The 139,554-nt window shown below is 49.9% G+C and overlaps 5 protein-coding genes and 3 long non-coding RNA genes across 15 annotated transcripts in view; 2 read left to right on the top strand and 6 right to left on the bottom strand.

Annotated features, from left to right (window-relative positions):
• The window catches only part of SARS1 (seryl-tRNA synthetase 1), a 20,949-nt gene extending 7,988 nt beyond the window's left edge, over window positions 1-12,961 (top strand). The window contains exons 2-11 of one of the 2 annotated variants that reach the window (XM_036109827.2): window positions 121-191; window positions 3,373-3,450; window positions 5,097-5,255; window positions 6,236-6,379; window positions 7,158-7,313; window positions 10,020-10,241; window positions 10,813-10,942; window positions 11,211-11,368; window positions 12,057-12,186; window positions 12,530-12,961. In XM_036109827.2, coding sequence (XP_035965720.1) covers window positions 121-191; window positions 3,373-3,450; window positions 5,097-5,255; window positions 6,236-6,379; window positions 7,158-7,313; window positions 10,020-10,241; window positions 10,813-10,942; window positions 11,211-11,368; window positions 12,057-12,186; window positions 12,530-12,687 — 1,406 coding nt within the window. In that variant the 3' untranslated portion in view covers window positions 12,688-12,961. The remainder of the gene's footprint in view (window positions 1-120; window positions 192-3,372; window positions 3,451-5,096; window positions 5,256-6,235; window positions 6,380-7,157; window positions 7,314-10,019; window positions 10,242-10,812; window positions 10,943-11,210; window positions 11,369-12,056; window positions 12,187-12,529) is intronic. The other variant, XM_078072645.1, reaches the window with a different exon arrangement.
• A 6,209-nt stretch (window positions 12,962-19,170) lies between these two features.
• LOC118546855 (uncharacterized) lies at window positions 19,171-23,128 on the bottom strand. The gene is made up of 3 exons (XR_004922809.2): window positions 22,872-23,128; window positions 22,644-22,746; window positions 19,171-19,383 (listed from the first exon to the last, which is right to left on the bottom strand). It is a non-coding gene; the product is annotated as an uncharacterized LOC118546855 (long non-coding RNA).
• Window positions 23,129-23,297: 169 nt separating this feature from the next.
• Window positions 23,298-48,396, top strand: CELSR2 (cadherin EGF LAG seven-pass G-type receptor 2). Of its 2 annotated transcripts, none has more exons than XM_036109809.2 (34): window positions 23,298-27,090; window positions 31,597-32,244; window positions 34,081-34,303; window positions 34,710-34,825; window positions 35,003-35,091; window positions 35,477-35,634; window positions 36,043-36,206; window positions 36,350-36,475; window positions 36,838-37,004; window positions 37,295-37,582; window positions 37,665-37,839; window positions 38,072-38,213; window positions 38,346-38,466; window positions 39,054-39,237; window positions 39,414-39,515; window positions 40,162-40,256; window positions 40,488-40,697; window positions 41,166-41,349; window positions 41,457-41,585; window positions 41,674-41,854; window positions 42,013-42,180; window positions 42,294-42,420; window positions 42,549-42,749; window positions 43,027-43,201; window positions 43,498-43,610; window positions 43,749-43,828; window positions 43,923-44,049; window positions 44,139-44,261; window positions 44,880-45,007; window positions 45,244-45,332; window positions 45,433-45,624; window positions 45,753-45,923; window positions 46,067-46,301; window positions 46,773-48,396. In XM_036109809.2, exons 1-34 carry the CDS (start codon window positions 23,790-23,792, stop codon window positions 46,792-46,794), a joined length of 8,754 nt encoding a protein of 2,917 aa, XP_035965702.2. In that variant the 5' UTR covers window positions 23,298-23,789; the 3' UTR covers window positions 46,795-48,396. The 2 variants fall into 2 exon arrangements, with proteins under 2 accessions (XP_035965702.2, XP_035965701.2); XM_036109808.2 differs by having other exon boundaries at window positions 46,630-48,396.
• Window positions 48,397-50,829: 2,433 nt separating this feature from the next.
• Window positions 50,830-54,615, bottom strand: PSRC1 (proline and serine rich coiled-coil 1). Of its 4 annotated transcripts, none has more exons than XM_036109838.2 (8): window positions 54,382-54,615; window positions 53,950-54,007; window positions 53,801-53,858; window positions 52,894-53,335; window positions 52,409-52,552; window positions 52,098-52,216; window positions 51,698-51,791; window positions 50,830-51,474 (listed from the first exon to the last, which is right to left on the bottom strand). In XM_036109838.2, exons 2-8 carry the CDS (start codon window positions 53,966-53,968, stop codon window positions 51,439-51,441), a joined length of 912 nt encoding a protein of 303 aa, XP_035965731.1. In that variant the 5' UTR covers window positions 53,969-54,007; window positions 54,382-54,615; the 3' UTR covers window positions 50,830-51,438. The 4 variants fall into 4 exon arrangements, with proteins under 4 accessions (XP_035965731.1, XP_035965727.1, XP_035965728.1 ...); XM_036109834.2 differs by having other exon boundaries at window positions 52,098-52,346; window positions 52,438-52,552; window positions 54,382-54,602; XM_036109835.2 differs by lacking the exon at window positions 54,382-54,615 and adding an exon at window positions 54,237-54,368 and having other exon boundaries at window positions 52,098-52,346; window positions 52,438-52,552.
• A 4,074-nt stretch (window positions 54,616-58,689) lies between these two features.
• On the bottom strand, window positions 58,690-74,376 carry MYBPHL (myosin binding protein H like). The gene is given in 8 exon segments (XM_078072640.1): window positions 58,690-60,978; window positions 61,983-62,119; window positions 62,209-62,377; window positions 62,526-62,665; window positions 62,895-63,047; window positions 63,050-63,089; window positions 63,646-63,734; window positions 71,850-74,376. Coding segments are annotated over 8 exon segments (1,329 nt in total). The 5' UTR covers window positions 72,133-74,376; the 3' UTR covers window positions 58,690-60,660.
• Window positions 74,377-74,431: 55 nt separating this feature from the next.
• Window positions 74,432-139,260, bottom strand: SORT1 (sortilin 1). Of its 3 annotated transcripts, none has more exons than XM_036109839.2 (20): window positions 138,905-139,260; window positions 118,301-118,360; window positions 116,770-116,843; window positions 107,004-107,106; window positions 106,314-106,478; window positions 102,014-102,087; window positions 99,223-99,272; window positions 98,013-98,143; window positions 95,214-95,358; window positions 94,082-94,237; window positions 92,303-92,409; window positions 88,763-88,865; window positions 88,268-88,436; window positions 87,500-87,690; window positions 85,364-85,553; window positions 81,843-81,959; window positions 81,130-81,238; window positions 79,617-79,723; window positions 79,199-79,331; window positions 74,432-78,981 (listed from the first exon to the last, which is right to left on the bottom strand). In XM_036109839.2, the coding sequence occupies exons 1-20, from the start codon at window positions 139,211-139,213 to the stop codon at window positions 78,967-78,969; spliced, it is 2,508 nt and encodes an 835-aa protein (XP_035965732.1). In that variant the 5' UTR covers window positions 139,214-139,260; the 3' UTR covers window positions 74,432-78,966. The 3 variants fall into 3 exon arrangements, with proteins under 3 accessions (XP_035965732.1, XP_035965733.1, XP_077928765.1); XM_036109840.2 differs by having other exon boundaries at window positions 98,013-98,140; XM_078072639.1 differs by lacking the exon at window positions 138,905-139,260 and adding an exon at window positions 120,530-120,548.
• LOC144381890 (uncharacterized) lies at window positions 113,604-116,763 on the bottom strand. Its single transcript, XR_013448005.1, has 2 exons — window positions 116,499-116,763; window positions 113,604-116,021 (listed from the first exon to the last, which is right to left on the bottom strand). It is a non-coding gene; the product is annotated as an uncharacterized LOC144381890 (long non-coding RNA).
• Window positions 132,549-135,838, bottom strand: LOC144381889 (uncharacterized). Its single transcript, XR_013448004.1, has 3 exons — window positions 135,805-135,838; window positions 134,619-134,882; window positions 132,549-132,908 (listed from the first exon to the last, which is right to left on the bottom strand). It is a non-coding gene; the product is annotated as an uncharacterized LOC144381889 (long non-coding RNA).
• Window positions 139,261-139,554: the final 294 nt, after the last annotated feature.

The following is a 139,554-nucleotide window of genomic DNA, read 5'->3' as shown; positions in this document are numbered from 1 at the left end:
CTGTGATTGGCAGGGGGCAGTTTTTTGTTTTTTGGTGTTTTTTTTGTGGGTGTTTTGGCGGGGGGCAGTTCTTAATTATGTGCGTATCTTTGGTATATTCTTGGATTCTTTATTCTTCAGGCAGATTTCGGGCAGACAACTTGAACAAGCTGAAGAACCTGTGCAGCAAGACAATTGGAGAGAAAATGAAGGTAAGAGAACTAGGTAACAGCCTTGAAAGCTTGAGCAGAGGTATTTAATTTTACTCTTAGTTAATACATAATTTCTAACCTAGTGTCTAATTCTGTGAGATACTGAATTTCTTACCAAAGGGACAAATATTTTAAAAAGAAAGGAAGAAAGTAGGAAAGAGAACTAAGAGGCACTTTCAGGGATTGGTGAGTCCACTTTGTGTCTTCAGATAAGTCTTAGTGCCTTCAAGCTGCTATAACAGAATACCATAGATTGGGCGGCTTATAAACAAGAGCAGTTTATTTCTCACAGTTCGGAAGACTGAGAAGTCCAAAATCAAGGTGCTGGCAGGTTCTGGGTTGGTGAGGGCCCACTTCCTGGTTCATAGACAGCTGTCTTCTTGTTGTGTCCTCACACTGATAGAAGGGAGCTCTCTGGGGTCTCTTAGAAGGGCACTCATCCCCTTTATGAGAGTTCTGCCCTAATGACCTAATCTCCTCTGAAAGACCCCACCTCCAAACACCATCACAGTGGGGATTAGGTTTCAACATACAAGTTTTGGGGGGGACACAAATATTCAGTCTGTAGCAAGAAAAGATTCTTGCCACATTGCTCATTCATTGTCTGTTTTGTTCTTATAATAACATAACTTCCACCAGTAATCTTACCCAATTATTTCTTAAGCTCAGTCTACAGTGCCAGAAAGGTTTTCTTAGGGTGGACTTGAGATTCTTTGTCTCAGTGTAGTCGTGCTCTTTAATGGAAAGAGCACAGATAAGGAGTCCAAATCCTGGATTGTTGGCTGTGTGACTTTAGGCAAGTTAACTTCGGAGCTTCAATTTTTTCATCTGTGAAATGACAATACTAACATTCACCTATAGAACACAATTGTAAGAACTAAATTTTTTAAATATAGAGAACCTGGCACAATGCCTAGAACATTGTAGTTATTCAGCAATTGCAAGTAACAGCAGAGGGCAAGTCATTACTGGCCTTCATCCAAAAAATCCTTCCTGTGCTTGAAGAATGTTAAGTTTTAGCTTGGCCTTGCTTTGCTCTCCAGAGTAGTTCATGCTTTTAATCTTTCCTCAAAAATATCCTTAGCCCCTTAATCATTTTTAAAAAACATATTAAATGCTCCCTCAAATCTGTCTCATTTTTAAGTTGTAAACCTCTAAACTAAACCAAAAAATTATAAAATTTTGTGACCTGAACCAGGAAAGAGCATAACAAAAAGACTCCCTCCAGATTCTAGTACCTCACACTTCAGGCAAGTCTGACTCCTTCTCTTTAACAGTATTTTGTTACACTTTCAGCTTGTGACTGGCTGTGGAAATTGATACCGACAATCATATAGTTTTCTTCCTTTGGGACTCATGACGCTTAATCATTTGCATGTCAGAGACCCCGTAATTATGTAAATTCCAGTGTGCACTCTGCCTGTGTATTCCTTGGGGCGCATACACAGGTAGTGCCAGCCTAGTGTTTTCCTAGCAAGATGGAAGTGTTTTCATTTGCAGTAGCATTCTTAGATCCCTTCACTGTAGCCCCACAAGGAGTGTTCTCCCTTCCTATCCATCAGAATGGTCTTAGCAGGGCTTTAATTTGTATAGCACTTGAAAGTATTCATTTTGGTTTTTCATCTTTGCTGCAAACCTGGAGTATAGGTAGTACCTTTGTCAACCTTATTAAAAGGGCAAAAGAATAGGCTTAGGAAATTAAGCAGCCTGCCTAAAATAACATCACTTGAATTTGCCGCCCTAAAGGATTATCAGATAGCAAAGGGGCCTCAGCTTTCTTGACTACTAAATGGAAAATCTTGAGATTTAGGCCATTTCTTTCTACCTCAGTAGTCTCTGCTTATTCTTTTTTTTTTTAATTTTTTATTGTTATGTTAATCACCATACATTACATCATTAGTTTTTGATGTAGTGTTCCATGATACATTGTTTGCGTATAACACCCAGTGCTCCACGCAGAACGTGCCCTCTTTAATACCCATCACCAGGCTGACCCATCCCCCCACCCCCCTCCCCTCTAGAACCCTCAGTTTGTTTCTGAGTCCATTGTCTCTCATGGTTTGTCTCCCCCTCCGATTTCCCCCCCTTCATTCTTCCCCTCCTGCTATCTTCTTTTTTTTTTTTAGTCTCTGCCTATTCTTAACAAGACTCATTCTGAGATTTTCAGACTTCCACAACTTTTTAAGATGGTTTTGCTTGAGTCACTGAAAGATGTGAGTTCGGTTATGGTTAGCATCCTGACTTCTCACTTTGGTATATGAGATTGTGTAATAAATTGAAAGGATTTCTGTGCTTTACCCTCAGAAGATTGAGTTCTTTCTTATGACTCAGTTTTGTGCAGTAGTATCTGAGGTTGTGTAAACGTAATCGCCTATTGTTAAGTATAGAATAAAAAAAATATCTTTAGGACATTGGACATGACTTATACTTGCAAAGCAGACCCTGAATCTCCTCAACTTGTTTTTATGCAAGTTTTGCTGAGGCCTTACATATCTTATTATAATGGCCTTTGATCATTTTCTTTAACTTCTTTTAATTTGGGAAGAATTTGACTCTTAAATTATCTTCTCCATGACTCTGGGCAAGGATTGGAAATGATTTGGCAGAATATCACAAAGAAGGGGTAGAAGAGAAACCAGAGGGGAGAAAATCTAGCCCTTCGTACATTCTGCAGTTTTGCCAATTACATTCATTGCTCTAAACTTAGTTCTAGATTTGGTGACTTTTTTCCTCAAAAATTTTGCTTTCCTTAGTGTCCTACTATTCTATCATCCCATCCATTTTTTCCTCTTAGCCTCAGTCCTGGGATTATTCTTAGGAAGTGGACAAGGATTCACAGATTCACATCCAGGCACCTGCCCCAGAGCTGGGCAGTGGTATGAGCGTTTTCACACCTTCTTGGTGCCCATAACTACTCTACGTCCAGGGCAGACATTCTTCTTACGTTCCTGTTGATGTCAGCCCTCTGACCCCGATGGATTAATTGATCTGTCCAGGATCAAAAAAGCCAGAAAGTGGCAGGATAAGGACTCGAAACTTTATCACTAATTTTTTCTCTCATATGTTGCAGCTTTTAGATAGTTATATAGAAAGTTATAAATAAGTTATACTTATAAAACTATGTCAGAAATTTTCTTTTATTTAATAGTATTGGGTTTTTTTTGTTTTGTTTCCCCTGCAGAAAAAAGAGCCAGTGGGAGATGAGTCCGTTCCGGAGGATGTGTTAAATCTCGATGACCTCACTGCAGACAATTTAGCTGTAAGTTTTTGTCCTTCCCTTTTCTTTTTTTTTTTTTTTTTTTAAAGATTTTGTTTATTTATTTGACAGAGAGAGCAAGAGAGAGAACACAAGCAGGGAAAGCAGGAGAGGGAGAAGCAGGCTCTCTGTCGAGCAGGGAGCCTGACGTGGGGCTCGATCCCAGGACCCTGGGATCATGACCTGAGCCGAAGGCAGATGCTTAACAGCTGAGCCACCCGGGCGCCCTGTCCTTCCCTTTTCTAGGCTGGATTTCTGTTCTTTCATCATAACTTTGTTCCTAACAAGCAAGTGCTGACACTCAGCTCCACGCAGCATTGTGGCATCCTTGAATGTGTGCAGCTGGGAAATGTCCCCCTCCGCTCTTGTTGGACTCGATACTTGAGTTTTTATTAGATCACAGAGACAGGGACGGTTGGAGTGGAAAAGTCAAGAGTAGGAAGCAGAGGAAAAAGGAGACGAACTACCTTTGGTTTATAGAACTCAGTTTTCACAAAGTCAAGGATCTTTTCAATTTACTGTAATTCAGTAAATATTCACAACAGTGAACCTAGAGAAGTAATTTTCAAGTTTTTTAGTCACCGAACCCTTTCTTAAAACCTGCAACACAAAAGCATAGCAAGAGCATAAATACACAAAAGCAAAGTTGCTGTGCTTGAAGGGCTAGGCTGGGGGAGCTATTCCTGTGCAGCCCCACTTGCCAAGGGCTCTCCCGTCCCCATGAAATCAGTAGTTTGAAACACTTGCAAAAAGGAATACAAAATAAGCTTAAGACAGGTTCTCTTTTTCCTAATAAATTTATAATCTTCCTAGAGAACAGTTAAATGTAGTACATAAGAGCGCTAAATTGATTTAATTAGGAATATCAGAAAATACAAGTTAAGGGAAAGAGCTCTTAAAAGAGCTACAGTAGGGGCGCCTGGGTGGCTCAGTCCTTAAGCCTCTGCCTTTGGCTCAGGTCACAATCCCAGAGTCCTGGGATCAAGCCCCTCATCGGGGCTCCTTGCTCAGCGGGAAGCCTGTTTCTCCCTCTCCCACTCCCCCTGCTTGTGTTCCCTCTTGCTGTGTCTCTCTGTCAAATAAATAAATAGAATCTTAAAAAAAAAAAAAAGTTCATAAACTCTATTAAAAAAAAAAGGGGCTCCTGGGTGGCTCAATCGGTTAAGCGTCTGCCTTCGGCTCAGGTCATGATCCCAGGGTCCTAGGATCGAGTCCCGCATTGGGCTCCTTGCTCGGGGGAAGCCTGCTTCTCCCTCTCCCTCTGCCTGCCTCTCTGCCTACTTGTGCTCTCTATCTGTCTGTCAAATAAATAAAATAAAATCTTTAAAAAAAAATTCTATTAAAAAAAAAAAGAGCTACAGTATTAAAACCCTTGAGATATATACGACTGAGAAGAATGGCCAGAATTGATCCATCTCTTCCTTAGGTACCCCAGAAGAAAATGCCAACGAATTTTAAGGGCAAAACTGAGTGCGTGCGTGCGTTTGAAATAAATCTCAGTTCTTCGAAAGCCTTCACTGTTGATTTTAACAGTGCTATCACAGGGCTTGTCATTAGAGCACAACAAGGTTAGGGCAACAGAATCTTATTCCTACTCTGTACCTTGACCTGCTGTGACTTGGGTACTGGCCTGGCCTGTTCATCTGCAGAACCTGAAAGTCTCACAAATCAAAAAAGTCCGACTCCTCATCGATGAGGCCATCCTAAAATGTGATGCCGAGAGGATAAAGCTGGAAGCAGAGCGGTTTGAGAACCTCCGAGAGATCGGGAACCTTCTGCATCCCTCTGTGCCCATCAGCAATGATGAGGTAGGTGTCGGCGCCACAGTGGGCGGCGGCCTGCCCGGGGCTCCCCTCTGCTGGGGAGGGGGCGGGCTGGGAGGAGGACTGGGAAACGCTGCCCCTCTCTGTATAATAGGCCTTGTGTCAGAAGCAGGCTCTTTGTATATTCGCTCTGCCCACCAATTGAGAATTGAAAGAGTCAGATCCTTGCCTGATTGGGAAGTAGCAGAGACAGCAGGTAGGAGGAGACCCCGGGCACAGAAATCTCTTCTGAATCGGCCGCTGTCCTCCACTGCGTGTTGCCCGTGGTAGCAGTGAGTCCTGTGGGAGGGATCTGCTAAATCACCCTCACCCCTCACCCACACCCTGCTGAGAAGCTGCAGGTTGAAGGGAAATCTGCATGATAAAAGTTTCCTGCTGAGTGGGAGCTTCCCCAGCACAAAGCTGCTCTGAGCCCAGCCTTTGTTCCCTGACACCCCAGCCGTGGCTGGGCCCATCTGTGCCTCTTTCATTCATTCCCTGGTGAACGAGCCTTAAATTCACTGCCGGCTGGGGTGGGAGACTCGGGAGGTCAGGGCCCTGAGCCCGCCCTCATACGGCCCCAGGACCAATGAGAGCCTGGAAAAAAAAAAATCTACATTCTCCTCTGCACCCCAGGCGATGCTGATGGGGGGGTGGGGAGGTTCGTCCTGTAGCAGGATTTTCAAGGAGTCTTTTAAAAGGGTAAAAAAAAAAGTGAGACTACGACAGATCTCTTAGAAATTCATGATTTCGGTTCCATGGCTAGAATCACTTCTAGGAATTTGTAAATTATTATTTCTCTATTGAACACACATCCTCTAGCAAATTCTCTTCCTTAGTCTCTGTACACAATGTCCAAAACCTAGTGTTTCAGTTACGCAGTAGTTTTGCAAAGCTCTAGGTTGTTTTTGGAATGGGGTTTAGAAAGCTGGAGGTTGTGAAATTCAGTGATCATGCATCTTTCTCTCCTGGTCTTGTTTCCTTAGGATGCCGACAACAAAGTAGAGAGGATCTGGGGCGATTGTACAGTCAGGAAGAAGTACTCTCACGTGGACCTGGTAGTGATGGTGGATGGCTTTGAGGGCGAAAAGGGGGCCGTGGTGGCTGGAAGTCGAGGTTACTTCCTGAAGGTAAGAGCCAGGAACCCCTGGCGATGGGATTCTAAAAAGGAGCTAAAAAAAAACTATGCAGAAAACATAACCTACTTAAAGAGGCCACACATCCACCACTTGTTCATGCCTTTATCCTGCAAACTTACTGCCAGTTGGATGCAGTTCTCTTTTTGAGACAGGAGAGTGCTTCTCTGGATTCCCTAGAACAAGAGCCCCTAAGTGATCCTCCATAATGAATATATGTTGTACTGACTGGATCAGAGCAGTCTGCCTTTTAAGGGGCTGAGTGGAATTGGACAGACAAGTAACAAAGAGTCAGAACCCACTGTGCTGAGTGCTGTGGGGTGAGTGGGCCCAGAGAGCTATGAGAACAGGTAGGCAGAGGCGGCAAACCCAGAGGAGTTGGGACAGAGGGCAGATGAATTTAGAGAAGACTTCGGAAGGGCATGGGAAAATCATTTTGGAGATACAGGACATGTATACGTATACATATACATATACGTAGTATGCTCTGCATACACACACGGATCTGGTGTTTTAAGATGTAGCGCAAGAAAGCTCTCCCGTGCACCCTGGGCAGATCATCCTATCTGCCTCGCTTTGCTTCTCCTGCCAGTGTGCCTAGATGATGTGCCGGGCATTGGTATCAAGAAAGAATCTCTTGAGTCAGGCACTGGGGTGCACAGTCTTTGCTGGCCTCCCGTGTGCCCCCAGTTGCCTCTGAGTGTAAATACTAGCAGATGAACATGGTAGTGGCAGAAGCCAATCACACAGTGCTGTGTCTCTGCTCCTTTAGGGTGTCCTGGTGTTCCTGGAACAGGCACTCATCCAGTATGCCCTTCGCACCTTGGGGAGTCGGGGCTACACCCCCATTTATACCCCCTTTTTCATGAGGAAGGAGGTCATGCAGGAAGTGGCACAGCTCAGCCAGTTTGATGAAGAACTTTATAAGGTGAGTGGCCTGGGGCAACATGGCAGAATGACTTAGTTACAGAGTTTACCCTCAAAGGTACCGAGCTGTGTTGTCCAGGAGAGTCTCCTGCGGCGTGGAGAGACTCTGTATCATGGCTGTTGAGCACTTAAAATGTAGCTAGTGCAACTGAGGCAGTAAAAATTTAATTTTTATTAATTCTAACTTAAGTAGTCACATGTGGCTAGTGGCTACCATACTGGGCAGTGCCGACATAGAGCCTATTTTATCTTTCCCCAGATAATCTATATGACTTATTCAAATTGAGCATACTTTAACACCATGAACTTTGGAAAAAAGCACATTTTTTGAGTGCTTGGACAAAACAAAATTATAGAAGCGGCTGATCTTCCCATGTCCTCCTCCTCCTAACCCCAGACTGGGAGCTAGAGAGCAAGACGTATTCTCCTTGGGATGGATGTGGCTTCCAGTTTGTGGCTCTTTCTCAACTGTGGAGCATCTCAGGGGAGGACCAGGGGATTCACGTGGAGAGTCAGAAGCTCATTCTGATGAGCTGGCTCCAACACCAGCTGTGGCACCCCCAGTCTATGCCTCGCACTCAGAATTTCTAGAGTGTCTCTGCTAACAGCATGGTCCACTGGTCCACTTTTTACTTGTCCTTCCCCTTCAAGACTGTTCTATCAGAAGGGGATGACTTGGCTCTTATTGGGGAGGAGTTAGACAATGCTTTTGGGCTCACCTGACTTATCTTAGAGAGGAGTTTAATAGAACTTCTTCCCATTGATGAGTTCTAGTTATGTTTTCATTCCTATTGATGAGTTCTAGTTATGTTTTCATTCAAATTGCAGTGGGAAGCAAAATGCTCTCTAAACCCTAAGGATTAGTCTAACCTTGGTGTTCTCCTTCTCTTCTTCCCTTTCTAAGATTTTATTTATTTATTTAGAGCAAGCGAGAGCGAGTGGGGGGAGGCGCAGAGAGAGAGAATCTCAAGCAGACTCTGCGTTGAGTGCGGAGCCTGACGCGGGGCTGGATCCCATGACCCTGAGGTCATGACCAGAACCAAAATCAAGAGTCGGACGCTTAACTGACTGAGCCACCCAGGCGTCCCTTCCCTTTCTTTTCTTTTCTTTTTTCTTTTTTTCCCCCTTTCTTTCTTTTAATGTGGAGGGGAATGTGTTCATGTATCAGCCGAAACCTGTTTTCTCTTTTCTTTTTTTCCTCATCTCAACCCCAACATTGGACAATCACAGAGCTTTAGAAGGATGCCCTGCATGTAACGTCAGAGAGAACCTTATATGGAGGATTATGAGAGAGACACTAGGTAGCAGGTGCCCCCTGTGTTTCCCGCATTCCCATCTCTTCTCCAGATGCTTCTTGCATCCACATGCAGGGAGACTCACATAGTGAGAGTCCCCGTAGTGAGAGTTTGGGCTGGCACTTCCTGCCTGATAACCTCAGTTTATGAGTTCTCTGGAGCAGCACTGTCCAGTGGGACTCTTTGCAGCGATGGAATGTTCTGTCTCTACTATGCGGTTTGACAGTACCGACCACATGTGGCTGCTGAGCACGTGAACTGTGGCTGGTGCAAGCCGAGGAACTGAATTTTAATTTAATTTAAATAGCCACATGTGGTTAGTGGCTGAGTTCCACTGTCAAGTAGCAACGTAGTCTTCCAGGTCCCCAAACGCTGACCCAGAGGAAGTTTCCACCTTCCTCTTTTTATTTTTATTTTTTTAAAAGATTTTATTTATTTATTTGACAGAGAGAGAGACAGCGAGAGAGGGAACACAAGCAGGGGGAGAGGGAGAAGCAGGCTTCCCGCTGAGCAGGGAGCCCGACTCGGGGCTCGATCCCAGGACCCTGGGACCATGACCTGAGCCGAAGGCAGACGCTTAACGACTGAGCCACCCAGGCGCCCCCACCCTCCTCTTTTTAAAATGAAAATAATACCACATGACAGAAAATTTGGAAATGATGGGGGGAAATCATCTTCTTTCTCATTACCTCATACAAATGACATTTTTAATATCCTTTTGGGGGCATTTTTCGTCGATATATCATTTTCTCATATTTCTAATCACAGTGTATATAGATTGCCTCAGCATTTTATCAGAAGCATTTTTCAGTGTTACATCGTGGTCTTCATCGCCAACATTTTTAAATGGTTCTGTAACAATACGTGGTCTGGATGTAGGATAGTCGACTCTTCCCTTGTGGAAATATTTAGGAGGCTTCCTTTTTTGCCATCAGAAGTAATGTTACAATGAACTTTGTCCTGTTTATACCTTTTTTTCTTCTGCATTACTTTCTTCAGCTGAACACCAAAGTGATTCTTTAAGGAGTATTATCCTACACTAACTCCTGAGCACCAGGAGAGCAGAGACCGTGTCGCCTTTTGCCCAGCATTGGCAAACTTGGCACTTAGAAACGCCTAACACACATCTGTTGGGGGGATTAATGTATATTGCTACCAGCTCAGGTTTTACTGCACTGCCGTCATTGGCCACTGTTCACTATTTATAAATGTCTTATTTATTAGATAAGTAAAAAAAATATTATCAGAATATTTTATCTCCTTTTAATTTGCATTTCTTTGATCTCTAGGAGGGATCCCATTCTGGAGGGACCCATTCCCTCCTTTGTCTTTTTAGCCTTGCCTGTGGTTTCTTGCTCTCGCTGAGGTCCTCATCCCTCACCCTTAACTAGTAGAGGTCCCTCCTCCTCCAGGTGATTGGCAAAGGCAGTGAAAAGTCTGATGACAACTCCTATGACGAGAAATACCTGATTGCCACCTCAGAGCAGCCCATTGCTGCCCTGCACCGGGACGAGTGGCTGCGGCCAGAGGATCTGCCCATCAAGTATGCCGGCCTGTCTACCTGCTTTCGCCAGGAGGTGGGCTCCCACGGCCGAGACACCCGCGGCATCTTTCGAGTCCATCAGTTTGAGAAGGTGAGTGGTCAGGTCAGGGGGAGGAGCAGCACCCTTCTGTCGACCTCTCCAGGGTGGTTAGAGAGAGGCAGGCTCTGTGTTGCTCAGACCCAGCCTGGCTCCGGTCTTCCCTCTCGCCGCCTACATCTGTTTCTGCCTAAGAAGCACATGCTGGAGTGGCCGTGGGCGCAAAGCCTGGAACCAGGCTGCCTGAGTCCCGGTGCCGGCTCTGCCACTTAGCAGCTGTGTGACCTTGAACAAGTTGCTTAACATCTCCGTGCTCAGTTTCCTCCTCTACAAAAGGAGGGTAGTAATAGTACCCACCTCATTAGGCCTGCTGTGAGGATTCTCCTGGTTGGCAGGGGCAAAGCACTTAGAACAGTACTTGGCATGTATGTGGTAGGAGCTCCATGGAGCATTCGTTCTCAGAGCCCCAGTCCAGTCCAGCACCGATCTCCCGCAGGGGCCCCAGCCTCCCCTGACTCCCAGTGGTGTAGGAATAGGTCTCCATTGCAAGGATATCTCCCACTTCAGTCCTTTCGTTTATTCTCCCTGTTCCATTTTCATGGTCTCGTTGGGTCCCCCTCTGCAGATTGAACAGTTTGTCTACTCGTCACCACACGACAACAAGTCATGGGAGATGTTTGAGGAGATGATTACTACCGCAGAAGACTTCTACCAGTCTTTGGGGATCCCTTACCACATTGTGAATATTGTCTCAGGTATCTGCCTCCCTTTCCCGCATCCCACAAACACCGCCCTCACCAGGTGAGCCGCCACACAAAAAAATAGCTCACAATCCAATTAATTGCCCACATTAATTGAAATATCACACTGTTCTCACTTGGGAGTATTTGGTGGTAAGAGTATCTGGGCATGATTTCACTTCCGGGGATAGGATGTGAATTAAAGAATTCTTCAGGTTTGCTAAAGGTCAGTCTCCTGAAATACCATCCCTCCTTCCTGAATTCTAGGGGTTTTCCCTTACAGGTTCTTTGAATCATGCTGCCAGTAAGAAGCTTGACCTGGAGGCCTGGTTTCCGGGCTCGGGAGCCTTCCGTGAGTTAGTCTCCTGCTCTAACTGCACAGACTACCAGGCTCGCCGGCTCCGGATCCGATACGGGCAAACCAAGAAGATGATGGACAAGGTGGGCAGCCCCTTGGGAGACAGGAAATAGGGCCTCGTGCGGAATAAGGCCATCTTATTTCTCAGTCCTTGGAGGATGTTATGTCCCAACATCAATGGGAAAATTTGAGCTTCTCAATCTAGACCAAAAAGGGAATCTGAAAATGACTTCTACTAAATCAGGACAGAGTCCTTTTAGATAGAAACCTGAGTCTAGCTCTATTCTACAAGGTATTTCTAGCTCTTCTCTTTTGGGCTTTGTTCTCTGTGACTCCAGTTAAAGAATAATCCCCATTTGTCTACAGGAGACACGTTAGAGGCAGTGTCTTCCCTCTCACCTAAGAAGGTCTAGGTTTGTAAGTTTATCTCTTCAAACCCAGTTTTCAGGCCCTAATCTTTTCCAAAGTCAGGGACTTGAAAGAGGTTAAAAGGAGAGGCCACCGTGGAAGTTTCCTCCTTCCCTCAAAGGGCCCAACTCTCCTCCATTTGCTGGGACCTCTCACTTGTCACTCATGGAGATCTGAGGAATCTTCCTGGAATTATTATTATAGGCAATAAATACGAAACAGAATTCTAGTCTAGCAAAAGATCAATGATGCTTTTGGATTTGGCTAGTTACAGTTGAGGAAGTCTGGCTAAGTGGGTGGTTCCTGGTCATGAGTAAGACTAGGCTGAGTTTCGTGCTCCCTCTGGGGACCCTGTCTTTGCAGGTGGAGTTTGTCCATATGCTCAACGCTACAATGTGTGCCACCACTCGCACCATCTGCGCCATCCTGGAGAACTACCAGACGGAGGAGGGCATCGTCGTGCCCGAGAAGCTGAAGGCGTTCATGCCGCCGGGTGAGACTCCCTGCCCGGCCCGTCTTCCTCGTCTTCTGTCTGCCCGCTCTTCTGAAGAGCAAACCCCCTTTCAGAATGGACCAACTGTTCTTGTTCAGAAACAGTCCCCAGAACTCCGTCTGTCCTGTCCCCAAAGTTGAGAGAGTAGCCACTACAGGTATCACTTCCTGTTTAAGCTCAGCTAAAATTCAGACCGGGGAAGAAAAGAATGAATGAAACCAGTTCCCATCGTGGGTGCCCTTTTGTTCATAGGGATCATCGTCTTGTGGAACTCTCCACAAGAAGTCCTTGGGCTTTGACTCCTGAGAAATGATAGGTTATTTGGTTGGCTCTCTCCCTCCAGGTCTCCAAGAACTGATCCCCTTTGTGAAGCCTGCACCCATTGACCAGGAGCCATCAAAGAAGCAGAAGAAGCAGCATGAGGGCAGCAAAAAGAAAGGGGCAGCCAGAGATGTCCCCCTGGAAAGCCGGCTGCAGAACATGGAGGTCACCGATTCCTGAACATTCCTTCCTCCCAGTTTGTCGGGCTTTCGTTTCTGTCAGCTGGGTTCTCAGAGCCTGCCCACGGGCAGGGAAGCCAAGCACCCACTCATCACCCGCCCCATCTGACTGCATTGCTAAAAGGGGAACAGTCTGCCATGTACAGTGCGACGTTCCCGTCTCCTTGCATGGGCATAGGATCCATTCACTGACGACTGATGAAACCATGTAATAAAGCATCTCTGGGGGAAGGCTAGGACTCTTCCACGGTCTTCTGCCCAGGGCTCGAACCCTGTCTCTGACAATTCTCCCTGGAACCACGCTCATTTCTGCTTTTCCTTCTAAAGAAGATTTAGATTAGATTTAGGAAAGGCTTAAGGGGAAAGTGAAAACTTCGAGTCTTAGACACACAAGCTTGCAGGACAGGGGCCAGACCCTCCTGTGTAAATTCACCCCTGCTTAAAAGCAGTGAGGAAGGGGCGCCTGGGTGGTTTAGTCAGTTGAGTGCCTTCGGCTCAGGTCATGATCCCGGGGTCCTGGGATTGAGATGCCCCATGTTGGGCTCCCTGCTCAGCGGGGAGTCTGCTTCTCCCTCTCCCTCTGACCCTCCCCCCTGCTTTTGCTCTCGCACTCTCTCTCTATCTTAAATGAATAAATGGAAAAATCTTTACAAAAAAAAAAAAAAAGGCAGGTAGGACTAGCTTAGAGGCCAGAGTTGACATAATAAGCCTCCTAGCGCTTCTGTTCCCTAGGAAGGGCTCCATGGGAAGGGCAGGAGGCTTGCAGGACCTCAAGAAAGATGAGACTGTGTTTAATCCTGCAGAGACCCCAGATTCAGGAGCGCAAGTTGGGGCCTTATTAACAGCTGCTTCTCTTGCCCAGTCATCCCCAAGTGGAAGACCAACCAACAGAGCAGAGGGGAGGGAGGAAAACTCTTTTCTCCTTTCTCTGGCGCTCCCCCTGTTGCCCTAATGGCCAGTTCACCCTTTCTCTGGGGAGGGTGATGGTTAGGCTCTTTGTTTACTTGCTGCCTTTCATCTGCAATCTACAAACACTTTACTTTAATAACACCTTATGTTAGTATAGTGCTTTACTCCTAGGAGCCTAAAATACTTCCTATAGCTGATCGCTTTTATCTTTGTGACAGTCCCAGATGAGAGGGTGGGGATGTGATTATACCTCTTCCATCACACAGAAGACAGGGTACAAGGCAGGTAAGGGAGATGAGACAGCAGGGCCAGGTGGGAGCCAGGAGTCCCCACTCCTCAGCAGTGCTCAGTGCTTGCATTTCTTTGGGAAATGAGGGCAGGGCTCCAAACTGGTCTTTCACTTAGGAGCTTCATCTCTGCTTCCTTAGTCCCTAAGCTGCAACTTCGCCAGGCCTGCCGGAGCTTGGCACCCACGAAGGAGGCTGTGTGCTTGGTCTTCAATGGGGACTTGAGGCTGATCCTGTTAATCTTGCTCGTGGAAACCCTGTCAAAACTGGGCCACCTGAAAGGGTGACCGCGGTGGCTCTCTTGCTACAGCTAGGCTCAACCAGCCTGCCTCTGCTGTAACCTGTTGCCCTCGGCTCTGGGATGACAAAGCCAGGACAAGAAGACACAAGAACAAGCTGCTCCCAGGTACTCAGAAGGACCAGAAGTGGACATTCCTATAGCCTTTGCTATTCGGTTTGAAGAAAAGCAGTTTATACAGTGTCGGGAGGGTGGTCTGGGTCACCACCACACACCCTTCTTCCCCCTCCGAAAAGCCCATTGGGCTTTAGGGTTAGAAACTTCCAAGTGGTTCTGAACACCCCCAGCTAGCCTTAGAGGTCCCTCTAGCTCCCTCCTCTGCTCCCTACTGCTACCCTCTTCTGCTCCTCGTGCCTGGGGCCTTTCTTCCACCAGGAGGCACTGCTTTTCTCTGTGGCCCTCAGCACTGTGGGAGGGCAGAAGCTGGGGCTCAGCCTGGAGGGGCCTGGCCCGGCTCCAGACCCCCCTGGCCCCCTCCCCCTCCCTGCACTGGCTGAAATACCTTCTCACCTGACCAGTTTTCTGGAGCCTTTGGCCCCTGGAACCTAGACTCCCTACTGCTTCATGCAGAGCCTCCTGCCCTGTGTTGCTGGCAGCCCAGCTCCCGTGCCAACCCTCCCCTACCTGCCCTGTGGCTGGGTGAGTGTGTGGACAGGCCTGGGAGCCTGCCTAGTGAAAAGGAATGAGTGGAGTCCTGGAAAGTAGCTGACTCTGTTAGCAGATCTGTACCCCTTTCTTACTGCTGGAGCCAGAGGAGAAAAAAACCGTTGTGAGGGAAAGGATGACCCTGTGGCTGAGGTTCTTCCTTACAGCTCACACAGGAACATGCCAGTAGGCAGGCATGATTAGGAGCAGGGCTTCCAGAAAGAATGGGACACAGTCCTTGCTCTCAAAGAACTCACAGTCATTGGGAAAGGTGTGGCTTTTCTTGCTCCCAGGGGAGCTGAAAACCAGACTCCTTCCCTCCCTGGAGCAGTGGGATGGGGCTGATGCAAGCCTTGTTTAGGATGGAAGGCTGGCCTAGACGCTAAGCACTTGGGAACAGTCCCAGATAACCTTGACTCCACCCTAGCAGTTGCCTCCGCAACCCACAGCTGATGCCCTCATCCCTGGCACCCTGAGCTGCCCCATCCCCAAACCTCAGCTACCCAGCTTACTACCTCGGTTAGCAAACAACCCCACGGGCCTGGTGGAGTGAGTCAGAGCCCTGGGTCCCTCACCAACCTTTAGTTCCCACACCCAGGAATTCCGGGCCCAAGAAGCAGGTCTGGGTGCTTCAGGCAAGAGAGGAGGCACCTGGCCTCTCTACCAAGAGATAGAGACAACTAGAAGCCAGACTTCCAGAAGGAAATTCTAAAGAGCCAGGGGACCAATGTGAGACCAAGGGGCCTGCATGAGCTCACAGACCGCTGAGAAGTTCAGTTTATCAGCCACCAAGGAGCCGAACACTGCAATGGTGAAGCCCCTCCTGGGATCGGACGCTTTCCCGGCGACTTGTCCTGCTTTTCCTTCGCTCGAGTTTTCCCGGGGTACCCAGGGTCCTAAGAACGCCTACTCTCCCCTCGACCTCCCCCATACCTCCCGCTGGGGGCCTGGGGCAGCCCTGGCTGCCCTCCCAGGATGAGTCTGACAGGCAGAGCTGGGATGGGCCCTAGAGAAATGTGCTGCATGTCAGAGCCTGTGCCAGAATGAGGGGCCTGTGCCACTCCCCCAATCACCTCCCAGCATGGGGTTCCCCAAAAGCTCCTCCCAGCTACACACAAAAGGGGGGTGCAACCCTGCATCGTGTCCGGGGGAGGTCCTGGTGGAGTGGACACCACTGCCTCTGACGTTGCCCTTTTAAGAGCACCCCCCGGGGGGGGCGGGGGTGCTGCAGGCAGGTTCTCCTTGCAGAAGCGGGTGCGGGGCTGCTCCCCACAGACCTGCCGGAAAGGAGACTGGGACGCCAACCTTGCGGGGTCCCAACCCCTAGGTCCCGGGGGTCCCAGCGACTGCCGATTGGGGGGAAGCCCCCTTTTCTGAGGGGAAGTTGCTCTCTTTCGCTGCTCTGATTGGTTGGCTGACAAGCCCTGCATTTTGGAGAGCAGTCTGGGTCCCTCCACAAGACTTCGACTTCCCTCCCCCCACTTAAACCTGCTGTTAGAACTGGTCTGGAAAATTATTTTCATTGAGGTGTAAATTGCTAATAAGATGGTGCGACCCTTCAGGGAGACTTGTTTTTTAAACCCTGAAGAAAGGGAAGAATTAAGCTTCCGTTTAGAGTAACGTTCATCCTTTCCTCCTTCCATCTTGTTTCAGAGCATAAAAAACCCATATATATTTTTTTTCTTTTTCTTTCTTTCTTTTTCTTTCTTTTTTCTTTTCTTTCTTTTTCTCTTTCTCTACTCTTCCTCCTTGTCTACTTGTTCCCTGGATCCCACGGCCATTTGGTATCCCCGAGTCCCTGCTCATCAGCTAGCTCTCTCTTGAACCTCCCTCTCCTCTCGTCTCTCCCCTCCTCACCCATTCCCCTCAGTACCGACCTGCTTAGTTTCCCCATCTTAAAACAGCCTTGCTGCCGCCCTGCCTCTGCTGTCAAATTCAGATCCCATCTGGTTCCTTTCCCTCAAAGATAAATAAGCAGCAGACACTTGTAGGCTCTGCTACCTCATCAGCATTCCCGGCCCTCCTAGTGCCCACCCCGTCAGAGAGAAGGTGGAATGTTCCAGACAGAGGGAACCACATGAAGGAGCAGGAAGAAGGCCTGAACAGCTGGAGTGCAGAGAACAAGGGGATGTTGAGTTGAGGGTAGAGGAGCAAGGAGGATCAGGAGATTGTACCTGCCCCTAAATGCTGGCTCCCCTGGGCTCTCTTCTGCTCTTTGTCTGCATGCTCTCCTAGTTCACATCCCAAATCTGCCATCTCCCACCATGCATCTCCAGCTCCACTCCCCTCCCCCCCAACACACACATCTCCAGCAGGATCTCAAAGTCTAACTCCCTAGCTGATCCTCTGCTCCCTCCCTCCTCTGGGTGTTCAGGCACCCAAAACAAACCCCTGGGACTCCCACCGGACCACCTCCTCCTCCTCATCCCCAGCGGCCTGCCTCACAGTCGCAGAGTCCCTTGGTCGCTCAGATCTACCCCCTCGGCAACGTGTCCCTCAGCCGCAACACTGGCTCTCCGCCTGGACTGTTGTGACAGGTGCCTCCTGCTGGGCTGCGCCCCCAGCCCCTCCTTCAGGGGGACTATTCGCCATGCCGCCGGCGGCCCTCCCCTGCCCACACGCTTCAGATGGCTCTCTCAACTCATCAGATAAAGCCCAGACTTCTCAGCCAGGGCCCACATTCTTCACAGTGTGGCCACAGTTCAGATTAGCAGGCTCTTCTCCCCTTCTTATCCTAACCATGAGCTCTGAGCTCCAGCCCCACCTAACTACGCACCTCTCCCAGCACTGACCACGCCTTGCACCCTTCTGTATTGGCCATGCTGTTCCCTCCGAGGGGATGTCCTCTCCTCCTGCCACTCTGTGAATTCCTCCTTCCCCACCTCTTTTCCAAAACCTTCCCTAACTCCTCCAGCCCCACACAGAAATATTAACAAATACAGCTCTACCACCGCATCTGTCTCTGTCCACATTAGACTGGTTGCTCCTGGAGGCCAGGGCTGGAGTCTTGTTCATTTGTGTACCTCTCACACGTAGCTTGGTGCCTGGAACATGGTTAGGGCCAGACAGGGCTCTCTCCTGGGCCTGCTCTGATACACTTAACAATTAACTTATTGTAGATGTTGCTTTGGGATATGCTGCTCATAGCTCAGCCCCAGGCTCCATCTCTTCCCCTCTGTGCTCAGGGCCAAAAATGATCTCAGCTGGATCTTTGATGGACTGTACCTCAGTCATATGGAATGCTGGGCCTACTGAGCCACCCTCAGCAAATAGTGTAGCACTGTGGGTTGAACCTATTGCTAGGTTAAGGCATCCAGTGCCATCTTTTAATGAGCCTCAAAGAAAGTCTATCTAACTTGGCTGGGACATCAGGCCTACAAATCCTGGCTGCACCTGGCATTGAGAAGACAGTTTTCTGGTTAAAGTGAATGAGTTCAGGGCTGTCCGCCGAGGAGCCCAGAGACCCGACTGGCCTCCCAGATGGTAGCTCCAGGAATGGACAAACACCTCGTTACTCCTGTACGCCATCCATCCATCCATTCATCTATCCATTCATTTAACCAGTATTTACTGTCTACTATGTGTCAGGTACCATGCTAGGTGGTAGTGTTCGAGACACACGTGTTCTCTCTGCTCCTCTGGAGCTTATTGCTAGTGGCAAAGACAGATGTCAACCAAATAAATTAACAAATAAATACTTCATGTAATTATAACTTGTAATATGTGCCATCAAAAAGGGGATATTTAAGACTACCATATTCAACAGCTGGAAGGAAGCCAGGGTGCCCAGAACAGAGTGAAGTGGGCGGAGGCTGGGCCCCTCGGGGCTTTGTGGGCCAATATGAGGAAGTTGGCTTTTATTCAAGTACATCCAAAAAGCCCCAGTGCAAGATTTTCAGGAAGGGAGCAACATGCTCAGATTCAGACTTTGCAGTATTACTCTGTGAAAGACACCATGAGGGGTCTTTCCATCGGATAAATCCAGCATATGGCACATCCAATAAGTAAACTGTCCTATGGGCGCCTGGGTGGCTCAGTCAGTTAAGCGTCTGCCTTCGGCTCAGGTCATGATCCCAGGGTTCTGGGATCGAGCCCCGTTTTGGGCTCCCTGCTCAGAGGGGAGCCTGCTTCTTCCTCTGCCCCTACCCCCTATGCTCGCTCACATGATCTCTCTCTAAATAAATAAATAAATAAATAAATAAATAAAATCTAAAAAAAGAAGAAGAAGAAAAGAAAACTGGCCTGGACTCCTTAAACAGTCACTATCACAAGGAAGGAAGGGAGGGAGGGAGGGAGGGAGGGAAAGTAAAATGACATATGACCAAAGGTAATGCATAAACCTCTGGTTTGAAAGAAGCAGCTATCAAAGACGTCCGAGAGACAGCAAGGAATTTGGATTAGACCGGATATTCGATGATACCAGGAATCACCATTCGTGTCCGGGGTGCGGCAGCCACCGTGTGGGGGTGTGGGAGAGGACTCTGATCCCAGGAGCTGCACGCTGAGGGCCAGAGGCTTGAGGCGCCATGACGTTTGCACCTCACTTTCACTTCGTTCTCTAAAAATTGTGAGAGAAAAACATAGTGTCAACAATTAGTGAATCTAGGTGGAGGGTATCTGGGGATGCATTGTACCATTCTGGCAATTTTTCTGAATACTTGCCATTTTCCAAAATAAAAAAATGGGGAGAGATTTTTTAAATCTAAAAAATGTTCATTGATTTAAAAACAATGACTTGGGCTGCTGAGTGGAGACTGGTTTGGAGGGGAAGCAACCACAGGAAGAATCCAAGTATCCTCAAAACTCTGACTGAGTGCCCCTCAGTGCCAGGCACGGAGTGGGGGGCCCAGAAAGGACAGTGTCCACACTCAGGAGAGCACAGCCTCAGCTGTGGAGAAAAGTGCAGGGAAGCGGACCGGGCACACGAGGCAAGCGTGGACAGGAGACACTCAGGTCTTGGCCTGCCCCAACTTTCGGCTCCCGGTCCCTTCCATCCTACCCCACCCTATAGTCCCAGAATGGCAGTGTCTGAAGCTCCACAGGGACAACCTCTCGCCTCCCATTTCTGTGACCTTTATAAGGCAGCACTGAGCCCAGAAACAGGATCAGGCCCCAGAGGAATCAGGATCTCCCCACCCCTCTCTCCAGCCAGAGAAACCCCCCTTCCTGCCCCGCAAAGGTCACGGGGACCCTTCCCTTCCACGGCCTCCAACCATACCCTGTTCAAGCAGGCCATTGGTCCTAGAGTTTCAGCCCACAAGCCCATGACAAGGGTCACCTGATTCTTCCCAAATGTGGCCTTGTCTGCCCCTCCGCTGTGCTGGGCCACAACACACCCACCCCGATCTTGGCTTCAGCCAAGGTGACACATCACATTCATTCATTAAGAGCAGAGACTCTGGAGCCAGATTGCCTGGGTTCAAATCCCAGGTCTGCCATTTCTGAGCTGTGTAACCTTGGGGAAGACCCTTGCCCTGCAGGTTAAATGAATTTGCTTATGAATTCCTCTTGCCAGGACTGCTGTTTCTGATTCAAGATGCAGCCCAAGTCCCACCTCCTCCAGGAAGACCTGGAGGATTTCCTCCACTCTCACTGCCCTCTCCTCTGAATTCCTTTAACCTTTTCTGTCTCAGTTGCTCCTGGATCACTTCACCCATGCTACCCTGTTCAGCTGAGAGCCAGGGCCAGGCCTTATGCAAAAATGTATTCTCCATCTGCCTGGGGGGCCCTCAGGAAGGAGCCTGGGTGAGGAAGCCCCAGGAGAGCTGGGGGAGAGCCTGGGGCTATCCCAGCAGGTCACTTTGCCTTCCCAGCCTCCATGGTAAAGCAGGAGCTTTGGCCTAGAAGAGCAGTAAATTCCCTTTGAACAGACTCCAGGATCTTGCTGCACCTTGATTTTCCCCCACATAGGAGGGAGGTCTGAAGGTTCCTTACAGCTGGAAAGTTCCATGAAGTAGGTGGCCCTTCTAGGGGTCAAGAAGGACACCACCAGGGCAAGCCCTAGACTGAGACACTGTGGTGCACAGAAGACTTGGAAGTTTCCTTCCAGCTTTTAGGAGGTGGAAGCAGCTGAGGAGGGGACAGTGCATGGACAGGCAGCTCTATCCTGTGCCCCTGGGGTCAGGGCAGGGAGAAGAGGAAAGACTATTTGCCAAACATGTTTGGAGATGAAAAGAGGGGGTTCCTTGCATCCCCCAACGTGTCTGCCCTCGGGTAGAAAGGCCACTGGGGACCGAGAAGGGGGGCTTCCTGTTCCTGTGCCTTCCATGGCAGCCCCTGCCTCAGTGCTAGGCTCCAGAACCATGATCCACACATGATCCAGAGCCAAGGCTGTGGCTCTCTCCCACCCAGAAAGCTTATTTTGGTACAAAGGGAGAGAGATGAATGGAGAGCTGCAGTTTCCCCATGTGCTGGTTTAGGCCTTCAGCAGAAATGAGAGTCTCATTACCCAACCCTGATTCAAAGGATAATTAACAGATGGTATAATTTCCGAGCATTCTCCGCGCCACATGGCTATTAGGTGAAGAGCAAAATGCCCACGCAGCCCCTAGATCCTCCCAAACCAGAGTCAAAGCAAGTCCACAGAGGCAGAGCCCTGCAGAGGCTGCTTAAGCCACTCTTCTGCTTCTGGAGCTGCCCTTGGCCTTGCCCAGAGGAAGAAAGCTCATCTTTAATCAAGGCAAGAGCATTCTCCTGAGCCATGGGTCCTCCTCCCACTTCCTTCTCCCCATCCTTTCCACCACCATTGCCAGAAATGCAAGCTAACACTAATCTCTCTTGCTGTGCCCAAGGCCCATCTCCTTTGCTTTCCCCTGGGGAAAAAGTGAAAAGCTGATATCTCATCCTAGGCATCACTCCGTGGTCACACTGTGACCCTGGGCCTGGGGTCCCTGAGACGGGACTCATGGCTCCTTCACTGTGACCAGAACGCAGTGTTGGAGGGAGCCTCTGTTTCAGTGCTTTTCAAATGGGGTTCCCCCAGAGCATAAGCCTCACAAGGCGGCCCAGGGATGTACTGGCTGGTGGAGCTGTGGGGACAGGGCAAGGCCCTGACCTGCACTTCTTCCCAGGAACACTACTGTTACCTGTTTTATTTCGGCTTTCTACTTCAAATTCCATTTGAAAAACAGATTCTCCTGCTAAATTAACTTTTGGAAACCATGTACCTTATTCAATCCCCTCATTTTCTAAACGGGAAATTGAGGAACCGGAATTTGACCAAGATCACACAACCAGAGGGTGGGGTGGGGAGCTGAGACTAAAGCCCCAGCCTCCTCCCCAGGCCAGGCCTTGCCTCTTACTGCCTGACCAGGCCCCTAGCACTGCATCCAGTTGGCCCTACTGTTCCTGGATGCGGGTCCCTGGGTGGGGTATGACAGAGGGCAACTCCTTCAGAATCACCCTCCACCAACACTGCCTGGCTCTTCTTCATGGTCCAGTCTCCATGCCTGGGCCACTCCAGGACTCCTGGAATCCTGCACACCCCGGTCAAGTGGAAGGTTCAGTCTGCAGGCCTATACCGGGCACTGGGCAGGACTGTTTGCTAATCACAAAGCTGTGAGTGTAGAAGCGGGGGAACAGCAGCTGGACACTGATAGGGAAGGCGGGAGGGGGCAAGAAGTCATCTCTCCAGCCAGGAGGCCCTAGGGGGCAGTGAAATCCATCCGTCTAGGATTCAGGAAACCTGGGTCCTAACGCTTGGCTCCATCCCTCCCCCGCCTTGTGACCATGTACAAGTTTCAGCCGTTCTGGCTTCAGAACCTGGTAATATTAGTGTGTTTATACCAGCTAGCTCTGGCTTTGACACTCCCAACTTACCTGCTCCTGAAAAGTCCAGGTGGTGTCCCAGATGAGCCTGTGGTCCTTCTGCCCAGCCGCTGGACCCCAAGGGGGGTGGGGGGGGTCCTAGTTAGACCACGACCTGGATTAGGGGTGGGGATGGGGGCCTTAGGACTTCACTAGGTGTTGCCAGGGAGGTGGGATACCTCTCTGGAATATGGGGAAGGCTTTATACTGTTGAGCAGGGCTCTTTTAGCTCAGTCTTACCCCGGACCGAGGGCTCTTATCAGCAGCCAACCATCGCAGGCGTAGGCGGTGTGAGGTGGGCCCTTGGCCTCCGAGACTCCTTCCAACTGTTTTTGAAAACCTCTAAGTATACTTAGGATACTACCACCATTATTATCATGCGTGGTCTGGCTTCTGACTGTTAATTCCTCTCGAACCTGTGGTAGGGATCTGTCACCGGCCCAGTGGCAGGCCAGGGGAGGGATTAGGCATGGAGGTCTGGCCCGCGGGAATGCTAGAACGGCGGTGCGGAGGAGGGCGCTGGGTGGGGCCCACCTCCTTCGGTGCGGCTGGCGTCGCCGCTTTAAGGCGGCGGCGGCGCGAGCAGGTCTATGGTAATGAGCCGCCGCCGCCGCGGCCGCCGCCGCCGCCGCTCTGCAGAGCTCGCCCGCCCGCCGGGGAGGCGAGGGATCGTGGGGCTGGGCCCTCGGCCGCGGCGACAGCAGCAGCCGCCGCGGCGGGGACGCGGGGCGCGAGCGGCCGGCGCGGGGCTGTCGAGGACGGCCGGGGTCCGGGTGCGTAGCTCTGCGGGCGCAGGTGGGCCATCCCGCGGGGGCGAAGGGGGCACCTCGGGGCTCGGGGAGTCGGCAGGGCCAGGGGCGCGCGGGGCCCGCGGGCGCAGGTGGCGAGAGCCGGGCGCGCAAGTGGAGGCGCAGCGCCAGCCCGCGGTGGTCGGGGTGACCCGGGCGCGGGCCGGGATCGGGGAGCAGTGCGAGCCCGGGTGCGTCGGAGGGCTCAGCGCCGGGCCCCGCCGAGGCAGCAAGGCGCAGGCCCCGAGGGGCGCACGAGTGGCCCCCGGGGACCGGCGCCCCGGCCCGGGCATGAGGCGCGGCGGGGCCGGCTGGAGCCGGAGGAGGAGCCGCCGCCGCAGTTGACCCGGCCGGCCGGGAGCAGGGAGAGATGCAGAGCCCGGCAGCCCGCGCCCCCCTTCCAGCGCCACCGCCGCCGCTGTTGCTGCTGCTGCTGCTGCCGCCACTGCTGGGAGACCAAGTGGGGCCCTGTCGTTCCCTGGGTCCCGGGGGACGTGGTTCCTCAGAGGCCTGCGCCCCCGCGGGCTGGCTCTGTCCAGCCTCAGCCTCCAACCTCTGGCTCTACAGCAGCCGCTGCAGGGATGCAGGGACAGAGCTGACTGGCCACCTGGTGCCCCACCACGACGGTCTGAGGGTCTGGTGTCCAGAATCCGGAGCCCACATCCCTCTGCCGCCAGCCCCCGAAGGCTGCCCGTGGAGCTGTCGCCTCCTGGGCATTGGAGGCCACCTCTCCCCACAGGGCAAGCTCACCCTGCCCCAGGAACACCCGTGCTTAAAGGCTCCCCGGCTGAGATGCCAGTCCTGCAAGCTGGTGCAGACCCCAGGGCTCAGGGCAGGGGAACGGTCAACAGAAGAGTCCATGGGCGGGCGTCGGAAAAGGAATGTGAATACAGCCCCCCAGTTCCAGCCCCCCAGCTACCAGGCCACTGTGCCTGAGAACCAGCCAGCGGGTACCCCTGTGGCATCCCTGCGGGCCATTGACCCAGATGAGGGTGAGGCAGGCCGGCTTGAGTACACCATGGATGCCCTCTTTGATAGCCGCTCCAAACATTTCTTCTCTCTGGACCCAATCACGGGCGCTGTAACCACAGCCGAGGAGCTGGATCGTGAGACCAAGAGCACCCATGTCTTCAGGGTCACGGCGCAGGATCATGGCATGCCCCGACGCAGTGCCCTGGCCACACTCACCATCTTGGTGACTGACACCAATGATCACGACCCTGTTTTCGAGCAACAGGAGTACAAGGAGAGCCTCAGGGAGAACCTGGAGGTTGGCTATGAGGTGCTCACTGTCAGAGCCACAGATGGTGATGCCCCTCCCAATGCCAATATTCTGTACCGCCTATTGGAGGGGCCTGGAGGCAGCCCCTCGGAAGTCTTTGAGATTGACCCTCGCTCTGGGGTGATCCGAACGCGTGGCCCTGTGGATAGGGAAGAAGTAGAATCCTACCAGTTGACGGTGGAGGCAAGTGACCAGGGTCGGGACCCTGGTCCACGGAGCGCCACAGCCGCTGTGTTCCTATCTGTGGAGGATGACAATGACAATGCCCCTCAGTTCAGCGAGAAGCGCTACGTGGTCCAGGTGCGCGAGGATGTGACCCCGGGGGCCCCGGTCCTCCGGGTCACAGCCTCGGATAGAGACAAGGGCAGTAACGCCCTGGTGCACTATAGCATCATGAGCGGTAATGCTCGGGGACAGTTTTACCTGGATGCCCAGACTGGGGCTCTGGACGTGGTGAGCCCTCTTGACTATGAGACGACCAAGGAGTATACCCTACGGGTCCGGGCACAGGATGGCGGCCGCCCCCCGCTCTCCAACGTCTCTGGCCTGGTGACAGTGCAGGTCCTGGATATCAATGACAATGCCCCCATCTTTGTCAGCACCCCCTTCCAGGCTACTGTGCTGGAGAGTGTCCCCTTAGGCTACCTGGTTCTCCACGTCCAGGCCATCGACGCCGATGCCGGTGACAACGCCCGCCTGGAATACCGCCTTGCTGGGGTTGGGCATGACTTCCCCTTTGCCATCAACAACGGCACAGGCTGGATCTCTGTGGCAGCCGAGCTGGACCGGGAAGAGGTTGATTTCTATAGCTTTGGGGTGGAAGCCCGAGACCATGGCACCCCAGTGCTCACTGCTTCAGCCAGTGTCAGCGTGACCATCCTGGACGTCAACGACAACAACCCCACCTTTACCCAACCAGAGTACACGGTGAGACTCAACGAGGATGCGGCCGTGGGCACCAGCGTGGTGACAGTGTCGGCTGTGGACCGCGACGCGCACAGCGTCATCACCTACCAGATTACCAGCGGCAACACCCGCAACCGCTTTTCCATCACCAGCCAGAGCGGTGGCGGGCTGGTGTCGCTCGCCCTGCCGCTGGACTACAAGCTCGAGCGGCAGTATGTGCTGGCAGTCACTGCTTCCGATGGCACGCGGCAGGACACGGCCCAGGTGGTCGTGAACGTCACTGACGCCAACACCCATCGTCCCGTCTTTCAGAGCTCCCACTATACGGTGAATGTGAATGAGGACCGGCCGGCAGGCACCACGGTGGTGCTGATCAGTGCCACGGACGAGGACACGGGCGAGAACGCCCGCATCACCTACTTTATGGAGGACAGCATCCCCCAGTTCCGCATTGATGCGGACACAGGGGCTGTCACCACCCAGGCTGAGCTAGACTATGAGGACCAGGTGTCCTATACCCTGGCCATCACCGCCCGTGACAATGGCATTCCCCAGAAGTCTGACACAACCTACCTGGAGATCCTGGTGAATGATGTGAATGACAATGCCCCTCAGTTCCTGCGTGAGTCCTATCAGGGCAGCGTCTATGAGGATGTGCCCCCCTTCACCAGTGTCCTGCAGATCTCAGCCACTGACCGTGACTCTGGCCTTAATGGCAGGGTCTTCTACACCTTCCAAGGGGGCGACGATGGAGATGGTGACTTTATCGTGGAGTCCACGTCAGGCATTGTGAGAACGCTTCGGAGGCTAGACCGTGAGAACGTGGCCCAGTACGTTCTGCAGGCTTATGCGGTGGACAAGGGGATGCCTCCGGCCCGCACGCCCATGGAAGTGACAGTCACCGTGTTGGATGTGAACGACAATCCACCTGTCTTTGAGCAGGACGAGTTTGACGTGTTTGTGGAAGAGAACAGCCCCATTGGGCTGGCTGTGGCCCGCGTCACAGCCACCGACCCCGACGAAGGCACCAATGCCCAGATCATGTACCAGATCGTGGAGGGCAACATCCCTGAGGTCTTCCAACTGGACATCTTCTCTGGGGAGTTGACGGCTCTGGTGGACTTGGACTACGAGGACCGGCCCGAATACATCCTGGTCATCCAGGCCACGTCGGCTCCGCTGGTGAGCCGGGCTACAGTCCACGTCCGCCTGCTTGACCGCAATGACAACCCACCGGTGCTGGGCAACTTTGAGATTCTTTTCAACAACTATGTCACCAACCGCTCGAGCAGTTTCCCTGGGGGTGCCATTGGCCGCGTGCCCGCCCATGACCCTGACATCTCAGACAGCCTGACCTACAGCTTTGAGCGGGGGAATGAACTCAGCCTGGTCCTGCTCAACGCCTCGACGGGCGAACTGAGGCTGAGCCGGGCATTGGACAACAACCGTCCTCTGGAGGCCATCATGAGTGTGCTGGTGTCAGGTAAGGAAGGGCCCAGGTGGCGTCGGGCGGGGGTGGCCCTTGGGGGAGGGCCCAGGCAGCTGTCCAAGGAGGAACTGCTGACCCGCCTGTCTGCCCAGTGCCTGGCACAGAGGCTGAGGGGCGAGAAGGAGCTTGGGAAGGAGCCCTAGGAATCCTGGCGGCTGGTGTAGGCCCCGCCTGCCGCTGTGGGCTGGGCTGGGCGGCTTTGGTTGGCTGCCCCCTGCCTACCACCCGGTGACGTGGCAGGGGAAGTGTTGCGGGGCGGCCCTGGCTATGGCTGCCAAGATTGTGAAAAAAGGCGCGTGGAAGACTAGGGGGTCCGGGAGAGCTGGGGGAGGGGTAGAGAGGACTGTGGTGTGGTGTGGGGTGTAGGGGGAGGTGGGGGGGAGGTGAGCCAGTCCCCTCAGCACCCCTTCATGCCCAGCAGGCTATTCCTGTGATCTCATAACAGCCTTCTGACAGAGCAGAGGGCCATGGGGCACAGGGTTGCCGCCGAGGGGTCAGGACCCTGCAGTCGGGCCTCTTCTGGCCCCTTCTGGCTCCCGGCTGAGCCCCAGACTGGCTGAGGGGGACTTTGTCTAGTGCATTCTTTTCCCTCCAGGCAGAAAGAGCCTGGCCTGGCTATCCCTTCAGAGCTCCCGCAGGAAGTGAAGCCCGAGCTCATTGTCTCTGTCCAAACAGACCCCACTGTCAGAGGCCATGGTTCGGGGTCCAGCTTGGGGGAGGGGCTGCAGTGAAGCCAGGGGCAGGCTGAGGCCTCCTGGGGCCGCTTGCCACCCCATGGGCTGTTTTAGGATGCTAGGCCTTCTTTGCTGGCTGTGACCAGTCTGGGCTCGGGGAATGGGGTGTGGGACCAGGATGAGCCAGGGGACTGGTGGCCTTTGAGGGTACAGCCCCCTGCTCCGGTGGGGAGAGAACAGAGTCCTGGGGCGTGGGAGCCTGGCCGGGACCCAGGCTGGGCATTCCTGCTGCTTGGCCAAGCGCTCAGCCTGCAGACTCCCTGGACAGAGGGTTGGGGGAGGAGAGTTGACGGGGGTGGGCGGCATTCTGTCTTCTCTGTCAGCTATGGGGAGTGGCAAGGAGGAGGCCAGCCCCAGGTTGTGGAGTCCCTTCCCCAAGCTTGGGAACGACTGGCAACCCCCATGAGGGCCCCTTGTTAGGGGTACCCTGCAGATGGATGGGCCAGGGTACCCCACTCCAGACACATCAGGGAGGGGAAGAAGAGAAGAGTCTGGCACCCCTTTCCTGTCACCCCAGGGAATCTGGGCCTGGAGGGGAATGAGAGACATGTGGGATGCAGGGTGTGGCTTCAGCCCCCTCCCCGCTCTGGGTCCTTCCTGGACAGATGCGTCTCCTGCCCCACTCCTCAGGTGGCCATAGGAGCCCGGGCAGGTGAGGTTTTAGAGGTCATAGACAAGGTTCTGTGCCTCCTGAGGCTTCAGTTTCCCTTCAGGAGGAAGTGAAGGGCTGGAGTTCCTGGATCCTGGATCCTTCTCTGTGTTGGGAGAAGCAAGCAGCGGGGAGGGATGGAAAAGAAGGGGCTCTTCCTCTTGTCCTCCCCACAGCCTGTCCTAGGTGAGAGTGGCAGGACACTGAGGAGGCCTGCCCAGCCTTCAGGCTCCTACCAGGGCAGGGCCCCTGACCACAGCTCCCCTAGAACAGAAGGGAAGGCCTCGGGCTGGCCCTCTAGCCCTGGCCCCATCCTGTCCCCTCGGCCCTGACCCTTGGAAGCAGTCACCACGGCAACCCCAAAGTTCAGGGAGGCTGGGGTGAGGGGGAATTGACTCCCACTGCCCCTTTGTTTCCCTTCTCTTGTTCTTTGTCTCTCTTTCTTTCCTGCCCCTGCCCCTGCCCATGGGGGCCCTCCTGCTCTGCCCCTCTCCGTGGCCCTCTCCCGATCTCCTGTGTGGCTCTCTCCTCCTTTCCCACTTTCTCCATTGCTGGCTCTTTTCCTGGATCTTTGTTTTCCCCTGTTTAGTCTCCACGTTCCTGCCTCTCTGCCTTCCCCCTCTTCTTGTTCCCTGTGGCTGAAGCTGCCCCCGCTTGGGCTGGATGGCTCTCCTGAAGCCCCAGGTCTCCCTGCCTCTTTCTTACCCTGCTGGGACACACAGGAACTCCTGTGCATGGCCCGGTCAGCTCCCAGAGCGGTAGACCCTGTCCAGGCCCACAGCTTCCACTGGCACATCTGCCAGGGGAGAGAGGCTTGGAGTCTGATTCTGCCACAGTCTGGGACCTGGGACCCCTGTTCCCACCCTGCCTTGGCACCTGAGGGGTGACCCCGGTCAAGGCAGGGGAGAGGAACAAAGAGCAAGGACTGAGCAGTAGGTTGATTGCTGGGGATGGGGGACCACAGAGGAGGGGGCAGGTGGCCACAGATGGTAGACCAGATGGGAAGCAACAGAGACACATTCGGTGAGGGGCATGGGCGGGGCCTGGGACTGCTGAGGGGAGGCACAGGGAGGAGTGCTTGTTCCCAGGGCTGAGTGGTGGGGAGGTTTCTCTCGCTCATGGGCTTTGACTGCCTCCCTCCTTTCCCTAATCAGTTAGGGGCACTGGGTGGACTCTGGGGTCACTTTCTGCCTGGAGGGACTCTCCCATCAAGGAATCACTGGGCAGAGTCACCAAGTACACAAGAGCTCTGTGCCAGGTCCACACCTCAGTGCAGGGTGGTCTGAAAGCAGGAGGAAAATAGAGCCTGAGGTCATCAATCTGGGCAGGCTTCCTGGAGTAGGTGAGCTTGGGGCAGGTGAGAGAAGTAGGAGGACTGTGGACTGGCATGTTCGGTGGCTATAGACAGGAGTGGGAGGAGCAGGAGTGGGTAATGACAAGCAAGCTTGCTGGTGAGAGCTGGCGGGCTTCTGCAGCCTCAGGCGATGAGGCTGGAGGGCAGGTGGGTGGACGGAGGACAGGGCTGAGATGGGTCTCTGCCTTCAGCCTTCCCAGGCTCAACTGAGCTGCCTGGGGTAGTTAGCCACCTCAAATAGGTATGGAAGCAGAATCTACCCCCAGGTTCCTCTCCTACTCCCGCCCCACCCCAGAAACACCATCTCCTGACCCATTCCTGCCAGGCGGTCCTTTTCAATATCAACTCAGGGCCCCTGCTGTGTGTGTGTGTGTGTGTGTGTGTGTGTGTGTGTGTGTGTGTGTTTAAGATTTTATTTATTTATTTATTTGAGAGAGAGCGAGAGAGGGAGCATTGGGCTCGATCCCAGGACCCTGGAATCATGACCTGAGCTGAAGGCAGATGCTTAACCGACTGAGCCACCCAGGTGCCCCCCACAGCGCCACCCCCACTGTGTTTTAAAGACCATTTCTTCACTAGGGAGACATCAACATCTTAGTATTTACTGAACACCTACTATGTGTAGAACATTGTAATAAATAAAAATATGAATACCCTTTAGGGCCCTGCCAAGCCATTTCCCCCTCCCCACTGGCCTCCAGCTTTCATTTCTGAGCTAAATAAAATGCATTGCCGTGTATATGTGCATTCAGGTGTGTGTGGTACTTCTGGGCGTAGCGTGTGGGTGGAGTGAGACACTAGTGTGTGTTAGCGTCCAGCTGTTTGTAAGTGAGCATGCGGCCTGCAGGTGTGGCAGGCATTCGGGCATAACGTGTGAGCCAAGTGGGCGATGAATAGCTGGAGGCCCAAGGCCAGAGGAGAGATCAGCCTAGTGGGGCTCTTCTGGGGTTTCAGATTGGAGAGCTGCCCAGGCCCTTCCATCTCTGCCCCCCCCCCCACAGCATCAGGGCAATGGGTAGTGCGGCCTCTGGTAAGGTGGCTCAGCTGGATTTCCTGGGGTGAGGCCCCCCCCAGGCTATCTTCGGCAGCCTGGAGAGTTGGGCGGGAAGAATGCTTTGTGTGGGGCGTTGCTATGGGGATAGCAGGCCTGCGCCCAAGCAGCTATGGGGCTCAGTGGGAGGGGGACTGGGTGGCCCACTGACCCAGTTCACCCCCCCTCTGCTTTGGTGGGGGAGGAGGGAGCACAGCCAGGGTCAGGGTTATAGTAGTGTTGAGATATAGAGGCCAAGGGGGAAGAATGATTATTTTTGTGGATATCTTTTGGTGCTCTGGGCCCTGTAGAAAGGTAAGAAATAGGCAAAATCGGGTTCTTGTGCAGGGAAGCCCCAAATCTGGTATAAGGGAGCAAGACTCATGGCTTGGGCAGGGAGAGGCGCACAAACATTAAAAAATGTACCGTTCTTCACAACGGAGGGTTTTGGGAAAGTATGCAAAGAGAACTTCTGAAAATCAAATCGCCCTAAGTGTCTATGGGGCCTGATCCCTCAAGGTGTGGCTTGCCTACAGGTGCCATACATGTAGTTTCTTGGGCACCTTTTGCCAATTAGAAAAGGGAGTCCATTGTGGCAACTGGGCAATGCAGGGCTGGATCTCAGCTCCCACTCCCTTCTCGGGGTGCTCCTGCCCAGGGCTAGGTCTATGGCTCGGCACCCCTGCCCTCCCCAGCTCCACATCAGGTCCTGACCCATGTCGTTTCCCCGCAGACGGCGTGCACAGTGTGACTGCCCAGTGTGCACTGCGGGTCACCATCATCACGGATGAGATGCTCACGCACAGCATCACGCTGCGCCTGGAGGACATGTCGCCGGAGCGCTTCCTGTCACCCCTACTGGGTCTCTTTATCCAGGCGGTGGCGGCCACGCTGGCCACACCCCCAGACCACGTGGTGGTCTTCAACGTGCAGCGGGACACCGACGCCCCTGGCGGCCACATCCTCAATGTGAGCCTGTCCGTGGGCCAGCCGCCGGGGCCCGGGGGCGGGCCGCCCTTCCTGCCCTCCGAGGACCTGCAGGAGCGCCTGTACCTCAACCGCAGCCTGCTCACGGCCATCTCGGCCCAGCGCGTGCTGCCCTTCGACGACAACATCTGCCTGCGCGAGCCCTGCGAGAACTACATGCGCTGCGTGTCGGTGCTGCGCTTCGACTCCTCCGCGCCCTTCATCGCCTCCTCCTCGGTGCTCTTCCGGCCCATCCACCCCGTCGGGGGGCTGCGCTGCCGCTGCCCACCCGGCTTCACGGGCGACTACTGCGAGACCGAGGTGGACCTCTGCTACTCGCGGCCCTGCGGCCCCCACGGGCGCTGCCGCAGCCGTGAGGGCGGCTACACCTGCCTCTGTCGCGACGGCTACACCGGTGAGCTGGGGCGGCCTGGCGGGCTGAGCGGGCTAAGGGCCGGGGCGGCCTCGTTCCTTTCTGGAGTAAGGTGGCGGTGACCCTGGCCGCCCGCAGATCTCGCTTGCTTCTCCACGACCTGTTGGGGAGAGAGGAGGGGGGAGCCCTTCTTCTCCGAGCTCCCCCCCACCTCCCACCCCCCACCCCCCATCTCAGGCAGCGCCAGCTCTAGAAGCAGCCCGCTTGGGTTTATATTCCAGCTTTGCCACTAGTAGTTGCGTGACCTTGGGCAAATTACTGAATCTCTCTGTGTCTCAGTAGTTTCAGTAGTTTCAAATGGAGATAATGAATCTACTTACAGCCTAGCAGAGTTGTAAGGATTAATTTAATTAATTTAATACGTGTAAAGAGCTAGCCCTTGGAAGGTGTTGGCTGTGATTTAAGAGACCCCTGGGATCCGGTGACTTGTTCTGCGTCTCACCTCACAGCTTGACTTAGCCCTGAAGCTGGACCTGGGACCTGGTCTCCTCCCACCACTGAGAGAGTTACTTTTCTGGGCTCTAAGTAGTGCTTTTCTTCCCAGGCATGGAGGGGAAGGCATGGAAAAAACTGGAGGGGTTTGGGTGCGGGGTAGAGTTGGTTCTGAAGGTCGTTGTACCTGTGTGACCCTGAGCAGAATAGCTCCACCCCTGCCCAGGTGCTGGAAGAAGGGTCAGGCCTCGGGGTTGGCCTGTGACCTGGGTCTTTACACATCCCCTCCCCAGCCTTTCCCTGGGAGGCTCACTGCCTCTGCTTTGTGCCCCTGCCCCTGCAGGATCCTGTTTCTCCTCAGGACACCCCCTTCTCCTCTCCGCCATGCGCCCTTCCTTCCCAGATAGGTTGGGCCTTATTCTCTCTCCTCCACAGCCATGCCCACTGGCTCTGCCAGCAGGGGCAGGCAGACCCCACCGCCTTCCCTGCTGCATCTTCCTGCCCAGAACTTGCCAGACTTGACTCCTCTCAGCTGCTGCTGTGGGTGGGGGTGGAAGGGAGGGGAGGGCTTGGGGGATGGGAGGGGAGTCTTTGTCCAAGAGGATGGGGAGGGGGGCTTAGAGTAGGCGAACAACAGTTTCCATGGAAACAAGAGCCAGTCACTAGGCACAGGAGCTGAGAACCTATCTCTAGAATCTGGGAATGGGGAGGGAGAGAAAGGGGTGGATTTTCCCATCTGATGTTGTTGGAATTTTCAGCTCCTCCACTGAAATCCTGGTCTGCTCCCAAGGCTCAGTCACCCATTCTGTCAGTATCTCCCAAGTGCACAGAGGGCCTCAGTCTGGACCCCAGGGCTCAGGGTGGGAGTTCTCTGCCCCATTCCCGGGAGTCCCCAGCTTCACCTCACCCCCCCTACCCCCCAGGCATAACTGACAATCCAAGTGGAAGCCTGGTCTCATCCCCAGAGAGGGAAACTGATCTTGGCGCCTGACAGGGACAAAAGCACCAGTGGGAGGGAGGGAGGAAGGGGGTTTGGCGCCAGCCCTGGTGTTGTCCTGCAGGCTCTTTCCTCCATGCACATTCACCCCTGTGGGAACAGAACAGCCCCTAGCTTGCTCAGTAGCCGTGACACCAAAGGCTAACTAGGACCTGGGCCTTGTGACCGGGGTCCCGGCAGGCCTGTGCGCTTGAGCCCCAAACAGGAGTACAGAAGGGCCTGGGAGCTCCAAGGAACTTGCAGGGCAGCAGTATAATGGGATGGTAGTGAGGATGCTTGGGAGAACTTGGGAGTGTTGCAGGAGGTACGGCTGGGCCCGGGGGAGGCATCCCAGGTCCCCTCCACCTTCTCAGGCACTTGGTACTCACCCTGCCTTTCCCCCTGCCAAGGTGAGCACTGCGAAGTGAGTGCCCGCTCAGGCCGTTGCACGCCAGGTGTCTGCAAGAATGGGGGCACCTGCGTCAACCTGCTGGTGGGTGGCTTCAAGTGCGACTGCCTGTCTGGAGACTTCGAGAAGCCCTACTGCCAGGTGACCACACGCAGCTTCCCTGCCCGCTCCTTCCTCACATTCCGTGGCCTGCGTCAGCGCTTCCACTTCACCCTGGCCCTCTCGTGAGTGGCTCGGCCCTGGGGGGTGGGGTGGGGAGGGTGCTGGGAGCCTGGGGTGTCTCCCCCCCTACAGGCAGGGTGAGAGGTCGGGCAGCGAAAGTGCTGGGAGCAGGTTGTTGGCAGAGCCGGGTTGGGCACTTTTCCAGCAGGCCTTCCTCACCCACCAGGGTCCGCTGACCACTCCTCCTACCCACTCTCGACGGTGGGGAGCCAAGGGGTCAGGGTTCTGGTTTCAGTTCTGGTGTGGGCTCATTGTCCACACTTGAGCTCCATGGCCCACGGAGCCAAGGGCCACGGTGTCAGCTCTCAGGAGGGTCCTGAGTAGGATCAGGGGCTAGTTAGGTGGCTGGGGTGGTCGGGGTTAGGTGGGTGCCCCATTCCCTGCCCCCCACCCCCAACTCCTGCTCAGGTTTGCCACCAAGGAGCGTGACGGACTGCTGTTATACAACGGGCGCTTCAACGAGAAGCATGACTTTGTGGCCCTCGAGGTGATCCAGGAGCAGGTCCAGCTCACCTTCTCTGCAGGTGACCCCGGTTGCTCCATGTCCTTGCCCATCTCCCAAAGGCCCTAGGTGTCTTGGCCCCCGACCCCAAGTCACACCCCCCCCCCAGCCAAACCTGGGCCCGGTTCCAACCATGAGCACACCGTCCCCATTCCCAGCCCTCGCCTAGTGTCCCAGCTCACCTGGGTCCTTTCCCCAGGGGAGTCGACCACCACCGTGTCCCCGTTCGTGCCCGGAGGGGTCAGTGACGGCCAGTGGCACACAGTGCAGCTGAAATACTACAATAAGGTGGGTGTCACAGGGGGTCAGGGGGTCGGAGGGTTCTGTCCTTGGCTCAGGTGCTCAGACCGAGGTGGCGCTTCATCCAGGGGGGGCTGGTCATGGCGCTTCTGGCCTAAAGGGAGGGAGGGGGCGTGGGCTGGGCTATTCCCCTGCCATCGCTGAGTAGTGCTCGATGCTCAATGTCCTGTTAGACAGGCACGGACTCCGGTGAATGTCAAGGAAGGCAGTTAAGCACGTATGTCCCGTGAGCACACTGGATGGGCACGTGTGTGTATATGCACACGCGTGTGTACAAAGGGGTGTCCGCAGGTGCTGGTGTCTCTGTACCTGGCCCCTGGACCTCGTGGGCTCCTTGTTCACGGTTCCCCTTCTCTGCCTTCTCTGCCCACAGCCACTGTTAGGGCAGACGGGGCTCCCGCAGGGCCCATCGGAACAGAAGGTGGCTGTGGTGACGGTGGATGGCTGTGACACAGGGGTGGCCCTGCGCTTCGGAGCTGTCCTGGGCAACTACTCCTGCGCTGCCCAGGGCACCCAGGGTGGCAGCAAAAAGTGAGGGGGAGAGGGCTGGGGCATGCGGTGTGGTGTGGGGCCAGGTGGGCAGGTTGAGAAGGTGGGCCTTAGGGGGCCCGGAAATGGAAACCAATCCAGATGGAGGCCCTCCCTCACCTGCTTCCCCTAGTCCCTGCTCAGCCTTCTGCAGGGCCTGGGGTCGGGGGTGGAAGCAGCAAGATGAGGGGACTAGAGTAGGTGTCATGGAGCGGCCTGGGGGAGGGGTGGGTATGAGAGGGGAGTGGCTCCAGGTTGGGGTGCCTCCCTTCCCCTGTGCTGTTCTTCAGGGCCCCTCAGGCTCCTGCTTAGGCCCTTCCCCGCTCTGGCCTGGTGGAAGGAAGAGGGAAGGAGGAAGGGCCAGAAGCCCCACCATTGTGCCTCATGTTGCCACCATTCTTCCTCCGCCAGGTCTCTGGATCTGACGGGGCCCCTGCTGCTGGGTGGGGTCCCTGACCTGCCCGAGAGCTTCCCTGTCCGCACGCGGCACTTCGTGGGCTGCATGAGGAACCTGCAGGTGGACAGCCGGCACGTGGACATGGCTGACTTCATCGCCAACAACGGCACCGTGCCTGGTATGGGAGCCTGGGGTAGGGGCCGGGCCAGGAGCCCTGGGCAGAAAGGAGGGCTGTGGGGACGTGGTGGGGGTTTCAGAGGGCCCTCCAGCCGCAGCTCTTCTGTTTGGAGCCCCGAGCCGAGCCCCTCTCTCTCCTTCTAGGCTGCCCTGCCAAGAAGAACGTGTGTGACAGCAGTACTTGCAACAATGGGGGCACCTGTGTGAACCAGTGGGACGCATTCAGCTGCGAGTGTCCTCTGGGCTTCGGGGGCAAGAGCTGTGCCCAGGGTAGGAGAGGCCGCCAGCAGAGGCCAAGGCCCAAGAGCTGTCAACAATGCTGGGAACACCGGCAGGGTCGGGGCAGGCACTGGGCAGGGCCCAGCCAAGCTGGGTTGTGGGTGGAAAAGCATGTCTGGGCAGAGCCCTGAGAGGGTAGCACGAGACAAAGGGCCCAGTCAGAGGCAGGCCTGGGCACAGTGTGGGGCGGGCGCAGGACAGGTAAATGCTCCGGAGGGCGGGGCCGGCGAGGGGAGTGGGCACTGGGAGAGGCAGTGCCCTGCCTCCCGTGGAACCACCACCTCTGAGCATCACACCCCCTGGGGCACTTGGCCGCTCCACCCCTCAGAGTCTCCCTTCATCTGCCTCCCCAGAAATGGCCAACCCGCAGCGCTTCCTGGGCAGCAGCGTGCTGGCCTGGCACGGCCTCTCGCTGCCCATCTCCCAGCCCTGGCACCTCAGCCTCATGTTCCGCACACGCCAGGCCAACGGTGTCCTGCTGCAGGCTGTCACCAGGGGGCGCAGCACCATCACCCTGCAGGTGATGCAGGGAGGGGGGGGGTAGGCGGGCCCTGACCAGGGCAGCTGTGGCCTCCAGGGGGCTGGTCAGAGAGGGCTAGGCGGGGTCTTTTCTTTCCCCGAGGAAGAGGCGGCTCCGTCGGCTTGTTGGATCACTGCTGCCATCTATTGGCCCCGAGGGAAATAATACCATTTCCTCTGTGGCCTCAGCGGGGCTGTAGGATGGGTTTGGTGGTCCAGGCGGGAGGGCAGTGGGCTGGAAGAGCCGATGAAGGCAGGCTGCTGACCCTCTTTTCTTTTCTTCTGGTGAAGCTGAGGGAAGGCCACGTGGTGCTGAGCGTGGAGGGCACAGGGCTCCAGGCCTCGTCTCTCCAGCTGGAGCCAGGCCGGGCCAATGACGGCGACTGGCACCATGCACAGCTGGCCCTGGGAGCCACTGGGGGCCCCGGCCATGCCATCCTGTCCTTCGACTACGGGCAGCAGCGAGCAGAGGGCAACCTAGGCCCCCGGCTGCATGGGCTGCACCTGAGCAACATTACGGTTGGGGGCGTGCCTGGGCCAGCCGGCGGTGTGGCCCGCGGCTTCCGGGGTTGTTTGCAGGTGAGCATCCTCCTCTGCCTTGCCATCCTCCCCACCTGGAGGCCCGCGCCACGGAGGCCAACATCGCTTCTCTCCCTCCCAGGGTGTGAGGGTAAGCGAGACGCCCGAGGGGGTTAGCGGTCTGGATCCCAGCCGCGGGGAAAGCATCAATGTGGAGCCAGGCTGCAGCCTGCCAGACCCCTGTGACTCGAATCCGTGTCCTGCCAACAGCTACTGCAGTGATGACTGGGACAGCTATTCCTGCAGCTGTGACCCAGGTGTGCCAAGGATCCGGGGAAATGGGCAGGTGGGTGGGCGCCGGGGTCTCACTTCGGCTCTGCTGTGTGGCCTGAGGCCAGTCACATGACCTCTCTGAGCCTCGTCTCCTGCACTACAATGCCGTAGCCAGCTGGTAGGATTCTCAGGTGGAAGGAGGTGGCGTGAAGGCAGGTTTAAAGAAAGTGCCAGGGCAAGGTGGGGATTGAGCCTCTCTCATCTTTACGGTCCCAGGTTACTATGGTGACAACTGTACTAACGTGTGTGACCTGAACCCATGTGAGCATCAGTCTGTGTGTATCCGAAAGCCCAGCGCCCCCCACGGCTACACCTGCGAGTGTCTCCAGAATTACCTTGGGCCATATTGTGAGACCAGGTAAGTGGACCAGGGCACGCAGCAGCCTGTCTCTGGGGTGTCCCTCAGAGTACCGGGAACTGGGCTGAACATGGCTGCAGCAGACGGGGTGTGGCAGAGGGAGCTCATGTCCGCCTGGGCCCCTCTCTGCAGGATTGACCAGCCTTGCCCCCGTGGCTGGTGGGGACACCCCACGTGCGGCCCGTGCAACTGTGACGTCGGCAAAGGCTTCGACCCAGACTGCAACAAGACAAGCGGCGTGTGCCACTGCAAGGTGACAGCCCCGACCCGGGCCCTTGAGGGGGGGCGGTGGGGAAAGCCTTCCTGCCGAGAGCTCAGGGCTGTGTGCCCTTGCTCTGATGGGGGGAGGGGGACAAGTGGCCACGTGCTCCCACGTGTCTGCGGTTTGGGGGGACCCAGGACCAGTTCTTTACCAGTGAGCTCTAGGCCAGCTATACTGGTTGGTTGCAGCCCGCTCTGACGGTTGGTGTCTCACTGATGGACTACACTGCAAATCATTACCAGTTAAATATGTTTTTTTTAAGATTTTATTTATTTTGTGAGAGAGCGAGCGTACATGCGCAGGAGTGGGGGAGGGGCAGAGGGAGGAGCAGTCTCCCCGCAGAGCAGGGAGCCCAATGCGGGACTCGATCCCAGGACCCTGGGATTGTGACCCGAGCTGAAGGCAGATGCTTAACGACTGAGCCACCCTGGTGCCCCTAAATATTTTGAATACCACTCCTGGGAGGACCTGAAGTCAGCGAGCCTCTCTCTAGAGGGACCACAGCCCAAAGGACCCCTGAGCATCCCGGAGAGAGAGAGCCTGAGCCAGTGACCCTCGTCGTCTGTCCTCCCTTTCAGGAGAACCACTACCGGCCCCCTGGCAGCCCCACCTGCCTCCTCTGTGACTGCTACCCCACGGGCTCTTTGTCCCGCGTCTGTGACTCTGAGGACGGCCAGTGTCCATGCAAGCCAGGTGTCATTGGGCGCCAGTGTGACCGCTGTGACAACCCGTTTGCTGAGGTCACCACCAATGGCTGTGAAGGTGGGGTTCCCATGACGGGTCGGCGGCTCTCCTGCTGCGTGCCAGGTCCCGGCGTCCCAGAGGGACCAGGAGCAGGGGCCGGTTGCAGGCCCGGGGCTGCCGAGGGAGGGCTGGAAGCCCAAGCCGAGCTCCAAGGGGACAGCTGCCCCCGGGTGACCCTGTGTGCTTCCTTGCAGTGAATTATGACAGCTGCCCACGGGCCATCGACGCTGGGATCTGGTGGCCCCGTACCCGCTTTGGGCTGCCTGCTGCTGCCCCCTGCCCCAAAGGCTCCTTTGGTAGGTGCTGGAAGCCTAGCATGTGATATTGTGGACTCAGCCTCTCCTCCCTGGGACGAGGGCGGGAAGCCCCTGGCTGCAAATCCTGGGACCGCTCCCTGGTCTCCAGGTCCTTCCTTGGTGCACTGTTCCTCTGCTCCCAAGGTTGCCTGGATGAAGGGCACCTACATCTTGAACTCTTATCAAAAATGCTGACAAACCTGCAGCGTGCCTGCCACGGGGCTGGGTACTAGAGATTCGAAGACGAATCACACAGTAGGGGCTGTCGGGTGCTATTCCAGGGGACACGGCCCCGGGATGGGGGCTGGTGCTGGTCCTTGGATCGATGACGAACACAGTTCATAAGCAGAGAGTGGCAGAGAGCCCAAAGTGGTGGCTGCAGAGGGGCAGCGATGTCTGGGGGCTCGAGGAGGACGCACGCCCCGTGCTCCTGGAGTCCTCGTTCGGGCCGGTCTGGCAGAGGTGTTGGCTCTAGTGTTCTCTACACCTGTCCTCCTCTTTTAACCGGGGCTGCAGGAGGGCAGGGCCCTTGTTTGCTTGTCTCCTGTTTCTGGCCCATGAGGTGCTGGCCCCCAGGAACTCAGGCAGGTCCCAGAGGCCTCCTGTGTCTCTCCTGAGGCCTGTCCTCTGGGCTTCCTTCCCCCAGGCACCGCCGTGCGTCACTGTGATGAGCACAGGGGGTGGCTCCCCCCAAACCTTTTCAACTGCACATCAGTCACCTTCTCAGAGCTGAAGGGCTTTGTAAGTGAACTTCCTCATGTCTAGCTCCTGTCTCCCCTCCCTGCTGCCAGCTTTGAGAAAGGGGCTTCTGGAATTCCAGCCCGTCTCCTGGGGCCTCCACCTGGAGTGGCCATTTCTCCCCTTTCCTGAGGCCCTTTCCTTCCTGAGTTCCAGCTCTGCCCTCAGGGGACCTCACTGCTGCCCTCCTGCGCTGACCTCCCTTGCTCCCTGTCCTGTCTGGCTCCATCCTAGGCCGAGCGGCTGCAGCGGAACGAGTCGGGTCTGGACTCGGGGCGCTCCCAGCGACTGGCCCTGCTTCTGCGCAATGCCACGCAGCACACGGCTGGCTACTTCGGCAGCGACGTCAAGGTGGCCTACCAGCTGGCCACGCGTCTGCTGGCCCACGAGAGCGCCCAGCGGGGCTTCGGACTGTCGGCCACGCAGGATGTGCACTTCACCGAGGTGGGGCTTGGATGGGGCAGGGCTGGCTGGTTAGATGGGGGACATGGTGAGTGAGCCTGTTCCTGGGGCAACTTGGGGGCCATCCCTGCCTTTGGGGAGGGACCTCCCAGCTGGCGTGAGGCCTCCAGGAGCTCCCTTGAGCCGTGGAATTTAGAGCATCTCTTTCCAGCCCTTTCCCTAGTAAGGTGCTGATAGAAACTAACGTCTGTATTGGGGCCTGGTGTGACCGAGCTCCTTGGAGCAGAGGCCCCCTGCCCACGGTGCCAGGGTGGGGAGGAATCAGCGTCTAGTACCTGTGCAGGGGTCCAGGCCCAGGGCCCGGGAACTCTTAGTTGCAGGAGGAGGAGGGAAGGTTTGAGGGAGGGGTGTGGCTGGGTGGGTAGGCCGGGCTGGTCTAGGCACAGGTGCGGCCTGGTGGTGGGGAGGAGAAGGCGTGGGGCTATAGCACCCTGACCGCGCTCACCCTAGAACCTGCTGCGGGTGGGCAGCGCCCTCCTGGACGCGGCCAACAAGCGGCACTGGGAGCTGATCCAGCAGACGGAGGGCGGCACCGCCTGGCTGCTACAGCACTACGAGGCCTACGCCAGCGCCCTGGCTCAGAACATGCGGCACACCTACCTGAACCCCTTCACCATCGTCACGCCCAACATTGGTGAGACGGGCGCAGGGCGGGGTTTGTGGACGGAACCCCGGGCACGGGCGGCTGTGCTGGGGGCCCCCCTGCCTGAGCCCGGCTCTGACCTGTGACCCTCTCCCTAGTCATCTCTGTGGTTCGCTTGGACAAGGGGAACTTTGCTGGGGCCAAGCTGCCCCGCTATGAGGCGCTGCGGGGGGAGCGGCCCCCAGACCTTGAGACAACGGTCATTCTGCCTGATTCTGTCTTTCGAGGTCAGTGGGGAGCTACAGGGTGGGTCAGGGGCCCGGCTGGGGCATCCCTGTGCAGGGCCCCGCTGAGTGGACACTGTCCCGACCCCAGAGACGCCCACCGTGGTCCGGCCCGCGGGCCCTGGAGAGGCCCAGGAGCCTGAGGAGCTGGCACGGCGTCAGCGGCGGCACCCAGAGCTGAGCCACGGGGAGGCTGTGGCCAGTGTCATCATCTACCGCACTCTGGCCGGCCTGCTGCCCCATAACTATGACCCGGACAAGCGCAGCCTCAGGTGAGCAGCCGCGGAGACAAGGAGGGGGCGGGGATGCACGGTGGGCGGGTGAGTGCTGAAGCCTGGGGAGAGGCCGGGGTGGGGGTATCCCCGAGGGATGCTGTCCCCTCAGCCACGAGACTGCCACAGTGACTGTGCGCCTGCCTGTTCCTCATCAGAGTCCCCAAACGGCCAGTCATCAACACGCCCGTGGTGAGTATCAGCGTCCATGACGACGAGGAGTTTCTGCCCCGAGCCTTGGACAAGCCGGTCACGGTGCAGTTCCGGCTGTTGGAGACGGAGGAGCGCACCAAGCCCATCTGTGTCTTCTGGAATCATTCCATCCTGTGAGCCTGCGCTGCCCTACCCCCAAGGCTTTGGGCGGAGAGCCAGGCCCCTGGGTGCCTTCCCCTGCTCGCGCGGCCTGACCCTTCTCCCGCCCCACCCCACCCCCCCGCAGGGTCAGTGGTACGGGTGGCTGGTCAGCCCGAGGCTGCGAGGTCGTCTTCCGCAACGAGAGTCACGTCAGCTGCCAGTGCAACCACATGACGAGCTTCGCCGTGCTCATGGACGTGTCCCGGCGGGAGGTTGGACCCACTGTGGGGGGCTGGGGGGAGACAGCCGCGGAGCTAGGGGTGGGGGCCCAGGGCCCCGGGCTGGATGCTCAGGCCCGGCCCTTCCTAATTCGCCTGGCCTCCTGCCACCTGCCCTGCAGAATGGGGAGATCCTGCCGCTGAAGACACTGACATACGTGGCCCTAGGGGTCACCTTGGCTGCCCTGCTGCTCTCCTTCCTCTTCCTCACCGTCCTGCGTGCCCTACGCTCCAACCAGCACGGCATCCGACGGAACCTGACTGGGGCTCTGGGCCTGGCGCAGCTGGTCTTCCTCCTAGGAATCAACCAGGCTGACCTCCCTGTAAGATGGCTCTCCTCCCCCAGACACCGTCCACAGCTTCCAGTCCTCTCGGGCTCCCTGCCCCGGTCCCTGCTTCTGCAGCAGAAACTCTGATAGAGCCCAGCCCAGCACCCAGCCCACGGTTTCCTCTTCTCGAGCTCCCCCTCACTTCCCCGGCACCCTAGAAGTATCTCCCTCTGGCCCACACCTCCCGAAGCGCCACCCAGCGCCCCAGCCCTGCCCCTGTCCGTGCCCTGGGGGTGCCCTGGTCACTGACCTGGCGTGACCGGGCCCCCAGTTTGCTTGCACAGTCATCGCCATCCTGCTGCACTTCCTATACCTGTGCACCTTCTCCTGGGCCTTGCTGGAGGCCCTGCACCTGTACCGGGCCCTCACCGAGGTGCGCGACGTCAATGCTGGCCCCATGCGCTTCTACTACATGCTGGGCTGGGGCGTGCCTGCCTTCATCACAGGTACCCCCCACCCCCTTCCCGGGCCCGGGGCTCTACACCTCTAGGCCCTGGGTCCACCTTCACGCCACGTTCTCCCCACCCACATCGCCATGCCCCAGGCCGAGCCCTCCTCTCGGCCCCCGAGGCTCCCCATCAGGGACTGGGTGCCCCCTCCTACAGGGGTCGGCACAAACACGGGGACACAGGGTGGGTGGAACCCTTCATCCTCTGCACCTGGCCCCGTGAGCCCACATGACACCTGACTGATTCCCGAGGCCCTACCACCCCTTCCCTTGCTGTTGTCACCGTACCCCCAGGTCTAGCCGTGGGCCTGGACCCTGAGGGCTATGGGAACCCTGACTTCTGCTGGCTCTCCATCTACGATACGCTCATCTGGAGTTTTGCTGGCCCTGTGGCCTTCGCGGTCTCGGTAGGTGCTAGAAAGCAGGCTGGGGGCCAGCAGGCTGCGTGTGCCCTCAGGATCCCCTTTAGGAATGATGCAACTGCTGGGCCCCCGTGGGCTGGGGTAGAAGCTGTCTGTCCCCTGATGATCCCCCTCCCTTGGTAGATGAGTGTCTTCCTGTACATCTTGGCGGCCCGGGCCTCCTGTGCTGCCCAGCGGCAGGGCTTTGAGAAGAAAGGCCCCGTGTGAGTACAGGGTGTGGGTGCCCGGGCAGTGGGCAGTGGGCAGGCAGGGGCGCAGGGGGCCTCCGGGCCAGGCTCACAGCCTCCCCCTCTCCAGCTCGGGCCTGCGGCCCTCCTTCGCCGTCCTCCTGCTGCTGAGCGCCACGTGGCTGTTGGCGCTGCTCTCTGTGAACAGTGACACTCTCCTTTTCCACTACCTCTTTGCTGCCTGCAATTGCATCCAGGTACCCGGCCGTGCCCTGTGGAGGTGGGAGGTGAGGCCTGCCTGTGGGGTGCCCAGACAGGCACTTAGCTGCCGCCTGTTGCCTGCCAGGGCCCCTTCATCTTCCTCTCCTACGTGGTGCTTAGCAAGGAGGTCCGGAAAGCACTCAAGTTTGCCTGCAGCCGCAAGCCCAGCCCTGACCCTGCGCTGACCACCAAGTCCACCCTGACCTCGGTGAGGGAGCCGGGGGCCAAGGAGGTGGAGGGCTCTCGGGCCGGGTGGAAGAGGCAGGAGCCCCAAGGAGCTTGTTCTCTGTGCTTCGTGCCCCACTTTTTTTCATCCTTACATCCTTTGCTGGGGGGAGGAAGGGCTGGGGAAATGGTATGTGTGGCCTGGGAAGAGCGGGATTTGGGGGTGGGGAGGAGGATTTTGACTCAGGAGCGATGGGAGTGGAACTAGGAAGAATAAGGTGAGGAAGGGGCCAAGACAGGTGATGCACTCACGGATACCCAACATCTGAGGATCCCTGGTCCATCTTGGTAAATTTTCTGTCTCCTAGCACATTCTTGGCAGATGGTTTTTGACCAGGAAGCCCTCTCATATAGCCGAGTCCAGGGTACTTGGGGTGCACAGGGCTTGCACAGCTATGGGAGAGCTGCAATCACTCCCAGGCCCTGATATCGGGCGGGGGGGTGGCTGGGGGGGGGCTGCAGAGATGTGGGGCCTCTCTCTTCCAGACCTGGGCACGTGGGAGGTAGACCTTGGGACAAGCTCCCTCGGCCCTTCCACTCCCAATCCTGGGGCCGCCCCGTGCTGCTCCCCCACTTACTGAGCCCTCTGTTCCCTGCCTAGTCCTACAACTGCCCCAGCCCCTATGTGGACGGGCGGTTGTACCAGCCCTACGGAGACTCAGCTGGCTCCCTGCATAGCGCCAGCCGCTCGGGGAAGAGTCAGCCCAGCTACATTCCCTTCTTGCTGAGGTGAGTGCTGGTGCTGGGGGCGGCAGCCAGGGGCAAGGAGCACCACGCGTGCTAGAAGCCAGGCCAGCCACCTGCTGGGAGCTGAACAGCGCACAGGGTGGCCGACACGGGTGGCAGCTTAAATTAGAAGCGGGAGGGGCACAGGGGCAGGAACTGGGAAACCGGGGAGAGAGAAAAGAGTGGGACCCTGGGTAAGGGGCTGGGCTGGCCCCTCCAGCGTGGTCTTGTCTTCGCAGGGAAGAGTCCACACTGAACCCTGGCCAAGGGCCCTCTGGCCTGGGGGACCCAGGCAGCCTATTCCTGGAAGGTCAAGACCAGCAGCATGGTGAGAAAGGAAGCTCCTGCTGGCCAGTGGGGGGCAGCCGCTCTTGTGGAGGGTGTGCAGAGGGGCAGGGCTCAGCTCTGATCTCTTCCCCATCTCCCAGACCCTGACACAGACTCTGACAGTGACCTGTCCCTGGAAGATGACCAGAGTGGTTCCTATGCCTCTACTCACTCATCAGACAGCGAGGAGGAGGAAGAGGAGGAGGAAGAGGCCGTCTTCCCTGGAGAGCCGGGCTGGGACAGCCTGCTGGGGCCTGGCGCTGAGAGACTGCCCTTGCACAGTACCCCCAAGGGTGGGCCAGCGCCAGGGCTGTGGCCTTTGAGGGGGCAGTGGGAGGGCAGAGAGCCAGGGATTCCTAGGGTGGTGACTTGCCTAGTTGTCTGTCTTCTTTGGGCCTTACCTACTTCCTTTCTCCACCAGATGGGGGCCCAGGGCCTGGGAAGGCCCCCTGGCCAGGAGACTTCGGGACCACAGCAAAGGAGAGTAGTGGTAATGGGGCCTCTGAGGAGCGCCCATGGGAGAATGGAGATGCCCTGCCTCGGGAGGGGTCCCTTGGCCCCCTTCCAGGCCCCTCTGCCCAACCTCACAAAGGTGAGTGGGGCATGCCCAGCTGCCGTGCTCCCCCATTCGGCACCCTCACACCTCACATTCGCCCTGTGGCTGGTAGGGCTCCCTAGGGCAGCCCCCTGATCCCACCGCCTGCTCCTCATGGCACCTGCCCCCCTGGCCCGCAGGCATCCTCAAGAAGAAGTGTCTGCCCACCATCAGTGAGAAGAGCAGCCTTTTACGGCTACCCCTGGAGCAAGGCACAGGGTCTTCTAGGGGCTCCTCAGCCAGCGAGGGCAGCCGGGGCGGGCCCCCTCCCCGCCCTCCACCCCGGCAGAGTCTCCAGGAGCAGCTGAACGGGGTCATGCCCATCGCCATGAGTATCAAGGCGGGCACGGTGGATGAGGACTCGTCGGGCTCCGAGTGAGTGGGGCTGGCTGGGTGGGACAGGGTGCAGCCCCACAGAGGCCCTGGCTGGGCTCGGAGCCGCTTCCAGGCCTCCCCAGGCTGCTCTGGCAGGCAGTCGGGGGACGAATGGGCTGGTGTAGCCCAGCCCCCTTACTGTGATGTGCCCACAAACCATGGGGGCCCGTGGGGTCAGCTCAGGCCTGCTTCAGGCAAAGTGAGGGAGGGTGGGGAGCTGGGGTTGCTTTCCTGTTTCCTTCTCCTGGTGAAAGCTTCTCACTGTCTTCTCTGCTCCGACTAACCCCCTGTCTGCCTTTTCTGTCACTTTCCTTTCCTGCCTCTCCAGATTTCTCTTCTTTAACTTCCTGCATTAACCCCGGGCCGGTGGTTCCTACACCCTGAGGCTCCCTTACCTTCCCCAGCTGCACTCATGCCCCCACTCCTGTCTTGTGCTTTATCCTGCCCCTGCTCCCCACCGCCTGCCCACAGCAGCGACGAAACGTCCATCTGAGGAGCCTGGGCCTTGCCGGGAGGGGCACCCACCCCACCCAAGGCCATCTAGTGCCAACTCCCTCCCCCACCATCCCCTTCACTGCACTTTGGACCCCTGGGGCCAACATCTCCAAGACAAAGTTTTTTCAGAAAAGAGGAAAAAAAAGAATTTAAAAAAGGATCTCCACTCTTCATGACTTCAGGGATTAATTTTTTTTATATGCTGGAAACTGACTCCCCTTTCCCTTCCCAAAGAGGATAGGACCTCCCAGGATACTTCCCAGCCTCTCCTCAGTTTCCCATCTGCTGTGCCTCTGGGAGGAGAGGGACTCTTGGGGGGCCTGCCCCTCGTTTGCCATCACCAAAAGGAAAGGACAAAGCCACATGCACCCAGGGCATCGGGCCCTGCAGGCTGCACCCCGGCGGGCCTTCAGTATGGGGAGGGCGTCAAGGTCGAGGGCACTCCTCACCCTGCCTGTGCGGCCCCTCCCAGGAACTGCAAAAGCCCTGTCCGGAGAGGGGGCCGAAGGACTCTGCGCCCCCGGACCCCCAAATGCTGCATGAACACATTTTGAGGGGAACCCGTGCCCCTGGGCGGAGGCCGGGCCACCCCAGCCCCTCTCCTTTCCCTGGACTCTGGCCACGTGCTGCAGCCCGGGCGTTTGCTCAGTTCGCTGACCCAAAAGTGCTTCATTTCCCTGCCTGACCCGCCCCGGGAAGGCCAGTCATGTGTTTAGTTGCGCTTCTTTGCTGTGGTGTGGGTGGGACGGGGCGGAAGAGTAAGTCCGGGGCTGGCTCGGTTACCCCCAGAAGTCTCAAGCACAGGTCTCAAGTCTGGGTTCTGGTGTCCACGTGGCCACCACCACCGCCCCCCCCCCCCACCTCCGCCAAGATCAGACAAATCCCACTTTGTCTGACCTACTGTGGCCTCTGCGACGTGTTCTATTTTTAACCCCTTTTCGGAATTGGCTCTCTTCTTCAAAGGACCAGGTCCCGTTCCTCTTTCTCCCCCTCTCCCACACCCATCCCCAGCTCCCTGCGAAGAGAGAGTTAATATATATTTTTATTTATTTGCTTTTTGTGTTGGGATGGGTTCGTGTCCGGTCCCAGGGGGTCTGATGTGGCCGTGATGGGTTGGGTGGGCAGCCAGCAGTCCTGGCGTGGGGGCCTGAGGCCCTTCCCTTTGCTCCAGGCTCTCATCTCCTGCCTCCTCTCCTCCCGCCGCCTCAGTTTTGCCAACTGCTGTTCGAGTTACCATGTACGCTGAGCATGTATTCCCCACTTGTCACTGACTTTCCTCTGGAGCAGGTGGCTAGAAAAAGAGGCTATGGGTGGGAAAAAAAAAGTTCCTGTTTCTCATGTGTAAGGCTGGTTACTGGCTTTTCTGCCATGGATTCTCCCCCTGAACTCTCCCCTCAGCAATTCCTACAAAGGGTTAAAAATTTAACTGGTTTTTAACTACTGATGACTTGACTTAAAAAAATACAAAGATGCTGGATGCTAACTTGATACTAACCATCAGATTGTACAGTTTGATTGTTACTGTAAATACAGTAGGGTTTTGTGTTTGTTTTTTTTCATTTCCCCATACTACTGAATAAACTATAGTTCTGTGCGGGTTGAGGGCTGTCAGCCTGTGCTTCTGTGGGTGCCCTGTGCTTCCAGAGGGAGGCTGTGGAAAACAAGAGCAGGCAGGGCCGTGGGACGGCCAGGAAATCAGGGGATTCGGATGTCAAGTGGCCAGTGAGCTAGCCCCCACTACCAGCACCCCAGCGGTGCTCCCCGAATAGCCTCATCGGCTCAGAGCCCATGTCCTGGCATGTCCAAGGAAGATGTGTGGCAGGTGGCAGGAGAGTATCCTTTTCATCAGGACAAGAGGGACTCGTGTCCCTGGGGAGGCTGCAAAGAGCAGGCAGGTTTCCAGTCCAGCCCCTTAGGGCTGAGTCCTGGGGACAGAATTCAGGAGACAGGGAGGGCAGGGTGGCTGAGTGGCTCAGTGACGAGGTGCCTCCTGACTCCACTCCTCTGGGTCATTGTGTTTTCCCATCGGAAATGAAGCAACAATTCACACTCAAGCCACCTCCCTGCTCTGCCACATTACTTCCTTTCCCAAGTTTTGTGTATTTCAAAGGTCTGTTCAGCAAACTAGCAGGGGAATTAACATGGGGGCCATAGAGGGTAGTGATTAAGAGCACAAACCTTGGAACCAGACCCAGTGACTTAAGCTCTCTGAGCCTTAGTTTCTCTGCCTGCAAAATGTGGATGATAATAGCATCTGCCTAATTGAGCTTTTATGAGAATTAAATGAGTTAACACATGTAAAGTGCTTAGAACAGTTCGCAGTGCATAGTTAAGAGGCCAGTAAATGTTGGCTTCCTGCATTGTTGCTCCTGGGGAGGGGTGGGGGTAGAGCGCATACAGAGAAAAATAGAAAGCCAGCCCCAAAGGGAAGTAAGCAGGCAGCTGAGCAAGAAGGGCCGCTGTGGCAGGGGGCCTCCTCCCTAGCCGGCAGTCTACTGGATGTTGCTTAAGCAGGTTTGGAGCAGGATGGGGGTGGGGCAGGTGGGGGTTATGAAATTCAAGACTGACCAAGGGCAAAGGGAACATGCCTTGTCCTTTCCGGCCACCAGGTGGCAACAGCACACGGGTCTGCCTCCCAAGCCACACACACGTGCCATCTGCTGGCCACACCTCAGGGCTTGCCTAGGCGCGCTGGCCTTCCAGAGCTTCGGTCCCATTGGGAGTCACCAAGGGCCCTGCTCACCAGATGCCAGCGCAGGACTCAGCTGCAGAACACACCTGAGGTTTTCTTGCCTCTGCCAAATTTCTCCAGAGCCAGTGTGTTTCCACATCCCCTCCCCTAGCTCAATTCTTCGACTCCCAGAGCCTGTAGGAGTTGCTGCAAGAGGCTCAGGGAGAGGGGCGAATGCTTAGGCGGCTGCCACTGTAATAGAGGTGAATATGTTCATTGAACCTGAAGATCAGCCATAGGAAGGAGACAGCAGTGGAGGGCCTCTGTCTGGGGAAGGACATTTCAGTGCCTAAGGCTGCTGATGGGCATATATGTGTGGGGCGCGGGGGGCACCAGCTGACACTCCACTCCCTTTGTTCAGTTGCCTACTGGCTTCCTTAAGTCATAGCCCAGCCTTCAAAGAGGGAAGTTCTCTCAAAACTCACAAGGAATTGGGGCACCTGGGTGGCGCAGTCTGTCTAGCGTCTGACTCTTGGTTTCGGCTCAGGTTGTGATCTCGGGGTTGTGAGATTGAGCCCCGTGTTGAGCCGCGCCTCGGGCTCCACGCTTAGAGCAGAGTCTGCTTAAGACTCTCTTTCCCTCTCCCTCTGCCCCTATTTGCCCCCTCCCCCAGCTCTCTCTCTCTAAAACAAATAAATAAAAAACCCAAAAACCTCGCAAGGAATTGAATTGGTTCTGGTTGCAAGAGTCAAAGGCTGTGAGAAAAGGGAGACCCTTAGTGAAATTTGTTAGAGTCTCTTTCGTTCACCAACCGCCCCCCCCACCGCCTTGCACTCAAATTTATTTTTTCAACAAATGAATGAAATTCTCTGCCACATACAAATCATAACACTAGGCACGGCAGAGGTTTATAAGACCTGGTGTCAGCCCTCAAGTCTAGGACCACCAATTCTAATGATATAAGGCAGAATGTGATGAGGTGTCCAGCATCTTCCGCTGAGGCAGCAAAACTGAAGACCAGGGTACCCACCAAAGGGCCCCCTCATCTCATCAGTACAGCAGACCAGATGCTGAGGGCATTCTCAGAAGGCTCCATGCTTTTGCCAGGAAAGACACCCAAGCTTAGAATATAGGTAATAATTTGACCAAGACCTTGCCTTGATAGCCTCGCTCACATATTTCACTTGATCTGGACCTTTTAGTAACACATGTATCCCGGAACAATGTAGCTTGTTCCCATCTAATGCCAACAAAGGGAGGGCGGGTTGTTCCGAATCACAAGCCCCTTCAGCCTAATTAGGCCCCGGCCTGGGATGCTTGTCCTGGCTCCCTCATCGGAATAACACAGGAGTTTACTACAAATCTGTTTGAAATTGGAGAATTTACTTTCACATATACAGAGATTAGAAAAATACATTCATTTTATCTTAGAAAAACACCGACCAATGTAAGCTTATCATCAACTAGCCTCTTAGGAGTCAGAGAATTTACAGGAAACAAGTTCTGGAGACCAGGTGCCTGCCTCTGTCTCTCCAAACAGGCCTGCGTCCTGGACGCAATTCAGGGCCACTCCTCAGAGAGCAGGGAGGTTAGCTACGGAGGCCATTCACATGTAAATGTCCAGTGAACCAATGCCTAGGAAGAAGATCAAACCCTCTGGGACTGAACACAAGAGTGGGGGTGGATGAGCACAAACTACTCTGGGGCTTTTCTCATTTTCTGCTTGTTAATTTCACTGTCAGGAGGCGACCTCTTTTCCCTAATCCTCTTTCAACCCACAGGGTTTGATTCCCCTCCAGCTCAACCCTAATCCATCCCATCTCCCATCTCTTTACTCCTGGGCCACCAGCCCTGGTGTCATCTCTTTCTCCTGCTCCTGGGCCAGAATCTGCTAGAGTCAGGGCCTGTCTTCCATGAGAGGGCTTGGGAGGCCGAGTAGAGGTGAGTCCAGGCAGTGACGGCAGTGGTTTGCTACTGAATTCTTGCTTGCTGTCCTGATCTCTTTACCTAAGGAGTCAGAAGGAAGAACTGCTTTAAATTGTCCCTCTTCCTCAAGCCCATTTGTCACCCAGCTGAGATCAAGTTTCTCAGGGAAGGAAGAAATGGGACTCCTTGCCTCTCCAGGCTCCCCTTCTCATCCCCATCTTGCCACACAAGACTCAGGGCTGGTGTGCATAACAGTTTGGAAGCCCAGATGACAGGGGGGAGAGAGCATCTCAACCAGTCTTACCTGGTAGGTCCTGGGACTGCAACCTTCTTGGGGGGCTGCAGATTGCTTCGAGTGGCACCAGGGACGGGAAGATTTGGTCGCTGGGAAATGGGAACTTGATGGGGGTTGACAAAAGAAATGAATTAGCAGAGAGTTCAAGCGACCTTCTCAGAGTGAGTTTGGGATTAGTGCCTTTCTTCCTACCCAAGGTCAAAAACACAAGGTATTTGAAAACCATGGTTCAGACTCTTTGCCCAGACCCACATCCTCTCTTTCACTTAGTCTCCCCATCTTCAAATTGAGTGGTAATGAAAATGGAGAAAGTGGTCCCTGGTCCCAGCTCTGGGAGGGTACATCCAAGCTGGGCAAGGGTAAGCATTCTTCCCCCTGATTTCCAACTGTTATGTCCACTCTTCCTCACCTCTGTGCCCTGCGGCGCTTGGTCGTGGAAGTCCTTTTCGAGTTGGCAGAGAAGCTGGAGGCAGGGCACCTTTGCTGGGTGGTACACTCCGGCTGGTGAGTGGCATTCGGCTGGCAGGCCTGGGGATGGCTGAGGGAACAGGCAGTCGACTGGAAGGCTTAGCAGCTGCTCCCTGTGGCCGAGAAAGGCGCTGAGAGTTGCTGGTAGAAGGCTGTGGGGCCAAGACTGGTCTGACAGGGGTAGGCGGGCCTGGTGGAAAGGAGTAGAGGAATGAGAGGGTCAGCTCCACATCCTTCCCCCCTCCCATTCACCCACAGCTTTGCTGCCCAAGCCTTCTCACTTGCTGTTGCTCTCCCACTGGGCCCAGCTTTGCCCCGGATTGGAGGAGTGGATCGGGCAAGAGGAGAAGATGCTGGGCTTTTGGATGCAGGGAACAGATTGCAAGTGGGTGACTCCTGAAATACAAAGAGAGAAAAAATAGAACTAGAATGGAAAAAGAATCTGTTCTGCTGGCTGTTTGAGAAATAGAGGTGGAGAGTTGCCTACATCCCAGTAAGGAAGGGCAGACGTTAGCTGCCAACATCATCCTCACCAATACCATTTATCTTGAACTTATTATAGACACTTACCAAGATATGTGCAGACGCTGTGGTAACTGCTTTGCTTACGGTATTTTGCTTAATTCCAACAATTCTGAGGTAGAATTTTACTAAGCCCATTTTACCAACTCTATGGCTGTACCAAGTCACACACTGTGTCTGAGGGCACACATCCAACCCAGACCCTCCAAACTTACTCTCTTCACACTGGAGGGCCTCTTTCCAGATGTTGCCCGAAGAGCCCTGACTGCCCCCTTCTTATCGCTGCTCCGGAGTCGGGGTGTCAGGCTGCTTGGGGAGGGGGTGCTCCGAGTCAAAGAACTCACAGTGGGCAGCAGGTCTCGGACGGGACTGTCCTTCAGCACAAAGGTATCCCTCCGAGGGCTGGGCTTCACCTTGCGAGGCCCCAGGACGTCGCCCGGGCTCTCCTGCTCCTGCAGGGCACACTGCTCCAGCTGGGCTGCCAGTCGGTTGGCCTCGTGGAGAATCTCCTCCAGCTTCTCTGGACTAAGGGGGCCTAAGCTGAGCCTCACGCCCTGGGGGGCTGGGGCCACTGCATTTGGGTCACTTCGATTGGAAAGTCCTCTTCGGAGGGGTTTCTCTGGAGTCACCGACACTGCTATATCCTCCTCCTCACGACTGAGACAGAAAACAAACCAGGCACCGTGCGCACACAGAAGAGAGCGGGGACCGTGCAGAGGAGACCCGGCACCCCTCCCCCCCACAACAGAGCCAGGGATACAACCCAAACCCTGATGCCCACGCTGGCTGGGAGATCTGGCCTCTAGGTGATGAGACGCCTGGTTCTATGAGGCCTAATAGGCCGTTAGCCCTTACCGACATTGGAAATGACGCCAGGACGAAGACGCAGCAAATCCACTTACCCTTTTTCTTAACATCCTGAAATCTCATTCCAGCTTATCTGTTTTCCCTTCCCCCAGTAGTGTCATTGAGGCCCATGTCAACAAGTCCCCCAGCAGCCGCAGGGCACCCAACCTTGCTACATTACCAACCCAGACCCCAGAGACCAATAATTCAGCAGTAGGGGGTTAGAGACAGAGAGGCATTGTTGGAGGAAAGCAAGTAGGTTAACGAGGACGGTACCTGTCAGATGGTGACAGCCCTCCAAAGTCCAAGGTCTCATCCACGATAAACTTTACATCTGTAGGGGAGGAGGGAATGAATGCCAGCCTCAGGTCACTAACACGGCTCTCAGTCGCAGCGCCTCATTCTTCCCTCCTTCCTTTCCTTACCTTCCTCCAAATCTTCCATGTTCCAGCCGGTAGGAGCACGAGTCAGCTTAGACCTGAGCTGGAGAGAAAATACCCCTTTCTTCAGGTCTCCATCCTGCCCAAGGCTCCCAGCTAGACTCAGGGTGCAAGCCAGAGGTTGGGGATCACGCTGGAGGTAAAGCAAGGGTCCCAGGAGTAGCACCTGCCCCTGTAACTTAGCCCTGCTACCTCCGGGGAAGGTGCGGAGAGCGCACATCCCCCCTCCTCAGGTTGCCCTGCCGCCCCCCTACAGCCTGGCCTCTCCTCACCGGGGGCGGTCCGCACGCCCTTTCTTCTTCCCCGCCACCATCCTCCGGTTCTTCCTCTCCCCAGATCACCTTTCCACTCCCACGGCACCACGCCCACACCACACCTCCAGCCCACACCGCGTTTTTACTTTCCGCCCCACCTCACCTCTCGCCGAAGGTGCTTGCCTCCCACCACTTAGTCCCGGGAATCAGCCCCGAGGGGGTGGGGCTCCTTTCGAATCTCTCAGGCTCCACCCACTCCTACCACAGGCGCCCAGTGATTGGCGGATCCCAGCATCCCCTGCCCTCGGGGGCGGGGCGGCGACAGGCAGCCGGCCGGAAGTCTACAGGTGGGGGCTGTGTGGAGAGCGGCTCTGAGAAAGACTCCATCCGGAGGGCTGAAGCGGGGAGTCCGCGCGCGCGCGTGCCCGGGAGGCCTCCCTTCGGAGCAGGCGGGGCCTTGTGGCGGGGCGCGAGGGACCTGGCCAATGAATGTAGGCTTCGCGCCCGGCGAGCCCCGCCCCTTCTCCGCCCCCTCCCCCAGCTGGGCAGACCCGGGGCTCACCCGCCCGGCCTGCGCGCGCCCGCCCTAAGACTAACGCCGCACTTGAGGAAATTCGCTGCCGGCGGGTTACTCCGTTTGCAAACTCCGCGTTTGCCAGGTTTCCTCAGGTGTGACTTTTCCAAGTTGCGGGAGAACCTGGATACTTACATTTTAGGTATATTGAGGTTCTCTAAGAAGTACATCTTCCATCATCTTTTTAAGCGAGAACATTCGGAACTCGAGGTAGCCGAGGTGTAAAAAAAAAAGAAAAACAAACAACAGGCTTTTCCGACGGGGAGGTTTGGGTCCAATTCAGCCGAGACTCCCCCGTCACGAGGCAGCAGGCTGGAGTGTATGTGGCCGCCCGTTTGCCCGCGGAGCGAGGACCCTGCCGGTCAGTGGCGCTCCGCGGGGAGGGGAACTAGCAGTCGCGTTCGCGGCCGCGTGCCTCAGGGGCTTTTGAGCGTGTTTGTACCTTGCTACGTCTAAGCTAAAGGCTGTGTTTGTAAAATGCTTAGGCCTACTTATTAGCGATTTCCTTTTTGTTGTTTCCCAGTGGTTGCCTGTGACTAGGCTGGGCCACCAGCTAACAGGGCTTCTTAGAAATGGTCTAGGGGCGCCTGGGGGGCTCAGTCGTTAAGCGCCTGCCTTCAGCTCAGGTCATGGTCCCAGGGTCCTGGGATCGAGCCCCACATCGGGCTCCCTGCTCGGCGGGAAGCCTGCTTCTCCCTCTCCCACTCCCCCTGCTTGTGTTCCCTCTCTCGCTGTGTCTCTCTCTGTCAAATAAATAAAATCTTTAAAAAAAAAAAAATGTTCTAAAATTTTAGAAGAATGGCTGGAGAGCTTTGGTCGCCAGGGTTTATAACCATTATCTTGGCTATTTACAGGCTTTGTGGGGTTTCCTTCCTAGTTTTTAGCTGTGAGGTTTGCAGGCGTGAGCTGTCAGCGTAATAAATGCCACAGCCCGCCAAGGGGCCTTGGGATTTAGTGGGGTGCTGAGGGGCAGGGTGGGGGAGGCCCAGAACTGCGCAGACTTGCGTGAAGAAGAGCTGAGAGAAGAGGATGGCCTGGTTTTCTGGAGGCTGGCTGGCGAAGGCGGAATTGCAGTTGCTTGTAGGATTCAGGTTCCGGGGAGGTGGGAGGACGGGAGCCAGTAGCTCCCCTCTCTCCAGGCAGGTGGTGGCAAAGTAGAATGGACGGAGAGAAGCTGCTCAGTAACTGCCTTCCTGCTTTGCCTGGGAGCGGCCTGAGCAGGGAAACCCTGCAATTGCTTCTTCACCCAATCTCAGGTGAGTGGGGGAGGCAGTTTTAGCAAATTGGCAGTTAGTTTCTCCTAAGGAAACTCCTCTTGAGGGGCCCATGGGTGGCTCAGTTGGTTAAGCGTCTGCCTGTAGCTGAGGTCATGGTCCCAGCGTCTTGGGATCGAGCCCCACTTGGGGCTTAGTGGGGAGTCTGCTTGTCTCTTTCCCTGTCCCTCTGCCTCTCTTCTCACTGTGCTCTGTCTCTCTCTCTCAAATACAATCTTTAAAAAAAAAATTCCTGTTATCAAATTATGATTCTGAAAGCTGTTGCAGTACCACCAAAAAAAAAAAAAAAAAAAAAAGCAACCGAACTACTTTCTCCTCCAACAAAATAATAACAAAATCAGAAAATAGAGATTTCAGGCACAAGAGTTCTTACTCAGCATAAGGCCACTACTCTGGGAATTGTTTGTCCATGTTAGCTCAACCCCAAAATGATACATATGAACAGATGTTTAAGATTTTGGATAAATAGTGAATAAATGAAGTAACAAAGAGATCACACCCCCTCCCAGGCATGTGGTAGGCCTTAGTTCAGAAGGCACTCCATAGTGTTGAATGCATAAATGATAAAAGTAAGGATTCCAGGGCAATCCTTCTTGAATGTGCAAAGAGTCACTGTGACTGGAAGTCTTGTTCAGTGTGAAGATTTTATTCCTTCATCATGAAGGTTCAGAATAGATGAACTGTGAGGGATGGTCCTTGAGTACTTCAACAGACAGCAGAGGCATGGGGCTGTGGGCTGAGGCCAGAGGTCTAACTGATGCTTCGGGCATCATAACGGAGTATTCCACTCCTTCCAGACGTAGGCCCTGCTTCAGCTGGAGGGAGGCCTCTTGGCCATTGCGTACATGACTATCTGGCCCTGGACTCTGGTTCCCCCACTCTCTCCAACACAACATTCTCAGCAAGGGCATTAGACCTTACAAATAATTTGTGTGGCTACTTTCTCAATTTTCCCAAGATGCTACATAACTAGTAATGTTCTGAATGCATAGAAGAAGTTAATTTATGACATGCAATGGATGGAGGCACTGGGGCTTAATTCTCATAGTGCTCCAGTCGAGAAAGGCTGGAATAGACACTTTGTCTCAACTGAAAATAGACCTTTGGTGTGAACAAAAAGCCCTTCTCACTCTTCTCAGCCAAAACACCCCCACCCCCGCCCCGCCCAAAGCCTTGCCTAAGATAATACTGCCTCCTAGAAATCTTCTCTTTTGGGGACACCTGGTGGCTCAGTCATTAAACGTCTGGCTTTGGCTCAGGTCATGATCCCAGGGTCCTGGGATCCAGCCCCGCATCGAGCTCCCTGCTCAGCGGGGAGCCTGCTTCTCCCTCTGCCTGCCGCTCCCCCTGCTTGTGCTTTCTCTCTCTCTCTCTGACAAATAAATAAAATCTTAAAAAAAAAAATTTCTTTCTTAAACCCATGATCCCAACCCAGACTCACTACAGTGAGGGTCACTGGGTGAAAGAGAGGAGGGGAAAGAGGGAAGGCCTGAAGTCAGGCGGATCTTGTTCAAATCCCAGCTCTGCTACTACCAGCTGCATGACTTGGAGCAATTTATAAACTTCGACTTCCTCATTTGAAAAATGAAAATTAAAAGAGATAAAGCCTGACATTCAGTATCTGATGCAGAGAAGGCTATTTCAGTTACATATTACTGTGTAACAAACCACTCCAATATTTTATGGCTTGAAACAACAGCAACCATTCATCTCATGATTTTACAGTTTGGCCAGGCTTGTGCAAGGACTACCTCTCTCTGCTCCACAGGGAGTAGACTGGGCTTGACTAGAGCTGAAGGGTCTCAGGTGGCCACACATATCTAGGGCTGTGGTTCGGGCTGTCGGCTGGGATGCTTGGCTGTCCTGCATGTGGCCTCTCCTAATTCAGTGATCTGTCCTGAGATTCTTTACATGGGAGCTGACTTCCAGAAGCAAAAGCAGAAACTGAGGTCTAGGCCCAGACTGGCACAGCATCACCTCCACTATATTCTTTTGGTTAACGTAGGTCACATGCTCAGCCCAGGTTCAAGGGGAGGGGAAATAGACTCCAGCTCTTGGTGGGAAGAGCACCATGCCCATCCTAGCTAGGATGGGAGGAATTGCTATCTTTTGCAGATTCCATCACAGAATGCCTTTAATATCTTACTTGTTATAAGAATGAAAACAAAAGTGTAGGAAAGGGCACCTCACCTTTATTCTTTCCCCAGGGCTTAATGAGACCGCTCCAGTTTCTTCAGTATCTCCCAGCCCTCAAGTCTTAGTGCTCCGTCTTTACTTAGCTATGTACGTGTTTATGTGTTCTGCTGTCTGCGTCTCTGTGATGGATGTGCATCCTGTTTTCCAACTTATACCGGAGAGCGCAGAGAGGAAGAGAGCAAGTCATGTTCAGCATCTCTTTCAGCACCAGGCACTAGATAGAGTTGAATTCAGCTCTGTCATAGACTCTAGACAAAAGGACAGTGTTCGAAACCTCTGCGGAAGAGAATGTGGATATGAGGAGAAAGAGGAGTCTGAGGGTCTGCAGATTCCATACAGTATGGCTAAAGGATTCCAATGTTCTAAATGTTTTTCCCATAGAGAAAGGCTCAAACAGATGGACACTTAGGCACTGAGGATCCACACATTTATTTAGATTAGTGCAAACCGGACGCTGTGCTGGAGCTCCTTAAGAACACAGTCTCACCACAGTCAGGCTCCCTGGAGGCACAGAGAAGAAAGGGTATGTTGTGACTGTGACAGCAAACCCGCAGCGTACATCCAGGATGCTCCGTGGTCCCTGGGTCCTGTGCTGTCACTTCTCTACTTACCCTGCTCTGTTTCTGTGTGCTGTGAGAGAGGTAGCAGAGCAAGTCCCACTGACAAGGCTAACCCCAACGTAACATTAACATTAACCCAGAGAGGGAACTGCGGGGTGGCCAGACAACTGTCTTTGCAAGCCAACTGGCAAAGAGAGCTCTCCTGAGAAGTCTGTGCTTTTAATGCACCCCTGAGGGTTTTTATTTGCTCTATATCAATGATGGACTCAACTAAATGGCTTCTCAGATGGTATTCATCCTCAATTTTCATCAGCCAGGAACTGCAAGTCCAAGGAGACGTTGGGAACCAGTTCTCCTTAATTCTCCCACGAGCTGCTTTTTCACCCTACTCATCAGTTCGTACACAGCATTTCTACTGTGTGTGATTTAGAACCTGAAGGAGCTATCCCATTGTAAACGATGATCTGAGTTGCTCTTTGTCAGTAATGTGCTGCTTGGGACCACATACCCACATGTTCAATTGTTATTGACATGACGATAATGGTGGTTTCTTCTCTCAGAAGGGAAGGAATCCATAAACTTCAAAGTAAAAGACAAGCAAACTAATCTGTTTCTCACCATGCTCATGATTCTGAGGTAGAAACAGTGGACAGGAGCAACTTCCTGTCTCTTTTTCCATCCATCCTCCACTCCTGGTTGTTCCCTTGATGCCTTTTCTTATAGCACCTGCCCACCTCCCTCCCACAGAACCCGCTTATTGTTAGGTAGATGCTATCATTCCTTTTCAGAGGACCATTAGGTCTAATACCTGTCATCAACTTGAGTACAGATAGACAGAGGATGTGACGAAAGTAGTACCATCTATAGTAAATTCCTTCCACGGAGATGATAGTAGTAGCTTACTAAAAAAAAGTGGTTAAAAGGAAAGTAGTCACCAATGACTGCATGGTTGAAAGACTCAGGAATACATATCTGTCCCAGACTCAACACTAGCCATAAACATGACCTACTCCATTCAGAACCCCAGTCTCTTTCCTTACCTTTGTCAGAGTTGCCCTAATCCTCTCAGGGAGCCTCAATGAGGAGCTGCAAGAATTCAGACATTTCTCAGAGTTAACATCTCAGAAATCTCTGGGGAACCTTCTTGTGGAGCACTGGGAAGGGATATACTTCTCAGGTTTCTCCAGAGTCCATGGTGCTAATTAGGAGTCTCCTCAGGGGGAATAATAGGGCATGTAATGGCCCGTTCATTCCTGATTCATGCTATGCACACTTAGAGAGTGCCCACTCTGTGTCAGAAACTGGGCTCCACGCTGGCGGCGATGGGGTGGGGACGACAAAGACGAGTCAGACTGTCCCCGCCCTCACAGTGCTCTTGGTTTAATGGGGAGAAACAGATCAGTAAATAGGCACTTATATAACAATAGGCACTTATATAACAATACATTAAATGCAATGACGGACATCAGAATGAGGTGACAGGAATGGATGGATGAATGAATACTTCAAAAGGGGTAGAGAGGACGCGCTTTTTTGCCTTTTAACAAACCAGAGGGGCAAGTCCTCTGGTTTGTTTAAAAGCCTAACAGACAACTGCAGCTTTCCTGGACTGAATCAAAGACTGTATAGTTGCAAGACAAACGATCTGAGTGAAGGCCAGGAGGCTTGGGCTCTTACCACCACAGTGCTGACTCTTCACTTACGCAGTGCTGGGAATCTTGGGTAAACCGATCACCACCCTGTGCTTCAGGTTCCTCCTTCGCAGAATGGAACTAGCCATTCTGTATTACAGAATTATGTTGGAGAGAAATAAGATATTGGATAATAAAAACGGCTCCTCAAATCCATCCTGATGATGACAGTGCCGAGAGCACCTGCAGGGGGAGCCAGCCAAGCCCAGCTCCCGGCAGGCTGTGGCTCCGTCCTGAATTTTCCAGCTGTGCAGAGAGGGGATGAGTTCCGCCCTTACCTTTCACATCCACCCGGCAGTCCACAGATGCCTCCCCCAGGGGGTTAACCGCCTTGCAGGTGTAGATGCCCCCGTCAAAGGGACCACGTTTGCGGATTTCTAAAGAGCAGATTCCCAGGTGACTGAGAGCTCTGTACTTGGGGTTGCCTTGGATATCCATCTTGTTCTTCAGCCAGATGATCTTTGGCTGCAAGATAAAGACGAGGGGGCAGCACGGGAGTGGTGAGAACCAATTGTTCTTTTTGTGCTGAATCCCTGGGACTCCTCGCCTACAAGGCTTGGGGACACACCGGCCAGAAAAGGGGGAGGAGTAGGGTGCCTTAAGAACAGGTGGTACGGAATCTAGAAGAGATAATGGTCTTCTGGAAAGCTCCCCATTCCTTACATTTGGGGAGGGGTTCCCTTTCCAGTACCCTCAAAAACCTTAATTAAGCTCCTTCTGTTGGTTTAAAAGAGCACCTGAAACCTTGCCTTGTTCATCAAGTATTCCTGACTAGAAAAAAGGTGGGACCTTCTGTTCCATCCTGTGCAAGCAGCCCCCTCATGGATCCCTAAGTACCGGGCCTCAGGATCTCCTCTTTTTTATATATACATTGTTGAATCATTCATATTCTGTTCCCACTGTTGTCCCCTCTGGTTAGAAAGTAGTTTCTAGACGGGGCTTGTTGACATTCTCTTTCTGAGACGTTCTCTCCATGTAGTCTGGCCCAGGACTTCTATGCAAAAAGTACTTGGTAAGGTTGTAGTGACGTTTTATGCAGCATAGGGTACAAGTACAGTGACTAGATTGGAAAGGGCCTTGCTCAGGGTCGTGGCCTCAACTCTAGACAGCTGGCACGCAGATGGCCCTGAGCAGGTGAGGCATAGTGGATGACGAAGGAGAAACCAGGGGACCCCGTCACCTCCGCCAGAAGGACAACTTGAAGCTCATGCCCAGCTGCCAGCAGATCAGTAAGTGACATCTTCATCTACGAGGAACAGACACGAAGAAAGGAAACTGGAAGCATCATCCACATCAGCGTGTCTTGGACTCTAAGGGCCCTGCCCGTTCACAACCTGCCCGACCTGCAGCGGAAGGGGCAGGTGGTGGGGATGGAACAATGATGCGGTCAGGATGCTCTTCCGCACAGTGGAGGTTAGGGCAGGGGCAGGGAGCGGCGCGGCCCGGCCCCCCGCGGGGCTCCCGCTCACCTTGGCAGAGGCGCGGACGGAGCAGAAGAGCTGGGTGTCGTAGCTGCTGACCGTCGTGCAGTCTACCAAAGGCTGGGTGAACTTGGGGGCTTCAGAGAAATCCCGCTGCGCAGACCCCTCGGTCTTGCCAACAGTCGCTGAGGGGACCAAGAAGGGCCACGCTGTAGTGCCTGAGATCCTCACCCCTCTCCAACTCTTCATCCTCTACTCTCCCCAGCTCCCAGGCCCCGGGCCCTCCCTGCTTTCTGGTCATGCACAAGGTCAGCAGTGATGGGGGCGGTCTCCCTGAGCCCACACTGGTTCTCAGCAAAGACTCGAAAGGTGTAGGAGTTGCCCACGATGAGCTTGGAGACCGTGAAGCCGGTGCGGTGATAATGCTCCACCGTGAACCACAGCTTTGGGGCCCCAAGAGGATGCCGTGAGTGAGACCCCTGTTTGGTCTCCACCTCACTCACTCCACCACAGCCCACCGCATGGAGCTACAGAGCCCCATTCCAGAACGCGTTCTTCCTCTCTCCCCACTCCCTCCCAGCTGGGCCTCACCCCAGATTTTGTGTCAGCCTTCTGCACGGTGTGTCCCCGGAGTGCTGTGTTGCCCGTGTCTTGGGGAGGTGTCCACTCCAGAGTAGCACTGGAGCCCCAAACATCCACCAACTTGATACCCTGAGGAGGGCCTGGCCTGTCTGAAAGGGCCGAGCATGGCAGCGGGCATGGTACAACCCCCACATAAGCCTGGGATTCACTTCGGGAGTGCCCTTCCCCTCCTCTGCTCCGCTATGCCTCCCCTCCCCCACCACTGTGACCCTCGCCGCGGGGAGTCACCCTGGCTTCCCCAGCTCTCTGTGACGGCCCCTCTTTAGCCTGGACACGGAGCCCCGGAGGACCACCTCTCTCCCACTCCCCGCACTGTACCGATCACCAGGATGTCAATGGTGGCAGTGGCCTCCAGCCCTCCCAGCTGCACACTGAGCTGGCAGCGACCCAAGTCAGCACGTTGGGCTTCTCGGATGAAGAGGATGGAGTCCTGCTCCCCATTCCGCACACTCGCACGGCTGGCATCAAGGCACAGCCATCACGTGTCCAGGTGGCTCGAGGTTTGGGTTTGCCCTAAGAAATGGTAAAAGCTGTGAGCGACCCCAAGAGGCCACGTGGCCCTCCCTGCTGCAGTGGGGGGTCAGAGCCACCCCAGGTCCTCATGGTGACCTGACTTGAACTGCAGATGCCTCGAGTTAGAAACTGGGGGACTGTCCCAGGGGACTCACCTCTTTCATCAACAGCCTAAGGATCATGGGAGGAACGAAGGGATGGCTTTGAGTCTCCCACCTTCTGAGAGTTTAGGTCACCTGGGGCAGCTGGGGCTAACAATAGCTGCCTAAACTCCCCAGAGCCCTCTAAACCGAAAGTTCCCAGACCTCTGCTGACTGAAGGACATAGGTTTGCCTCAGTTCGTCACATGGGGCATGCCCAACCCAAACCCCACCTCAGGAGTGCAGATGGAAGGGTCATTCTGCCTCAGACTTCTGGTGACATGGCCCCCTCCATTTCAGGCCAGGACGACTGCCCCAGTGCCAGCAAGACTCTTAGTATCTGTTTCCAAATCAAAACCCTGGCCTGGTCCCAGCATGAACCCAACATGGACCCAGCATGGGACCAGCATGATCACCTGGAATGGGATTAGTAGGTTCACAGTGTCTCCGACCTTCCGGATATAGGTCTGCCTCAAGGTCCGAGGTAGCCAGATCTTGGGGTGCTCTGAGTGATGGAAGGAAAGAGAACAGTGGGTGGTGAGCCTCCTGGGGTGGGAGGGGCAGAGCTCAGAGGAAGTGGACACTGCATCTGCCTGTGCCCCATGGGCAGATGACCCACGTGCTCAGCAAATCCGTCCTCTCCTAGGGAATGGGAAGCTTGCTCCCATTGTCTCGCTGGGATTTAGGGCAGAGTGATTGGCTGAAAGATCCCATAGAGAGCATTCAAGTCTTGGCAGAAACCACTGGAGCGTGAGCCTGACGCTTCTTTCTTTTAAGGGGTAACTCTCAACTACTGACTTTTCATCAACCGAGATTTCTTTTTTCTGTTTGTGCACAGACTGGTGTAGCCTGTGTGGTTTGTCTTTCTATCCCTTCCCTACATTTGTCCTCAACAACACTCCTTTTATCAAAGCCGTTTTCAATGTTAGTCTTGACCTCCAAGTGTCAGCCCTGCTTCCCAGCTTGATGCCAGACTTGAGGAGAAGGCTTTCCACTCTGCGGGCAGAGTGACACTGGACCCACTAGGGCAGCACTGACGTCACCGCTCGGGGAGCTGGCACCTGGGTCCCTTCCTCTGCACGCTGCCCCGCTCGGGCGCCTGCGCCGTGCTCTTCCAGTTCATGGGCCATCACTTTGTACGGACAGACTCTGGGAAAGACTAGGCCCACTGCTCGCTGCTCTGTGATCTCCCAGGCGTGTCCAGCGAGAAGAGGGGTTAGTTCCTGTCCCTTGGCTTCCAGGATGGAGGCAGGAGATGCTCAGGAAAGTGCTGAGTGTAAGGTGTGGAGGCCGCCCAGCTGTGACCTCTCTCCTCTCAGGAACCCTCGGGCTGCCTTGGCTGAGAAAGCGCAAGCATCCCACCTGGCTTCCCTTGGGAGCCTGGCTGAGGCGACACCATTTTCCAGCTTTCTAGGTCCCCTGCTGCTGTTGTCTTAAGAGGAATTGCGAAAGCGCTTCAGGTCTTGCCAACTCCCCGGCCTCTCCCCACAATTCATCCGAGCAGTTGCCAAAACTTCACCCAGTTCACAACTGTGGCAAACAGGCAACGGGTTGACAGAGGTTTCCAAACTTTCTGATAACATTTCCCGGCAAATACGTTCCTGAGCATTCTACCGCAGCGCATGTGTGTTTACTTATAAGTTGGACTGTTTAAATATGTACGTTATACGCTGCAAACTTCTGAGCGGTGAACTTTAAAATAAAGTAAATAGAGTTTCCACTATGTTCTTCCTGCTCCTCAGTCTGTAGCCCACTGTTTAGAGACCAGGACCTTCCCTCCCGCAGTCTGCCCCCATCACCGTCTCGAGATCACTTTCGGCCCTTGTAAGTGAATATAAACACGGACACTCAGCGCACGCTGTCCATTTTATTGATCTAGCTTCCTTTCTCGCTGCGTGGCTTACGTTTCCCCTGGGTGGTGCAGTCTTGGACTGGCAAAAGCAGGAACTAAATGACGCAGGGCCTCAGTGCTCTGAGCCACTGTCCTGCCTGCGCGGCTCAGGGCCCGTCGCCTCTGGAAGAACACCGCAGCGACCGAGCCCCGAGCCCCGGCAGCTGAACCACTCTGCTCTGCTTGCCCTCTGTTCGCTTTGGCGGTTTGGCGGGGGGTGGGGCATGAAAAACAGAAGAAGTGTTTGTGTGATGTGTTCCCCTCCTGTGGCCATCTTGGTGAGCAACGAAGGAGTTGAGAACAAGCGGATATGACTTAAGGGTTTTCTGGAAAAAGAGGGCGGCGATTGAAAAGGAGGGTCAAAACCTCATCTTGTTGGGCTTGGTTCCCCACTGTTGGGTGGGGAAATAGCCCTTCACGCTCGCTGGGGAGAAGCCGGCTTTGCTGTCTCCTGCTCTGCCTGCTTGACGCAGAAGGACCTGGATGAGCCCCGGAGCAAGGAGACGGGGGAAAGGGCTCGGAGGGAGAAACACATTTGTGAAGTTAGGCTGCCTCCCCGTCTGGAAGTGTATGCCTGCAGGACCCGTTCTCCGAGCTCGGCGTATCTGCCCGCTTCCGGGCCCTCCACCGGCCACAGGGGCCTGGGCACCAGTCAGGGCCCTGGCGGCGATCTCGCCCTCAGGAGGAGGAGGCAAAGACGGGAAGGCAGAAGGATACCCTCAAGAATTGAACAGGTTGGGGTGAGGAAAGGAGCCCGGTCGTCACGCCGGGAAGATGTGCTGTGCGAGCCCTGCTCAGACCTCAGGTGGGAAATGGGCTTTTCTATAGATAGGTGCAAGCTGACGTGTGTATTTGTGCCCACTTGGTGCTTCTTGTGCTTCTGAGACAACTGCCTTGGAAGACGTTAGCATTGTTTCACCTGAACTGAAGAGAACGATCAAAGAGATAGGTTTATGTGGAACGTAAAGTCAGATGGTGGCCCTAGAAGGAGGATGGGCAGAACGGCCCTGAGATGCACAGGGGATCCCAGCGCGGGCAGAGAGACAGAGGAGAAGGGCTGACAGCTGGGACGGCAGTCTCTTCCTCCCTGCCAGTTCTTTGTTCATAGCGGGATTCCCTGACAAGATGATGAACTGACAGGGGACAAACTTAGTAGAATGTTGTGAGTCTGAGGATTAGTAGGTGAGGATTCTGCTCCCAGCAGGCTCCCAGCCCCCAGGGGCGGAAAGAGGGTGGGCTTGAGGCCAAAGCAGCTGACAAAGTGCGGGAGGTGGCAGGGGAGTATTTGGCCGCTGCAGGTGCCCGGGCAGCAGAATGCTCTTTTCCAGCTCCACCCAGGCCCTCTCGTGTGCCCGAGCAAGCGAGCAGTCTGCCCCTTTGCTAAGAATGTTAATCGGAGGGCTCATTTGGGGCATCTCTTTTCACACATCTGCGATCAAGAGAGGTGTTAATTGTACCGACCTTGGGGAAACGTGGCTTTTCCCTGACGCCCAAGGTCTTTCGGCTCCTCAGATGCCAGGACGGATGTGAACCAAAGATTAGAGCCCTACGGCACAGCCTGGGTTTCCTGAGCCCAGTTTGAGACATTGAGTGTGGTTTTCTTCCATCACAGAGTCTTGGGGAAAAGGCATTTTGAAAAGTCCTTTGAGAGACATTGGCTTCTGAGCTGTGCTGCTCTCAGCACGGCCTTTCTCTCAGACAGAATGCTGTCTAATTCTTTCTCGAAAATTAGCAGAGAAGGAGACTACTCCTTAAAGTCCAAAGATCTTGACTCCTCTGGATTAGAAAATTCCTCTTAATTCTACCCTAATTTCATTCTGAAGTTTATGCCCATTTCCTTATTCGATGTTCATGGGAAATAAGTGTTCATATTCTCTCAAAATTTCCCTTCATGCCATTAAAGACTTTCCTCCAGCAATTTCTTTTTTTTTTTTTAAAGATTTTATTTATTTATTTGAGAGAGAAAGAATGAGAGATAGAGAGCATGAGAGAGAGGAGGGTCAGAGGGAGAAGCAGACTCCCTGCTGAGCAGGGAGCCCGACGTGGGACTCCCTCCTGGGACTCCAGGACCACGACCTGAGCAGAAGGCAGTCGCTTAACCAACCGAGCCACCCAGGCGCCCCTCCTCCAGCAATTTCTTAAGGGCTGTGTAGTTCACGTTGATGTGATTACTTATGGCCTGGAGCGTGAAGGAACAAGACAGACACATTGAAAGAACGAAGGGGGTGTGTGTGTGTGTGCGCGTGTGCACCTATGTGTGAGATAAGAGTGTGTGTGCAAGTGTGCGACAGTATGGGCATGTGCGTGGGTAAGTGTGTGAGACTGTGAGCATGTGTGTGTGCATGCATGTGCCTGTGTGAGTGAATGGCTACCCAAAAAGAGCAAATGCACAAGGCAAGCTATGGCTTTGAAACAGTATGTGGCCTTGGCCTTATCAGAAACTTGTCTGGAGGGCGCCTGGGTGGCTCAGTCAGTTGAACGTCTGCCTTCGGCTCAGGTCATGATCCCAGGGTCCTAGGATCGAGCCCCGCGTCAGGCTCCCTGCTCAGTTGGAGAGCCTGTGTCTCCCTCTGCCCCTCCCCCTGCTCGTGTGCTCTCTCTTGCGCGCAAAAATAAATGATCTTGGGGCGCCTGGGTGGCTCAGTCAGTTAAGCGTCTGCCTTTGGCTCAGGTCATAATCTTAGGGTCCTGGGATCGAGCCCCGCATCGGGCTCCCTGCTCAGTGGGGAGTGTGCTTCTCCCTCTCCCTCTTCCTGCCACTCTGCCTACTTGTGCCCTCTATCTCTCTGTCAAATAAATAAATAAAATCTTTAAAAATAAATAAATAAAACAAATGGTCTTAAAAAAATAAAAAAAGAAAGAAACTTGTCTGGAGGAGCATCATAGGAAAGGTGACCTCCGAAGCACCTTGTGAAGGATGTGAGTGTCAGCTCCTTGAAGACTGTGAAACTAAGGTCGGAAATAAACAGAAGGACATAGAATCAGGCAACACTTGTCTGAGATTTGTGGCAGAGCCACAAGAGGGAAGAGGCCTGGGGCCTGGAATTATTGCATGCAGAACTATTTTTAATAGAAATAGAGAAACTTTTTAATAGAAATGAACATCTATTGTTTTTGAGCCTTCAGTTCTGAGGCCTATTTGTTACATGGACGGGCATTCCCTGACGAGCACGGTCTCCGCCCCTAGAGCTCTGCTCTCCAGCACCCGCAACCCTGCGCACCACTGAGATCTCTGCTCCAGGCCCTCCCACCCCTGCACTCCCTGTCGTCCTCTCGGTTACCACTCTCTCTCCCACCCAACTTGCAGTCTGGTCATTACACTCACTCCCTTGTGTACCCACTCAGGTCCCTTAATCCTCTGGTACTGCACTGCGCTCTCCTAGCCATGGCCGACCCCAGTTAAATGCTTTCCAGCCACTCACCGCCCACGTCCGCACACAGGGGAAAAATACAAGCGAGGCTGACTGTAAGCTGATGGCCACTAACAGTGACCACTAACTCCCAATGGCCCCCTGGCAATTCTTCCAGACTTCCTAGGTCCACCCAGCCTCCTTATTCTCCTGGGTGACAACTGGACACCTTCCTCTTCTAAAACCCCCATACCTTCTCCCTCATCCTCATCCTCAGTTGATGACCTTGCTAGTGTCTCAGGCCTGCCTATAGCTTATTTTTAACTCGGGAGTCAGAAAAAACCTTAAAACCTATACCTGATCATGTCGGTTCTCACTTAAAACCCCGCCCAGGATGCCCAACAGTCTCGGAGTTGAGCCAGTCTTCACAAGGGTACTACTACCTCTCTGCCCCCAAACCTACCATTCTCTCCCTTGCGCTGCTACAGGCACAGTGGCCCCAATCCATAGGGCACACTCCTGCCTCAGGGCCTTTGCACTGACTGTTCTCTCTGCATGGGAAACATTCCCCTCAAATATCTGCATGCATTGTTCTCTCATCTCCTTTAAGTTGCTGCTTAAATAGCACCTTATTAATGAGACCGTCACTGAATATCCTGTTTAAAATAGCAAACATATTTCCCACACCCAGCACTTTCTGTCCTCCTCTGCTTCATTTTTCGGCACATTTCTGACATATTACATATCTTATTTGTTTATTTATTGTCTATCTCCTTACACTAGAATGGAACCTCCACAAGGGGAGTTATTTTTGCCTATTTTATTTCTGTAGCAGTGCCTGGCACATAATAGGCATAAAAGAAATATTTGTAGAAGGAAGAAAGAGGTTAGGAAAGTAGGAGGGAGGGAAGAAGGAAAAAAGGAAGGAAGGTTGCTCCCGGGCACGGGCTCCAGCTTCCCAAGCCTGGAAGACAGAACAGTTTGGATTGAAAGGAGATGCAGTTATTCTGAAATCAGCAGATGGACCCTTCCTCTGGGTCTCAGAGTCTCCTCTTCTCCACGGCAGGGGTGCAGCCTGTCCCCCAGCCTCCCACCGATGCTGCCTCCAGGACCCAATGCCTCCACGTAGTGCTGAGGATAGACCGAAATTGTTTCCCAGTGCCTGCCGCCTACTTCTGCTTATTTAGCCACAGAGCAGGCTCTTGACTAAAAGCTCAGTGTTGGCCAGTTACGGGTTATTTTGATGTTGCAGATGAATTCCTGCCTCTGGTGCCTACTCTGTTTCCCATTCACACACACGCTCACTGAGGGGCCCCTCTGGGTCCCGTGGCGCTCCCCATCAGGTAGAGGAGGCAGTAAGAGGAAGAAAAAGTTCTTGGAGCTCACAGGGACTTAGGGACCATCTAGGCCAGGTCCATGGCACCCTGAAGGACCTTTGAATGGGCTTCAGGGGTTCTGTGAGCTCCCTGAACTTGTTCGAGTATTTTTCCTGGAATAAGATTCCACAGACATCATCAGATTTTCCTAGGGGTCCATAGCCATCAAAAGGTTATCCTTCAATTTACAAATGAGAAAATAGAAGCCCAGAGGAGGGCACTGACTTGCCTAGGGTCACAGGACAGAGCTAGGATTTGAACTCCTATCTTCTTAAAGCAGATAACAGAATCGAACATACTTTGCAAAGTATCACAAGCAGCGCTTACTATCACTGACCTCTGGAAGGCTAATGAATCGAGCTGCTGGCGCTGGGGGCCCTGAGATGGGGGTCTTGAGGCTGTACTGTGGTGGCCGGCCAGGGGCTGTCAGGAGCCCAGGGCCCACAGCGTCTACTCACAGCCAGAGGGAGGAGCGTGGGTGAGTTGGATGCCCTCCCCCAGGGTCTTAGGGAGACCAGCCAAGTCAGGAGTCAGCAGTCCCGGCTCTCATTCTCACTCTGTGGCTTATTCCCTGGACCTTTTGGGGAAGGAACTGGTTTTCTGCCTCAAGACCATCCCAGCCTAATGTGCTCACAATAACTTCTGTTACCCCGAGCTCCTTTCCAATGGAGCAAATTCAGCCGGCTCTCTGCCTGTGACATTCGAACAGCTCCCGAAAACTCAGCGTCTCCCGTGAGGGTGAGAAGAGGCAGCCAACTTTCCCTACCCAGCCCCATTTGCAGGTAGAACTCTTAGTCTTCACTCCTGCCTTGGAAATATCTTATTATCTAGTCACATCTTAGTTTGGCCTCTTCCAAGGCACTTTGGATCATCTCAACAATCCTTTCAACCGCCCTACTAGATTGATATTATTAATTACCATTTTACAGGGAGGAAATTGAAACTGAGCAGTTGGTTGGCTTGTCCAAGGGCACAGAGCTGCCAGAGGGGGCACTGGGCAGAGTCTAGATCACGTCGTCTTCTCCTACCTCTCCCTACCGTGGGGTTCCATGAGCTGCTTGCTTGCGGTCTTTGCATCCCCTGCACTCAAGATGTCAAGGGGCCTAAAGCACGGACTTTGTGCAGGTAACCGTCTTAAATGTGCGAGGCACCTGTGGTCCCTCCTCCTGGTTACCGCACAGGAGAAGGAAAAAGCCTGGCTCCTGCCTGCCATCTCTAGCCGGCCGAGCCAGTCACAGTGGTGACAGCCCAAGTGAACATCACAGAGCTCACAGAGCTGTTAGCTGCAGAGGCCTTGGCCAGGGGCAGCTGCGGAGTGGGCGGCTGGGCTGCCGGCATGGACACCCGGGACTGGCAGGGCCACCCACCACCTCCTGGCTCAAAAGTGCCTCTTTGCTTAGAGGTCCACAGACACCACTGTGGAAGGGAGGCCAATGGTCCTCCTAGATGGGCTCTGCTTCCATGGGGCTCGGACCCTAAAAGGCTGGGGTTTTCCCTGGGAGCCAGCTGGAGTGTTAGGGTAGGTCCTGGACCCACAGCACTGCCCAGGGAGAGGCAGAGTGTCATGCACTGCTTGTTCACCACCCAGCCTCTTGGTTGCTAGAAGCTTTTCATTTCCCCCTTCTAATCCAGATGGCCACCATCGCACCCCTCATTCCCTCCCTAGCTTACGTATTAGTATATCTGGTCCTCGGTCCCTGGGACAGACATTTTATTACAGGTACAAATATAAACAGATCATTTTTAGTCACTGTAAAGTGCCACAAACACCATTCACTGACTTCTCAGCTAAAAAGCACAAACCCAGCAGAGACACTTGAGCAGCAAATAAGAATCCACCAAAGAAAGGGGTGGGGGCTCCAACTAATGCTCCTCCATCCTAGGTACCACCCACGAGGTCGTTCACCTCTGCACAAAGCTAAGGAGGTGCAGCCGGGTGTTAGGGAGACCTCCCCAACTCCTACCAACCCAGCCGCCTCACCCTTCCCAACCCCCCAGGTCACCTTCTATAAGGGGCAAGAGCTGGGGAATGGGGCTGCCGGACTCTTGTTGAGATGAAGCAGGGGGTCCTTCAGCATCGGCTGGGCTCGTTTCTTTCACCTTCAGTGTGGATCCCGAGGCCGCCTCCAGAGCTGTGGCTGCTTCCATGCTGGGCCACCCCAAAGCTGCGCTCCAGCGGGAGATTTTCACTGGTGGTGGTGAGGGAGGGGCTAAGCACCTGCTCTCCAGCCTGGTCTCCCGGGGTCCCAGCCACAGGCTTATGTAACTGGCCTGGCCTTCTCCCATCCGGCTACTCTCAGCAGAAGGGCTGAAGCAGGGAGTGGGGAAGAGAGGGACATCAGACAGCAGCCCAGAATAGCCGCAGGAGGACTGAGGGGACAGCCCTCGTATAACACTGCGGAGGGAGGGGAGGGCCTGAGCTTCTAACAGCTCCCCTGACTGCACGCACAGACCACACAATGGGGCCCTGGCTCAGCAGGCTTAGCAGATTCACAGGCACACCTTTCAGGGCTCCTTCTCTCTCTGCTCCACAGTCAGCGAGCTGTAAGGTCTTGCCAACTCGCCCTTTTCGGGGGTCTGTCCCCATCCCCTCCATCTAACCCCCTAGTGGCAGTGGAAGGCAGAGTCCGCGCTCTGGAGCCAGACTACCCGGCCTCACGTTTGGCTCCATCACCCACCAGCTCGTGTGACTTGCCACACATCACATCTCTCTCGGGTCTGCTTCCCCACCTGTAAAACGGAGAGGATAATGACCATAGGGTTGTCGTGAGGATTACGAGAGGTAATCTGTGTAAAGTGCTTAGCAGAATGTAGCTAAGTGCTCCATAAATGTGAGCTATTTTTAGGTCAGGCCGGCATGTGGCCCTCTGAGATAAAGCACCAGCAAAGTGAGAGGCGGCCCGGGGCAGGAGGCCGGAGGACGTGTGCGTGACTTCTGGTTGTGCCACTCACTCATGAGCTAGGTGACCCTGGGCAAATCACGAACTCTGAACCCCAGGGATGATGATGCCATGACTGTGTTGAGGAGAAAATGGTAAGTGGAAGGAAGCGGCCAGACCGCCGTGTTAGTTACATACTACCGGTCCTGCATGATGTCTCGGCTCACCAAGCCATCATTCCTCACGTTCTGTGCCCTGCATCTAAATGGTTTCCTATCATATCCTCACTTCAGTAGCTCCAGAAACCAGCATCCCCTCCCGTGTGTGTGTGTGTGTGTGTGTGTGTGTAAAGACGTTACTTTTTAGAGCAGTTTTAGGTTCCCAGTAAAGTTGAATGGAAAGTACAGAGTTCCCACATACCCCCTCCTCCTTCCCACCACCCTTTTCTTTTATGGAAAAAAAAAGATGAGTGTGGTTGAATGAATGGGCTCTTTACACTCATTTTTCCCCTTTAGCCCTCAATTTGGGGGCAGAGTCGATAGGATCCCAGGCGCCTACGCTCCTATGGGGTGTGAAAGCTCCTCTTTGCAGCTTGTATCAGGGCTGAGGGCCAGGACAGCCTGCAGACATACTTCCAGCCCAGGAACCTATTTATCAGGAGCTGGGATGGCGGAGGAGGGCGCTGCGGAGCTTGGCCTCTGAGGCCGTACTTGTGCCACATGGGGACTAGTGCAAAGGCCTCTGCCCGATTTCTCTTGCCTGACCCAGCCCAAGCCCTTATAAGCACAGAGTTCCCACACCAGGTGGTATGAAATTGGCCTAGACTTTCAGTCTGAGCCCGTTGTTGCAATAAAGGTATAAAAGAATCAAGTTAAAAATGCAGACTCCTAGGGTCTGTCCATTACAAAGTCTAATTTAATGGGTCTGGGTGGGGTCCAGGAATCTGCATTTGAAAAAGCAACCTAGTGATTCTGGTGCAGTCAGTCTTTGGACACTAGGTTGGCTAGACTTCCTGAAAATAAAACTACCATACACGATCTCCTGGGGGAGGAACTCCTCCGCCAGAGAGCCGGCTCCTTCAGAGCAAGCTCTTCTGCCTTGTCGTCTTCAGATCATGATGTCAGAGTAAGTATTCATTGGAAATGTCCCCCAGGATGGCAGGCTGAGAAGCAGTCTTCAAGGCTTGGCTAAAGGCTCAAGGGAGGACGGGAACCTCTCCTAAAAGAAGTATTTGGGGAGAAAGGAAAGCCACAACTCTTTGAAAGGTCCTTCAATGAAATGGACCAGGCAGGACTATGAGCAAGAGCTGCAAGAGAAATCCAAGAGAGGCAGCTGGGAACGTACTGAACTTAAGCTTTCAGTGTTGTCACTTGTCAAACCTGCCTGAGGGAACAGCTAATTTGGGACAATCACTCTATGCCGCTGTGTCCAGAGGAAGTGGGTAGCACTCACACCCTGAGAGGGCGTGTGGGGTAAGAACGGGGAAGCTGGTGCTACAAATACCCATGGAAGGTAGACCTTTACGGGCGTAAAGAACAAGAAAAACTAAGTTTTCCCCCACAACTTACCTAATACTTCTCATGCTACCAAGGCAGTCCTGGCTCTTTACCTGGCTTATTCTCTGGTTGCTGGAGTTTGATTTCTGAAGCTAGAAACACTGGGAAATCTATCATGGTAACAAACTGTAGCTTAGTCATTTCGATAGGTCAGGTAACAAAGTCCAGTCTGTTTTATTTCTAACCCAAATATTGCAAATATACAGAAAATTACCAGTACAAAGTTAAACACATCCAGATTTATTTACACAATGCTAATAAAGAAATTTAAGTTTGATTTCCATTTTGTGGAATTTTGCTATGGGGTCTGGCTTTGTTGTGTAACTGACATGGGTCACTGAAACTTGATTATCCCACCCCACATGCAATTTTCTGTCCCAAGGGAACAGAAGACTTGGGTTTTTAGCGCACATGCAGTAATGATGTTAGTACTGCTTTACACTTCAGTAGGAAGGCAGCTGTCCCACAGCTGGGGGAGGGGCAGAGAAGTTACAGGGCAGGGAGGGACCACATGCTCAGAAAGGGAACGAGAGACGAGAGAGGGCTGAACAACAGGCACATGGGGACCCTGAGCATTTCTGTGCATGAGGATAAGGAGGGTACGACCAAAACCCTCCTTCCCTAGACGTCCAAACACGGGAGGTGGGCAGGATCATCGGGGAACATTCAGGTCACCCGACCACAAACTGAGGGCATGCGGAGGATGAGGACTGCATGAAAGATTTGGGACATATCAATAAATCATTAACTTGTACACTATACAGATTATACATGTATATATGTACATATATATATAAAGGTACAGATTAGTTTATGTTATTCTATATAAACAAGGGTGCTTAAGAATGTACTGGTGTGAAAAAATGCATACAGCAAGTTGTTGAAGACAGTTTCAAATTAATGTTCTGACTCTTATTGTTATAATGCAACATAACCAAGGAATCAACATGCTCCTGCTATGTCAATTGGCCTCCATGAGGGCAAGGCCCAGCTCTGCTCAGGCAGGACGGTGCTCCCAGAGCTGCTGGGCACATGGGTGGCAGATGAAACAGAACGTCTGGCACCTGCAGAAGGCCAACGCTGAAGGTCTGGCCCTCCCTAGCACTCCGTCATGCGGCACATCTTACACTTTGGTTTTGTTCAAAGGACATTTAAGTCCATGTTTACCTCCCTGCTTGAGGCCAGGTAAGTAGCAAAGTTGAAAAGCTGAATCTCCGATTTTAGCAGTTCCAAGTATCCAGGCTTCCTATGGGGCGAGGAGGATGTACCAACAATGAGCAAGAAGAGCTCCAAACCACTGCGTATAGAGACAGGGTTCTTTAGGGCTCTCCCGGAGGATAAAAGGACCTCTCTACTTGGAGGATTGGCCTAGAACATAGAGAACTGACTGAAACTTCGGCCAGCCCCGCCACCCTCCACTCCTCTCTGTATCCGGGCCCTGTGACCAAGGCCACGGGAGAACCAGCTGTGGCTTAGAGAGCCAGCGCACGGGCTGGAAGTGGCCAGCCTGGTACCAAGGTGTCAGGGACGAAAGGCCAGCTTGGACATGGAGAGGCCCAGAGGCAAACCTAGGAATTAGAGAGGTATACACCGGAAAGCCTACTCAGAGGCAGATGCCAAATTCTAAATTTCAGTTATAGCTAATCTATTGAATCTCCTGAGCCCAGCTTAGAACAGCCAGAACCCTCCAGACATTTTTCTTCTCCTAAGTGGTGCCCCATTCAAATACCAGCCCAGGTGCATGTACCCCTGGCCTCTAGAGTCGTTAAAAACCGAAAGCCCCCTTAGGTCCAAGACGCCCGTCACAGGTGAGGGATGGTGAGTTCTCCACCTGGATCTAAAAGCTCAGACCACTGTGACTGCTATGTCCAACCTATCTTACAGTGCTCAATCCTATCGCTAAGACCTCCAGAAATCATCTTTTCTCCTACCATCAAGCCTGAGATTTTATACAATGATAAGCTACACTTTACTTTCAAAGATAATACTCCTAACCTAACGTCAGTAGAACAAATTAAAGATTGTTTTCTCTTCGAAGCTGTCATGGATTTAGGCGGTTATACTCTCTGGCTGAGGACATACATTTGTGAGTGAGCAGGCGGAGATAGGAAGCTAACTAGCCAATGAAGGGGGGGAGCCAGGCTTGTTAGCAGTCCTCCAAACAACCGAGCCAGCCAGCCAGCCAGACGAGGACGAGAAAACAAGAAGGGAGAAGGGTGGCTCATCAAGGGAGAGCTCACTCCCGCAATTAGGTGAGGGGCAGTTTCTAAACACATATTCAAAATTACCATTAATTTTTCTTTTTCAGCCATGAAAAAAAGAATAAAATTTTCTGTTTACCACGGTGGCAAAGAGGCGCTCCCTACTGCTCCCACAGAGATGCCACCGACCGACCCCTATCCTAAAGGACAGCGAGGACTCTGTACGCAAGGAGCCCCGCCTGCTCCAGGCCCGCAGCACCTGCACGCATAAAAACGTTGAAAAGCTCTGAAGACAGCCGACCAGCATTGCTCACGATGCACACAGGGACCTGGACAATTTACTCACTTTTTGTACCTCAGCTCTGTCTCCTGAAAAATGGGGACAAACCCCTGCCTTCAAAGAGAAAGTCTCCTCGAGAACGTTGTAAGTTTCCAGGGACATAATGCCAAGAGAAAGTGCTCGTAAAACTGCCAAATTCTACAGAAATCCCAGATACCCTTAGAAGCACAGCGCTCTCACCTTATTAGAGAAGATTAACTTTCCTACATCCTAAAACAAATCAGAGAATGACCACATACGGGCACATCTACCCCGGGAGAAGGTGTGCAGCAGAAGTGGGTCTTGGCTGGGCATCAAAATCACTTTGGGCAGGAGGTGAGGGTGTCCAGGAGAAAGACTGACGCTTTATCATTTGTGAGCTGGTCTATCTTTGGAATTTTTTTAAATTTAAAAACTGCAAAATGAATGAGCTTTTCCTAAAAGACCAGTGCTCTCTGGCTCGAACAAATACGAATTCTCCTCACAAAAACTGTCCTAGCTTTATTTCCCAACTGAAGCTCCCTGACTCATTTAGTTCTGCTGCAAGCTTCGAAGTCTCTAACCTTCTCCATCCACCCCCTCTCCCACTTTCCCTGCTGCTGCTAATCCATTCTGGGGAGGAGAGAATGCAGCCATCTGCTCACGCATTCTGACAAAAGTTGATTTGGCACGTTTACTTATTCGTGACTTTATCGCCATAAAATGAACTAGCAGCAAAATGGCAGTTACCAAAGAATGTCCCAATCATAATTACTGGGAGAATCTGTGGCCAGCACAGTAGGGACGCTAAGACCAAAAATGTACTATACTACATTCCTGAATAGCAAATATTCAAGCTGTATTAAAATGAATTATTGCAGCTTTCCATTACTGTGTGGCCATCCAAAAATCAACCTCACCACATTCTATTGTTAACTTGATTTGAAAGAATGTCCAATGGAAAACTTCCTTAAATTTAAAGTATGAACTTAATGCATCACGTAAAACATCACCTACACTGGACGTGTGTTTTCAGTTGGTTCCGCCAAAAGTTTCATGCCAACAAATTACTTGGCCAAGCTGGGAAAAATGGGTGAGGAGGAGAGCCTGGTAATAAAATCCTGATTTTTTAAAAAACAGCCTATAAATCTGAAAACATGTCTAATCCTGGCTCCGCATACAACAGCAGTCCAAGAGGAAGCAAGCAAGTAAGCGGCCGTCCTAAGGATTCACCACCGTGCCCACAGGTGGCAGAGGACATGGAAGACTGTGATGTTCGGTCCTCAGGGACCACCCCGGGCACCCTCCCTCGGCTCCAGCAGAGAGACCACTCGGCCTGGGCAGACATCCAGGGCAAGCCCTAACCCTGTCCTTGAGCAAGTCCACTGGCACAAACACGAAGCATGGCTGGAAAGACCTTGGAAGAAGCAAGAATTTGTCCTTTAATAGGTGCTAAATCTAGTCAAGTCCCTGCTGCTCCCTTCTTCCTGCCCCAAGTTAAAAATATTGCCCTTTAAGTTTTCCTGATTTAGTGTCTTGGAAGCACATGGTTAAGTCAGTTGCCAAAGGGCAATTAACGAGGGTACTGCCTAATTAAACAGGGGTGGGGGGAAGAGACACCACTGCGGTCTATGGTCCCCAGAAAAGCAAGCAAGCAAGGCGGCGTGTGTGTGAGGGGCTGGTGTGCACCGTTCTCGGGGCAGGGCTGGCCAGGCCAGTCATTGCAGCCCCGAGTCCCCGACGAGTCCCTCTCAGCAGCTGCTTCACGTCGCCAGCAGAGCCCGGGGACAGCACCGAGCACTTTGTGAGAGTTGATGCTGGGGGGCCCTGGGGCAGGCGCCATGCAAAACATGCAAGAGGGGGGTTAGTGAAACGTTCCCTTCCAATCCCATTTCATTTCCCTTACTAAACAAAAACAAAACCAAAAGAACCCATACTTTGCAAAAAGACAGAACTTGAAATAAAAAGTTAAAGAATTTAGGTCCCCCCCCTTCTCAGAGCCCATCGTGAGAGTGTTTAGGGTCCCCACCCCCCTGCATGTCTTCAGCGCAGATCCTTTTGGCTTTGGTGGAAGCAGCAGAAACAGAGCTGGGTCCCTCGCAACGGGAAATTTATTCCCCCAAGTCGGCCGTGTGAGAGGTCCTGCGGTTCCATCATCTGTGCTTGGTCCCAGCTCCTTTGAGGAGCTATTCCAGGAGGTCCTGGGAAGAGAAACAGAGACCATATTATTTGCACACTAAAAAATTCCTCTTTTGAAAGTTATGGCCTGGTTTCCGGGCGGGCCAACTCTTACAGTCATTAAGTGCCTACTCCTGGCTCACACCCTCCTCCGCCTCAATCGGATCTTGATTACGATCAGGGAAAAAAACACTCTTTTCTTGTACTTCCGGACCACCCCTCAAGAAGACATGGCCTCACCTCGTCTGAGTCGTCGTGATAGCCACTCTTACGAGCGTGGGAGGCCGTGTCCAGGGCGTCCACGCCGTCCACGCCGTCCACACCGTTGGCCTCTGCGTGCTGCTGCAACACAGAGTAGCGATGCACCAGGAACCTGGGGAGGGAAACCTCCGTGACGCTCACGCGGCGAGCAGGCACGCAACTCTGACAGCACTGTGGGCTTTCTGAGTTGTATACCCTCACAGCATGAGTCCCACCCACGGCAGCATAGCCCGTAGCTGGCATGTGGCAGACAGAAGCTCGGAGAAGTTCTGGGCTCGATGCTGCAGGAGCAGCGCTTCAACTAGCCAGTTTTTGCTAAGGGCCAACTCAACCACACGCCCTGGGCTGACTCTGTGGCTGGAATTCAGCACCTCTGACCGCCTTCCATGCTCCTTACCTTCCGCCACAGACGTACTTCTTCACAATGAGCACCCCTGCTACGACTGTGACCAGCATCAATCCCACGGTGGCCAGGATGATCGGAACAGAGTTTGACTTGGAGTTCTCGACAAATTAAAACACAGACAATTTCAGGTGTGCACGTTCTAGGACTGAGCTCCATGAGGCTGCTCCTTCCCCTGGTTTCTCAGTGAATGGTCTGCAGTCTCCAGGCCCCTCGTGCTTTCCCAGCCCCCTCAATGGACCGTCTTGGTGCTACCAGGAGCGCATCACCGATAGCAGAGGGGAACCAGAACGTCGGCTGCCCCGAAGCTGCCAGAATGGTCCAAACTCAGGGGCTCTACTGTCCGGGTTACCCTGGGAGCCTTGGCAGCGACCTAGGTCAAATAGCAATCGAGGCTGTTCTCTGCTAGTCGCATGGAGTCGTGGAGCACTTAGGGGCGCAGCAGGAAAGGGAGAGCATGAGAACAGTGGGCTGAACGAATCTGGAACAGGGCCAGCACCTGGGAAGGAGCTGGGCCAAAGCCGGATCAGGTAGGACATCGTGCAACACAAAGACTCTTGTTTTTACTTCATTTCTGGCATGTTTTTACAAATAAGCCTTTTCATATCATTGTTGGAGTGGGACCTAATCTGCTGCAGGGTGGGAGATACGGAGTGTGTTTTCAATGAATCCAAGAGGAGGCAGACCTGGGTTCTGGGACACACTGTGTCCCTGGGCACGGGAGTCCTGTGCAGTCATACACACACACACACATTCTGAGGACAGCCACCAGGAGTGCAGGGTTGGGTGCAGAGAAGAGGGAACTTGCCCCCTGACAAGGACACACACCCACACATTCTGCTCCTGCTACCTTCCTAATCCCGCCCATGTCAGGCCCTCATCCCTTAGAAGGCCAGAGAGGAGGGGACGGCAGATTGTCCAGCTCCCATTTTATGGATTAGGAAACTGGGGCCCACAGGTGACTGCCCCAACCACACTGCTGGTCCAGTGCTTCTTTATCAAGAGGTTTCCTCTTCACCATTTTCCACATCCTCGCCAGACAGTTCAGTACTACAGAGCTGTAATCAGCCCCGTAACTTGCTCCCACATCACAAACCCATTGCTATCATAGTTCAGTTGTCCAGTATGAATGCAGTCGGCGTGACTCAGGCCAGAGCCCACCTAAACAATGGCCCAGGGCTCCTCTCTTCCCACCCTTTACCGCCCGACTTCAAGTCTTTTCCGTAAATGACTCTCAGCCCCAGAAATGTCCTCAACCCGATGCCCCCAAGATTTGGAACAATTTTATGGAATTCTACTTTGTTCCCCCAATGAAAAAGTTTTTAGCAGGGAGTGTATCATTGTGTGTGACCCATCCTCCATCTTAATGGTTTCCTGTGCACAGTGAAGCCTGCCCGAAGTAGTCTGGCCACTTTGTATTCAGTAATAAAATTCTTAATGCTGTCCCTTTGTTCCTGGCAGAACACGAAATCCCACTGGTACCTAAACCAGATCTACTTTAGCATACCTGCTTTTCAGGACTCAGAAAGTTGCTTGTGCATTTCTTTTTCAAGTCTTTTACTTCTCGGACTGGATTCACACCACCTTGGCATCTGTCTCCTGGAATTTTTCGGTACCTGAAAAGGCAGAGACAATTTGTTAATAGACCATTAGGTGTATTCCTGGATTCTTGCCTCGTTCCTGAAAACAAGATTTGAAAAGCTGTAGAAAAGCTTCTCAAACTTCCACCACCTTTCAGGCCTGAGGGGAAAGCCACAGGAATGTTTTGGGGATGTTTTGTGTAGTTTCAGGCCTGAACAGACCAACCATCCCTGGCCTTGGGGCAGAGGCATGCCCACCTTTCTGCCTTAAGAGATGGGGCCAAAGAACTGACCCAAAGAAAACACATTAACACGTGGTACAAAAATGGGAGGGGGGAGTATTTATCGGAGGGGGGGTACTGTGTCCCCTCCAGAGCAGCACTGCCTAATACAGTGGCTACTTACATTTAAACTAAGTAAAATTAGTTCAGTGCCTCAGTTGCCACACAGGGTAGCGGCTACCATATCAGACACAGCAGATGAGAGGGCATTTCCAGCGCCACAGAAAGTTCTGTTAGACAGTATTTTCCTAGCATGCTCTAGAAGACTGCTTGCACGGAGGCGTGGGGTGCTGTGAATGGGGGCTCACTCTGCACGGTGAGGACACGCCTGTCTTGATTCAGGAGGAGAGCCGCCTCACCCATTTGTTGTCAGGTGCTCCTCTCTGCCGTACAGACAAAATTCCAGATCGTGGCCCTTCAGTTCTGGCTGTTCCACACATTTGGAGTCATTTTCTGGACGGAAGTAGCCAAAATCACTGTAAGAGTCAGCAAATAAAGTATCTTTCAGAGGTGCTGAAAGACAGTGAAGTGACTAGTAATGAAGGTTTTATGTGGGGCAGTGGCAGATTAATATTCTAGTCTTTGGTGGCACGGAAGCAGCTCAGTGTCATCTATAATGAAGGTCCACTTAGGAGGACAGACATGGAGAAGGTTTAACTGGGGGACCAGGGGCTTATGGAGCAGGCCCAGTGGACTTGGGACTCGGTAGCAAGGAGCCCTGCCCATACAGCAGCGGCTCCAGGAAGGGACCGACGGCAGCAGGGTGGGGACTCATGCACTGAGAACTAAGACACTGAGAAACAGTGGCACCAGTGACAGATCTAAACCCATGGCGCTTAGTCATCTTTTTATTTACCTTCAACTCACTCACTGTTATGTTCTCTGGTGGTGTACCCTAGGGTGTATGTCAAATCTTTCCTACCTGCCCCATTTCTGTCCCTCTTAGCTTCTTAGATGATCCTTGTCTCCAGTGTGAATGCCTGTCCTGCCCTCCATCCTATCCTATCTCTCCACAGTGCTTCCCATCGGCTCTCCTTTCTCTGCTTCCCCCAAGAAATAACACGCTGCCTCCTCTCCAAGGCTGACTCCCTACGTGAGCATCCTTGGCCCATCCCTCTGACTGCCCAGGGACCTTGCTTGGCTGACCGTGTGGAGGGACCATCAGGCCCACTCACCTGGGGGCTTCTCCTTAGCCTGTGCATATCCTCTTCCTTCTCCCTCTTCTTCACTGGCCAAACTTCTTAAAAGAATATTTCGTATATTTTGTACTTGTTCTGTTATACTCGTTTACTTTTTATTCTGTGCATTTTGGCTTGAACCCCCTCTACGACGTTGGAGACGAATGTCTGAGGCCCCTGGGACACGCTAGTCCTGCAACCTTGGGGAGCCCTCTCCAGCCTGGCCTGTGCTGTGGCACCTGACGCGCTGCCCGCGCCTGCCCACGCCCCCGCAAAGCTGCGCTCACCTGCTTCTCTCCGCACGGTCTGCGCCTCCATCTTCCTAACCTGGAAACGCAGACCCTTACCCCCATCTGCAGTTTGTTCTCTTACCCTCTATCTGCTCTCCCTTCGTGAGCTTAACTATTTGTTGCAGCTAAAACTTCCAGGTTTTACCTCTCTTGAGCTGTGATCCTACGTTTCCAAGTACCTGCTGGATGTCAGCACCTAAATCTGCTGACAGAACCTCAAATAAATAAAGCATTCAAAACACATCATGTATTCTCTTTCGAGCCAGGCTCTCCCATCATTTCCCTGTGTCTGCCACGGCACTACCTTCCTTCCACTATCTGAGCTGAAAAGTCAGCCTGGGCCTGCCCCATCTGCACCCTGCTCGCCTCTTTATCGTGACCACTGCGACTTCCCCTCACAGCCTATCTCCCAGCACACCCTTCCTGAGCACGCTGGTGGGTATCTGCGCTCGCATAGGTCCACTGGCTTTAATGACTTGTTTCTTCCCAGATGTGCAAGGTCAAGTCCCAGCGCTCAGCTCAAATGCTACCTCCTCCACAAAGCCTTCTCTGAGCCACCTCCTTTCAGCTCTCGATGGGATGGCCTTTCCCTTCTCTAAATCCCCAAGGCACCGTTTCACAGCCTAAGTCTGTGCGTCTGACCAGGAGCGGCAAGAACAAACTTTCCATTGTCACTCTGCACTGCCCTGCATGCAGCAAGGACGCAACAGACGTGTGGGGGACACAAGGATGCTGCTCGTGCTTCAGGGTTGTTCTGGCAAAGACATAGGGAGCAGGGTAAGAGGACCAAAGATGCCGAAGACACCACCCTTCCAACGGGGGGGAAGTTCTGGTGAAAATCCTAGGTATGCGATCCACCTGCCGGGGAAGTGCCCTCCCCACTCACAATCACACATTTCTCAAGCACGGGTGGTACAGCGCGCAGGCTCCGGGGCCGAGCTCCCGGCTGAGCCACTGCGGCCAAGGGAGTGACGACCTCCCTGAACCTTCGTTCCTCCCTTGGTGAGATGGGAATGGCAACCGTCCCTATCTCAGAGGGCTGCTGGGGGTAAACGTAAATGGCTCAGGACAGTGCCTGGCACAGAGAGAGCGCTCGGTAAATGTCAGGGGCTAGCGTGACTACGACGTGATTATCAAATATAATATGCCCTTGAGGAGTCGAGAGTGTAATGGCGGAGCCAAACCTGTCCATGATAACCAAAACACAGCAACAGGCGTCCTGCAGGAGCCCAGATGAGGGAAAGCTGGGGAAGGCTTTCCGGAGGGGAGAAGTGAGCTAAGTACTAAAGGCCAAGCAGGAATCCCCCAAGCCTGGGGCCCGAGCAGGGAATGTGGGAAGACTCCCCGGGCAGAGGAAGCCCCATGTACAATGGCCGCAGCTCTGACGAAGCACAGCAGGTCTGGAAAGCAGAAGGCCGGGTAGTTAAGAGCCCAGTCTGTGCGCCATCTAGGATGAAGACAGCCCACTAGAGTGTCACAGTGTCAACAAGCTCTAGCCCTAGACTGACACCACAGCCATCAGAGGGATCCCGTTCCCCATGGAAACACAGAGGGGGGCACCCCGGCCCATTCCACATGCAGATGTGAGCCACACGGTGGGGGGGGGGCACACCCATCAGCCTGGGGGTTCGTCAGTCCCATATTCCCAGTTCTACAGAATGTCACGTGAGAGGACACGACCGCTGTCTGTCTGCATTCTTTTCCAGATCCTCCAGGATGCACCTTTACTTCCTGCCAGTGTGTTTTGCAAGAAACGAGTTCCATAAGATTACTGGCTGTCACAGGAAGCAGTATCCCGCTTGGAGACCTGGGGACAGCCTTGCCCTTAGACAATCCACTAACTCCATGCCGGCCGTGCACCTGACCCTGCAGCCCAGATGGTCCTGAACTCGAGGGAGTCCACCTCAATGGCCTCTAGACTTGATGGGACATCTGGATCCTCAGTACCCCGATGTCCCCTCCTATCTCAGGACAGAACCGCACTCTCTGCCTTCAGTCTTGCAGACAATCTGAAACCTAGTGCCCTACCTGCTGAACTCAGGCTGTCAGTGTTTAGTGAGCACATGGAAGTCCAGCCTCCTCCCGGCTCCTGCACTGCCTTTCCCGGGAATTTCTTCCCTATTGCCTCCTCTCCGGGTTTCTGAGTTCTCTTCCTCCTTACACACCTCTCCCCCTTGCTGTCAGGCCAGGATTCCTGGGGGTTGTCACCGGCCCTGTCCAACAACTGACTGCCTGGTGTGATAGCTCACCTGTCCCATTACTAATCACTTTGGATCCCTTCTCTGTGCCTCCATCTCCTCAGTAAGCAGCAGTAGCTCTCCGCCCTCGGGGCAGAAAGCCCTATAAGACAGCTGCCTTTCACCTCCTCCCGCACAGCCAAGGGGCTAACAGGGATCTGAGGGACGCGGATACCAGAGGAAGTCCTCCAGGGAGCAGGGACAGACGGACGGCTGCTTGGTCACCACATAATCCCGACCATTCTGGCAGACGGACGACTTGCGAAGCCGCAGGTACTGTTCCTTGTAGCCCAAGATGCAGCCATCTCCATAATCTCCAGGGTCTGCGGAGTGAGCCAGCCATATGGTATAGTCCTTCTCCTCACCTAAAGAGAAGACAGGCTGTCCAGGTCCCCACCTGGCCCTGCACCCACGCGCGCGAGGCGGCTGCCGGGCGGAGAGCAGAACAAGGAGGGGAAACGGGGATGTCTGACTCATGCTACTGCCTCATTTGGGAACTGCAGACAAAAGTTGCAGGACTTGGCGCCTACTAGCCGTTGGCATCTCCTCATGCCACAGGGGGGTTCTTTGCGTCACCGCCCGTTTGAGCATTAGGAAGAACCTTATTTGTTCCAAAGCGGGCAGCTGGATGGAGCAGCTCTAAGCTTCCTTCCGAGCAGAGGGGCTGCTCTCTCCATGTCTTGTGCACCTGTGCTCTTGGTCAGCAGGGGCTGCCACAGGTAAGCGACCAGGGATTTCCTTTTAGGACAAGATACCAGTTAGCCAAGAGCATGGGTTCAATTTCACCATGGGTTAGCTAGCTTGCCTCAAACAGAAGGGAAGACCATCTCTTTCTAGACTTTTTACTCTAGTCGACTGGCTTTCAAGTAGACTGGTGATGACCGTCAGTCTGGCTTCGTAAGTCGTATCACCCACTCCTGGAAAAATGACTCAAAGGCTATGGCCTAAAGACTGTGGATTAGGTTTTTCTCCTTTGGAATCTGAAGACCAGCATGGAGCCTGTTAAGAAGCAGGTGCTTACCACATCTTTCAATGGCGTTAAACTTTAGGGATAACTGCAGAGCTGCCTTACGAGGGGAAAACTCATAAGCCAGCTCCTTTACAGCCTACTTGATGCATCTGGATAATGATGACTCTCGGGTATTAAATCATATTTAAACACCCTGTAGAAAAGTAAGGTCCAAACGGAGTGCTCTGCTTCCTCCAGGAGTCACTGAACTAACCTTCTGAGGAAACTGACCCATCATACACTCGAATAACAGGACCCCAATTCAACCACAGGGACTTGAAACCTGAAGTCTTTTGTCGGAGCACACCAACAAGAAACTGCAGCTCGCAGGGCAGGGGCCTTTTCTCCAGTTTCTATTTTATCCTCCATATTTTTCAGTAAAATGTCAGCATCTTTGGTACTGGGGCCTGGGTTTGCTTGGGATTCTTTTTACCTCCTTTTCTGAAGCCATTTTCTGTGTCTTTAACATGCCTTCCAGCCTGAAGTCACAGAACTCTGAAACGGTCAGTGTGGGCGCCATGCTTACCCAGTTGCCATTTTAGAGCCTCACCTGTGACTGACATTCAAGCCAAAACTCTGCGTGAAAACTTTCTTACTTCAACGTTTTCTGTTGTTTTTTTTTTTTTCACGCCAACGTTTTTGATAAGGGACACAATCAGTCAGTTGCTCTTTGCAACACGCTTTCCTCTAAAGCTTTCTCTTTACGGTTCTTCTACAATCAAGGGTGAAAACCCCTGAAATGTCATGAAATAATTTTAGACAAATGCAAGCATGCATTATCCTTACAAGCAGAAAGAAGTCCCCTAAAACTTTACAGAGCTCCAACAGTATGAAGCTACCCTCTCCTATGTGAGAGCCCTACCCACTTATGGCTGGTCTGAATTGAGATTTACTACAAGGGTAAGTGTCAAATATACACTGGATTTTGAAGTCTTAGAGGAGAAATATAAAATACAAAATATTTCATTGATAACTCTTAATATTGCTTACATGTTGAAATGACAATACTTTGGATATGTTAAGAGAATTATATTATTATTAAAGTGGATTTCACCTCTTCTACTCCTATAATGCAGCTGATAGAATAATTTAAATCACACATGTGGTCCTCATTTGTGCTAGTCCAAAGAGGGAAGTGGCATTTCTGATACCATTCCATTGCCTGATTACCCACGCGGAACATTCTTCAACCCTTTTTCCTATGCAGTTTCTTATTCCAGCTAAAAGAAATGAAATTGAATTGGTTACTTAGGAAAATGGGCTTATAAGTTTCTGGTAGAAAATGTCAAAGGAGGTACTCACAGTTCCTTTCAAGTACATCTTTAAAATCAATGGTGTAGGAGACCCACTGGCGAGTCAGGAAAGATTCTGTGAAACCCCAAATGCTGATATTCATGGACCGAGCTCCAGGTTCTGAGGCCAGGCCGGTAAAGTAGATGGGCTCCCTGGTGAACGTGTAGGTCTGCCAGCACTGACCCTCGTCTGTGGAGAACCTGAAACCGCAGTCAGAGGACAACTGTGACAGACGATCCACATGTACGGCAGTATCAGGAGACCACTCTAGCTGTCTGGTCCCAAACCAGAGAAAACCCTCAGATTTAGGTGATGGCTTACTGACTGATGATTATATTAATTTTTAATGCCTACAATTAAAAGGGTAGGTAAAAGGGATTCATTCAAAGAGTACAGAAGAAAATGCCTTCATAAAATTTTTCACAGGAAAAAATGGACTTCTAAACAAACAGAAATTATTTTATATAACTTATACTTAAGGAGTCATCTTCCATCCAAAGTGCTTAAACACTTCTGTAAGATTCTTGTGGAGAGAAAGCAGAATATTTTTAAAAAGTGACAGAAAGTGTTAGCTAGAGGAAGTCAGAAGAAAAAGCACAGCCATTGAATGTGGGTTGCAATCCCTCCAAGAACGATCCCTATAGTTCTGTAGAATGCACACATCTGAGTCAGGGTCTGTAAGCAGCCCCCCACCCCGCGGATCCGCCCCACAACCAAAAAGCATCCCACAGCTGCCCTCTCTGCCGACAAGAGAGGGGGAGCGGAGCTCATGCATACTTAATCACATTGATAGGGCGGCTGCTGTGCTCAATGGCCACAATGATGCCTCCGGAATCCAGGATGGTGTAATAGTGGGGTCCTTCCAGCATCTTCGCCCAGGAGTAACCCCCATCATCTGATATGTACACATCCGGGATCATCACTGAGATGGCATCCCCTACACTACCTGCAACACAATCCACCATCTTATCAGCCAAAATCAGCAATGAAACAGAGAGGATTTACCACCGAGAGAAGAATTTTCAATGAATTTACTCTGATGATTTCCCATCATGCCTCTTTTAACAGAAAAAAGGGACCACAAAACTTGGGAAAGGGAGAAGTCATGTTTCTCTCTCTAAGGAAAACCCGAAGTATCAATATCATGTAAGAGACTCTACAAAGCATGGGAGAAGTCCTGTATGGTGGTTTTCTTACAGAACTCAAGGCTGCGGCCGAGTCTCAGTGTGCTCAGCTGACGGTTCTCGGGGGGACGAGGGGAGGGCTGCTTACCGTGGGCAATGACTATGCCGACGGCCTTAGGCTCTGAGAGTGGGGCCATTGGAACATTTAGCTTCTGGGAGATGCTGTAGGAAGCGTGAATATGAAGGCTGCACTGTGAAAAGAAACCAAAGCTTAGATTAAAACCAAAGGTGTAATTTTCTACTCATCTTACAGAGCCTTCTAAGGAAGCTTTGAACTGAACCCAGACTTCAGTGGGATACTCTTTAAAAAAAAGTTGTGGTAAAATACACAAACCATAAAATTTACCATCTTAATCACTTGTGTCTAAGTGTACAGCTCAGTAGGATTAAGTACATTAACAATGTTGTGCCACCATCACCACCATCCATCTCCAGAGCTTTTTCATCTTGCAAAATTAAAACTCTACACCCATTAACCAATAACTCCCAGTCCCCCTCCTCCCAGACCTCCAGACCTTCCAGAATGGGACCCACCATTCCACTTTCTGTTTCTATGAATTTGACTATTCTAGGTACCTTACAGAACTGGAACCATATTAGTCCTTTTACGACTGGCTTATTTCACTGAGCATGTCCTTGGGGTTCGACCATGTTGTAGCAAGTGTCAGAATTTCCTGCCTTTTTAAGGCAGAATATTATTCCATTGCGTGTATATATCACATTTGGCTTATCCATTTATCTGTCAATGGACACTTGGGTTGCTTCCACCTTTTGGCTCTTGTGGATTATGTTGCTATGCACATGGGCATACAAATAGCTCTTCGAGACCCTGCTTTCAATCCTTTTGGATGTATACCCAGAAGTGGGATTGCTGGATCATATGGTAGTTCTATGTTTAATTTTTTCAGGAACCACCACACTATTTTCCAGTCACTGCACTATTTTTCATATCCACCAACAGTGCACAATTCTAATTTCTCCACATCCCTAGCAACACATGTTATTTTGTTTTGTTTTTGGTAGTAGCCATTCTAGTGTGTGTGAGGAGATCTCTCCCTGTGCCTTTGATTTGCATTTCCTTAATAATTAGTGCTGTCAAACATCGTTTCATGTGCTTTTTGGCCATTTGTGTATTTTCTTTCTTTCTTTTTTTTTTTTAAAGATTTTATTTATTTATTTGAGAGAGAGAGTGAGAGAGAGAGCGCAAGAGGGGGTAGGGTTAGAGGGAGAAGCAGACTCCCCGCCGAGCAGGGAGCCTGATGTGGGACTCGATCCCGGGACTCCGGGATCATGACCTGAGCCGAAGGCAGTCGCTTAACCAACTGAGCCACCCAGGCGCCCCATTTGTGTATTTTCTTTAGAGAAATGTCTATTCAAGTCCTTTAACCATTTTTAATTTGGTTTGTTTTTTTTTTGTTGAGTTATAGTCCCAGTAGGATATTCTTGATTCCAAAATGCATTAGTATATTTGGGAGCAAATTATGCAATTATTTTCTCATCTTAGTTTGTTTTATTCCTGCATTATACCGAAGCCTCTGATCAATATTTATTTGTTTTTATTTTTACTTTTTTTTTTAGATTTTATTTATTTATTTGACAGAGAGAGACACAGCGAGAGAGGGAACACAAGCAGGGGGAGTGGGAGAGGGAGAAGTAGCCTTCCCACGGAGCAGGGAGCCCAATGCGGGGCTCGATCCCAGGACCCTGGGATCATGACCTGAGCCGAAGGCAGATGCCTAACAACTGAGCCACCTAGGCGCCCCTCTGATCAATATTTAAAGCATGATTCCACACAAATAAACTTGATGAACACCTGAAATATTTCAGGTACTGTACAAGATGTGGTGGTGATCCAAAGTGAGACCCAGTCCCACCTTTAAGAGAGATTTCCGAGGGGCGCTGGGGTAGCTCAGTCTGTTAAGCATCTGACTCTTGGTTTCACCTCAGGTCATGATCTCAGGGTTCCAGGATAGAGCACTGGAGGGGCTCTGCACTCAGTAGTGAGTCTGGTTGAAGATTCTCTCCCTCTGCGCCTCCCCCCACATGTGCATGCACTCTTTCTCACTCTAAAACAAATAAATAAATCTTTTTAAAAGAAAGAGAGATCTCTGAGAAACCAGTTTAGCTATAAAGCACAATGAAAGTTAATGCTTTTTTCTTTTTTAAAGATTTTATTTATTTGACAGAGAGAGAGAGAGAGAGAGAGACAGTGAGAGAAGGAACGCAAATAGGGGGAGTGGGAGAGGGAGAAGCAGGCTTCCTGCCAAGCAGGGAGCCCGATGCGGGACTCAATCCCAGGACCCTGGGACCATGACCTGAGCCGAAGGCAGACGCTTAACCGACTGAGCCACCCAGGCGCCCTGAAGGATTAATTCTAACTGAAGATGGGCATGGAGGATGGTCAGGATTTCCACTGATTCTAATGACTCGGGGGTGGGAAAATCAGCCACAATTTTCCCAGGAATCTCGTGGGCAAGGCCAAGCGGCAGGGGCGCCTGCAGGGTATTCAGGGGGCAGCAGAGGGCTACGATAAGGAAAATACTGGTGATAAGAAGGACAATGACAATGAAAAGGCAGGAAAGATCCTGACAGGGAGGAGAGGACCTTCATTCACCAGGTCTGAGGCAAAGACTTTATTCACAGGCAAAGGGGAACCCTGAAGCGTACTGAGGAGGAGAGGCATGGGAGTGTGAGAGTGGCCAGGCTAGTTGAGAGGCCACTGCACTGGCCAGGCTAAAGGCAAGGCCAGAGCAGAGGGTTGGGAAAAAAGGAGAGGGGAGAGAGCCTCACAGCACTTACGAGTACAGAGAAGGGAGAAAGAGTGTTGGGGCGGGGGGTAGAGGTACACTACCTCACACTGTCTGAGGTTCTTAACCAAAATCCCGCCTACAACAGCAGAGTGCCTATCCACCACCGGTATTCTGAGGAGACCTCGGGAACCAACACTGTCACTTTTTGAAGGAAACTCCCAGGGTTTCCCCCAGCTCCTCTCAAATTCCGCAGGAGCCAGACACAAAGCTTGTTTCTCTTTTCTTTTTTTCTTGCCTGTCAAGACCCATCACTCCTGGAATCTGGGATCTCCTGGAGCAATGCCTTTGTATCTCTATTCTTAGCCTCTCCGCATAAGGGTCAGCTCCGGCTTTCATAGCTGCGCTGGCGCGGCGTCACCATCCACGCCCGCTGGCCGTGTGGAGCCCAGGCAGAGGGGAAGAGAAGGCCAAGTTCTCGTCCGTCTGTTTGTGGCTGGCGCGGCTTTGCACTGCTCATGAATGGCCGGCCTATGACTTCGTGTACAATTCCTAAGGTCTCAGGGCCGCCATGCTGACTCCTAAATGATCGCAGGCCCACCTTCCACTCTGCATTCAGCAGTTTAGTAAGACACAAAAATTTAGCCTTCAGTTTTGTTTTTCTTTAAGAGACAAATAATCCATAGTATTTTTGACTTTTCTTTGCAGTTCCTTTTCCTGCATTCTAAGTTCCTTTCCTTACTCTCATTTCCAAACTTTCCACTTGTAGCTGTGGACCCTAATCACGTATGAAACTTCGTTATTCAAAGACCTGGCACCGATCAGAGCAGAGTGGAACCGCTGCCTTGCTCCACACATAGGACACTTGGGGTAAAACAAACCTCATTCTTGTTTTTTGCTGTAGCATCGCATTCACTGTTTTCAGGCTTCCTCAGGTGCTTCCATCTTCCTCCTTGGTCAAAAGTGATCATAGTCTGGATAGAGTTATCTGAATGGAAAAACAATGATATTAAGTCTGATACACTGGAAGCACCCTATTAAGTTCAGTTTATCATTGCATCTCTCTCTCCTGAGACTTTATAACACCATTAGAAGTCTGGAGTCCTACAAGCTTGTAACATCCAACGGAACGGCTCAGTGTTGGTGAGTAACATGAGCAGCACTCCATGATATCTGAGGAAGGCTTCCCACCTCAATAGGACCCAGCTGATGGCAGAAATCATCTAGACTGATACTCTTGAAAAGATACCTTTTATCTCCTCACCAACACAAACAGGCTGATGTCCATTCTCCTTGCTTGCTTGCTTGCTTGCTTTGGAAGTAAAATCTACAATGGGAAAGCATCCCATTCTTTCCTCAGATAAGGCCAGGATACCAGGCTTGTTTTAGGGACTCTCAAGATTTGAATGTGATTTGAATATATGTGTGTAAGTCTGGAGTAGTAATTCCTAGTTTTTGTCTCTCCACTACTCTGTACCTGATCTCTTATAATTTTTCTTTTCTTTTTTCTACATGTTTCTTCCCTGTTCTATTTTCAATGACATAAACTATTGCAGGTTTAAATTCAGAGACAATATGTTTTGAGATGTCCAAGGAAAATCGAACAAGAAAGCAAATGAAGGGCAATTCATTTAGTCAATAAACACCTATTGTGTGCCTACTATGAAAACTGTTGTAAGCCTTCGGGGACTCTATCAGTGAACAAAACAGAAAAAAAAAAACAAAACTTCGGGAAATAGACATCCTAGCAGGGTCAAACACCAGACGCTGTAAATAGGTAGATTATATAGTATGTGAGACAGTAAATGCTATGGGAGAAACCTGCCCAGCTAAAGAGAGGCTGAGTGTGTCCGTGGGGGGGGGGGGGGGGGGGCGGGTGCGCCAGACAAGTTTCCAATGGGATAGCCAGGGTGGGTTCTAGTCAGAAAGCAACATATGAGCACAGACGGGAAGGAGCACGGTGTTAGCCTTGCAGCTCTCTGGGGAAACAGAGAACAGTGCCTGCAGATCTCTAAACCACGTGTGTGTGCAGAGGACTGGAGTGACCAGAATGCAGTAAGCAGAGGGGAGAGAGGTGGGAGCTGAGGTCAGGGAGCAAATGGGGGCCAATACTGCTTAGGACCTTGCAGACCATTGCAAGATCTTTACAAATAAAAACAAACAACCCCCACCTCCTACCAAAAAATAAATACATATTTAAACAAAACCTTAAGAGCCTTTTTGCACTTTAGGGTGACGTGTTTATTTGTATAACCGGGCCTTAGCAAAGGTGAGCTCTGCAGAACCACTGAGTTGGACACAAGAGAAATGCTGGCTGGCTACAGTTGTGTCCTCTACAAGGAGAAAAGCAGGTAGTGGTTCAAACTCAGGCTCATTCCCCTAGCCCTGAACCTCCCAATATAGAAAACTTATTTTTTTAAATTTAACACTTATTCTAAACAACACAGAACCCAAAAAGTCTTTCTTTTTACCTGCTGTTGCTTTGGGGTTTTTTAGTTCTATTTACGGTAACTTATGTAAAATAAAGAGCGAGCCAGAATTTACATGGATAGGCTTGTAGGCTAGGCAAGCAACATTACTGGGGGGACAGGACCATTATTCTCCCCACAAGCCTCAACTCCCACCATTTTCAGCTGAAGCACAGCTGCGCCCAGACTCACCTTCTGAGAGCACACTTGTTATGTAGACCCCGCGGAGGGAGGTCACATTGGTAAAGTCTGTCTCCCCACCTGTGGTGGTGTACAGATGTCGGTCTAAGGACTTGGAATAGACAACGCCTCGATCATCTGAGGTGAAGATTGTGCCAAATCCGGTATCTGAAACAGGCAAATACACAAAAACACTAAGTCCTGGGAAGGAACAGAGAGAAAACAACAGTCTAACCATACGCATGACTGACTGACTGCAGACATTAGCCAACGGTCTCTCTTCATGATGTAGATGCAGACCTGAGAATTAATCATGGTTTGATACTCGTGATTTTCATGTCCACCTTTAATTCCAGCACCCAGCTTGGTGCCTGGAGTATGGCAGATGCTGTTTGTTGGATGGATTACTCAGATGCTACAGAAAAGACCTTCCCAGATATATTCTGGTGGCAGAGGCAATGCATTTAGATTCATATCATACATATCTCTAAATCTTTATATTCCAGAACAATGCTTTTCAAACTATCTGTGGTGAAGGATCAATTTTTTTTAAGTTTTATTTATTTAAGTAATCTCTATACCCAGTGTGGGGCTCGAACTCACAACCCCAAGATCAAGAGTCTCATGTTCCTCTGACTGAGCCAGGCAAGTGCCCTGGTAAAGGACCAATTTTTAAATTTCTATTATGGCACAAACTGATCATTTGGAAAATATAATAAAAATTAATCACAAGAAGAGTGAAATACAAAAGATAGACAAAATATAATCCACAACTTTTTAATGATTAGATTCAACAGATATAAAATTACTCTGTCAAAGGGCTATAGGAGGTTCTCAATGCTTCCTATTGCTTTCTGCGCTTCCTTGGTAACAAAGAGTTTGCAAACCAGTACCAGTCCTCTGATTATCCTTTGAGCAGCAGTGCTCAAGGGTCTATGTGGACACACACATAAACCATACTTTAGAGTCAAAACAAGGGGTCTTCTTAACAGAGACTACATATTATCTGTAAGACTGTGTATTCTGTAGTACACAAATACCTAGGGGTAAGAGAAAAAGTCAACGTGTAAGAAGTAAGCTCGAAGTCGAACTTGAAGCTTCCGTCTCTATGCATTCAAGGGTGGGCCACTAAAAAAGCACTTACCTCCAGGTTCATCTACATGCATGAACACCATGTCATCATTAGCTGCTAGAATAGAATAGAATTGTTCCTGCCCCACAGAAGGTAGCTGGGCCATGCTCCATGTGTCCCCTTGATCTGTTGACACATGAATCCTTCTTGTTGCATCCTGGAACAAATGCCAATATTTATCTTTTTAATTTTCTGCCAAGATGCCCTGTGCAGGGACATGAATAGGAACATTATTATTCATATTTATGAGTATCATTATCCATTTCCTCACTAGGTACAACTGTTATAATTGACAGGTCCCAGTACCAATTACTAAAGCAATTTCTAACCCCTAGCAAAGTTCCAGGCCTCAGAACAATCCATTCTATTGTACGTAAGGCTATCTTGGCTTCCTCTTTGGCTTCTTCATTCTGGTATGGCCCTGTAGCATATAATCTTCCCAACCTCTGACATTCCCATTTCCTTCAGTAGAGCTCCGGGTACGATGGGGCCATCACCAGTCTGGCTTTACAGCCCCTGGCATAGGCTTGCTCAGATAATTCTTAAAATGATGACTGTTGCACAAAAGTTTGGTCCCTTTGAGAAAGTCCTGGCATAATCCAAAGACTTAGATAATTAAGAGTCTAAGAAATGGGAGATGAAACCCATGCTTGGGAGATCACAGGGAAGTCGAGATGTGACACGTCTCCTCTTTAAAGGAAGTAAGTGTCTGTGAACAGCCATAACGAAGGTCATGTGCACAGCCTGGGACGTGGCCAATATAAGGGAGCTGACCAGGGGGTTTTTATCTGCCAAAAGGAGTCTGCTAAGGAGGCAATTAACACCTCCTCTCTGATAAATAGCTTAAAGTTCCACTAGACACAGTTGGCCAGGGCACAAGAATTAGTCCCAGCGCCTCCTAATGTTAAATACTCTTTAAGTTCAGTGACAAGTGCATTTGACTTACTTCTCTAGCTCATACCTAGAAGTTTATTTTCAAGTTTTACTTTCACTGTTACAGGTAAGAACGAGAATTCAACAGCGCACAGCAGGATGCTGATTTTGTAGACAGCAGCGGTACACTGCAGGAGGCCACCTCCGTAGTCAGGCAGTCTGATTCCCACCACGCTTCTATCTCTGGGTGACCCTAGGCAAGTTACTCAATTTCCTCAGATACAAATTGAGGCAAGAGGATCTGCCCCCAGGGTTGCTGGGAGGATTTTGTGCAACTGCTCAAGGGAGCTATGTGTAGTTACTGTGTCTACTTCCCCATCTCCACTCCTGTTCTTTCTGAACCCACTGTAATCAGCCTGCTAACCCCAGTTCTCCGAAGAAACTGCCCTTGTCAAGGTCACCAACCACTTCCACTTTGCCAACTCCAGTGGATCATTCTCAGGGCTCCTCTAATTCCGCATCTCAGTTGAGTTTCACACAGCTGGTCACTCCTTCTTGAGACACTTTCTCCACTTGGCTTTCAGGGCATCCCTGTCTGATTCCCCACCTCCCTCCCTCCGTCTTCTGTGCTGGATTCCCATCTCTTTCCAACCCTCCAGTGTCACTGGGGTGCTCCAGCATGTGCTCAATCCTCCAGAAGATATCACCTAGTCACACAGCTTCACATACCATATAATTTAGGGAGACTCATATACCCAAATGTTACTTGACATTTCCACTTAGATATCCAGTGGGCATGTCATACGCAAAACTGAATTCTTGATTTTCCTCCTACAAACTTAGTTCTCTTGCCATCTCACGAAATGGTACCACCATTCAACCAGTCGCTCAGGGCAAAGATTCTAAAGTTATCTTTGGTTCCTCTCATTCCTTCACAAACCACATCTAATTCATCAGCAAATCCTACTGGCGATATGTTAACAATGTATCGACGATCTTACCACTTCTTCCCTAGTCCATGTCAACAACCTACCATCTCTCACTGCTGTCATGGCCTCTTAGCTGCTCGTGGTGCTTCCATTCCTGTTTCCTGTCAGGCTATTCTGCCCCTACCTACTCTGTCAAAACAGAAGCCAACTTATGCCATTCCCCTGCTCACAACCTTTCACAGCTTCCCAACACATGAATAAAAGCCAAGGTCTTGGCCTATAAAGGTCTTGTCTGATCTGACCACTGGCTCCCCCTCTTTGGACCACCCTGCTCTGTGCTCCAGCCATGCTGCCCTTCTCACTTTTCTTCAATATTTCCAGCATGTTCCAATCTGAGGGTCTTTGTGCTTACTGTTCCTTCAGCCCAGATGTACACAGAACTATGCTTTCACTTCAGCTGGGTCTCAGACAGCCCATCCAAGCCACCTTATCTAAAACAGGACTGTTCCAGTTCCTAGCACATTCTATTTCCTTACTCTGCTATAGATTTCTTCATAGCTTTAATCATTACCCAGTATTATAATGTCATATTTATTAGTTTAGTATCTAATTCCATATTTAAATACAAGCTCTGAGAGCAGGACATTTATCTGTTTTGTTCAATGCTATATTCCTGGGGCCTAGAATAGTACCTAGAATATAGCAGGCACTTAATTAGTGTTATCTGTTTCTATTATCATTATTGGATAATGAGCAAGTGGATTGCTTTTTTTCAGTTGTCTGAGTAAAGTCCAAACACTGGGGCTATGGATATTCATGTGGTGACAACAGGCTGATGTGCCAAGCAGCCCAGAAGAATCAATCAGCTTCTAGAAAGAATCACCTCCAAACGTTAGTGATACTAAACGCTGCAAAAAGGCAAGAAATGCTGCCAGTGCTAGCAATAAAAAGCATCCATTTGAGACATATTTACAGAAATTTCAGAACCTCCAAAAGAGGAAACACTCACCTTATCAGCCATCACAGAGGCAAAAAGGAAACGTCCCCCAAGACCAAATGAGTAGATTTTCACACCAATGGTTTTGAAGCTTTTCCCCAAGTCTGATGTTCTCCATAATTCCAGTGCCCCAAGGTCAGCTTCTTAAACAAGACAAAATATTAATTAAAATGTCACATACTGGTGAACCTCCAGTTCAAAACAACTGTTTTAGAGTGTTCTTGTATTTTATAGCTAAAGGATTTTTAATCCTATGCTTGTTAATCAAGTGGCAATGTAAAATGACACGGCATTAGACACAGGGAATTGCCATTTGGGTTTTATTTCTATACATGTGGGGTTTTGCACTGGACAGAATGACAGAGTTTACGTAATCAAATACAGTGTTGCATAAACATGTCACAGCCAAAGCATCCTGTTTTGCTTTCTTCACGACACACTTATCTTTTCCTATTTTCAGTAGTCTCGTTGGAGTTTTTGGTTTTCTTGCTGATCCTCCAATAGCCCTACAGGAATTCAAGCCCCATGAGAGAAGGCCCTGGGTGTCTTGCTCCCTGCATCCTTAGGACAGTGACTGGCATACTACTGCAGGTGTGCAAATCAGTGGGTGAAAAAATGAAATGAATCTGTTGAATGAATAAATGTGAAAGACCATGCTTTCTGCTTTGAAATGGTGCCACGGACTGGAAAGCCAACATCCACCGATACAAACACAACCTCCATGCTCTTTTGCAGAAATCACTATGAGTTTCAACTTGTTATCATTTGTAGCCTAATATTTACTTTACGTAAATACATTGCTAAAATTAAGTACACTGCCTCTGGGTATAGCTTATGTTTTCATTTGATCTAGGCTCAGTACTTCCAAAATTTTAAAAATCCTTGACAGTTATCTTAGCTATTAAAATTACAGGAGAGGGGCGCCTGGGTGGCTCAGTCATTAAGCGTCTGCCTTCGGCCCAGGTCATGATCCCAGGGTCCTGGGATCGAGCCCCACATCGGGCTCCCTGCTCCGCGGGAAGCCTACTTCTCCCTCTCCTGCTCCCCCTGCTTGTGTTCCTTCTCTCACTGTGTCTTTCTCTGTCAAAAAAGTGAATAAAATCTTTTAAAAAAAATTACAGGAGAACAGAAGGATCTTTGATGTTTCTACCTCTTACAACCCAGAACATTCTACTGTGAACGGACAACAGGACAGTCTTATTTGGAACTAAAATATACTTACTGCAGGAGCCGTTCGCATAGGTGGTAAAGAAGATGGTGTTTTCTGATCCCCTACAGAGAGGCAAAGACAGAGAAAAGACACTGTTCAAGACTGCTGTCAACCACAGTCACAGAGCTCCAAGCAAGGCTACTAATGATAAGCTCCATCCACAGGCGCCAGGTGAAACGGCCTTCTGGGATGCTGTACGGCTGACTCTCCCAGCCACACTGGTCAAGGTGCCCCCAGCCCAGCACCAGGAATTCCCCCAGTCCACTACTTCTTCACGTGAACGCTTCTAGCTGATCAGACTGGTCTGTTTACACTCTCCAAATCTGCCTCTTGCATTTGCTGTTCCTGTTGCCGGCGTAAAATGCTTTTTTCTCTCCTGTAAGCAAATCTTACCCTCACAGTCTTTAGGCTCCAGCTTAAAATCTAGCTCTTCCATGAAACTTTTCCTGGCACTCCAACTGGAAAGCTTTTTTGCTGCAAACTTCTAGAGCAGTGATTTCTCGACTGGGGGTGATTTTACTCCCCAGGGGACATTTCTGGTTGTCACAACTGGGGGACAGGGAATTGTTACTAGTATCTAGTGGGTAGAGGCCAGGGACGCTGCTAAACATCCTACAATGCAGAGGACAACTCCCCCACAATAAAGAATTGTCCAGTCCAAAGAATTGTCCAGTCATTAGTGCCAAGGTTGAGAAACCTTGTTCTAGAGCACTGGACCATTCTGTACCAGCTGCTCGGCACTCCTTTGTCTCCTATTTAATTATTTTAATCCAACAGTGTATGCCTTCTCTCTCCTACTACATTATTGGGTTCCTCAGGACAGGTATGAAGTTTTATGCTTTGTTGTTTCCACTCAGAACCTAGTTCAGTACTTTGCATGTGCTAAATAATTTAGTTCTTTCATCTCGAATAGACAGCTAGGTCAGAGGTTGAATTATTTAAATTCCACCTTGGAAATGGAGTTTGCAGGAAAGTAGGTTCAGACCCTGATAGTACTTATGGATTAGCACCAGCACAAGGTGTGGGGTCTGAGCACGTTCTTTCAGCACTTCAGGCTGTCAATTCCTAGAAATCAAAGATCTAAAAGGTGAGTAAACCGTTATCAGAAGTCCAGTTATCTTATATTTAGACACTAATCAAAGAAATAAGTTACAAACGTAAAAAGTATTATAGGAGATACAAAATAAAATACCATTTAAAAATAAATTTTTAGGGTTTTTTTTTTTTAAAGATTTTTAAAATTTTTTAAGTAATCTCTACACCCAACATGGGGCTCGAACCCACGACCCTGAGACCAAGAGTTGCACGCTCTACCAACTGAGCCAGCCAGACAGCCCTAAACGTTTAGTTTTAAAGATGAGTTTTCAGTTTGTTTCTTTTGGCTTTATTGAGGTATAACTGACAAATACCATTCAGAGTGCACACTGTGTTGATTTGATATACATACATCAAGGTGAGTTGTAATGACCAAAATTTACTATAGTCTTACTTGAACATACCCTATATACTTTAGGTCCATCGAGAGTGAAGCAACTTATTAACTTAGTTCCTTTAAAAATGACTTCCTTCCTGATAAGACCATATAAGGCACAAACACAATTCGTGAAAATAACACAGACCGAATGCTGACGTAGCCTGTGTGCCACAGCCGGGCTGCACGGACCTCATTTTATCAGCAGTACCTGGGAAAAGGCCACTTTAAGCAGTATTTTTGTTAATATTGTAATTTCAGGAGATATATTTGGCAATGTCTCTATTACACATCTCCCTGACTCCCTAAGTAGAGGACATTAAATATTAGATTCTTCCTTGGGACTAAGGGTCATGTTCATGAACACCAAGCATACGACACTATAACACAGAGCTCCCACTGGAAGTTACTGATCCTGCACTAAAGCACCCCATCCTGTCATCGTCCCTGCCTCCATGCAGCTCTCAGCAGCGGCTCCTCATGCTGGCGGGTGCTGCTTGTTAGCACTCACGTCCCCCACCTCGGGCACCAGTCTGCTATCCACAGGGAAACTACATTCACAAATTTGCTGAAATTTGTCAAAGAGAAAGAAGAAAGAGGCTCTAAACAAGGGTGTGAGCATAATTAGAATTTTGGTGGTATGAAGGTTTTTAATTCAATTCTTGCTCCACCATCCCCCAAACTCCCCCAATAAATCTCCTTTCATAAAAGGGAAACACTAAAGCCCAGAGAGGTTAAGCCACTGACTAGCCAGTTTCGAACAAAGGTGACCTGACTCCCAAGAAAGAGCTCTTCCACTGCATCATCTCAAGCAGGCCCTGGGTGTGTGGGGGGGGCGCCGGCGGTCCCACCGAGGGAAGCGAAGGATTTTTGGTGCACAGACAGGGTGACTCCGAAGTTCTGGAAGCTCTCTAGGCTTTCTTCCTGATTCCTTGCTACATTCCGCACAACTGAAACGGATCTCTAGGTGAGGGAATATAAATCTGGGAACAGAGAAGTACGTAAGTCCCCAAATCAAAGCTGTATTTTATGCTATTCCAACTGATGTCACTATTTATGGAGAATAAACCTTTGCAGGCAGCAGCTACTCAGTCATGTGCCCTGCTTTATACTTTATATTCTAACACTTAGTGAGATTAAGTATTCTTTCCCAGTGGAATTAGAAGTTCCTCCAGGTCACGATCTGTGTCATACCCTTCCCCTTCTATCCCTTCTGGCACCCTGAAGACTACCTGGCACGTAGTCAGTGCTCAATATTTATTCATGTGACTTCTGGCAGCACTGTCAGGAAAGGTTTAGGGCTCTGCACAGATGGAGTCTTCTGTTACTCACCATTTGGCCAAACACACTGCTTTGTGGATTTCTTCCCATTTTCCCCCAAAATCCTTGGACACCCACAGGCCATTCTGAAAGATTATAAATGACTTATCAGAATTCCAGCTTTGTCCTGTGCAGCTGCTAATATGACCTTTAATAATTCATATCTAATCATTCAGGACAGTAAACACACACACTGAAGGTCCGTCCAAGCTGCCTGACACACACACACACACACACACACACACACACACACACACACACACGATGGGGGCCCCTTCAGGGTTTTGGAAGTTTAGAATAACAAATGCTCATGAATTGCCTACTGTGTGCCAGGCACTGTCCCAGATGTCACACTGGGGACACAACGACCAATAAGATACATTCCCCGCTCTCAAGGAGCTCCCGGCTTAACAAGGGGTGTGGATAAGAATTTGATACAATGTGGTAAGTTATGGAAACATGTCTCCAGGGTGAGAATAAGGAGGGGAGGGACAATGCATCAGAGATGGTTTGTGAAGACAGCTGAATTAGTATTAAATAATGAGCAGTATAACCAAAAGAAGGCAAATGGGGAGATGGGATGTTATTGCACAAATACACCCTAGTACTTGCCAAGGCGAGAGGTGATAAAACATCACAGTGTGGGCAAGGAGCTAAAAGCCTTCAGACACTGATGGAACACAAATTCCAAGGTCAGGAAAGAAGGGGCTAATGCTAGGGAGAGAGGTGAGGGCCAGCTTACAGAGGGCCCTCAGTTTTACTTTTTTTTTTTTTTTTTGAGAGAGAGAATGCACATGTGCACATGAGTACAGGATGGGTGGGTGGGGGTAGGAGGGGAAGGGGAGAGGGAGAGAGAGAATCTTAGGCAGGCTCCATGCCTAGCGTGGAGCCCAACATGGGGCTCGATCTCACGACCCCGAGATTCCCGAGATCACAGAACCTGAGCCAAAAATCAAGAGTTGGACATCTAACGGACTGAGCCACCCAGGTGCCCCTCAGTTTTACTTTTTTTAAAGGTGGAATACTTGGATGGCATTGGGAAAGATGGATTTCATACCAGAAGCAGGAAAAGTAGTGAAAAAGTAGTACCACATTAGTTCATTAAGAGTTAGTGAAGGCCTAGGGCCCCTGGGTGGCTCAGTCGGTTAAGTATCTGCCTTCAGCTCAGGTCATGATCCCGGGGTCCTGGGATCGAGCCCCGTGTCGGGCTCCCTGCTCAGCAGGAAGCCTGCCTCTCCCTCTGCCTGCCGCTCCCCCTGCTCATGCTCTCTCTCTCAAATAAATAAATAAAATCTTAAAAAAAAAAAAAAAAGTTACTGAGGCCCTAAACCACAGCTGTGAAGTATAGGCTCAGGAAGAATCTAGAAACTAGATTCAGTAGAACTGGAAGCTTTTTCCTGTAGGGCAGAGTATGTGTGTGTGTGTGTGTGTGTGTGTGTGTGTGTAATAGGGGAGCAGCAAGATAGAAATCTGAAGCCCTAGGAGGAAGCCAGAAATATGGATTTGAGAATCTTATACATAACAGGGGCAGTTACAAAGGTCAGAGTGGAAGAGATTGCTCAGAGTGAAATGAGCAGTAGGAACTTGAGGGTAGACTGGTAGGAGTTTACGAAAGAGACCAGGAAGCAATTAGAAGGTTAGAAGATAAGAAAGAAGCCAAGCCCCCCCTCCCCCCCACTGTAGGAGAGCTGGCTCTGCAGGGGGGAGGGGCGCAGGGACATTTACTGAAGGAGGGACTTAAATGGACAAAATAAGATTGAGTTCCCAGCCCCATTGAGAGTGACCTCTTGGGCATAGAGCCCCCATTCAAAATGACTGGGGCGGGGCAGGGGTACAGGGTGGGAGTGGGCAAAGGCCCTGATACGGGGTTTCCTGAGGCCATAGCTGCCCTGTTCACTTGTAAAGGCCCTGTTTTGAGGTGGTTTGTTCTAATTTATTTTAAGCTAGGTAGGGCTGAGGGGTATGGGGCCATGGTCCCCTCAGCCTCCATGGGGAGGGAAGAAGGGGGAGCTCTTTTTTTACGTTGACTTTTTTTTTCTACTCTGTTTTCCCTTTTTCTTCTCCATTTGGGGCCCCTGGGGCTTTCAGTCATCTCCCCATTTGGTCCCCTGGATTGTCTTTCTTTGTCTGTTGATTCTAACTTGTAAATAAAGAAAATATTATTCAAAAAAAAAAAAAAAAAAAAAGAAAGAAGCCAAGCAAGACAAGTTCCCAAAAGGAGAGATCGGCCAATATTTTCAAATGTAGCAGAGGCTCGGTAAAATGAAGACTGACAATGTCCATTACATTGGCAACACAAGCCTATTGGGCCCAGACCCAGTGGAGGTGGGACAGAGATGTCCTGGTACAACTGAAATTAAATGGGGCTGCTCTAGGCAGAATTTACCTACAGTGCTCTTCCACTCTCACCCACCATTCTTCCTTCTGTAACTCTTTCCTCCTCTGATAACATTCACCTCCCAGCATTTCTAATTTACCTAATTCTACTTGGAAATAGGAAAGAGTCTGGTATCACCTATTTGCACTTTAATACACATTGGTCCATCTTCTCGACCCTGATTTTTAAAAAATATTTTCTTTATTTATGTGAGAGAGAGAGCAAGTGCAGGGGGGAGGGGGAGAGAGAGAATCTTAAGCAGACTCCACACTCAGCATGGAGCCTGATGCGGGGCTCAATCTCACGACCCTGAGATCACGACCTGAGCCGAAATCAAGAGTTGGATGCTTAACTGACTGTGACACCCAGGCGCCCCAGCCCTGATTATTTTTACTTCCAACTTTCCCTTAACTGGAAGAAATTTGAGGTATAAAAGCAGACTGGGGCTACCTCCTCCTGAGGATAGCATTTCAATAATCTTAAGACACTTGGTAATGGCGATGGGGTAGTCAAAAGGGGGATTGGTGATTCTGTCCATTCCTCTGGGGGTCTCTTTGCTCCCTTGAAGGGCCTATAGCTCCAGCTTGCTGGAGGCCAACTTCCTGGAATTGTTGCTTTAAGATCTGAAGCCTACCCAGCAGGCCAGTTTCCTTCCTCTGGCCTCCTTTGGCTAAACTTAACTTTGACCTCCTTGAGTCTTCCAGCCTTCCCTTTGCTCAAAGATCTGCACAGAAGGCCCAGAGCCCAGATGGCTCTTCGAGTGCCCTTCACCCTCCCTGTGCCATCCCTTTGCTCAGCCCGACTTGTCCACATTGATGATCCAGTTTTTGTCCCCACAATGGTCACCACAGCAATGGCTCTCAAATTTTAGTGTGCAGACTCAGCTGGGAAGGTTGTTTTGTTTTGTTTTTAAGATTATTTATTTATTTATTTGACAGAGAAAGACACAGCGAGAGAAGGAACACAAGCAGGGGGAGTGGGAAGGGGAGAAGTAGGCTCCCCGCTGAGCAGGGAGCCTCATGTGGGGTTCGATCCCAGCACCCTGGGATCATGACCCGAGCCGGCAGACACCTAACAACTGAGCCACCCAGGCGCCCCTCAGCTGGGAAGGCTGTTAAAAATACTAGCCAACTCAAAACCAAAAGTCACTGATGGACTATGTCTGGATCGGGGCCTACAAACTGCATATTACATGAGTCTCCCAGGGGTTTCTATCTGATATTGCTGGTCAGGAGACCACACTCTGAGAAATAAGATGAGAAAGAGCCCATGTAAATGTAAAGTATAATTATGATTATCATAGTCTAACAACTCAGCCACTTTGGGTCCTTAAAATCCATGGGAAAGGAGACTGGTCCTCCAGGAAAGGAAAAGTGAAACGTGCTCCCCAGAGAACTTTCAGAAGAGAGGTGGGAGGGTTAGGGAGGGACACAGGTTTCTGGGGACAGTATAGGAATGTGGTAGGCGATGCAGAGATTTAAAACTCTGGATATTTAAAACAGGAGTATCAAAGACAGAAATCAGTATGCTTTATATACTGGGAACCAACAAAAAAAAGTTATGAAGATGTGGTTTGGCCATAGGAAAGAAACAACACCATCAGGAGTTTGACAATTTATGGTTGTCCCTTGAAGCACAAGAATGATTACATTAAACTGTTTTCTAGTTCATTACTCTGAAAGCACACCACATCTATTCACTTAAAAAAACATATAATGACAGCTAAATATCATACTTGTCTGGAACAGATAGCACATGAAAATCATGCCCTTTACCAAATTGGAAAAAAATGCAAAAAATACGTAATTCATGCCTTAAGAAGTCACTAGAAAGCAGTCCAATATAAAGGCATGTCCTACAGGATTCTTTTAAAAGAGTATATTTTGAGCCTATAAAAACGTGAAAAAGCAAGACAAGCTCCTCAACTATACTTACTTCAGTGCTGAGGGCTAAAAGATAATCAGAATTCTGAGGGCTATACATCATCTGAGTCAGAGGATGGAAAGGGAGATTGGTCTGAACAAAGTTCTTGGCAAAATCTGATGATCTGAAGATTCTTCCTCCATGACTTCCTCCAGACACCTCTGCTGTTAAAATCACCTGATTAGGAAGAAAAAAGTTCAGAGTCAGAGTGTAATACTATAAAAGCACAGAAGTTTTTACACCATTTCCACCAGATATTCGTTAAGAAAATTCCAAAAGTAGGAAGTTATAAAAACAGATTAGCTGGTGTACTGCACTCCTCAAGTATTAGTCTTATAACAAATATTATCCTGAATTGAAATAGTGCATCATAACTGTGAATTTAGCCTGCTCAGTTTGAGATTAGCTAGTTGCCCAAAGACTAAAATGTTGTTCTGCAGATTATACATCATGACGCCAAAAAACCGCTACGTAATTACAAAGAGTTTGGCTGGATCTTGGACAGGGACAAAAAAAAAAAAAAGAACCTGTGTGCTGAATTCCATTCTTTTATGAACAGCACTACATTATGTTTAATTTTAAAATGAACTAATAGCAAACTAAATATATTGCTGTATACAACTGGACCATTCCAACATTATTATCTGACAGCCCTGCGCGTGGTATCAAGCACAGCTTCATGTGTGTATGAATGAGTCTTACCTTTCCAGAATTCTCAGGACCAATAGCCATGCCAAACTCAGTCCGAATGAAGGTGTTATTGATGAGATTTGTAATATCCTTAAAGTTCTTTCCATAGTCCTCACTGAGAGGAAGAAAAGCAAGACAAATTTAGAATGTAGTGGTCAAGGACACTGCTGGGGCTCCTGTCTGGCTTCCATTATCCCTTCCCACTGGCTCTGTGGAGGCGCTCACCACCCTCCCCTGAACAGTTACCTGCCTCAGGGGAGTAGATTCCGTCTCTAGCTCCAGTGGTGGGCCTGATTAGTCTGAAGGAAATTCTACCCCCTCACCGGTGATGGGGTCAGAAATGGGGAGTGACCCAGGTTGAGCCAATAAGACAAAAGGGGGAAATTTGGGGTCTTTGAGGAAATACAATTTCTTTATACTTAAGATACCCGCCTGACAAAATGATCTGTCTTCCTTTAGACTAGTGGTTCTCAATCAGTGTATTTTTGCGAGCCACCCCTCACCGCCACCACAGGCATTTGGCAATGTCTGGAGACATGATTATCACAACCCAGGGGTGAGATGCTACTGGCATCTACTGGGTAGAGGCCAGCGATGCTGCTAAACATCCTACAATGCGCAGTTTCACAAGAAAAAAATATCTGACCCCAAGTGTCAATAATAGAGAGGCTGAGAAACCCCAACACCGCAGTGAAGACAAAGCAAAAAACTGCTACAGGCATTTTGGCACAATGAGAACACAACTTGAAAAATAAGCCAACAGAAGTGGAGAGAACTGCTGAGGGAATTCTGGAATTTCAGAGAAGCAGAGCCTATGACACTGGGTTGAACTAACACTGAAGCCCATCCTTCTCCTGTATTTAGTTATGAGCCATTAATTCCCTTATTGTTTAAGCTAGTTTGAGTTGGGATGTCTGCTAACTGTAGCCAAAGGCTTCCAACCTAATCTAGTCACGCACAGTACTAATGATAAAGCTGCAAACGAAGGAGCAGGAGTCCTGAGGTCCCCCCACTCCCAGAGGCTGCCGTACCAGGCACCAGTGTCTACCGTGTGCAGCGCACAAAACACAGCTAGGGAAAACAAACAAACTTAATCTCATCTCTTGGGTTGTCAAAGCTTTTCCCAAAAGTTCATTCCAACAGTATTTTTGAGAGGTATTCAATTTCATGTTTAGATTCTGAAAACTAAAAGCAAAAAAGTCAGTAGCTACCTACCTCTGATGGGTTTCATACTGTGTGCAGTCTGCTAAAACATGATATAGAATGCAACATCTTAGCAGTCATGAAACCTAAATGTTCATCAGTGAAGACCACTGTGTGTTGCAAGTTAGTTGCCCAGTGATAAATGGTCTTCACTGATAGAATATAGGACTTAATAAATGGTACAATTTTGGTAGCAGCCTCAACAAATAATCACAGAACCACAGAACATGAGAGATGCAAGGGACTGAGGAGAACATCTTGTCCAACTCCCTCACCTCACAGATGAGGAGGTTCGAGAGGAGGCAATTTGTCAAAAGTCAACCAGTTAATTAAGGGCAAAATTCTCAGTCTCATACTAGAGGCAACTTTTAATTACTTGTGAGGAGTTTTTCTCTTACAACCTGTAGACTTCCACGATCTTCCAGGGCTTGTGGCTTGGCGGTAGAGATGGGCTAAGAGGAAGTTGGAGGCAGACAGGAAGGCAGTGTCTCTGAGTGTTTGCATAGGTCCCTGACAGTATGCTAAAGCAAACTACACACGGCTTGAAGTTGTCTGAAAGACTCTTCCTCAACAAAATAGGGATTAGGCACCACCCAACTGATTCTTTACTACCCTTTCCGTGGCTTTGGAGTACAAAACGCTTATCTTCCGGATAGCAGGTCAAAGGGATATGCACAAACAATTCCCTAGCTCCACAATGTACATATCCTCAATCGCTCAGACAACCATCTAAAGGGGTGTGTAGTGACTTGCTTATCACCAGCTTACAAATCTCCCCTCCTTCATGACATCCCCAGGGAACCTCCACAAACCTGTTGGCAAGCCTGCTTGCTTTTTAAGAACTTGGCACAACAAACACATCCCTGCCCTTCAGAAAAAGCAAGCAACATGAGCAAAACAAAAAATCATCTGCGACAACACTACTTTAGCCACTTAAAAAGACAGGTGGAGAACAATGGACTAATATCGACCTGCTGGGATTTATGTAGGGTTCTGTTAAGGCCACGCAAGGCCAAGGAAAAAATTTTAATATAACGCTTTATTTTAAAGTAGCTTTATTTGGGGTGCCTGGGTGGTTTAGTTGGTTAAGCATCCAACTCTTGGTTTCAGCTCAGCTCATGATCTCAGGGTCGTGGGACTGAGCCCTGCATAGGGCTCCACGCTCAGTGCACCTGCTTGAGATTCTTTCCCCCTCCCTATTGCCCTCCCTCTGCTCCTGCCCCTGCTTGTGTGCTCTCTTTCTCTCTAAAATAAATAAATAAATAAATAAAATATTTTTAAAAGGTAGCTTTATTTTCTATCCGCACATAACATACATCATGAAGGGGAAATCAATGCAACATCTTGAAAAATAAATCTACTTTTCAAAATCCGTAAGATAATTAATAATGTCATAAACAGCAGTCAAATGATAAGTAAATCCTGTGAAACCATCTGCTTTAGAAACAAGTCTTTTGAATAAAAAATAACCAATTTCCGGTTGCCAAAAATAAATGATCACTTATGCATGTATTTGTGCTGTAAACATGCAAAAGAATATGCATATACTTGCAGCTGAAGAAAAGTGCTAAAATACAAATATTTTCAGAATAGAACCCAATATCCCCAAAGAACAAGAAAGATCTAGACATTAAAAAAAAATAAATGAAAAAAAAAAGTAATCTCACATAGGACTTCTAGTAAGACAGAGCATCAAAATTCCTAGTAGGATGAAGCACTCAAAAGGGGTTTTTCCAGAAGACTCACATATTGACACTCAACCCAAATGTCAATACTCAAAAATTATATCCTTGTTTTTGAGGACTTTCCATTTATAATATATTGGAACTTGTATACCAGGCATCTGAACTAAAGACATTTAATGAAAAGTAACAGTATGAGGGGCGCCTGAGTGGCTCAGTTGGTTAAGCGGCTGCCTTCGGCTCAGGTCATGATCCCAGGGTCCTGGGATCGAGCCCCGCATTGGGCTCCCTGCTCGGTGGAGAGCCTGCTTCTCCCTCTCCCTCTGTCTGTCGCTCTGCCTACTTGTGCTCTATCTCTGTTAAATAAATAAATAAAAATCTTTAAAAATAAAATAAAAAAGAAAAGTAACAGTATGAGAGTTTTACAGTATCTCAGATAATCTTACATTTTATTTTTCTCAACAATCAAACAAGCACATGGGGCGCCTGGGTGGCTCACTCAGTTAAACATCTGACTCTTGATTTCAGCTCAGGTCATGGTCTCGGGGTTGTGAGGTCGAGCCCCAAGTCAGGCTCCATGGAGCCTGCTTAAGATTCTCTCTCTCTCCCTCTGCCCTCCCCACTCAGGCACGTATGTGCACACTCTCTTAAAACAAACAAACAAACAAGCATAGATATTCTTGTTTGGTTGGCTTTCAGGCCTAACCATTTCTGTTTCTTTAGTTCATTTTTGCCATGATTAAGTTGTTATAAATTGCAACATAAAAGCAGCAAGGATGATAACAAACTTAAAAAAAAACCCCAAAACAAAAAACTACTGTCCTGCAGTTTTCACTAATCAGGAAAGCTTATAGAGTAGATCCTTATTGTTCCTAGATTCCATATTTGCAAATTTGACAACTCACTCACAAATGTATTTGTAACCCTTACTCATGGCACTTTTGCAGTCATCTGCAGGCATGCACAGAGTGATGAACATTTAAGGAACCCAGCTCAGGTCCAATAAGGGGATGCTCAGCCTTCTTGTTGCAGCTCTGTCTTCTTCACAGTGTATTTAGTGCCGTGCATTTTGCACTTTTGTGTTTTTTGTTGTTGATTCCACTGTTTCGAACAGCACCTGAGCACAGTGTTAGAGGGCTAGTGTTCCTGAGTACAAGAAGGCTTTGATGTGCCTTATGGAAAAAATATGTGAGTTAGATAAGCATCTTCTGGGCATGAGTTATGAGCTCAATGTTAATGAATCAACAAGATACATTAAATAAGTTGTCTTTCAACAGAAATGCACATAAAACAAGATTATGTACTGATCAATGAACAAAAATGAATGCTGTGAGCAGAGGTTTGCGGGAGCTGAAATCTTTCTTTCTTTCCCCTGGGAGCAATGGTTTTGTACTCGCCAATTCAGGGTACACGGGGACTCTGCAGAACAACGACAACTGTACTGAGGCTTCCAGTTAAAAGACCAACAGGGAGAATGTGTCTTATTAAAATGTGGCAACATAACAGCAGACCTGAAATCACAGACTGACCAGTAAAATGGGCAGAATTTGAATTCACTTTAAGCTGAACTCCCAGGACTTCAGTTTCTCTCTCTTTTTTTTTTTTACCCCCACTGTCTAATACTACCTTATGTCTTTTTATTTTAATATTTAATTCTGTTCTATTCTTACTGAAAACAGGATACATGTTTTCTGGAGAAATTTTGAAAACACAAGTGGGAAAACAAAGGGGGTAAGATATTGTGACTAATAAGAAGGAACATGAGTATGTATCCAGTGTCCCTATTTTGCTTTAGTTGACAAGGCAATTTTAATATGTATTTTCATGGGAATATCTCCTAAATGATGAAAACTACCTAGTTTCATGTTTTTATATGCCCTAAGCTTGTAAAAGTGAAGCTGTAGTAAAAATGCATCATGCATTTTAATAAACTTTTTCTTTAAGAAAAAAAAAAGCAGTAAAATATATTTTGTAATGGAATTTATGCTAACCTTATAACTAAAATATGCAGTCATTATTAATAATCTACTGCAGTGAAAACCAAGCATATATCATTAAAAAGGCTGTCATACAAGATGTCTTGGAGAAGCCAGTTTATTTTTTATTTTTTTTAAAGATTTTATTTATTTATTTGACAGAGAGAGAGTGCGCACAAGCAGGGGGAGCAGCAGAGGCAGAGGGAGAAGTAGGCTCCCCGCTGAGCAGGGAGTCGGTTGTGGGACTCCATCCCAGGACCCTGACATCATGACCTGAGCTGAAGGCAGATGCTTAACCGACTGAGCCACCCAGGCACCCCGAGAAGTCATTTTACTATGCTTTGCTTTAATATCTGTTGATACCTTTACATTAACTTCTTTTTTTTTTTACCTCAAGAAACATCCTTAAAAATTTACATTGACAATGGAATAAAATCTAACGTGAAATTTAGTCATCTCAAGATGCCCTTACTAATTTCCAAAAGTTGAACGACTGTCAACAGGGAATAAAAATCACAAATAAAATAGCAGGTTTTTTTTTTAAGATTTATTTATTTATTGGGGGGAGGGGCAGAGGGAGAGGGAGAGAGAGAATCTCAAGCAGACTCCCCACTGAGCGCAGAGCCGGAGCAGGGGCTCGATCTCACGACCCTGAGATCACGACCTGGGCCAAAATCAAGAGTTGGACACTTAACCAACTGAGCCACCCGGGTGCCCCAAAATAGCAGCAGTTTTGTGGTAACTGGGTACAGAATTTTGATGTAGAATAATGCTTCCATGTGTTTAAGTTGATCTTACAATGAAAAGTTAAACTCAAGAGGCCATCAAACAAAAGCGTGCAAAACCTCTTTCAGTTGCCAAAACCCAAATTATCATCTTAATCATAGGTATAGTTTATTTCCTTTTTAATTTCACATTTGAAAGAGGCAGATGTACTTTACAATCCATTATATAAATTATTCCTTAACAGAGGATCAAATTTATTTATTTATTTTTTTTTAATATTTGACAGAGAGAGACACAGCGAGAGAGGGAACACAAGCACGGGGAGTGGGAGAGGGAGAAGCAGGCTTCCCGCGGAGCAAGGAGCCCGATGCGGGGCTCGATCCCAGGACCCTGGGATCATGACCCGAGCCGAAGGCAGACGCTTAACGACTGAGCCACCCAGGCGCCCCCAGAGGATCAAATTTAAAGCTATTCTAATATAACTCCTTTAAATTGAAGATATTAATATATTATTCAATTTTTCCTAATCATCAATGCAGAGGGACGTTATTTATTATTTCCCCAATCTTCCCACAATTCCTTTTTTTTTTTTAAATGTTTTATTTATTTATTCATGAGAGTCAGATAGACAGAGAGAGAGAGAGAGGCAGAGGCAGAGGGAGAAGCAGGCTCCCCGCCTAGCAGGGAGCCTGATGCGGTACTCGATCCCAGGACCCTGGGATCATGACCTGAGCCGAAGGCAGACGCTTAACCATCTGAGCCACCCAGGCGCCCCTCCCACAATTCTTTTTTATAACCTAAAGATCAAAGTACATTTCCCTCTAACTTGGCGTAGGTAACAGACACAACTTTCTTCTACCCCTGTGAGCCTCTGAGCCGTAAGACTCAGAACAGTTGGCATGTGATCAAGTGTCTTTTATTTGATTCCCAAATGAACCTTTGACCACATAAGATTTAGTACAGAAAGATAATCCGATAAATAATATAATCGTTGAGAGCTGTGAAAAACAGAAGAGTCTTCGGAGTGGATTCAACAGGCTTTTATTTTATTTTTCAGTTGGGCAACCTCATCATGTTCAGGACTCCTCTTAATCAACCTGCCCCCTCCCCTATGAAGCACCACGTGCCCCTTGACTGGCGGGCCAACAACATGAGTCCCTTCAGAGTGGCCAGGCCAGCCCAGTGGGAGAAGCAACGAGGCCTATTTACAGTTTCCACCTAAACTCTGGAGAAGGTCTCACTTCACAGCAGGGAGGAAAGAATTAATATTCAAAATGACCTTGGCCAAAACAATAAACAACCAAACAAGAACCCTGCTGTGTGACAGGACACAGAAGCTCAGTCACATGAAACTACATGAGAAACAAATAGGATTGCTCTCTAGTAAACTGTGTGTTAGGGGTTTCTCACAAGACTAGACAAATATAGGATGGAAAGGGCTGAGTCAGATGCTGGTCGGTATTTTAACAGTAACACTTAGTGATACTGCTTTTGTTTTGTTTTTGGCTGTCTTCAAGTAAGCATAGAATTGAAAAGTAAAAGGATGGGAAAAAGAATCATGAAAACACATTTCATTCCCCCCTGGGTATGACTCATGAACCTGTCAGGTCCAGTTCTAGCCACACGCTTCAAGAGCAGTATAGAGAAAAAAAAGTGAATTCAGAAGGCAAGCAAGAAAGTGACCGAGGCAAGAGATACAGAAGTTAATTCAATCTGGAGAGGGAAGAGTTTAGTAAACAGCCTTCACAACAGGTAGGGATCCATCAGAGAAGAGGTAGGTTTTCATCTGCTACTAAAAAATGAATTGGAAATTAGCATCTTCTACGATGCAAACATGGGTGATATTTATCACAGCAGCATTAGTAATACTGAAAACATCAGCTACAACCAAAGTGTCCCCGAGGATAGTGATTAAGTAAGTTCTGTTGATGTAACAAAATCGATGAGTTACTAGCAGAGGGGATATGAAAACTACCATGGTATGACCACTCACCAAGCGGAATGCATATAGGCTGTAACACCAGGCGTTAGTAATACTTGCATACCAGCAGGGGCAAGGGTATATGTGCATCTGCAGAAGCCATGGAAGCATCTGGGGGCAGGCAATCACTCTTCACCAGCTGGCCCAAGGGCTCTCAAATTCCTTTAACAACTGGCACAGCAGCACCAGCAAGGCTGGCTACATGCCATCTAGGCCCACCACGTTCTTACTCCACGCCAGCCACTGCAAAGCATAACCTGCAAAGGCTCTGTGGTGACCACTGTTACCATCTTTCTCTTACAGATGACAAAAAACTTAGGGAGCTTAAATGACTTGTTCGAGTTCATTCTGCTCGCAAATGACAGTGCCGAGATTCAATCCCAGGCCTGTTTGCCAACACAGTCTGGCAACTTTACCCTGGACCACGCTGCTTCCCAAGACTATGTAGCCATATGAATAATATGAAAGGGAAAAATCCAGATAATAAAGTGTAAATAAGTTAGGATTACACTTTACTTTTTAGGGTGATTTTTTTTCTTTCTTTTAAAATTTCCAAATGTTGGGGCGCCTGGGTGGCTCAATTGTTAAGCGTCTGCCTTTGGCTCAGGTCATGATCCCGGCGTCCTGGGATCGAGCCCCGCATTGGGCTCCCTGCTCAGCGGGAAGCCTGCTTCTCCCTCTCCCACTCCCCCTGCTTGTGTTCCCTCTCTCGCTGTCTCTCTCTCTATCAAATAAATAAATAAAATATTTTTTAAAAAAATAAAATTTCCAAATGTTTTATAATATGGTTGTTTTCCATAAGGAAAGATTTTATGACTGCAAGGTTTTTTGAACACTGGGAAGAGTTACTGAAGTTACAAATTTAAAAAAAAATTTTTTTCCCTCCCCAAACAGGATACTTTTCATCTATCTGAAATGCTTCAACTACTGTTCTATCTGAATAAACAAAATCACCTATAAATTATACCCCTTTCTAGCACTGGGACTCTATGATGCATTATCAATCTTTATCAAACAAATAAAAAATACTATCAACTTAAAATTATAGAGAAGCCAAGGTATTCATTTATTCAATTAGTATGTACTGCTTGCCTGCTATGAGTCAGCTGTTTGGCTAGTTGGTGGAGAACTCTGAGTTAGTCAAGAACCTTGCTTTCATGGAGCGTACAGCAATTTCAAGATGGCAGTTCCTTCTTGGCCAATTTTTAAGCCAACATCACTGTGCTGAAGGGCAGGGAGCACTGGCTCCAGGCTCAGTAGCGGCAGCCAGTGATCAGGCCTACTAGGGAAGGGAGGTTGGGCTGATCCATGTCAGAGCTTCAACATGGGTTCACCCCCTCCTGGACCAAGACCGACAGTCAAAGAAGGAACCCTGAGAGAATACAATGGTTCCTGGGAGCTCCCTTGGCCCTGAGGGGCAGTTTCTATGTCATCTGCTGGGATGTCATCTTTCTTTAGGTTCCTTGGGGGGGAAAATGGGATAGACACAAATGACTGAGAAGACAATCAGCAATTTCTGCGAGTTAGCTGGTCTTGAATCTTATAATTAAGAGAAAGAACCTACTATTTAACCAAGCTGTACCTTTGAGAAGACAACTCTAAAACCCTGTGAATGTCACAGTATAGATTATGGTTCCTGAACATACACTGCCACCATCATTACCAGTGTGAACACTGTGACGCACTTGGGTTAGGTCTGACCTGAGAACTCCCTCCTGATCGGGAAACAACCTGCTCAGAGCTCAAAATACATGTCCATTTTATTGTAAGATAAATTACATTCACTTGAAAGGTACAGTGAGGACTGTTAATTCAGGGATATAAAAACCATTTTGTGTTATTTCGGGGATATAAAAAAACTCATAATAAATAGAAAGATGGTTAAACTCTATGCTACCTTCCCACAAATAAATACCCATTTAAATGAAAAGATACAGACCCCTACGGACTCCTCCTTCATCTTCCTTTATTGTTTTGCCACTCAGTGAGGTTAGCCTAATCTCCTTGGAACTAGATCCCTTTTCATACTTCTTCAGGTTGCTAAGCAGACACTCAGTGTGCTGAGTGTGACAGTCTGGTGAAAATTTAAGATGGCTAGAAGATCCTTTAAATCAAATTTTAGACTCCATCATGTCTATAATAAAAGTAGGGAACTTACATTCACAATGTGTTACTCAGCCAATGCCCCAGCCACATGTTATGTATCTCACCTTCGATACAGCTTGGACTGTCCAAAAGTCATAATTACCAGTGGTACATGGAAGGTAGTCAAGACTAGAATGATCTGGGAAGAGACAAAAGCATGCAGTCAATAAGAAAGATAGTCCAATTACATGCTTGCATGTGATGGGATTAAATCAACATCTAAAAATTGCCAATAGCCCTGCTCTGTGGTAGCCTATACTGTAGTATCAGAAAACCAAGAAGGACCACGTTACTAGGGCCCACAATGACTCAAGATCTCAACTCATTTTGTTGAAATGGTCCCATCACATACACTTGAAGTAGTGAGGCAGAGCTAATCAACTGCACATTATAATAAAGGAAGGGTTTAACTATTTTGTATCTCTATTATTGTAAGATATTCTCAGGCAAAGATCATCCCTCTTTCTGCTTACAGAGGCTAGGATAGTATGGGTGTTCTAACAGAGGTCACTATGTCATACACATTTGCCCTTTTCTTCCTCTCCTCGCTGTTAGTTCTCCATGAAATTAATTTTTCAAATAAGTACTTTTCTAGACACAAATATGCATGAGGAACAGACTCTGATAGTAGATTAGTACAAGAGGCTATGAAGTCTCAAATAGCCATATAACAAGAAGTCTTAGAGATACCAACTATCTTAGACAAATGGATAAATCATGGAAATTGGTGCGCTACTCAAATTTTAGAAGAAACTGAGACATGGTTAAAGACATTCTACCAGAAGTTTAAAACTTAATGAAAATAAGACATTTTAACTTTCTTTTCAACACCAAAATTCTATTTCTTTTGATTCCTGATACCACCGTCATGGGCCTCAGTGCTATGATGTAGACATTACCAGAATACCAGAGCGTATGAGCTGTGGCCCCTGCCCTTGTTCAGACAGAAGGACACAGAGCTGGGCAACGCCAAGCCCGGACTCAAGACCCGAAGACCCGAGGCCACCCTTGGTGCGCCCTCCTCCTGGGAGGCTATATATACAGGGGTACACAGGGTAAGGAGCTGACAGACTCTCCCTCCATGCCGCCAGTCCTGGCACTGGCTCCCCCATGGCAGGGGAAGAGACAACAGATGGAGCTGGACAGCCGCGAGCCCACGGGCGCCACAGTCCTTCAATGCTAACTGTGGGAAAGGACACAGGAACAATACAGTTTGGAGGAAAAATGCCAAGATGTGCAATGTGCAGTTTTCTGCTGCTACACAGGGGTTTTCCCAAGTATTGTGAGGCTCCCGTCGGAGCACACGGCACTCTCCTTCCTCTTTCTTCTTCTTGCTCATCTTGATGCCAAGCAGCCGCCAAAAACTAAAAAGGTGTCTATCTTGCTATTATGGAAGGAGGTGGTCACAAGATGTTCCCAGTTCTAAAGCAAAACCAAAACAAGCACAGCTTCCTGAAAGTCTGTACTGCAAACATGCGTTTTCTGCAACGGAGGTTGGAGACCATTTCAGAAAGTAACAACATTCAGCGTTTAAACTCCTAAAATCCCCATCTTCTTCTTGCTACACTGAGTTAACAGACTCAAAATACTACTTACCCCAGTGCCATCGCCAACCCAGGACAAGGATACTGAGACACTGAGATCATCAAACACATGCTATAAGGGAAAAAAAAAATTTATTTAGAAATGACATCTGTCTTCCGATCTCTGGCTTCCTTAAATAATTCAGAACACTATTACTTTCAAAGTAATTAAGTTCATAATTATAAGGGGGTATGAATTCCCAAAAAATCTGGGAGAGCCAGGATTGAACTACTTAACCCAAATTACAAATAACTTGGACATTTTAATTCTCTCTCATACGAAGTAAGCCAAGCAGATGAGTTTTCTTACTGCACCAGATGGGGAGATGGAATAATCGAATTGCTTTCTCCAACAGAACTAAATATAAAGATATAGAAAGTATTCTTAGGATGCTTTAAAACAAGAGATCACAGCCCACATTGACAGAAATAATTGTAACCCAATCGGCATAATTTGAATTCTTCTAGGCAGCCTTCACAGTATAGTTAATAGATGGATTCCTTTTGCTCCCAGGCTAACTCACTCACTCAAAATGGCAAGGGACAGAAGCAAGAGTCAATGCCCTGTTTCACCTTTACATAGTGACAATGGGGGCACCTGGGTGGCTCAGTCCATTAAGCGTGTGACTCTTGACTTCGGCTCAGGTCATGAACTCAGGATTGTGAGATCAAACCCCATGTCAGGCTCTGTGTTCAGTGAGGAGTCTGCTTGAGATTCTCTCTCCCTCTGCCCCTCCCCCTGCTCTCTCTCTAAAATAACAAAGTAAATCTTTAAAAATAAATAAATAAATAAGTAAATAAATAAAATAGTGGTTGGTGATGATGATGAATTATGATAGAATTTTAGCAGTTGTGGTAAGACTGAGGAAAAAGAAAAGGGAAAGCTGGTATATTATATCCAAGATACGGTACGCATGTTGGCATGTAGTTATAATAATCATCACAGATGCTTTAGGGTTTTGGTTTTTAAATACTTTCTCTATTTACAAAATAATACATACCCATTATAGAAAATGTGGGCAATAATAGGGAGGTATAATAAAGAAAATATAAATTATTTATAATCCTATCATACAGATATTCAAGGCTAACATTATGGGCATAATCTTCTAGTCTATCATTTTTTAAATTAAATTAAATTTTTTATGTTATTTTATTATTTTTTTAATTTAAATTCAATTAGCCAACATACAGTACATCATTAGTTTTTGATGTAGTGTTCAGTGATTCATTGGCTGCGTATAACACCCAGTGCTCATCACATCACATGCCCTCCTTAATGCCCATCACCCAGGTACCCCATTGCCCCTCTCTATCATTTTTTTAACTGATAAAGAATTCCAAAAAGGCAATACTGGCACTTAGTAAAAATTTCCAACCATAGACAGATGTATACAGTCGATCCTTGAGCAATGTGGCGGAAAGAGGTGCCACCCCCCAGCATGGTCAGACAGTCACATATAACTTTTGACTCCCTCAAAATTTAACTACTGTAGGCTACTGTTGGCTGGAAACCTTACCAATATCATCAATAGTAGATTAACACATTTTGTATGTTATATGTACTATATGCTGTATTCTTGCAATAAAGTTAGAGGAAATAAAATGTTATAAAGAAAATCATAAAGAAGAGAAAATACATTTACCAGACAACAACAACAACAACAACAACCCACATGTAAGTGGACCCATGCAGTTCAAACTCATGTTGTTCACGGGTCAAACGTATAATAAAAAGTGAAGATCTTTCCTCTTCCCCAACCACGTGCCCCACCACCTCAAGCCCCACTCCCCCGAGCAGTTAACAGTTTAGTATATATTTCTGCTAAATGTTGACGATTATGCTTTTCACTTACAAAGACTTATTATATCTTATGAAGTTTTTCAATCTTAAGCATGCCCTCCTTTCCGAGTATGAGCAGTTCCTTAGAAGCAGAGGCCATAACTTTATACTTCTTAGTATTCCTTGTGCCTGACATGATACTTTACACCCTCCATAAGTATTTGTTGAAAATGATTATACATCCTTCCCAAACCACAAACTCCATCTCAAAATAGAACACGTCCATAAATGGTGGGATGCCAGCCGCTTGGTCACTGCGGCCACTACCCCAACAGAGAAGTCTGAAGAAATACGACTCAAAACACTAACTGTTTTGCTTATCTTCTCATTTTCTTTCGTGGTCCTCCTGAACAGGTTTCTGTATTCACCTATGTTATTTCCCCCCTGGACTGTGAGTACCTGTGAGATCAGCAGAAGCTCTTGTACAATCTCTGGAAATGGTACAATCAGTGCCTCACGGAGGGCTTGCTTGCGAAATGCTGCTTAACTCTCAAATGCTCAGGCAGACCTTCTCACAGCCTCTGCAGGACAGAAAGGCCATTCATACAGGTAAGCTGGCTAAGCATCTGAGAAAAAGTAGGGCTGCTAGAAACATCTGGAACCAGCAGCTTAAAAACTGACACAGCAATGTGTCTTGTAAGATATTCCACGCAGAGCAAGATGGCCTGTTCTCTTGACTGGAGGATGTATGTCTGAAATTACATCAATGAGCTCCTTGAGGAGCAGGAATACCCAGAGCTCCCACAGGCACCAGAGAGACCACATGGGCTCACAGTCATCTAAACACAGGCTATCTTTCCAAGGAAGGCTCTGGTCATCACAACTGACTAGGATAAAAGAAAAATTCCATCACTGGAGTCCTGGCTATCTTGATCAGGCCACAGTATAGTTAGTCTTGAGCCAATCAGGATCTGCAACTCTTGCTTTTCAGACAAAGCTCTACACACCTGACCCAGCCAGTCAATACACACTGGCATTACTCATATTTTCCTCTTGCCCAGTCACGGAAGGAGGAGGGTCATTAGATATCACCAGCGACACCCAGCTTCACCTGAACAACTCAAAGGATAGTTGGCCTCATTTATCATCCAAAGAGTTCCTCTGGAAATGTAGGCCAGATTTATTAACTCTAATTGTGGTCTTCTGCTACCCTTAGCCCTCTCTCCTTTCCCTTTCCAATAACCAAGTACATTTTACTTTTGAAAACACACAAACTCATTGGAAAAAAACCATCTATCTATGGCAAATGCAACTAACTTTTTATATTCCCGTCTTTAGCATTCTTATACTAGTGAAAGTAAAAGAGAAAAATGAAATCAGATCTAGGGGTGCCTGGGTGGCTCAGTTGTTAAGCATCTGCCTTCGGCTCAGGTCATGATCCCAGGGTCCTGGGATCGAGCCCCACATCGGGCTCCCTGCTCAGCGGGAAGCCTGCTTCTCCCTCTCTCACTCCTCCTGCTTGTGTTCCCTCTCTCACTGTGTCTCTTTCTGTCAAATAAATAAATAAAATCTTTAAAAGAAAAAAAGAAAAGAAAAAGAAATCAGACCTAACAACAGACCAAACCTCAGGTGGAAAGAAAAGGTCATATGGAAAGAAAAATTAACCCTCGTCTAAATACTATTCTGGCCTTGCCTTAAAACGCTTAAAAAAAAAAAAAAAACAACCAAGAGCAAAAAGGACCAATCCACTGCCAAGGAACTAACTATGCCCCAGACCAAAGTTCAAGATATTTATAGGAATATAAAAATATCTAGCACTAGAGAAGATAAAATTCACAATGTCCAACACTCAATCAAAAAAAAAAAAAAAAAAAAAAGGCATGCAAAGAAGAAAACAGGAACCATAATGAGGAGAAAAATCAATCAAACTGACCCAGAAATAACACAGATAATAGAACTAATAGACAAGACAGCTGTAATTATACTCCACAGGTTCAAGAAATTAGAGAGTAGATTGAGCATGCTAAATAAAGGCATAGAAGATATGAAACAGACTCAAACTGGACTACTAGAGATGGGAATTACAGTGTCTGGGGTGAAAATTACACTGGACCGCATTAACAGGAGAGGAGGCACTGCAGAAGAGGACATTAATAGACTCGAAGCCATACCCATGGAAACTGTCCAAGTGAGACAAAAAAGGCAGGAAAAATGAACAGAGCATCACTGAGCTATAGAGCCTCAAGTAACCTAATATATATGTAATAGGAGTCTCTGGAAGATGGGGGGCGATGGGAACAGGAAAAGAAAAAAAAAAAGGAAGTAAGAGACCAAAGTTTCCCAGATTTAATGAAAAGTATAAATCCAGAGAGCCAAGAAGCTCACAAATCCCAAGCTTAGGGAGCACAATGAACACTACACCAAAGCACATCATATTCAAAATGTTTAAAACCAGTGACAAAAATCTTAAAAGCATCCAGAAGAAAAAATGACATTACATACAGAAGAACAAAGAATCATAGCAGACTTCTCCTTAGTCACAGTGCAAGCCAGTGGATCAGGATCTTTAAAGAACTAGGGGAAAACCGTAAAGATAAAATTCTATACCTAGTGAAAATAGTTTTTAATGCTGACTTTAGAAAAGAAAGTTCTGTTCTTCTGAACTTGTTTGCTGCCCCTTGGTATTACATGGTGGTTGTTCCTTTTCTGACAGCCACAAGAGAGGGACTACACCAGTGCAAAAGATCTGAAAGATAACTGAAATCTCAACTTTCCGTGTAAAACCAACCATTCCGGTTCCTAATGATCACAGCTCACGTGATCTCCTCCTAGATATTATTCTCACAGCACTTATGGATGTTGCTGGTACCATAACTATTTACATATTTGCTACCCCTCAGGTCACGCTAGGTAGTCTTAGATGGCAGGCACTGTGATCTGGTATTACCCATCAGGCCTAGCACAAGGTCTTATATGTCTTAAGTGCTCCACAAATATCTCTGTACAAGTCTATTTACAACCCCCTGCCACCAACATTACTGACCTGTGTGTAATCTTCCTTCTAGCACGGTTACCAACATTTCAGTAAATAATGGCTGAACAGGGATTCTTCCTATGCCCTTTCTGCCAGCCGAAACACTGTTAACACTAGGACATGTTCTGGGGTGCTTATATACCTAAGAGTGACCTCACTCCTCTCCTCCCCACTATAATCACCATCAACTCCATATGGCCCAAACTGGTAAGGATGCCCTGCATGCAGCACCGGCCAGGGGCAGATGATACAGAACAGAAATGCACACATTTGAGTACGAAGAAACAGAGGTCTGTGCACTGAGATTTAAGCAGGGCGTCCAGAGGTAGGAGTGGCCACAAGCAATAGCAACATGGCGGGAGGAGGTTGTTGTGCAGGGAAAACAAACATGAGGATACACGCAAGCCTTCTGAGCAATGTCAAAGGATAACACAAGTAACATATTAACGTCATCCACCAGTCAAGTGCTGAGTATACACTAGATGTGCTAAGTGCTTGTTCAAAGGAATAAGAATTTTAAGATCAGGATAGACAAGTTGTGGTGGGAATAGAAGGAAAATAAAATTACAGTAAAGGAGATGTGTACGAGAAGAACAGTACCTCTGACTGAATGCCCACAGAAAATGGACATGAGGCCACAGGATCACCTACTCAATTAGGCATGGTTTCCAATGGTATATACACCTGAACAGAATCAACCAGTAAGTTATGGTTCAATTGTTCTAATCAAGGCAAAGTAAGATGAACAAAAGAAATATGAGCAGAGGACAAGGCTGTGTGGCTAGGAAGACCTGAAAAGCAGAATAATCCCTTTTACGAGGAGAAAACCCCAAACCTTCAGCACAATATTACCAATGAATAGCTTACGATATTAAAATACTGAACATGTAAAAACATGTAGATATGCAGGAGTCGAGGAGTCCAGCCAACAGAAGGTACAGTGAATGTCTACCTCAAGCAGTGCTAGAAGAGCGATGCTATATGCTAGCTGTATACACAACAACTGAAATGGAGAAGGTGGGGAGAGCTGAAACCCGTTTTATTTCTGGAAAACAATAGCTGTGTTGCTCCAATGTAGTATGCCTAAGAGGTAGATTATTTAGCACAAAGAGAACATGATCTGGCCACTTCATATTGCTAAATGTCAGCCAAATGTACAATGCAGAAGCAGGTCAAAATTAAGGGAAACCATGTAAATATGCTGTTTATATGATGAACAGTCCAAAAGCCAGTATCCAGAGGGGCCACCGAATAAATACAGTAATTCCAATTACTTAATCATACCCTATGGTAGGAAGCTCAGAAACCAAGCAGTTTAAGACTAGCTATGTAAAAATGTCAGCTCGATTCAATCAAGAGCAGATGAGCATGAAACTTGCCACTTCTAGAGAGAGATTTATTAGTCTCCTAGCACGGTTACTGGCACAGGAATAGATAAGACAGATCAGTGGAACGAAACAAAGTCCAAGACTGGGCAAGGTTTCTTTTAGTGTATGATCAAGCTAGCATTTCAAGTTAGTTGTCGAAGTGTTGGAAAAACTAGCTATCTGGAAAAAATAAGCTGGATCCCTAAAGCCCTTCTTACCCCCACTCCCAAATAAATTCCACCTACAGCAAAGATTTAAATATAAAAATTCAAATCTTGAAAATCCTAGAAGTATGAGTGACTATTTTTATAATCTTAAAATGAGAAGACCATTTCAAAAAATGATGCAAAAACTGGAACCCATAACATACTACAGGAATTACTTGGACTACATAAAAAAATTTTTTAATGGCAAAACACAAAATAGCAAGTTGAAAAAAATGGAAAAATTATTTGCCACAAGACAAAGGGTCACTATGGAAAAGGGTTGTCAAGTCAATAAGAAAAAGACAAAGACCGCCAAAGAAAGTAGGCAAAAGACACAAACAGGCAATTCACAAAGGATAAGGAAATGGCTAATAACATGTGAAAAGCTATTCAATTTCACTAGCAATCCAAAGAAAATCAAAGAAAAATAATGTAATGACATTTCCACCTTCCAGAAGAGCCTGACAGAGCATACCCAGTGAGGACACGGTGACCAGGCACCTGTGTGCACTGTGGGAAGGAGCGTATCACGTGCTACCACTTTCCTGCAGAGCTGCTCAGTGATGTGAGTCAGAACTGAAAATGTCCACATCATGTGACCCAGCAATCCTACTACCCCCACCCTTAAGAATTCATCACAGGGGGATAATGACACATCTTGACAAAGGATGTTTGTACCTGGATGTCTGTTGCGGCTAATAACTACTGAGCACTCCCTGTAGGCCGTCCACTGCGTGAAGGCATCTTAACACATTATCATTTAATCCATATAACAATGCCATAAGATATAGCTCTCTCTGTATATTCTAGGTGAAGGATTAAAGCTTTGTTAAATATGCTACAACGTGCAATGAAACATAGTGGGTGCTGCTGAAAATGTTTCCGGTATTCACTGACACTGGAGGATATTCCCAATGTACTGCCTAAAAAGCAAGTGACAGAAGAGTGTGTAAAATCCTGTGTGGGTCCTTATGGTTAAAAGCTACCTGAAGGGAGGTCCTTCAGAAAATCAATAGCAACTGTCTCTAAATGGTAGAATTTATGGGGATACTTTCTCTTCTTTATAGTTTTTCTGGACTGACTGAATTACTCCCCCACCCCACCTCCGACTATCAGGAATCATGTTTAAAAATAAAACTATAGGGGCCCCTGGGTGGCTCAGTCCGTTGAGCATCTGCCTTTGGATCAGGTCATGATCCCAGGGTCCTGGGATCGAGCCCCGCATCAGGCTCCCTGCTCCGTGGGAAGCCTGCTTCTCCCTCTCCCACTCCTCCTGCTTCTGTTCCCTCTCTCGCTGTCTCTCTGTCAAATAAATAAATAAAATCTTAAAAAATAATTAAAAATAAAAACTACAGAAGTTATTTTTATTTTGAAAAAGGGATATATAAAAGAGTGGTATAAAAAGTATACATAGACCATGTCAGTTTATTCTTCCATTATACCGGCTAACGGGATGCAACAGAAGGCTCCAGGATAGGTCAGAGAGCCCCCCGCTCCTCCCAGCCACACTAAAATGGGTGGTCTCGATTTAAGGTAGACTTCCTCATACCACATCCCAATGTCATTATTCACCGACACACTCACAGTCTTCCGTTCATCACCTGTTGAACAGTGATTTCTAATGTCCCAGATGGCACTGACAGCCATTTGTTGCCCCCAGTAGGGAAGCTCTGGGCAGCAGGGAATCGTTGGCTGGCATTTATAACCAAATTGGTTTTCAGGGACTCATTATGGTAGAAATTAGGGGACAGCTTGTACTACCTTCTCTGAAACACATCCACCTTGACAGCTGATGGTAAGATTTATCCATGCATTTATTGCCTACCATATTAGAGTCTGAGGTCCACACATTTTAGAGACCATGAATGAACACAAATGTCCATTTCTGTGGTCCTGTGGCCAGTCGCTAGCTCCGTCTGGAAAAAGAGAAAGGCCACAAAACACAACGTGCTTCGTGCGGATAACTTTGTCTTCACATCTAATTAAACCCGAAGCCTAATTAAATTACTGTTGCTATAGCTCAGAGAACTTAAAGTTGGTCGTGCGAGTCACTGTAGCTTAGAAAAGAAAACTTGGTAATGAGAAACTTCTGCCTGTCTTAGTTACATACCTGATCGAAAGTAAACTACTGAAAGAACCAAATGTGGGTCAGTTTCACAGGGTTGGCCCCAGGTGAAAAGCCACTAGCAGATGACCCGACCATTCTGCCATCAGGAACCACTTCTCTGGCTAGTAACCAAGGGAATGAATCCCGTGACGGCATCCTTCACACCCATTCCTTCTTTGGACAAGTTCCTCTGTGTGTCTACCATGTGCCATGCCCTATTTGGAGCCCTGGGGAAACAGCAGTGAGAGTCCCTGTTCTGTGCTCATGGAGCATTTATACCCCAAAACACACTTCCTACAGAAGTCTAAAAATGAAGGCTAAGCATGCTAGACCTTTAATCTAGAGACGACAGCCTGTCAGAGTGAAAATACAACTACAAAAGTGGGTGTGAAAGCCCAGTCCAGTAACTCGCTGCTTGGAAAAACAGGCTCAAATTATTTTCTCTCTTGGGAATCCACTTCCTCAGAAGTAAAACTGAATTATGCTCCTTCGCTCAGTGGAATAATAGGAATCAAATGAAATAACATACAAAGGCAAGGCCCTGGTGATCCCATAGAAGCTGGAAATTTAAGATTCAGGCTTCCAAACCTCAACTAGGGAACACAGGGACAGACAGGACACAGTGCTGTGCAGAAGAGGTCTGGGACACAGCCTGCGTGATGCTCTTGCAAGCAGGAAGGAAATCTTCACAGAATTCAGTTCTGTTAAATAAGGCGCTGCTGAGATCATAAAACATGAGCTAAAAATAAGATCACAAATGTTCCAGTTCTCATGGAGACTATTCTTAGAAATGAAAACGCTAAACACAAAACATTACACAAGTTTTCATACCTACTCAATTATTCAGAGTTTTCTGCAAGGCAAGACGATACAGAGAAGAGCACTGGGCTAACAGTCAATCTGAATTTTATTTCCAGCTCTGCCAAAAGCTGTGTGAACTTGAGCAGCGCAACCTAACTTCACCACCAAGGTGAGGGGGCTGGAATGCCAACACCTCTAGTCCTTATAAGCTTTAAAATTCTATGACTCATCAATAATTTAACCACTCTGTTTGCTTTTCCACTGCTCTTTGTTTAAAACAAACAAAAACCAACTCAGCTTCCGGGCTCCACAATACTTTAGTGTTGAAAGGGGAGGGCAACAGCAACCTGCGTTAGACAGAAACCCCAATGACCTGAACACTCACTGGAAGGAAGCAAGGGAGACCTCTGATGCCAGGATCTGTGCGGTAGAAATCTATGCATTTGACCTCTAAGATAAACCTGCAGACCATCACTCTGTATCAATTTGCTAAACTTGTCAGAATTACCTACAATTAATAATCCATTTTCTTAGTTCACAGAAGAAGCAAATAAAACTTAGGGGATAGTGTGTCTCAAGACAGGGTCAGCAGCAAAAAGAACAGGATATTGCAAGGGGATTATCATTTCTGCAGAACAAAAAAGTAAGCTTCAACAAGCAGACAACGGGCTGTTCGAAGAAAGGGGAGAAAATGGCCCCACATGTCTCAACAGCCCTTGAGGGCATGAATGCCACACCGCATTAAAATAATGTGAGCGGTGGCATAGCATAGTTTAATCTCTTCTTAAATGATCCAGGGTCATAGTGTTGACTAAGGTGGCAGAGAAATATTTTAGAAAGATTCCCATTAAACAAAAACCCTTTGGCACTTAAAAGGGTGGGCTTAGTTTTGGAAAAATTCACTTTCATGGGATATCTCAATTCTCATTATGCCCAATAAATGAACTAAATTTCAAAAACAGTTAGCATTTACTTTTTACATCTTAGTCCCACTTCAAAGAAAAAGTGATAAGTGATAGGCCCCTGTCGCCAGCCACTGAGCCACTGGGGGTGGGGATGAAGCCTTCACTGCCACCCCCGCCTGCTTCCAGATCCTTGGGCACACCAAGCTCTTTCCAGTCCCAGGCCTTCGAACATGTGGTTCTCCCTGTGATACTCCTACTGACCAAATTCTGTTCATCTTCAAGTCTCAGTTTAAATAATTTCTCAGTGACTCAGTCCTTCCTAATGCCCCCAGACTAAAAGGACCTCTGTCAATTACTCTCCTGCCATTACTTTTGTTCTTCTGGGTACTTATCGTATTTATAGTTACGTATTTGTTTAACATTCATGTTTTCTGCTGGTTCATAAAAACAGGGGTCTCGTCTGCTGTGTCCCACCATCAGTTCTCAGGACTTGGGATCCAATACAATGCCCAACATCTAGAAGGTGTGCAATCAGCAATTGTTGAAGTAAAGAATAACAATAATGGTAGTGAACTTGTACGGAACACCTACGATATATAATGTACCACTACTCCCTTACAGGTGAAGAAGCAGGCTCAAAGAGGTTCCATAATTTGCCCAGAGTCACACAGCTGGTAGGTGGCAAGGCAAAGATGCAAACCCCTGTCTGTGTGATTCCAGACCACACACTGAATGACTGCTCTTTCCCCAGCACAGTGTGAGGCGGAAATGGTGAAGGCAAAGCACGAGCATGGCCCCTACCTTTAAGAAGACTGTAATCTGGGGAATAAACATTGAATAAATGAAAGTGAATATGAGATGGAATACTATAGTTAAATGCTAGCCTACACAGCAGGGGAGTAAAGAAGAAAGCCACTAGATCTAGAAGGGCATTCAGACAGGAGGAAAGCCATGTGAACAAGGATGGAGACACAGAGAACACATGACAGGCTCAAGGGCCTGGTGGAAAGGTCACACTAACTGGAAGAGAGGGTTAGCACAGGTCGGGGAGTGGTGAAATGTTAGCCTAACGAGAGATGCACATAAGGAAAAATAAGTCCACTAACATTCTGGTCTGCTGTGCTTCCAAGCAAAGTTCCTGAGAAGTATCCATCACATCTCGGTACTATTTCTTCAAACTTCACAGAGGTGGGTATTGGGCAAAGCTAACAGCCGCGGCTCAGTTAACAAACGAGGGGGAAGCCAGCAAGGGGCCATTTCAGAGCTGTCAACTTAAAACCATAGTCACTGACTCCAATAAACTAGAGCTTAATGAAGCAGAAGTAGTGATTAAATGAGAAGTAGTCTTATTTTTTTATAATAGTAAATTCTTTAAAACCATAAGTAAACAACTATACTATAGAACTTGAAACTTGAAACTACCAGAACCAAATGACCGGGGATCTGATGATGGTGGGACTATCATTTCTCCTTCATCTCCCATAGCTTCAGGAAAGACTAGGGTGAGATAATCTCTCTCTCACCTTATACCCTTGTTCTTAAAATCCCAAGTCCAAGGACATAAGTAGTACCTATTTCTTAATCCAGATTTGGTTTCTATGAGTACCCATGATGATTCTTAGGAATATGACAGCCATGAAAAAAAATTTCAAGTGCGTAAACAAATATTTGAGCATCTAATGGGTAATGCATCAGAAGCTTTGGGGAAATGATCATTATAAGATATAATAAAGGATGAATACACACTAAATCCCACATTTCATTTAATCTTCACAATGATCTAACACATAGATATTAGGACACCCATTTTATAGATGAAAAGACCAAGACTCACTGAAATTAATCTATCCATGGTCACCACTCAAGTTTGAATCCAGCCAGGTCTGACCTAAGATCACGTTCCCTCTTAACCAGTGCTTCAAAGAACTGTCAATCATATTAACAAGTTAAAATTTTGATGTAATCATGAAGGTTAAAAAAAAAGAACACATACGCTTCTCATATTTCTGCCAATCTTGACTCACCCTCCTTCTTGCCACCCCCACCCAAGCCTGTCACCCAACCCTGCCAAGTGATAAAACCACCTCATCTCATGTATCTCCTTTTATGCACGTGTTCCTCTGGAGTTGGTATTTATCAGGATCATTTGGCTGATAATTGGGCCCTGTGGAGTCAGTAGCTAGATCAACAGGCTTATTAAGAAATGTCCATCGACAGATGAATGGATAAAGAAGATGTGGGGGGCGCCTGGGTGGCTCAGTCATTAAGTGTCTGCCTTCGGCTCAGGTCATGATCCCAGGGTCCTGGGATCGAGCCCCACATCAGGCTCCCTGCTCCGCGGGAAGCCTGCTTCTCCCTCTCCCACTCCCCCTGCTTGTGTTCCCTCTCTCTCTGTGTCTCTCTATCAAATAAATAAATAAAACCTTAAAAAAAAAAAGATGTGGTGTATATATATACAATGGAATATTATGCAGTCATCAAAAGGAATGAGATCTTGCCATTTGCAACGACGTGGATGGAACTGGAGGGTATTATGCTGAGCGAAGTAAGTCAATCAGAGAAAGACATGTATCATATGACCTCACTGATATAAGGAATTCTTAATCTCAGGAAACAAACTGAGGGTTGCTGGAATGGTGGGGGGCGGGAGGGATGGGGTGGCTGGGTGATAGACATTGGGGAGGGTATGTGCTATGGTGAGCGCTGTGAATTGTGCAAGACTGTTGAATCTCAGATCTGTACCTCTGAAATAAATAATACAATATATGTTAAAAAAAAAAAAAAAGAAGAAGATAGCAGGAGGGGAAGAATGAAGGGGGGGAATCGGAGGGGGAGACGAACCATGAGAGATGATGGACTCTGAAAAACAAACTGAGGGTTCTAGATGGGTGGGGGGTGGGAGGATGGGTTAGCCTGGTGATGGATATTAAGGAGGGCACGTTCTGCATGGAGCACTGGGTGTTATACACAAACAGTGAATCATGGAACACTACATCAAAAACTAATGATGTAATGTATGGTGATTAACATAACAATAAAAAATAAAAAAAAAATGACATAAATCACATATACGGTACTCCAAGGTTTTCAAAACATTTTCTCTTCAAAGCCTCTGATAATGCTCCATTTTATATGATGGGAAACTGAGGCTAAAAAAGGCTAACTGAGCTCTGCTGAGGGTTCAGTGACTATACAGAGCAGAGAATTCACAACTATAGGACTTACAACTGGGGCCTATAACCTTGCCTTATCCCTAAAGCAAATGCATTGATTTAAAACATCTCTATGAGGGGTGCCTGGGTGGTTCAGTCAGTTAAGCATCTGCCTTCAGCTCAGGTCATGATCCTGGGGTCCTGGGATCGAGCCCCACAACGGGCTCCCTGCTCAGCAGTGCTTCTCCCTCTCCCTCTCCCTCTGCTGCTCCCCCTTACTTATGCTCCCACTCTCTCTTTCTCAAATAAATAAAATCTTCAAAAAAAATAAAACCAAAAACATCTCTATGAAACACTTCCAAACGTTGCACCATGTTGGGACATCTGTGTTCTACTCTCAGTTCTTAGCCCACACACAAAGTCATTTAGCCTCATCAGTAAGAGATCTGACCAGCTAATCAGCTTAACAATCTATGATTCAAACCGTTAAGCACATTATCAGCAAGAATTCAACCTCATCTTGTTCACAAATATTAAGAAAAGAGAAATCTGTTCATTGGCTTCACCATCTTAGAGCGCCTGGGTTTCTCACGCCTTGGCTCACATTCTCCTCCAATAAGGTCCAGGAGTCCAAGAGTGTTCCTTAGAACCTTTAGCACTTCGAGTATAAAAGGTGGTCTGCCCTGCCCTCTATTCTGCTCTCCTGTTGGACGTACTCTTCAAGACCGCAGCAATGGTCAACCTCTAAATGGTCAACTCTTCTCGGCTCCCCATTTCCACCTTTGGTTTCTCCAGCTCTAACCTTGTGTCTAACACTACCTGTTAAAAGACATTCCCCAGGAAGTCTCAACGCACAACTCCCTGCCCAGACCTCCCCTCTCTTTCCTCCTCCTGCCCCTGCCCAAGACCTACCTTTTGTGACATTCTATGTTTCTTCTGGAAACCTTAGACATACTTCTCATCAGCTACTTCTACCCCACAGAAACTTTCCATTGACCATTCCCTGAGCACGTCCTGGATGTCCCTACCATCATGCCTTTACAGATCTCCTTAAGAATTATCTCCATACCTTGATTCTCTCTTCATCCAGGAAGCCTTCCCAGACCACCGCACTGTAGTGGGCATGCCTTCTTCAAAAATTCTTCCAAACTTTCATTGAGCCATCTCTGAACGCTTAATCCTTAAAGCAGCACCAATGAGGATATCTTTAATGTTTGCCTTGGATGTCCAAAGGCCTGGACTCCACTATATGTAGTTTAGTAAGTGCTTAAATGAATGACATTGACACAATACATTTAACAAAACATTTTGATAAAACTTTTTATTTCACCCTCCAAATAATCCTAAAGCTGCTTCTCTAATTTAAAAAACTATAATAATGGTCAGAGAAGTTAAGTGATTGTCCATGATCACACAGCTATAAACCAGCAGAGCCAGGACTCAAATCTGGGTATTGAGATCTCTCTTTTGAATTTTGTATACAACATTTGAATCCCTTTGACAAATAATAGGTACCAAATAGACATCTGATTTGAACTATCGTGTCTGGGAAGTATAAAGTTAATCAAAATTTTCCTTCCCAGTTCAATTCTCTTAGTCCTTCAGGGTGATCTTACTGTTGAACCAGACTTGCAAACTGGCTTAAGTACAATATCAGAACTTAGTTTCTCAGAATATATAGGAAGAAAAGAACAAAACTCTTAACAAAAGCAAATATGAGAGAGATAGTATTCAAGCCCTAGCAGGAAAAAAACCAAAACAAAACATACATTTTCTTCTGATGAAAAAAAAAAATCAAGTCAATTAATCACTCATATGTTTCTAACTAGCACAGGGCTGAGTATATTTATGGTAAGCTGACCACCTATTTTCAAAAACAAAAGCAGCCAGGACAAAAAAAAAAAGAAGTCCCAGTTTTGGCAAAGTACTGTAAGGAAGGAAAAAAAACAAATTTACTGTTATATGTTTACTGGGTTTGCTTTTGGACTATCCAAGCTAGTAGTTTTGCTTAGCATTATATTTTTCAGGCAACAAAGAATGATAAAGTATTACCCCCCCAAAAAAATGAGTCAAATTTCTTTCATAATTATATGAAAAAAAATACTCCTGCTATCTTGAAGAATACTCGTATTTCAGTGAAGCAAGCTCTGGAGGTGGTAACAAATTACCCCCAGATGTGAAATCCGGGCTATGTTCAAGTTCAACTAGGAAGCAGAACAGCCGCAATTTGCTTCTAAATTTGGAATCAACCAATAAACATTTGTGATCACAACCCCTGGCCTCCCCCTCTTCCATATGAATCATAATTTTTTTAGACATTTTAAATCTAACCCAAAATTTCTCATGTTGTAGATGAGGAATTGAGAGCTAGACACCAAAATGTAAAACAGAAAATAAATTGCATTCACAGAAAACTTTCTCAGCAAAACACCACAGGCTCTGAATGGAAGATTCTGTTTTTGCTGTGGTTTCCTGAGACTAGGATTCAGGGTAGAGTGGGGAAAATAGCCTCAATCTTTAAAAAACAACAACAGAAAAAACCTCCACATGTCCGGCATTCACCTAACAACCTCTATAGGTATGAAGGGTCTGTCATGAAGATTCATTCAACCCAGCTAGCTCAAAGCCACATATTACTAACCCAACTTTGACTATAGTCACTATTAGAACAATAAAAAACCTGTCTAGAACAGCCTGAAATTGACCAGCATGTTCCTCAAGCCCCATTACTCCTCAAACCCACCTACACACAGATCAGTGAGGCCACTCAGACAAAGAACAAATTTTCACTAAATTTTTAAAAAGAATAAAAGATGCCAAAGAAACACTAGTTACAAAGGGATAGGAAGGTAATTGAAAAATTTTGGAAATTTACAAATGCAGTATCTATTTCATAATATTTTTAGAGCAACTGTCACAGTGTCTTTTGCAAGAAAAACTGTATTTTTAATTACATGTCAAGTTTGATAGTTTTACCTGCTGTAATATTAGCTTCTAACCATATAAAACATCTGAGCAGCATTTCTCCACGCTCAAAACACAGTTCACTTTCTGTAAGGACAGAACTTGAAGGGTGCCTGGGTGGCAAAGTCGGTTGAGTGTCCAACTCTTGGTTTCGGGTCAGGTTGTGATCTCACGGTCGTGAGATCGAGCCCCAGATTAGGCTCTGCACTCAGCGTGGAGTCTGCTTGGGATTTTCTCCCCCTCTCCCTCTGCTCCTCCTGCTCATGCTCTCTTTCTCTAAAATAAATAAATAAATCTTTAAAAAAAAAAAAAAGACAGAACTTGAGGGGTAGGATTGGATAGAAAGGGAGGGAGAAGAGCAGACATCACTCCTGCTCCGACCATTACCACTCAGTGTTAAGCATTGCCCTTCCTGTGAGGATCACACAAGGATAACAGGCCACCTAGGACAAAGTTGGGGAGCACAGTCTCTGTAGTCACCCACTGAGAATCCAATGCTTGTTGGCAAGAGCTGATTGGAAATCGGCAAAGTGCAGGAGAAGCTCCTAAGAGCCTCTGTGAACCTGACATGAAAGATCAGATCAAAACAGCAGGATGGAGAGCCTATTACTATTATCATTTCAGAAAGAAAATAACCATTAGAAATCGGCCAGAACATAGGCCTTCTTCCAATTATTTCCACAAACAGGAGACTCAGATTTCTAGTTAAAAAACACTATGCACAGAGCCAAATATTTGAGTCAGCAGAGAACTTCCTTAATTGTCACCCTGCATTCCCTCTGAGCCATTTGTCCTGCCTGGATAGCTCTCTACCCTCATCCCAACTAAACCACAGATGAAGACTAACCCTTCCCCAGATAAATATACTTCATCAAATCTGCTGATAACTAGTAACTGAAATCCCCAACGCAGAAGTCATTTTAACAGCCCTTAGGGGTTAAAGGTCTGATTAGTACACTGCACGGGAGTAGGATCCTCATGGGGATTTTGCTCATTCTGCTCAACCAGGACCAAGAAGGAAATCCTACAGAATTCCTATTCTTTGACCCCTGTGTATAACAAATGGGTGGAACAGGGCTCAAGAGAAGATTAACTCGAGGGTGAGGATGGGAGTGCTGGGGAAGGTAGTATGGAGAGAGACTGCATGTTGGAATACATGAGGCAGTTAGAAAGTTCCGGGGCAGCTAAAGGCACTGACCTTCAGATTTCCGGGTGTGACAATGATCCACAACAGGCTAGGAGCGGCAGCTCCCTGAACTTCCAACAGGCACATTCAGTCCTGTCAGCCTGGACTCAGCCCCGCCAGCACCAGCAAACAAACACGCACATTCTTCTCAGAGCCGACATGCCACACAACAGTCTCTCTACAGGGCCTGTTTATTTAAGAAACCAGATGCTTTGATGTTGGGGCACAAGTTGGGAAGTTCTGTGTAAAGAAGTAGTTAATGACAGGAGCAGAGGGAGGACAGAGCATGAGCAACAGTTTCTGGCTTTTAATCATAAGTTTTGAAAATTTTAAGGAAATTATCAAATGGTCTGAACACAGGAATGAGAAGTAAGGAAATTATGTCAGCAACCACTGTAACTATGGCCAAAGCATTTCATCTGTTTCTTTAAGACAGTTTTCATGCCTAACCTCACAGGGGTACTTACAGGAGGAATGTTTTGAAGCAATCCAACTTAGCAACCAACATTAATAAAATCTTCTGTGCTTGCTCAATTTCTCTCATGTGCAAAGGTTATACATGCCATGAATACTCCCAGCTCTCAAAGGAAAGAATCAGTTAAAAGTGTGGCATGAAAACAGTTTTGGGTTAAAGGCAAAAAGAAGGTTATTTCTTGAGTCTGAGAAAAGGGCATTTATAAGTACACATACACATTTGCTGGATTTCATGAGGGAAGAAGCCATTAGAGCACAGGTCTCCTAAAACCAGAAGAATAGAAAAGCACTATCATGCTTTAGTTTTACCTTGCTTTTTAAAGAACATGAAACGCCAATATATTCTCACAAGCCAAACAAGCCGTAGGTCTAGGAAATTTGCTAAAACCTTCGGAGGCTTTTCATTGTCCAGTCTGAATTATCTTTTCTTTTATCTTGGCACCCCCAGTATCCAGCACATCTTGGATATCTGGACAGCACTCTCATACACTGACTATATGAATTAACGTGGCTTAACATGAACAGCAAGTTTTAACGAATAAGAAGAGAACCAAGAACTTCTGATTTTTCTTTGGGAATTGAATCCTGTCATCTAACGAGAAACTACTCTAAATGGCACTTTCCCAGCTGTACAAAAATATACAATATCCCTGATAAAAAGTTGTTTTGCCATGCTGATACTTTTATTTCACACTGTTTATAAAGGGTCCCTAAATACTAGATCTCTTCAATACAGTTCAGGATGATTTATCAGGACTTCTAAAAATAAAGAACTGAAAAGCAAAACAGACACTACATAACAATTCCGGGTTAAGGACGTGGACCTCTAAGAACTGCTTTACTCAACCATTTCTAAGGTGAAGATTATTACCAACGACTTCACTTTCACCATATTTACATGTTATAAACAGGGTGGGATCTCTGAAGAAGAGAACATGGGTGATTAACAAGTGCAAAAAGAGCTACTTAAAATTAGGTCACTGAAAGAAGACAGGAAAAAAAGCCAAAAAAAAAAAAAAAAATCATTGCAAACAGTAGCGAAATAAAATGAAAGAAATAGAGGGAAGCTTCAAAGAACAAGGTTTCAGGTCTGCTCTTGAGTACATCTGGCCTAAGTATCCCCTGAGCCAGTTTTTTCAACCTCTAGCTTTAGAAATCAATAGTTTACAAAAGACGTATCAAGTCAAACCAGTCAGGGAATAAATCCAGGAGTAGCAGCAGGTCCTAAGGCAGGTCAATCAGCAACAGAAGAGTCTAAAATATGGGGTAAGAATGCTACGTCCAGCTGACTCCAGGAAGGAAGTGGTCCTGTTGTAAGTTGGGTGTCAGTGATGTAAACCCTTCCTCAACTCCCCACTCTGAGATGGAAACCTACACCATTATGTTTTCCTCCGCAAACAGGAAGTCCTCCCGGGGCGCATTCCACCCTATCTGCATCCAACTGGTCCCACCCGTCAGCACTGGTTTGGCCACCTTTACGCAGCTGCTGCCTGGGTGGCCTTCAGTGGGGCTCTCCCTGACTGCCTGCGCCCTGACCCCACATCTGAGAATTCTGCACAGGTATCAAGTATAGTCCAGGCAGAAGGAGAAAGATAGTTCAAGGGGAGACTGAGATTCGGCTGACAGGGAATGTGGTCATACATGGACAAGTGCAGTAAGCCACTCATCTCTGGCCCTCTGTGCAACACTTTTTGAAAGAGGAAGGGATACGACGGAGAATGTGTCACACTGAGAATACACTGTGCAAATACGGGTAGCAGCAGTTAAACCATCAGTTCTTGGAAACACATGAGGAAGATGCCCATGTTGCAGCAAGGAGCCAGGACCTTCTTAACAATGGGCTTTGTCAGGCCAGTAGTGTGCAAAGGTTGAGGGGCTTGTCCCCCGGGGGAGAGAACTACCACAATTTTTAAAGTTTCTGACTAGGACCGAGCGCAAAGGAAAACATCTGCAATGTGTGTTCTAACTGTAGGAAATCTTGTTACAACGGGATGAAGACAACCTGGTCCGAGCCCAATGCCAGGATCGAAGGTCAAACTGAAGGCGAAAGAGAGATCACATATATACTGTCATCCCATTTCCAAGCTTGTTCCTTTACCTATTAAAATACACACAGTAACCTAAGAGCTGCCGTGGGATTTCTGAACACCCGCCTACCCACCCTGAAAGTACTGACCCAGCGAGGACACACCTCTGCTTCTGCGCAGCGCAACTTCTCCAAGCACTTAAGAGGTAATTATTCCTCCAGCCTCCTAGTGGGTTATAGCGTTACTGGGTCCTGATTATTTACACAGACGCAAAACAACGACCCTCAAGAGATTTTGACAACTTAAAAAAAAAAAGAATGCCGTGAAAGTCTAAGGCGGCCTCCCCTGTGACGAAACACAGCCGCGCGGGCCGCGGCGTCCCGGGGGCCGCTCCGGGCCGGACTCCGCCCGCCGCAGTTTCGGGGCCGCGGCCGGGGGCGGGGGGGCGCGGGCGGCGCGGGGCCGGTGAGCGGCCCGGGTCTCCCCGGCGGAGACGCGAGGCGCGGACGGAGAAGGAGGGACGGGCCGCGCGGGCGGGGCAGGCGGCCGCCGGGGGGCCCGGGGGCGGCACCTCGCAGTCCGGGCGACGCCCGGACCCAGCGCCCGCTCACCTGGTGCGTGTTGTTGGCCAGCTTGGCGACGAAGTCCCGGACCCGGCCGCAGTCCTGGTCCTCCTCGAGCGCGCTGCGGCGCCAACGGCCGCCGCGGGGAACCGGGCCCCCGGGCGCGGCCGCGCGCAGCCCCCAGCTCACCCCGACGGGGCCGGACCAGCGCGACAGCGGCGCAGCGGGCGGCGGCGGCGCGTCCAGCCGGTCCTGGCCGAGGGTCGCCGGCGGCAGCAGCTGGAGGAGGAGGAGGAGGAGGCCGAGGCCGTGGGGCCAGCGCGAGAGGCAGTCCGCAGCTCCCAGGGGCCGCTCCATCGCCGCCGAATGCCGACGCCGCCGACACCTGCCGCCCGGCGCGCCCGCCCACCCCCGCCGGCGGCGCGCCACACCCCCGACCGGAGCCCGGCGCTCCTTGGATACGCGCAGCCGGGCCTCTCCGCCCCCATAGGCTGGCCGCCTGTCCTTCTTCCCCGGTCCACTCCTCATTGGCTCGCGTCGCTTCCGGCTTCGGGGGTCCTGGATTCGGATGCCAAGATGCGGGATTGATTGGCTGGAACGTGGCAAGAGACCGCTGAGGTCATCCCCCCATCGCCTGGCGTCTCCGGGCCCGGGCTTCCAGAGTTAGCGTAGGAGCTTCCCCCGCCTCCCGCGAAGCC

The sequence above is a fragment of the Halichoerus grypus genome, chromosome 5 (genome assembly GCF_964656455.1).
Source record: "Halichoerus grypus chromosome 5, mHalGry1.hap1.1, whole genome shotgun sequence".
In the NCBI taxonomy this organism is placed as follows: domain Eukaryota; kingdom Metazoa; phylum Chordata; class Mammalia; order Carnivora; family Phocidae; genus Halichoerus; species Halichoerus grypus.
The sequence above is the reverse complement of the archived record's forward strand: the minus strand, read 5'-3'. Positions and strand labels throughout refer to the sequence as shown.

Bases quoted from the DNA above. Each gene is read 5' to 3' on its own strand.
- SORT1 (XM_036109839.2), bottom strand. From the start codon at position 139,213: ATGGAGCGGCCCCTGGGAGCTGCGGACTGCCTCTCGCGCTGGCCCCAC. The intron at 94,238-95,213 runs GTAAGTGCTTTT...TGCCTGTTTCAG, and splicing joins GCATGTAGATGAACCTGGAG to ATACCGGATTTGGCACAATC. The intron at 88,866-92,302 runs GTTTGTTTTACC...TTCTTTTCACAG, and splicing joins CAGCAAAAAACAAGAATGAG to TGCAGCCTTCATATTCACGC.
- CELSR2 (XM_036109808.2), top strand. From the start codon at position 23,790: ATGCAGAGCCCGGCAGCCCGCGCCCCCCTTCCAGCGCCACCGCCGCCG. The intron at 43,611-43,748 runs GTAGGTGCTAGA...CTCCCTTGGTAG, and splicing joins CTGTGGCCTTCGCGGTCTCG to ATGAGTGTCTTCCTGTACAT. The intron at 43,829-43,922 runs GTGAGTACAGGG...CCCCCTCTCCAG, and splicing joins TTTGAGAAGAAAGGCCCCGT to CTCGGGCCTGCGGCCCTCCT.
- PSRC1 (XM_036109837.2), bottom strand. The intron at 53,336-53,800 runs GTACCGTCCTCG...TTTCTGTCTCAG, and splicing joins GGGCTGTCACCATCTGACAG to TCGTGAGGAGGAGGATATAG. The intron at 51,792-52,097 runs GTGAGGAAGAGT...ACCCCCATCAAG, and splicing joins AAGCGCCGCAGGGCACAGAG to TTCCCATTTCCCAGCGACCA.